Raw genomic sequence first — 119,660 nt, forward strand, 5'->3', positions numbered from 1 at the left:
TTATACTTCCAAAAAGAAAATATGTGATCTCTTACATTTATCAATTTCACTTACACAGATTATGGTGGTACCTATCTTTGTGCCATTGTCAAATTTAAAAAGGTGGTTTTCTGTTCAATTCCCGATGTTAATAAATATGGTGAACAGTTGAGCCCCAAAATCAATCCTTCCAGGACAGTCAAGTCCTGCCATTTAGAATACCGACCTATTTGCTATTCAGGTCAACACTTGTCTTCAATTCTGCATACTTTAACTTTAGCTAGCAGAATTCTGTGAGGCACTGGGGTAACTCTTGAGACCTCTGCTGGAAATGCCAGTATGTAAAGACATCAGGTAAGGTTAAAACTGAACTTGATTGTAATAACTCTTGACACTCACTAGTTTGACTTGCATGAAGAATGACCATTTGCAGTCCCAAAGGACAGCCAACACTGGTGCATCTTTTACTAGCATTCTGTGGGAGTCCTGAGAAAAGAGAACAGGACATTAGTTCAACCTCATCCAGAACACTCCAATTTTGACCTCTCTCATGATTGGGGGAGCCCTCTTAAAATGATGAAAACATTGAAAGAAATACAGAGAAAGTCTATCAGAATGACACCTCATTTAAAATCTCTTGTCAGAATAGGTAGGCCTGTAGAATTGTATACTTTTATAACTGTTGGAGGGATTTCATTATTCAAAATAATGATGCAGGCCTGTGATGATCATGTTGGTCCTATTTGAGTTGAGCTTTCAACCCAAATCTGCACAATCAATAAGACTGCCTACTAACATCTCTACATCATCCTTCTCCATGACAGTCTCAGCTCATCTGCCACTGAAATCCCTGCTTTTACCTGACTACTCCAAGATATTCTGACTGCCTCCCCATGCCCCACAATGCTTACTGATCAACACTGGCCCCTGATTTTAAAAAGATTTTTACTTTAAAAATTTTATCCTTGTTCTTCAATCCCTCTATGACCTCAGCACTTCCTTCCCTCTGTGCTTGTTTAATCTTGGCCATCATGCCTTCAGCTGTCCGTCCTAAGTTTTGATCTTGGCTCACTGAATGCCTTTGCTCCATTTTCCGATTTCAAGAAATACAGAAACCATAGAGAGCAGGGGGCTAATCAACCCATGTCATAACCAGAAAAGCAATTCTGACAAATTCCACTATCCACATAATGTAGTCTTTGGTAGTGGTTAGTGGTAAGAATCCTTGGGGTTCAATTCTTATAATCAGCAAAGGAATCAATGGTTATAGGGAAAAGACAGGAAAGTGGAGTTGAGGATATTAGATCAGCCATGATTTCATTAAATGCTCTTGGAGCACTGAGAGACAACAAGAGTAAGAAAGACATTCATTAAAGCCTACTTGTTTCATCAAGCTTGTGGCTACCTGACCTAATGTCTCACATCGATCATTTGTTTACCAACACTCCTATGAGGTAGACAAGCAGGAGACTGGAAGAACATTGCAAGCCAGGCAGCATCAGGAATTGGGGAAGTCAACGGTTCAGGTGTAGCTCTTTTTCAGGAGTGGGGTGGGTGTAAGGGTAGGTGCAGATAAAGGAGGTTGGGGGGGGGCAAGGTGGTGATGGGTGAACACAGGTAGAGGGTATGACCTAGTTGGTCGATGGAAGGGATGAATTTGGTAGATGGTTGAGAGAAACAGAAGGGAGGGGGGGAAGGAATGGAAGTGGGGTGGAGGGCTGAGGTTATTAGAAATTGAAGAACTCAATGTGGGGTGGCTCAGTGGTTAGCACCGTTGCCTCACAATGCTAGGGAGCCTGGTTCTATCCTAGCCTGGGGTGACTGTCTGTGTGGAGTTTGCATGTTCTCCCGTGTCTGTGTGGGTTTCCTCCGGGTGCGCTGGTTTCCTCCCACAATCTGAAGATGTGCTGGTCAGGTGAATTGGCTATGCTAAATTGTCCATAGTGTTCAGGGATGTGTAAGTTAGATGCATTAGTCAGGGTAAATGTCAAGTAATAGGGTAGGGGAATGGGTTTGGGTGGGATACTCTTTGGACGGTCAGTGTGGATTTGTTGGGTTGAAGGGCCTGTTTCCACTCTGTAGGAATTCTATGAACTTCTATAATGTTGAATCCTCTGGGCTATAGACTTGCAAGTGCCAGATGAAGCGTTGTTCCTCTAATTTGCAGTTTGATTCGTTGTGGCAAGTGAAACACTTTGGGATATTTTAATGTGTTACTGTTACTGTTTTGATGGATACGATTACAGAGCGGAGGTTGATAAACCATCACCTTCTTTCAAGAAGATTTGGTGATGCCGGTGTTGGACTGGGGTGTACAAAGTTAAAAATCACACAACACCAGATTACAGTCCAACTGGTTTAACTGGAAGCACTAGCTTTTGGAGTGCCGCTCCTTCAACAGGTGGTTGTGATGTAACTGAAATTATATATTGAAAAAGACCCAGATTGTTTAAGTCTCTCATCAGTTAGAATGACCACGTTGGTTTCAGTTCTGACATATGTAAATTGCAAAAGTTACATTCTCAAGTGAACTTTAATAATTAGTGTCTCTCAGCCCAGATAATGCATTGAATGTGTGAGTTCCCCTGTGTGCCACAATGTTTAGACTAATTCTAATCTAAAAAAATGAATTTACAGATTCTTACATGGATTCGTGCAGTTTTTAAGCAAAGTAAAATGTAACTCTGCAAGTACAAATTCACCCCACAAACTTATATGTGTGTGGGTGTGTGTGATGTGACTGTCTGTGAGAGAGTGGGTGCATGTGTGTGAGTGAGTATAAATGGGTATAAGTCTGTGAGAGGGTGCAGGTGTGTGTGTGTCTGTGTGTGTAGTGCAATGGGGTCACCTGTAGTGTGACATGAACCTAAGGTCCCAGTTGAGGCCATCCCCATGGATACTGAACTTGGCTATCAGCCTCTGCTCAGCCACTTTTTGTTGCTGCCTGTTCCAAAGTCCACCTTGGAGAATGGTCACCTGAAAGTCCGAGGTCAAATGTTTTCCGACTGGGAGGGAACATTCCTGTCTGTTGATTGTTGTGCGGTGCCCATTCATCCGTTGCCGTAGCCTCTGCTCGGTCTCACCAATGTATCATCCCTCAGGGCATCCGTGCCTGCAGTGCATAAGATAGACAATGTTGGCTGAATCGCATGAGTACCTGCCTCGTACATGGTGGAAGGTGTCCCCACGAGTAATGGTGGTATCCATGTCCATACTCTGACACGTCTTGCAGCATCTACCGTGACAGAGTTGTATGGAGTTGTCCTGAAAGCCAGGCAGTTTACTACAAATAGTGATCTGTTTGAAGTTTGGTGGTTGTTTAAAGGTGAGCAGTGGAGGTGTGGGGAAGGTCTTGGCAAGGTGCTCATCCTCATTGAAGAACATGGCGTAGTTTTTTGGCTCCTGGGAAGTACTGGACAACCTGATGGTTGCATGTTGTGTCTGTCTCCTGAGGAGGTCATTACGGTTCCTCGCTGTGGCACGTCGGAACTGGCGGTCGATTAGTTAAGCATCATACCTTGTTCCTATGAGGGCATCCTTGAGTACTTCCAGGTGCCTGTCACGATCCTCCTCATTTGAACAGATCCTGTGTATTCGTAGGGCTTGTCCATAAGGGATGGCTGTTTTAATGTTTCGGGTGGAAGCTGGAGACGTGTAGCATTGTGAGGTTATCCATGAGTTTGCGGTAGAGTGAGGTGCTGAGGTGCCCATTCTTGATGGTGATACACATATCCAAGAATCAGACAGATAGTAAAGAGTAGTCCATGGTGAGTTTGATGGTGGGATGAAACTTGTTTATATCACTGTGTAGCTTTAATAGTGACTCCTCACTATGAGCTCAGAGGAAGAAAATGTCAATGTACCTGGTGAATAGTGTTGATTGGAGGTCCTGCATAGAGAAGTCGTGTTTGAACCTGTGCATGAAAACATTGGCATATTGGGGTGCACATTTGGTCCCCATGGCTGTTCCGTGTGGATGAATAACTGCTTGTCAAAGGTGAAAACGTTGTGGTCGAGGATAAAGCGGATGAGTTGTAGGACGGTGCTCGGAGATTGGCAGATGTTGGTGTTGAGGACTGAGCCTGTTGCTGCGATTCCGTCATTGTGGGGGATGCTGGTGTAGAATGCGGAAATGTCCATTGTGACGAGGAATGTTCCTGGTTCGACTGGTCCGTGGGTGCTGAGTTTCTGTAAGAAATCTATAATGTCGCTGGGGATCCCCTGTACAATGGGTTTCAATGAGATGGGCACAGACAGCCTCACACAGCGCACTTCATACCTTCAATGCATTATCTGGGCCGACATAGCACCTATTGTTAAAGTTCACTTGAGAATGTAACTTTAAAAAAGTTCTGGGTTTTACATATAAAAGAACTGAAACCAACATGCCCATTTTAAAATATTATAGTCCAACAGGTTTAATTGGAAGCACACTAGCTCCTTCATCAGGTGGTTGTGGAGGACACAATTGTAAGACACAGAATTTATAGTAAAAGTTTACAGTGTGATGTAACTGAAATTATACATTGAAAAATACTTGATTGTTTGTTGAGCATTTCATCTGTTCGAATACCATGATAGTTTCACTTCTTTCGTGTGTAAATCACAAAACTTTTTTTAAAAAAGTTGCATTCTCAGGTTAACTGCAACAATTGGTGGTAGCTAGACAATATGTTGAAGGTGTTAGCCCCCTGTGTTCTCTGTCTGTGCCATAATGTTTAGACTAAGCAGAGGCTGATAGCTAAGTTCCGTACCCACAGGGAGGGCCTCAACTGGGACCTTGGGTTCATGTCACACGACAGGTGACCCATTGCACTATACACACACACACAAACACAGGCATTCCTATACACACACATAACGCACGGACACTCACACACACCCTTACAGACATACACACTCCCACATGCACCCTCTCAGAGACTTAGACCACTCTACACTCACGCACGCATATACACTCTCTATCAGACACACACAACCCCCCCACCTCAGACACACACACACCCATACACACTCCTACAGTCACACACTCCCACATGTACCCCCTCACAGACTTAAGACACTCTACACTCACATACACACAACATATACACTCTCACAACCCCCAACCCAGACTGACAGGCAGACACACACACACAAAGACCCACATGCACACATATACATATAAGTTTGTGGGGTGAATTTGTACTTGCAGAGTTACATTATACTTGGCTCAAAAACTGCATGAAGTAAGACTCTGTTATTTCACTTTTTAGATTATAATCAGTCTAAACATCATTGATGAAAGACTCAACAGACAATCAAGGTATTTTTCAATGTATAATTTCAGTTACATCACACTGTAAACTTTTGCTATAAATTCTGCGTCTATTCTCCACAACCACCTGATGAAGGAGCAGTGCTCAGAAAGTTAGTGCTTCCAAATAAACCTGTTGGACTATAACCTGGTGTTGTGTGATTTTTAACTTCTTTCGAGTATGATTGTAAAGCTGAAAAGTGTCTGCAGAAGCCAATAATTAACCGCCGACATGCAGATGCCGGCCGCGGAGACAACTGCCCGGGTTCACTTTGATGCGTGAAATGAATGTGAGGGCAAGAAGTTACAGACCCGCTGTTGGAAATGAGAATTGCTGAGGTCCCGGGAGAGGGAGTGAGCGCAGTGACTGCCGGGAGGAAGGGCACGGCGGCCGCGGCAGCTGCCGGGAGGAAGGGCACGGCCGCAGTGCACTGTGGGTGTTCGAGCCGGCGTCGTGAACGTGGTGTTCGGGGGTTTTGAGCTGCGAACAGCACCTGGAAATGGCGATGCACGTCCCCAAAGCGCCGGGCTTGGCCCAGATGCTAAAAGACGGAGCGAAGGCGAGTTTCTAAGACGGGGTTTGGGGGTTAGTTTGCCGTGTAAAAGGGAAGGAGCGCAAATCGAAGCGGTGCAGGGGCTCGGGCCGTCCGAAGGGGCAGCGCGTGCTGTCGGAAAGTTCCAGAAGGACCGAGAAACATCGGCGGCCGGCGGCTTCCCGCCCGGAATCCTTTCTCCCGGGGAGAAGGGAGGAGCCCGGCTCGGTCCCGCAATGAGCCGAGGCCTGGGGTTAACTTCGGGCTCGGGGCGGGCAGCGGCCTAGTGGCCGGGAGCTGGAGCCTTCCCCAGTCCCGAGCCGGCCTTATTTACCCCCTTTTCCACCCACTCTCTCCCGGCCCACCTCCCCACCCCACCCACCCACCCCCACCTCTCCCCCCACCTCCCACCTCTCCCCCCACCTCTCCCCCCACCTCTCCCCCCACCTCCCACCTCCCACCAGCCTCGCTGCAGGTTTTAATGGATATTTATCTGTATTTATTTACATTGCAGCATTTTTCAGGCATGGAGGAGGCAGTTTTCAGAAATATTCAAGCTTGCAAGGAACTGGCTCAGACTACCCGTACGGCTTACGGTCCAAATGGTACGATTAAATTGCCTCTTGTAATTCGGACGAAGTATTTCGTTTCACTCTTACTACTGGTGTTTATATAATTTTTTGTTTAAAAAAGAACCTTCTTTGTTTAGGAATGAATAAAATGGTCATCAATCATGTGGAGAAACTTTTTGTTACCAGTGATGCTGCTACCATACTACGAGAATTGGAGGTAGGTGGTCAGTAACTTCACTTCTGTCTAACAATCCAGGTTCAAGATATTTTCTGTTCAAGAACAACCCCATCGGAGGTCTTATTACTCACCAAGAGGCAGGTAGAACTTAAATCTGTGCTGCTTGTTTATGAAATAGGGGCACTGCCACTTCACCAAAAGAGGCATGAGCAATCCAGTTTCAACGTTTTCTAATCAAATGTACACAGATGTTAATATACACCTGTGGAATAGATAGGACTTGAGCCCAGGCCTCCTGGCTGAAAGGCCAGGGATGTTATGACTGTGCCACAACTCTGTTCATTCAAAGGTGCTTTGGGCAGAAAGCTACCACTGAGGTTGAAACTCGATGTCCTATTTACAAGGTAAATGCTTTAACCCACTAAGCCACACTGCCAAGTCAATCCAGTTTGACAATTCAATATTAGTGTCAGCTCTTGGTTTGCAAAGTAAAGCTTTAACTAATGAAGGCTAGGGAGCTGGAAGTTCTTACAAATGCCAGTTGACAACATTGTGTGTCTTGTATTTAAAATTTTTGCAAGCTTGGATATTTGCTTCAATAAACTTAGTGATACAAACTGAAATGATGCATGTTTTCATTGCATTCCATTTAGAAGAGCATGACAATTTTGATCAAACCCAACCCCAATCTTACCAGTCGATCTCTTTAGGGTTCACAAATTTACATTCTTTACTTAACTTGGAGAGAGAAAATCAAGTATTGGTAATCAATTTTTTTCATAAATCATGATCTGTTTTTTAATAGACAAGATTCACTTGATTCTGAATCAACTTTGCGCTGGTTTGAAGCAATTTGACCTTCAATCTTCCTTAAGATTTGTGTACTTTATTTGTTTCCCCTTGCCCCATGATAGCGAGATTTCCTTTCTCCACTTATATAAAATTCTTATCCTGTTTCAAACTTTGCATTACCTCTCTCCTCCCTTCCTTTAATCCCCTACAGCCTCTCAATTAGCAGGTATGCTTGCGCTTCTTCAGTTCTGGCTTGTGTGCAGTCCCAATTTTTGTTCCTCTTTAACAGTTGTGCCTTCACTGTAAGTTTTTGAAATCCCTCCTAAAAGGTCAGAGCAACTATTTTCTCTTTCCCAGTGCACTTTAAAACCTACCTAGTTGAAAAAACATCTGGGTTTCCAATCCCAATATCAATAATCATTTTGAAATGAAAGGCCAATGTAGCTACTGTAAATACAAGTTGTAAATATACATCCATACTTTTGAGCTCAGCATCAAAACTCCCCTCAGTTATTTTTCTGTAGCAGTATTTCTAGTCATTTGAACTATTCTTAACAGTTTTCATACTGTAGGAAAGTATTGTGTAAACAATTGAATGCACCAAGAACTTTTGTTCTCCTTTTTGGTGATTCTTCTTAACTCTTGTATTTATTGGATGCAGGTTCAGCATCCTGCTGCAAAAATGTTGGTAATGGCTTCCCACATGCAGGAACAAGAGGTTGGAGATGGAACAAATTTTGTGCTAGTTTTTTCTGGTGCTCTCCTGGAACTAGCTGAGGAACTTCTGCGAATGGGTCTTTCAGTTTCAGAGGTGAGTAGCTTTCAAGAAATTGAGTATTTTCATTTCATAGTTTTGATGTGATTTTTTAAAAAACATAATTGACATGATGTTGATATTGCTGGCCAGGCCAGTGTATAGCGCCCAGTTTCTGAGCACATTCCTGTGGATCTGGGGTCGCATGAAAGCCAGGTAAGGATGGCGGGTTTCCTTTCCTACAGGATGGTAATGAATTTATGGGTTTTTTTCTGACAATCGGTATTAGACTCTTAATTCCACACAGTCATACAGCATGGAAGCTGACCGTTCGGTCCAACTTGTTCAGGCCAACAGACATTCCAATCTGATTGAGTCCAGATTGCCAGCATTTGGCCCATGTTCCTTCAAACTCTTTATCCATATACCCATCTGGGTGGCTTTTAAATGTTCTAATTGTACCTCCCTTCACCACTTCCTTTGGCAGCTTGTTCCATATGTGAACTACTCTTCGTGTGAAAGTTACCCCTCTAGGGTATTTATTGAATTCCAATTCCACCATCTGCCATGGTGCAATTTGAATCCATGACGGCAGGTTTTTTGAATTGATAATCCACTAATAATATCACTGTCATCGCAATGTTCAAAGCTTGAAAAAAATGAACGTTGCATGATATGTTTTTCAATAGGATAGACACTTGCAATCGTAGATATGCTAGTTAGCATTGGCCCAAAGTACACATTGAATGCATTTCTATTGCTTATTTCTTCAGGTCTGGGTATTTATGTAATGAGACCAATGGTCCCATGTGATTGTTTTTGAGATATTTTTATTTTACAGGTAATAGAAGGATATGAGGCAGCCTCTAGAAAGGCTCTAGAGATTCTTCCAGACCTAGTCTGTTCCTCTGTGAAGAACTTGCGTGACATAGAAGATGTGTTGCCTGTCATTCGAACAGCAGTAATGAGCAAACAATATGGCCATGCTGATTTCCTAAGCAAGCTAATTACACAAGCATGTGGTATGTGTTTGATTCGGACCAATAATAAACTTTTCTCAAAAAAAAAATGTTGAACCTGAAAATTTACATCAAAGCATGAGTAGTAATTACTTTGTTCTCCTTTCAGTTTCTATCTTTTCAGAGTCTGGGCATTTCAATGTGGACAATATTAGAGTTTGCAAAATTTTGGTGAGTCTTATCAGTTAAACATAATTTTTTGGCTGTGGTTTAGATTATTGTAGCTTCAAAATTGTTACAGTGTATGTTCTTTAAAAAGAAAATAGTGCTGAACTGAGAGATAACTTAAGCTGTCCATTATGAATTACTTAACGATGTGTGAATCAGTTAGTCCATTCAGAACTTTGATGTTGAATTTGACCATACGATTAGTTTCTGAACTATGAATCATGCTGTCATTATTCGGAAGTACAAGCTTTCGGAGTGCTGTCTGTTTGTCAGCTACCTGATGAAGGAGCACTGCTCCGAAGCTTGTACTTCCAAATAAACCTGTTGGATTATAACCTGATGTTGTGTGATTTTTAACTTTTCCCTCTTCAGTCATTCCTATATTACTATGCTTTTTGTCATTTGACAATAATATCATAAATTTGTTCTATCATACTTTGTTTTCTAATGTTTCTGTGATGTACTTTGGGGCATTTTATTTCATTAAAGGTGCAAAATAAATACAAGTTTTGTTCATGTAGTGCTTATAAAGGTTTGGTTAAATTAAGTTGAGTTTTGCAGAGCACTGATTTTAATTTCAGTTAAATGGATTGTAGATATCCTTGTGGCCTTCGGAAGGAATATTTGCTTACCTGAATAACATTGCTCTGATTAAGAAAAGGACTGGTATGCTGATGTATTGTTGCTTTGTTTTCTTCTTAGGGATCTGGCATGCTGAATTCATCAGTGCTTCATGGAATGGTTTTCAAAAGAGAAACCGAGGGAGATGTTACCTCTGTCAAAGATGCCAAAATAGCAGTATATTCTTGTCCTTTTGACTGCATGGTGACAGAAACAAAGGTAGTGTAGTTCAGAATCTGTTTGGTAACCTTTCATGAATTGTAATTCTTGGAAAACATTTTTTCACTAGATTTGGATGCAGAATTGAAAAATTGTCCAATATTAGAATCTATTGTCCAGATATAATAGCAGATCGTTCATTTGGAAACGCAAGATAATAACAGTCAGTGTGGTGTTACGAGGGGAAATCATGCCTGACAAATTTATTAATATTCTTTAAGGAGGTAACAAGCAGGATACAAGAAGGGAACCAGTGGATGTAGTATATTTGTTCCCAGAAACCACTTGATAAGATACATATATTAGGCGATGTAGTAAGGAAAGACCACAGTGGTGGATTATAGTATATTAACCTGATAGAGGATTTCCTAACTAATAGAAGACAGGGTTGGGGTAAGGGGGACGTGGTTCAGAATGGCAACCTGTAACAATGAGTGCCACAGGAATCAGTCCTGCAGTCATAGTTATTTACAATCTATAATACTGACTTGGATGAAGAAAGTGAATGTACTATAGTCAAGTTTGTAGATGACAAATGACTCTAAATGGGTGATAAGGCAAGTGTTGAGGATGACTGTCTGCACTGGGATGTAGACAGGTTAAGCAAGTGGGTAAAAACTTGGCAGATAGAATGTAATGTCGGAAAATCTGAGGTTATGTACTTGGATAGAAAAAAAGAGGAGCTAAGTATTATTTAGACTGCAGAGGGAAACTTGGAAGTCCTTGTCCACAAATCGTAAAAAGCTAGCATACAAGTTTCATAGAAATCATACAATCCCTACAGTGTGGAAACAGGTCCTTCGGCTCAACAAGTCTACACTGACCTTTTAAAGAGTAATCCATCCAGATCCATTCCCCTGCCCTATTACTCTGCATTTACTCCTGACTATTGCACCTTAACCTACACATTCCTGAACACTATGGGCAACTTAGCATAGCCAATTCACCTAACCTGCACATCTTTGGATTGTGGGAGGAAACCGGAGCACCAGAGGAAACTCATGCAGACACTGAGAATGTGTAAAGTCTACACAGACAGTCTCCTGAGGCTGCAATTGAACCTGAGTCCCTGGCGCTGTGAGGCAGCAGTGCTAACCACTGAGCCACCATGCTGCCCCTTTTAACATGTAAAAGAAAAGACAAATGGAATATTGGACTTTATTTCAAAGATTGCAGAGAATAAAAATGGAAATTTTGCTAAAACTGTCAGATACTCTTTAGGCCATACCGAGAATATAGTGAACAGTTTTGATCCCTTGCTCAGGAAAAGTATACTGGCATTGGATGCATCACAAAGAATGTTCTGTAGGTTGATTTCCAGTATGGAGGAGAAGTTGAATAACTTGGACCTGTACTCATTAAATTTTGGCTTATAAGAGAAGACCTTGGAAACATTCATGTTTCTTAGGTGGCTTTAAAGGTAGATGTGGATAGATTGTTTCCTTTTGTTGGAAAGTCTAGGACAGAGGGCAAAATTTGAGTGAAGGGTATCAAGTTTTAGACCGATTTACGGTAGACAATCAATTAGGATGTCTGACCAGTGGATGAGTTGGACTGAAGGGTCTGTTTTCATATTCTATAAGAACTAGGAGCAAGAGTAGGCAATTCCTCAAGTCTCCTCCACCACTCAATTAGATTGTGACTGATTTCATCTCGGCCGCAACTCTACTTTCGTATACTTCACACTCCCCGTAACTTGTTGACTTGTTACTAATCTTCTCCTTAAATTTACTCAATCACCTTTACAGGACAGGTAGAGGCCATTTGGTTCATGACTGCATTGACCCTCTGAAGAGTACCTCGCATTTACCATGGCTAATCCACCTAGCCGGCGCACTGCAGCGAAATTTAACATGGCAAATCCACTAAACTGTGAGGAAACCAGAGCAACGTGTAAACTCCCACACAGACAGTTACCTGAATCTGGCATCAAACCCTGGTCCCTGCGGCTGAAAGAAGCAGTACTAACCGCCGAGCCACTGTGGATGTTTCAGTATCCACTGCATTTTGGGGCAGTCAATTCCACCAATTAGCAAAATAATTTCTTCTCGTCTCTGGATTAAATGTTACTCCTTCTAAATCTATGGCCTCTCAATCTATCATTGTCCATTAGACAAAACATCCTTTCTACAACCACCTTGTTAATTCCCTTTATCATCTTAAATGTAATCACCTTATTCTTCTAATCTTGAGGCCAATGGCTCAATGTTTCTTCGTAAGACAAATAACTCCCCATGGAATCAATCTGGTGAATCTGGAATTCTTTACCAAGTGTAGTGCCACAACGATCAGTGCTGGTGTTTACAGTTGTTTACAATGCATATTGGTGACTAGGATGAGAAAAGTGAATGCAGTATCGCCATGTATGGATGGTACAAAAAGGGGGTTGTAAGGCAAGTGATGAGAACAATAGTCTCTACGTTGATGTAAAAGGTTAAGCCCGTAGTTAAAAACTTGGCAGATTGTATTGTGGGAAAATAGAGATTATGCACTTTGGCTGTACAGAGGAATGAAGAGGCTGTGATATGTATATTCAAGGCTGAAATAGATAATTAATCATGGAGGGAATCTGGGGTTGTTGGGAGAAGGGAAAGCGAAGTTGAAGGATATCTGATAAACCATGACCTCATTGAATAGCAGAGCAGACTCACTGGGCTTAATGGTGTACTTCCCCTATGTCTTACGGTCTTGCGTTATTTTAAAAGATTATACATGGTATCTTTTATATTGGCAACATTCTTTTAATGCTTAAAATGTGATATTACATTTATATTGCACAGATGTTTAGTCTGAACTTTGAATTTGAATGGAAAAGTATAATTACTGTAAATCTGTTGTCAAAAAAATTAATTACTGCTAAAGATTTGATGGTCAGGTTCATGTAAATTGTTTTGGGTGGGTGTTGTCCTTGCCCTTGCCTGCCATATTGCTGTCTGTCTGCTGAAAAATTTTGAATTGGATAAAAAGCAGTTTCCATCTTTTTAAAAAGAAAATGATGCTGGTGGTTAGACTTTGAGATACAAAAGTGTAGTAGTGACCATGATTTGTCTTTTTATAAATGATTTGAATCGATGTTTTGATTTGTACAATGATAACTTTACAAGCCGGAGATTGAGAGCTGCGACTTGATTATAGTTGCTATTTGCCATTATAATTGAGCAGTGTTCACGTAGTGTACTCTTGGGTAACCTAAACTCTCCAAGAACACTTGATGTGTTAAAATTACTTAGGTATTATGCAAACATTCTTATATCTTATATTCAAGTCACCTATTCCAAACATCAATGTATGCATCACTAAAAGCAGTCAAATTAAATTTAAATTGCAAAATCAATCTTTTCAATGCAAACCTTTTTTTTGAAGGGTACGGTTTTGTTAAAGAATGCAGATGAATTAATGACGTTCAGCAAAGGGGAAGAGGATCTCATGGAGGTTCAAGTAAAAGCTATAGCAGATGCTGGTGCCAATCTAATCGTAACTGGAGGGAAAGTAGCAGACATGGCTCTACATTATGCTAACAAGTATCAGCTGATGGTGGTCAGGTAAACTGCTTTATGAAGTTGTTTGACACTACATTAATTTCCTTTTCATGCTAAGCCAATCTGAGTGTGCTAATATTGATCATAACTTTCATTATACTCGCAGTGTAGCTTGCTGAATGTGATATTATCATCTGTATTTTATGCTTGTGGGTTCCATTCATTATTTCATGTACTGATGATATGGAGGAATTAGTCTCATGTTAAACTGGTGTAATATTTTTCAAATTTCTAAGGATTTAGTGAGATGTTTAACAAAGTGTATACATATGAGTAATGGCATTAACATTGGCCGCAGTGCTCTATCGAATAAATAAAGAGAGTCAACAGAGTATTAATAATGCAGAAAAGGCATTTGGGTCCCTTTGGGTAAGTTATGAGAAGATGCAGGCACTTTTGGGATAATGCCATGCCTAGAATCATTGATCTGTGAAGAGAGTGAGGAGACCATTGTGAAAAGAGTAGCTAAAAGTTTTAAAGAGCTTTTTTGTGTATAATAAATTTACACAAGGCCCAGAATTTGGTGGAAAATTAGCAGTCAAGGATGTAGCATTATGTTAGTGTAGTGGCAAACTACTCTATTGGGTAACTTTGTATTTGATAAATTGAATTGTTTTGCTTTGCTTTGGATTGGATTCCAAAATGTTTGCATAATATTTGGTAATTTTAAAGAAGTCTAAATTGCTTCTCATCGTTGGTGTTCCACTTTTTGTTTTTCCCCAGGTTAAACTCTAAATGGGATCTAAGAAGACTATGCAGAACAGTAGGAGCTACAGCCCTTCCAAGATTGGTGGGTAGAATAGCAAAAGCACACCCAGAATAATTGAATTTAACTTTTCTGTTTGATTTTTAAATTATTTGAATTTTTTCAGACGCCACCAACTCCAGAAGAAATGGGATACTGTGACAGTGTTTACTTATCAGAAGTTGGTGACACACAGGTGGTGATATTTAAGCACGGTGAGTTTTTTTAGATATTAAGCATATCAATCTAGTAGTTGATATGCTTAAGTACATTTTATTTCCTTGACATTGACTGCAAAAAGCAATTTCGGGGCCCCATTTTCTTCAATGAAGAGGAGTATGGTGGTGTTCTTGGGGTGAACAATAAGCTTGCTCTCCTGATATGTTTATAATATATTCTCCTGACCTCTGAGACCTTAGTTTAGTGTTTCATCCTGTATATAGCACTTCTGATTGCTAGTGTCTCTTGGTATTCCCCTGGAATGCCAGCCTTGGTTTTTGTGCTTAAGTGGATAGATCGAGTGAATTCTTAGAAGAGTACAAAGGCAGTAGGAGTATACTTAAAATGGAAATCAGGAGGGCAAAAGGGGGACATAAGAGAGCTTTGGCAAATAAAGGTAAGGAGAATCCAAAGGGTTTTTACAAATACATTTAAGGACAAAAGGGTAACAATGGAGAGAATAGGGCTCCTTAAAGATCAGCAAGGCGGCCTTTGTGTGGAGCTGGAAAAATGAGGGAGATACTAAACTAGTATTTTGCATAAGTATTTTGTGTGAAAAAGGACATGGAAGTTATAGATTGTAGGGAAATAAATGTTGACATCTTGAAAAATGTCCAGATGACAGAGGAGGAAGTGCTAGATGTCTTGAAATGCATAAAAGTGGATAAATTCCCAGGACCTGATCAGGTGTACCCTAGAACTCTGTGGGAAGCGAAAGAAGTAATTGCTGGGCCTCTTGCTGAGATATTTGTATCATCGATAGTCACAGGTGTGGTGCCAGAAGACTGAAAGTTGGCTAAAGTGGTGCCACTGTTTAAGAAAAGGAAGGACAAGCCAAGGAGCAAGAGACCAGTGAGCCTGACGGTGAACTATAGACCAGTGAGCCTGGAAAGGTATATGAACAGGAAGGGTTTGGAGGGATGTGGGCCAGGTGCTGACAGGTGGGACTAGATTGGGTTGGGATATATGGACGGATTGGACTGAGAGGTCTGTTTCTGTGTTGTACATCTCTGACTCTAACTCTGGAACTAGAACTTGAATCCAAAATCTTGCTTTTTTTTAAAAGCTTAATACCAGAGTTTTAGTACATTTCTGTGAAAGTTGAACCAGATCTTGTCATTTACGAAAAATGGAAATGTTAACACTTTTGACTGTCGTGTTCGTTGGTCAGCCATTAATGTATTGTTTTAAGAATCTTTTAGTATCTGTAGAGTTGCTTGTACAGAATTGTTAGGTGGAAAGTTCCTGTATTTTAATCTGTGTATTTACAGTTACACTAAAGCTAATGAATGTAAGAAAATTTTCTTAATTTAACAAATGAACTTGAAATTTCTTGTGGCCAGTCCATTTATATTTGAATAAAGGAAACTAATCTGTGACTGACTTATTTCATGTAGTATAGAGATGTAGTTAATGTTTTATCCAAAATTCTATGCTAAACTTAAAAGACTTAAGTATAACATTTGTTTGCATGTCACAAAGCGTCTGCTTAACTGATATTGCCCATTTCTATTTCTTGAGTTGGGCAGAGTAGAAGCATTTACCGTACATTATAAATCTTAATTTGTTTGTCTGTTGCAGATCAAGATGATGGTTCAATTTCTACAGTTGTAATTCGTGGTTCTACAGATAACATAATGGACGACGTTGAGAGGGCGGTGGATGATGGCGTCAACACGTTTAAAGTTCTTACAAAGGTGTTGTGTACCTATCATGTCAAATCTAGTGAAAGATTTCATTGTTTTAAGGGTTTTCATTTTGATCTTTGAGTTTTGAATCTGTTTATGGACATTAATTGTTTGATTACGCAAGCTTTACACTACTTGAAACTGGTGGATTGATACTTGATGTAAATGTTTGCAATTTCTTCTATTGTTTCAGCTGTATGTCTATATAAATATTTCCTGCAAGACTGGCGATCTCCACTTGTGTATCATTTGAGAGTTGGCCACGTTCTAGAATTTAATGTCGTGATCACACGATGGCTTTCAGAGGTGTATTTTGTCCTTTTTTGTTTTGGTGAAGAAAGTTTGAGAAAGGTGTTGAGCTGTCTGCTCAAAGCCAATATAGTAAACAGTTTGTGAAGTCTTGAGGATTTTTTAAAAAGTTAGAACAGTAGAATGAGCCACAATGTGTGGAGTCGAGCTCCTACTGAACCAAGATTTTTATTTTTATAGAATTTTGCAGTTGCTGGCTTTTTAAACTGGATGTGGAATCTCTTCTTCCTCTTCGTATTACAGCTAAATGTTCACATGTAGGATTGCATTTGAATCTACTGAATTTGCCTTTGTCAGTGGTATATTTGTGGGATGTTACTATATTGGAATAGTTTTAAGTATCTTGATAGTAGCAGTTAAGTCCATTCTTATTCTTTAGCTGTACTGTAAAAATAGTATTTTGTTTAATTGAATTAAATTGAATTGAATTTATTGTCATGTGTACCGAGGTGCAGTGAAAAACTTTGTCTTGCGAGCAAGACAGGCAGATCTCACAGTTAAATAGCATAGATATGTAAATAATAGGTAATCAGTGGCAAAAACAAAAACAGGTGAATGCTAAGAGTTTGAGAGCCCATTCAGTATTCTAACTGTAGAAACTGTTACGAAACCGGCTGGTGTATGTGTTCAGGCTTCCCCGATGGTAGAGGTTGTAGAAAAATATTGCCAGGGTGGGACGAATCTTTGAGAATGGTGGCAGCCTTTCCTTGATAGCAGGCCCAGTAAATGGATTCTATGGGAGGTTGGCCTTGTGATTGCCGGGCTGAGTTCACCACTCTCTGTAACTGTCTCCGATCTTGAATGGTACAGTTGCCATATCAGGTAGTGATACATCCAGACAGAATGCTCTTGATGGCACACCTATAAACGTTGGCAGGGGTATTCGCTGTCATGCCAAATTTCCTCAGCTGCTTGAGGAAGAGGAGATGTTGTTGAGCCTTTGTAACCAGTGCGTCCACATGAAGAATCCAAGAAAGCTTGTTGTGGATGATCACTCCCAGGAGCTTGACACTCTCCACTCGTTCCACCTTTGTTCTGTTAATGTGTAGGGGGGCATGAGTAACATCTTGTCGAAAGTCAATAATGAGTTCCTTGGTTTTGCCAGCATTGAGAGCCAAGGTTGTTCTCTCTGCACTATTTTCCAGCTCTTCCATTCCCGTCTGTAGTCTGTTTCGTCGCCATCTGAGATTCGAATGACTATGGTGGTGTCATCAGTGAACTTATAAATGGCATTAGTTTAGTATTTGGCAAAGCACTATGGGTATACAGTGAGTACAATAGGGGGCTGAGTACGCACCCCTGGGATGCTCCAGTGTTGAGTGTTAATGAGGATGAAATATTGTCCCCAATCTTCACTGATTGTGGCTTGTGGGTCAGGAAACTGAGGATACAGTTGCAGAGAGTGGCGCTTAGTCTGAGGTCACTAAGTTTAGTAATTGGTCTCGAGGGGATAATAGTGTTGAAGGTGAACTGTCGTCAATGAGTAGGATTCTTACATAGCTGTTCTTGGTGTCAAGATGTTCTATAGAGGAGTGAAGGGCAAGTGATATGGCATCTGATGTGGATCTGTTGGTCTGATAGGCAAATTGGAGTGGGTCAAGAGTAGTGGGGAGACTGGAGTTGATTAATGACATGACCAGCCTTTCAAAGCACTTCATGACCACCGAAGTTAGGGCCACTGGACGGCAGTCATTGAGACATGCTGCATGATCCTTCTTTGGCACAGGGATGATGTTGGCCCTCTTGAAACAGGCAGGGACAGAGGCCTACTGCAGGGAGAGGTTGAAGATGTCCGAGAAGACCTCTGCCAGTTGATCTGTGCATGCTCTGAATGCATTGCCTGGTACTCTGTATGGTCCCATCGCTTTCCTTGGATTCACACAAAGGAAAACTGATCTGACCTCTGATGCAGTGACTGTTGGGGTAGGTTCACCAGGACTTGTCGCAATAGGTGTTACCACTCGGCTGAAATTCTGCTCAAAGTGAGCAAAGAAGGTATTGAGATAATCTGGGAGGGATGCGTCATCGTCTGGTATTTTGCACTGTATCTTTTTAGAACCTGTGATGTCATTCATTCCTTGCCCTTGTTGTTGGGTGTCTGTCTGGGTCTCTAGTTTGAATCGGTATTGTCCTTGGCTGTCTTAATGGCTCTGCGAAGGTCATACTTGGATTCCTTATATTTGAATGGGTCTCCTGAAGGCCTCACGTTTTGGGTTTTAGCAGGTTTGAGTAGTTTGACCAGTTGAATTGCATCTTGAATGCAACGCCTCTAATTTATCTTTAAAATAAGCATGTTCAGGTCTATGCTATCTTAAAATATTTTGAGGGGGTTTGGTTTGGTCCGTAAGTGTTTCCAAATTAAATCTTCTTTTTCTCTGGACTAATTCTGCCTGCTTTGGGGATTTGAATATACTCGTGCTGCCTTCCTAGTTTTAACTGGATGAATTGTCATCAATAACTGATACAACATCTATATCTATAGTTGTCTACAATTCACATTTGCATGTTATACAGTTTAATTTACTCAGATGTAGCAAATTATTAACAGCATTTATAATTGACAGGATAAACGCTGTGTACCAGGTGCAGGAGCAACTGAGATTGAATTGGTTAAGCGGATCACAACCTACGGAGAGGTATGGAAGGAAACAATGTTTGTCCTTAAGAATTTTCCATTTAGGAATGAATAACTGATTCATTGGTTTCTTTTCAGTCGTGTCCTGGTCTTGAGCAATATGGCATTAAGAAGTTTGCAGAAGCTTTTGAAAGTGTTCCACGAGCTTTGGCTGAGAACTCTGGTGTTCGGGCTAATGAAATAATTTCAAAGTTGTATGCAGTACATCAGGAAGGAAACAAAAACATTGGTTTTGATATTGAGGTAACTAAGCATTGATTTATAATATCAGCTGAGGAAAATTCAAGTGATTATAAGAGTGCATTTTATGGTATTTTCACTCTTTAAACTGTTGCTTTACAATGTGCTATAACTGGTAAATTTCTTTGTGCATTTTTCACTTTTCCAAGTCAAAGTAACCATTAGAGCTTTACATTCAAGACGTTTAAATAAAAGCAGTTCATTGTATGCCGATGCACAGAAATTAGTGTTTATGCTTGGCTATCTCAAGTTTATTGGAAGATCTTTGTCTATATTGTGCTTTTTAGAATAAAAAATTTATATAGGCCAAAATTACTACTATCTTAGTTGGATATTGTCAGACAAAAATTAAATGTCACCAAACATGTTACTCCAGATGCCATATCTTGCTGAAATATGAAGGGCTTGAAATCATGAAAATTTATAAATATTGTGAAACCTGGTTTTAGTTTTTAAGACTACTTGCGCCCTAGTAATTGTCTTATTAGTCATTCTTAACCTATTTAGGAATTTGTTTTCATTCATTCCATTGTTTTTTATTTGCAGGGTGAAGGATCAAGGCTGAAGGACATGCTTGAGGCTGGAATAGTAGACCCATACTTGGTTAAATACTGGGGAATTAAGCTTGCTACAAATGCTGCTGTAACTGTTCTGAGAGTGGATCAAGTGAGTGGTTGCCAGATTGCTGGTGTATTTGAAAAAAATAATTGAATAACCGTTATGTAAACATTTGACCTTTAGGTTCCATTTGTGCATCATAAAACAAGGGGAAGCATATGTCAGATATAGAGAGAAGTGGAGAGAATCCTTAGAGTATAAAGGCAGTAGAAATCAGGAGGGCAAAAGGGGACATGAGATAACTTTGGCAAATAGGAGACACCAAAGGGTTTTTATAAACATACTCAGGACAGAAGGGTAACTAGGGAGAAAATAGAACCCCTCCAACGTCAGTAAGGTAGCATATGTGTGGAGCCACAGGAGATGGGGGAAATACTAAACAAGTATTTTGCATCAATGTTCACTGTGGAAAAGGACATGGAAGATACAGAATGTGAGGAAATAGATGGTGACATCTTGAAGAATGTCCATATTACAGAGGAGGTGGTGCTGGATGTCTTGAAACACATTAAATTGAGTCATTCCCCAGGACCTGATCGGGTGTACCCTAGAACTCTGGGAAACTATGGAAGTGATTGCTGAGATATTAGTATCGTTTATAGTCACAGGTGAGGTGCTGGAAGACTGGAGGTTGGCTAATGTCGTACTACTATTTAAGAAAGGTGGTGTGGAAAAGCCAGGGAACTGTAGACTAGTGAGCCTGACGTCGGTCGTGCGCAAGTTGAAGAGAGTCCGGAGGGACAGGATGTACATGTATTTGGAAAGGCAAGGACTTATTAGGGATGGTCAACATCGCTTTGTGTGTGGGAAACTGTGTCTTATGAACTTGATTTGAGTTTTTTGAAGAAGTAACATAAGAGGATTGATGAGGGCAGAGCGGTGGGTGAGATCTGTATGGACTTCAGTAAGGTGTTTGACAAGGTTCCCCCATGGCCGATTGGTTAGCAAGATTAGATCTCATCGAATACAGGGAGAACTAGCAACTTGGATACAAACTGGCTCGAAGATAAAAAAGGGCTTCTGGAGGCCTCTGACCAGTGGTGGGCCACAAGATTTGATGCTGGGCCCATTGCTTTTAATTATTATGTAAATGATTGGATGTGAACATAGGTACAGTTTAGCAAGCTTGCAGATGACACCAAAATTTGGAGGGTTAGTGGACAGTGAAGAAGGTTACTTGGAGTGTAGCGGGATCTTGATCAGACGGGCCAATGGGCTGAGGAGTGGCAGATGGGGTTTTAATTTAGATAAATGCAAGGTGCTGCACTTTGGAAAAGCAAATCTTGGCAGGACTTAATGGGAAGGTCCAAGGGAGTGTTGCTGAACAAAGAGACCTTGGAGTGCAGGTTCATAGTTCCTTGAAAGTAGAGTCGCAGGTAGATAGGATAATGAAGAAGGCATTTGGTATGCTTTCCTTTATTGGTCAAAGTATTGAGTACAGGAGTTGTGACGTCATGTTGCCGCTGTACAGGACATTGGTTAGGCCACTGTTAGAATATTGTTGCGAAACTTGTAAATCTTTTCTGAACCCTTTCAAGGATGTTGCCAGGGTTGGAGTATTTGAGCTATCTGGAGAAGATGCATAGACTAGGCTGTTTTCCAGAGAAGTTTATAAAACCATGAGGTTCATGGATAGGGTAAATGGACAAGGTGTTTTCTCCGGGGTGAGTGAGCTCAGAACTAGAGGGCTTAGGTTTAGGGTGAGCGGAAAGATAAAAGGGACTGAAGGGCAACCCTTTCAGAGGGTGGTGCATGTATGGAATGAGCTGTCAGAGGAAGTGAAGGCTCGTTCAATTACAGCATTTAAAAGGCATCTGGATGGGAATGAGTAGGAACGATTTAGAAGGATATGGGCAAAGTGCTGGCAAATGGAATTAGATTAAATTAGGATATCTGGTTTGCATGGATGAGTTGGACTGAAGGGTCTGTTTCCATGCTCTACATCTGATTCGTGTTGCCAAGCCCTGGAAGACTAATTATCACAATGATTCTCAATTATATGGACCAAAGCCTGCAGTGTGACAATCTTTCTGAATATGCTGTCTTGTGTTGTGCTTAGCACTGCAACTGTTTTTTTTTTAATACTGTTAAAAGTTTTTCTATGTTACACCTTGGTTCTACTGGTTGTCTTGAAACTTCACTGAAAATTTTACAAGAAACTCTTAAAAGCACCAATCTGTTTTTAAGGTGCACTCAGCACCACGTTGCTGCTGTTCTTAGCTTCATTTCAAGGTTGTCCAGGGGTCAGGCCATCATCAAAAGTATAGCATATTTGTAATATTCTTGTGCAGCATTAAAAATGTAGTTTGATTACATGTAACCAACATTAAAATATCATTAGAAAGCATTAACATTAGAAAACACTGGATAATGTGCAAATTCATAAAGCATTTATTTTTTGGGGGCCCTCTTGACAGTGGTAGTGTCCCTACCCCAAGAGGCCTGGGTGTAACAACATCTCTCAACAGGTTGATTAGAAAAATGGTTTAAAGAAAAGCTTCCCTTATTAAAATGGCAACATCAGAAAGATGTCTAATTTGTAATTGTGAGAAACACCTGTATTTAATTGAATATTTATAAATGTTTAAAACTTTGTTCTAGATGTCAATTGCAGAGGCTTTTTTAATCTTGTCAATTTTTTATAAAACAGTTTGTTCACTTCATTGGATAGCAACATAAACTAAAATCCAAAACATCTCTGGTGTCTGTTAATCTTTTTTTTTAATTCCCTTGCAGATAATAATGGCAAAACAGGCAGGTGGACCCAAACCACCAGCACAAAAGAAAGACTGGGATGATGACCAAGATGAATGAACAGTTCTAAGAATTTATACTACTTATGTACTGAGTAAAAACCCTACTAAATACAAATTGGATCTGATGACTTTATTTATGCAGCTTGTTTAGTTCTGACAAAACTATGGCACTGTGCTTAAGGGTTTGAAAGTACTTGTATTGATCAGTCTAATAAATACATTTGGCTCCCAAAACATGCTTGTATTTGTTTCTGTTCTTAATCTGCATATTCTGCAACTTAATAGCATTAAAGTGCACTTGCTTGAAGTTTCAGTAAAGTAGTCTCCTATGGTTTGTATTGCATTTGGTATCAGTTTGTGTTGTCCTTGTCACTTATCTTAACTTTGTTTCATTTATGGAGGTTGGATTCAATGATTGTTGTCACTGTTGTGTTTGGGTTTTAGAGGGAAAGGCAAGCTGCTTAAAATTGGGAGCATCAGAAAAAAGAATTATAACAACTTTAGGCACAATAGAGGAGAATAACATAGCATAGCATAGGGCACATTTGTCAAAAGCATAGTTTTAAAGTACTTAGTACTCTCACATTAACCAGTTAAAACACATGCCCCCAAGGAATATAAACACTTTATTCAAGTTAATTGCCTGTGCCTATAGTGAACTGTACATTACATTATACATAGCATTTGTTTCAAAATTCAGTTTTAACTCAACAACCAGCTGCCAATGCTTGCTTGGAAGAGTCAGTTGGTCTGATCAACAGATAGGGTGGTCTTCCTCACATTCAAGCTTAAACATCATTTCATATATCTATACAAGTAGAATAATTCTTTAAAAAGTTTGAAATGTTTACATTTTAATAACGAGTCATGTTTTTAGGAAAATTGGGAGGCTGTGAACATTTTTACAATGCATGTTTTGTGAAAAGCACAACATTTTGGTAATTTTGTATGGCTTACTTTCAATAACTATATTGCTTAAACTTTACCTTAACTACAATAGTAAATGAGAATTCATATTATACAAGCCACTTCTACTTGCATTGTGAAACCATAGGCAATAATTATTTAATCTCGATGTTGCATAGATTTAGAAGCTAGATACTGCTTTCCATTTTTTTGCTAGAAATTAAACAAGTCATCTGTTTGGATATAAACTGATGTTTCCTAGCAGACAGTTAGAGAATTCTCTCATAAAAGAGCAGGTAGGCCTGGGCACTTAGAACTTTAGTCTCTGGTACAGCTTGTACACGGGTATCACTTATATGGAACCAACTCCCCACGTGTGATTCTTCTTTGATTTCTGTTAAAAGAAAAACGTAAACAAAAAAAAAAAAATCGCTGATAATTCAAACCTAAGTTCTAATTAGTGATCTACAACTGGATTAGTTTCATTTTGCTGACTTGTTAGAATGTTTTTAATCCTTATGTTCTGAATTCCAAACTTGAAAGCAGTAACTGAAAATTTCTGTAGAAATGCTTCAATCTTCTCAACATACCTGACATATTGCTAAGCCAGTTTAGCAACATATGTTTCAGGCTGTTAAGATTAACTGTCTGTCCAAAAATGCTAGGTGAAAGTGAGGCCTGGCGATGAGTTGAGAGCGTGGTACTGGAAAAGCACAGGTCAGGCAGCATTCAAGAAGCAGGAAAATCGATCAGGAATGAGGGTGGAGAGATAAATGGGAGGGCGTTGGCAGCGATAGCTCAGAGTGCAATAGGTGGATGGAGGGGAGGGTCAAGTGGATAGGTAGGAAGGAAGATGGACAGGTCATGGCAATGCTGAGCTGGAAGGTTGGAACTGGGATAAGGTGGGGGGGGGGGGGGGGGGGGAGAAGAGGGAAAATTAGGAAACTGATGAAATTCACATTGATGCCATGGGGTTAGAGGGTACCTAGGTGGAAAATGAGGCGTACTTCCTCCAGGTGGTAAGGGAGTGGCAATAGAGGTGCAAGACCTGCATATGTCCTTGGCAGAGGGAGAGTTAAAGTGTTCGGCTACACGGCAGTGGGGTTGGTTGGTGCAGGTGTTCAGGAGATGCTCTCTGAAGCACTCTGCGCGTAGCCTTCCTGTCTCTGCATTGAGAGCAAGAATTATAGTAAATGATGTGTGGGAGTGCAGGTGAAACTTTAATGGATGTGGAAGGCTCCTTTGGGGCTTTGGACAAAGGTGTGGGCACAGGTTTTGGAATTCCTGGGGTGGCAGGGTGGATTGTTGGTGTGTGTGTATGTGTGTGGACCTGATGAGGTAGTCGCGGGGGAGCAGTCTTTACAGAAAGTGGATGGGGTGGGGTCCATTTGTAGGTGTCCACACTCGGCTCTCCAAACATGCTGTCAGACCTGCTGAATGTTTATCTTCAGTAATTTGCTTTTAATCTTATGTAGAAGTGGAGAACTGCAACAGTTCCAGAGAGGAGTCATAGACGGAATGTTAACTCTTTTTCCACACGTGGTGCCAAGTCTGTTTAGTTTCTCTAACACTTTGGCTATATTGACTTATACAAAATGTGCCGTGGGTTATGTCACTTACCTGACAGTGTACATCTATTCATTGCATATTCAGTAAGACTGCTGCTAGGAGTCCGCACCTTGACATAAGCTGTATAGTGGCCCGATCTCATAGTGCCACTGTGTTCCACAACTCCATAGAGATTATATAATACATTTGTACAGTTCTCTGCCACATTCTGCATTATAGAACACAGATGACAATTAAATCGAACTGGCTAAAATCCTTAATTCACTCAATGAAGACAAATTTCTCGAATACATTTACACAGTTGTAGTCATGTTCAAAGGAAAGGAGGTATAATGCATATGCAAGAATATAAATAGGTAAGGGAAAGGGAATGCAACTAGATAAGTTCAAGCAAACATTTTGGCACAATCTAAACTCCAAAGCAATAGATGTTATTTTTGAAATATTCATTCTGAACAGATCAGATTTTCTTTGTTAAAATGAATGGCAAATGCAGTGAAATAATTTGTCAACAATACTAAAAATGCTTAGTAAAAGGTGAGGGCTAGTATATCTCACGTAAAAAGTAAAAGGGGAGAGCAACAGAGGCAAATTGTGATGAAAATGGAAAAGGTTTTAAATTTAAGAGGTAAAATTTAATGACTCCAGCAGACTCTACTGCCTCAGCTGTGAGGCCTGAACTGGTTGAGAACAGAAGCGAGTCAGTCAGGGCAGGCAGGGACAAGGTAGGACTAATAAACTAAACTGCACTTATTTCGATGGAAGGGGCCGAACAGGGAAGGCAGATCAACTCAGGGCATGGTTAGGAACATGGGACTGGGATATTATTGCAATTACAGAAACATGGCTCAGGGATGGGCAGGACTGGCAGCTTAATGTTCCAGGATACAAATGCTGCAGGAAGGGTAGACAGGGAGGCAAGCGGGGTGGGGGGCATTTTTGATAAGGGATAGCATTACAGCTATGCTGTACAGAAATACATCCATGGAAGTTATTTGGGCGGAACTGAGAAATAACAACGGGATGATTACCTTATTGGGATTGTATTATAGACCCCCTGATAGTCAGAGGGAAATTGAGAAACAAACTTGTAAGGAGATCTCAGCTATCTGTAAGAATAATAGGTGGTTATGGTAGGGGATTTTAACTTTCCAAACATAGACTGGGACTGCCATAGTGTTAAGGGTTTAGATGGAGAGGAATTTCTTAAGTGTGTACAAGACAATTTTCTGATTTATTATGTGAATGTACCTACTAGAGAAGGTGCAAAAGTTGAATTATTCTTGGGAAATAAGGCAGGGCAGGTGACTGGGGTGTCAGTGGGGGAGAACTTTGGGGCCAGCGACCATAATTCTATTAGATTTAAAATAATGATGAAAAAGGATAGACCAGATCTAAAAGTTGAAGTTCTAAATTGGGGAAAGGCCAATTTTGATGGTATTAGGCAAGAACTTTCAAAAGCTGATGGGGGCAGATGTTCGCAGGTAAAGGGACGGCTGAAAAATGGGAAGCCTTCAGAAATGAGATAACGAGAATCTAGAGAAAGTAAATATTCCTGTCAGGGTGAAAGGAAAGGCTGGTAGATATAGGGAATGCGGGATGATGAAAGAAATTGAGGATTTGGTTAAGAAAAAGAAGGAAGCATATGTAAGGTATAGACAGGATGGATCAAGTGAATCCTTAGAACAGTGTAAACGAAGCAGGAGTATACTTAAGAGGGAAATCAGGAGGGCAAAAAGGGGACATGAGATAGCTTTGGCAAATAGAATTAAGGAGAATCCAAAGAGCTTTTACAAATACATTAAGGACAAAAGGGTAACGAGGGAGAGAATAGGGTCCCTCAAAGATCAGCAAGGCGGCCTTTGTGTGGAGCTGCAGAAAATGGGGGAGATACTAAATGAATATTTTGCATCAGTATTTATTGTGGAAAAGAATATGAAAGATATAGACTGTAGGGACCTTGCAAAATGTCCATATTACAGAGGAGGAAGTGCTGGATGTCTTGAAAGGCATAAAAGTGGATAAATCCCCAGGACCTGATCAGATGTACCCTAAAACTCTGTGGGAAGCTAGAGAAGTGATTGCTGGGCCTCTTGCTGAGATATTTGTATCATCGATAGTCACAAGTGAGGTGTCAGAAGACTGGAGGTTGGCTAACTTGGTGCCACTGTTTAAGAAGGGTGGTTAAGGACAAGCCAGGAAACTATAGACCAGTGAGCCTGACCTCGGTGGTGGGCAAGTTGTTGGAGGGAATCCTGAGGGACAGGATGTACATGTATTTAGAAAGGCAAGGACTGATTCGGGATAGTCGACATGGGAAATCATGTCTCTCAAACTTGATTGAGTTTTTTGAGGATGTAACAAAGAGGATTGATGAGGGCAGAGCAATAGATGTGATCTATATGGATTTCAGGAAGACATTCAACAAGGTTCCCCATGGGAAACTGATTAGCAAGGTTAGATCTCATGGAATACAGGGAGAACTAGCCATTTGGATACAGAACTAGCTCAATGGTAGCAGACAGAGGGTGGTGGTGGAGGGTTGTTTTTCAGACTGGAGGCCTGTGACCAGTGGAGTGCCACAAGGATCGGTGCTGGGTCCTCTACTTTTTGTCATTTGCATAAATGATTTGGATGCGAGCATAAGAGGTACAGTTAGTAAGTTTGCAGATGACACCAAAATTGGAGGTGTAGTGGACAGCGAAGAGGGTTACCTCAGATTACAACAGGATCTGGACCAGATGGGCCAATGGGCTGAGAAGTGGCAGATGGAATTTAATTCAGATAAATGCTAGGTACTACATTTTGGGAAAGCAAATCTTATAAACACTTATACACTTAATGGTAAGGTCCTAGGGAGTGTTGCTGAACAAAGAGACCTTGGATTGCAGGTTCATGGCTCCTTGAGGGTGGAGTCACAGGTAGATAGGATAGTGAAGAGGGCATTTGGTATGCTTTCCTTTATTGGTCAGAGTATTGAGTACAGGAGTTGGGAGGTCATGTTGCGGCTGTACAGGACATTGGTTAGGCCACTGTTGGAATATTGCGGGCAATTCTAGTCTCATTCCTATTGGAACGATGTTGTGAAACTTGAAAGTGTTCAGAAAAGATTTACAAGGATGTTGCCAGGATTGGAGGATTTGAGATATAGGAAGAGGCTGAACAGGCGAGGGCTGTTTTACTTGGAGTGTCGGAGGCTGTGGGGTGACCTTATAGAGGTTTACAAAATTATGAGGGGCGTGGATAGGGTAAATTGGCAAAGTCTTTTTCCTGGGGTCGGGGAGTCCAGAACTAGAGGGCATAGGTTTAGGGTGAGAGGGGAAAAATATAAGAGGGACCTAAGGGGCAACTTTTTCACACAGAGGGTGGTATGTGTATGGAATGAGCTGCCAGAGTAAGTGGTTGAGGCTGGTACAATTGCAATATTTAAGAGGCATTTGGATGGGTATATGAATAAGAAGGGTTTGGTGGGATATGGGCTGGGTGCTGGGCAGGTGGGACTAGATTGGGTTGGGATATCTGGTCGGTGTGGACGAGTTGGACCAAAGGGTCTGTTTCCATGCTGTACATCTCTATGACTCTATGGTGTTGCCATGTTTGATTTTTAAAAAAATCTTACCTTGCAGTTTAGTGCACAGAATGGAGCAAGATCAAGCACTTGTGGAAAATGAATATGCTTGTTTATTTTGCGAAGATTGAAGCCTAACTATGGGGAAGAAGAAAGAACATTTATGGTTAGACTATGTTTATAATCCGTCATTAATGCATTGTTCACTATGCAAAGTAATTGACAATCCTAGAAATGCAAGTTCTTGTTTTGTCTGGTCACAAGTTGCTGACATTTAGGCCAATAGAATTTTATACTAGCAAAATGCTTATTTTGCATGTTAACTAAGAAAATGTTCAAAGTTGCAAAAAAAAATCAACAGATTTTATATAATACCAATGTTTACAAAAGTCATTATCTATTCTAGTCACTTGTAAGACATTATTACATTTATGCGCATGGGAAAAATCTTTGATACGTAACAAACATCAGAATAGATACTTTCAAAACGCAAGTTGTGTTAAAGGTCTGGGAAGTAAACAGGTTTCGTGTAGATTTTCTCCAAATAAGACAAATTCCCTGGCAAATGCAACAAAAATTTAGAAACGCAGACATCTACCAAATGCATAGATAGAGCTTGAAAAAAAATTAAACAATTACCTGTTGAAATCTTTTCAAATGAAGGGTAAGAATTGGAGGAGGAGATGATATCAGCATTTGTTTTCTGGCATTTGTGTACACTTTCTTCTCATCTGAAATTTTTTTTAAGATAACGTAGTAAGCTTAAATGGGTCAATTAAATTCCAAAGTTTAAAGTCTTCTTAGCTTGCAAATACCTCCCAAAAACAATTGTAGATTTATGGAACAGTGAAGTGGGTTATAAATATATACAAGCAAACATACCTTAACCCTGATCAGTATTTGGTTCTGACTGGTTGGAGTATTAATCTGCTATTATTAGGTTACATTTTCTCTTTACTCCCTTGGCCACAAATCTTATACTTTTTTGGTCTCAAATCCTGACCAGTGTCAGCCGAAATTTTTCTATTTATGATGCTGGCCAACAAAACCCTAGTCTACTTTACTCTAAGCCAAAGAATAATGCAAAATTGGTTCCTTACCCATTTCTAAACTGCTACCCAAGGTTTTATCCTTGGTCTTCTATTAATAATCTACATGATGCAAAAATACACCATGGTCCATATATATGATACCCAGTTCTACCTCTCAAAATCTCAAACCCTCCACTATTTCAGTATTGTCAAACTGCTCTGACATCTCATCTAGGATAAGTTGAATTTTCCTCCAAATGAATATTGGGAAGCCGTTGTCTTCGGATCCTGACACATTAGTTCTATCTTCCCTTGTGACCAGACTGTGAATCAGACTGTTCCCAGCTTTAGCTTCTAATTGATCCAGTGCTACCCCTCAATCACATGCACTGCCTATTTCCAGCTCTATAGTACTCCCATTATTTTCTCCTGCCTTAGTCTACCTGCTGTTGAAACCTTCATCCATGCTTTTGTTCGCTTCAGATTCAACTATTCCAATGCTCTGATGACAAAGACATTGTCATGAAACGTTCACTCTGCCTCTCCATATATGCTGAGTGTTGCCAGCAAATGTTTTGTTTTGTTTTCATTCCAATGCTTTCTTGGTTGGCTTATCATCATTTTCCATACTCCATAAGCATTAACATGATTCAAATCTCTGCTGCTTTCATGCCAACTTTCAAACAAGCTCAGTTCATTTGTCTTACCAATTCCCCCAAATGCTGGTCTCTTATACATCCCATACTTGCTTCATCCCACTACTGTTACCTGTGCCTTCAGCCATGTGGGCTCCAAGTTCTAGAACTGCTCTCCCAGAACTTAGTCTCTTCTTTAAAACACTACTTTAAACCTACTTCTTTCACAAAGCATTTGATCAGCTAGCTTAATTTTTTTTGGCTTAATATCAAATATTTAAAATGCCTACACCTTGTTAAGTACCTTTGTCAGTTTTACTATATAAAACACTACACAGAAATCCAAATTGTTGTTACATTACTACTGGGATGCTTGTTATTATGATTATCCTACTCTCATAGATAATAAGTATTTAAACTTGATTTATGTTCTAGGATCAGCATTCAAGAGCTTAAAAGCGTTCAATTGTAATTGTTCCACCAGTAAAATTATACATAAATTTACACATTCATTATACATGGTTTATGATATTGGAAATAGTAAATGCAAATCTCAATGTTTCACCACCATTTGCATTGGTTTTTGATTCTCTCTTGTACTGCCGTTGGGTGCATTCTTCACATAGCAGTTTATTTGCTCCAATGAGTTTTTCTATTTGGGTGAACTGACGTAAACAAGCCCTAATAGAACAATCCTCTACAGTTAGTAGCTCTCTGTCTGTAAGGGTACAAAATGCTTTCTCTGGGTCCAGCCAAACCACCCGTTTGTCTTTTGTGGAAGTGAGCAGATCATTTGTTGTTTCAGAAGAGTTTTTATACTCTTTTAGAGTTAAAGTTATTTCATCGTGATTCACTATACAATTGTTCAAGTTCAATTTATTCATGTTATTGACAATATTTTCTTCGTCTTCACTGGAACAAAGTGCACTAAACTGGTTCTCATTCATCACGTTTGACTCAAATATATCTGAAGAGTCGAAGTTCTTGGAATTGTAGGACTGATCAGAGGGAGATTTCCTATGCACAATTTCACCCTCTTCATTGTCTATATCAGCATTGACTTGGGTCAGTTCTTGAATACTTCCTTCCATAGATTCTTTTTGTATGGTTCCAAGACAATGGCCAGTAGAAACGCTGTCAGAAGGACTCTGTTCTGGAGAAAGTGTTCCCATAGTGTCACTAGATTCCAGATCTGTCTTGAATTCTAAAGAGGAAGCATCTTTTCCAATCTGTACTTCATCCAAAGAACACTTTTCAGGAGAGTTCTCCAAATTGAGCAGTTTTGCCTGATGCTTTTGCTGCTGGCGTTGGTTCTACAAAGAAAGCAAAACACCGAAGAGGTAGTTTCATGAGAATTGAAAGAAAAGAGCAGAAAACTTCAAAAGCTAAAGTGGCATTTCTCAGAAGATCGTGGCAATCATATTGACCAAGAATGTCAACCCAAAGTTATTTCATCGTGATTCACTATACAATCGTTCAAGTTCAATTTATTCATGTTATTGACAATACAGAGAGAAGTAAAACAAATCATCAGTATCAAAGTTAGGGTGCTTCAGTACAAAAATGAAATGCATTAGCTCATGTAAGACATTTTTTTAATCTCCTTAACAGTACAATATGTCAAATGTACATAATGAGAACACTGAGATAGGAAGAATGTGTTTAAAATGCAGTGCTGAGATTCAAACAGGGATAAGATGTTGAAGTATAAGCTGAAAAGACAATGCAAGACATTTGACACTTTTGTTTTGAAGTGTGAGTCAATTGCAGCTAGGTGAAATACTGATGGTTTGGCCTCCAATAGTGGAAGATGATAGTTGGGCCTGGAGTAGAGGTAGTCAAAGAAGCTGACTGACTTGAGATGATAACTCTGCATGCTAAAACATATAAATTTGGAGCAGACTATTTGGCCCCTTGAACCATGGGGAGAGACAGAAGGTTGAACTGCAGTGTGTCCATTAAAAAACAGGAGAACTAAATGGAGAGTGGGGATAACTGGTATTCATTTTGTATTCCTCTAGCAAAGAATCAATACAGATCTAGCAGTACCAACTCTAAAATGTTCTCCATCCAAGTCATAATTTTCCAAGGTTCTAAATGAGAATTTAATGATAAAATTTGTTTAGGTTACAGCAAGATGTGATTTACCTTGGCCTGCTTTTTAGCCTGTTTTTTAGCCTTTTTCTGTTGATACTTGCTAGTGCCAGTTGAGACATCATCTCTGTTCTTGGAAATAAAGTTTCCATCGCAATCCCCACGGTTATCATTCTGATCCTCATCAACAATGTTCCTTCCAGATTTTCCCAGAGGCTTTTTCTTATCAATCTGTGTTTAAACACCACAATTAATATATTGATAATCTTAACCCTTAGTGATGAATAGTTCCTGCTGGTAATTCCTCTGCTGGAGAGATCAAACAAGCCAGGTCATATGCAATTTACCACATCATTAGGAGAAATGATAAACAGGTTTGGATGATGTTGCTGTAACAAGAGATTTAATGACACAGGCCAAGCAGATTTCAGCTTTATAAACAATCATGCTTGGAAAAGCAATGACTTTTTTTTCAGAGGCAGTTAATTATATTCATAAATATACACATCAAATACTTAATAATAATGCAGTCAAAGCACTGACTTCTTTGCAAGAGGGAATGCCAAGGTCTCAAGACATGTTCTTATACTGACTCTGAAGCTATTAATCATGTATTATTCTTGACCACATAAATGGGCAAGGTCTTCTAATGGGCAATAATCTAAGTGAATGTTAAAGACGACTAATGACATTTATTGAATAGAGAAGATCTATTTTCTCCACTGGAGGTGTCCAGAATAAGGAAGGCAATGAATTTTTAAAACCAGACATTCAGGGGGATGTCAGCAAGTTCTTCACATAGAATTGTGGAAATCTGGAACTCCCTTGCCCCAAAATGCGGCTGAGACGAAGGCAATTGAAAATTTCAAAACACCTCAATAGTTTTTGCTAGGTAGGAGTATTGATGAGTACAGAATCAAGATAAGTAAATGGGGTTACAACACACAGAATAGATATGACTAAATAAATGACAGAACTGACTCAAAAGGCTGCTCTTATATATCTGTGATTTCAAGAGACAGTAGAGCCAATGCCAAATCATCATCATGAACAAAACCCAACAACAAGCTATGGCTGCTGGATCAGGATTAGGAACCTTGGCTGATCTTAGTTCCACAATACTAAAGAACCTCAGACCAGATACAATGGTCCATATGGCTACCCTGGCTGGGAGCAATGGAGAGCACACAAGACCACAACATCGACACTCCTGCTTTTTGGCTCAAATATTTCATGTCCCTTTGTGGGCATCTCATCTAAAAAAAATCATACATTAAGCAGTCATCTTAACATTTAGAACATCACTCTTCGAGCAAATTTGTGCAGGAATCAGTTTTGAGACACAGGGAAACACGATCACTTCTGCTTTTAGGCAGAAGTGGGGTTAGAAGAGGGGTTAGAAGGTTGGGTGAGCAAGTTTGCGGATGATACGAAAGTCGGAGGAGTTGTTGACAGTGAGGAAGCATGTGGCAGGTTACAGCAGGATATAGAGAAGCTGCAGAGCTGGGCAGAAAGGTGGCAGATGGAATTCAATGTAGCTAAGTGTGAGGTGATTCACTTTGGGAAGAATAACAAAAAGATGGGGTACTGGGCTAATGGTCGGATACTTGGTAGTGTGGATGAGCAGAGGGATCTTGGTGTCCATGTACACAGATCTCTGAAAGTTGCCACCCAGGTAAATAGTGCGGTGAGGAAGGCATATGGCGTACTGGCTTTTATTGGTAGAGGAATTGAGTTCCGGAGTCCTGAGGTCATGATGCAGTTGTATAAGACTCTGGTACGGCCGCATCTGGAATATTGTGTGCAGTTTTGGTCGCCATACTTTAGGAAGGATGTGGAGGCATTGGAACGGGTGCAGAGGAGGTTTACCAGGATGTTGCCTGGTATGGTAGGAAAATCGTATGAGGAAAGACTGAGGCACTTGGGGCTGTTTTCACTAGAGAAAAGAAGGTTTAGGGGTGACTTGATTGAGGTGTACAAGATGATTAGGGGGTTAGATAGGGTCGACAGTATGAACCTTTTCCCGCGTATTGAGTCGGGTATTACAAGGGGGCATAGCTTTAAATTAAGGGGGGGTAGATATAGGACTGATGTTAGGGGTAGGTTCTTCACTCAGCGAGTCGTTAGTTCATGGAATGCCCTGCCAGTAACAGTGGTGGACTCTCCCTCTTTATGGGCATTTAAGAGGGCATTGGATAGGTATATGGAGGATAGTGGGTTAGTGTAGTTTAGGTGGGCTTGGATCGGCGCAACATCGAGGGCCCAAGGGCCTGTACTGCGCTGTATTCTTCTATGTTCTATGTTCTAGATCGAGTTTTGTTGCATTGCTGAACTTACAAGGAATCAAAGGTAAGTGAAAAGCAAAGAAAACTAAACTTATACAATGAATTAATTTATGTTTTACCTGCTCATCCAAAACAGGGAGTGACAAGTCTAGAAATGATTCTTCTACTAATGTAACCTGAAAGGAAATACAAAGAATTTATTGCTGAATCTAAGCAACAGCATGTACCCTTCCGGCAGCTGCCAAAGTAGTTTATTGGCAGGGAGACCTCTGATATATGACCTGGGTGTCTATTCTTAATGTTTTACCACGTAGAATGTTATAGTTATGAACATGTGAATATGAATGAGGAACTAGGCTCTTTGAGCCGTTGCACCAATCAATATCATGCTGTTTGAATTTTAATCTCAACTCTGCATGCCTGCATAGCCCTGATAATCTTGCATTCCCCTGATAATTAAGAATCTATATACTTCTGCCTTAAAAATATTTAACGGAACCCAATAATGTTTTATATTGCTGTACACTTCTGTTTAACAGCAGGGGTTGATGCAAAGCAATCAGCAACAGAAACATTTTTTACTCTGTTTGCAATAGTAGGGCAAATGGTAACCCTCTAACTGTACACTGGGTGAAATCAGGTAGTTCAACAGCATTAAATTTTCATTTAACTAAATCTTGAATATTACTACTACAGATCACCAACCTACAAAATCTATCCATGATGAAATGTTTTAAACTTGTGCACATCCATAAAAAATAGGCTGAGTTATAAATTGTTTAAAAAAATAATCAAAATTAGTGCTTGATCAACTCTAAACTGACAAAAGTAGTGTATTATTTTCAAATTGTCAAAGTGAAGTTACAATTTTCAAAAGAACATATTTCAGTGTTGAGTATTTAGTAAAGTTAGAAAGAAAGCTTTTTTTAAAATGGAAAGCTCCATACAAAAAAAAATTACAAATACAGATGACATTAACTACACATATACACACACAAACATATTGACAGGTATTAAAAGAACATTGAATAACAGGCATATCTAAGTTTGCATGACACAAAGTATTCACTAGATGACCTTCCTAAGCTTTCACACAACCTATTGTTTTCTTACGCACAAAGTAACTTAACAAAAGGGCACAAATTGTCTGTCTAAATTTAGTTATCATTGTACAACTGTATACTAGACAGAGACAGTAATCAATGACAGTTTCTATTCAACTTAGGCATTGGAATAGTAAGACAGGAGCTGGAGTGTCCTGTATTGGGTAGCTGTACTGTACAAATTCACAAAATCCAAGGTTTGATTGCCAACCTCCTTTTAATTCATTGGCCTCAGTCAGCAAGCTCGGTGGTTCAATGGTTAACATTGCTGCCTCACAGCACCAGGGACCCGGGTCCGATTCCAGCCATGGGCGACTGCCTGTGTGGAGTTTGTACATTCTCCCCGTGTCTGCATGGGTTTCCTCCCACAGTCCAAAGATGTGCAGGTCAGGTGAATTGGCCATGCTAAATTGCCCGTAATGTTCGGTGCATTCTTCAGAGGGAAGTGGGTCTGGGTGGGTTACTCCTCGGAGGGTCGGTGAGGACGTGTTGGGCTGAAGGGCCTGTTTCCACACTGCAAGGAATCTAATCTAATCTAAGCTCAGGAAGAATAGCTACAATTTGCCAAAGAACCCATGAGTTGGAAAAGTTAAAAGCACCCAGGTGCCTTAGTCGATGTCCATCAGTATGATATTAGGATTGGACTTCGATATGATGCACCTAAATCCAATTAACTACCTGATGCAAGTGGAAGCATTCAGTTATACTATTAGAGGATACCTGGCATTGTGGAACTGTAAGTAACAAACCATTACAGGACGGGAAGAGAAGGGAGAGATACTGGTTGAGAATACTGAGGCAAAACAAAATTGGCTTACTTGTTAACTTTATCAAAAATACACATTGTCCACAATAGTGAACTATTTCACATCCCTTGTAGGTAACACAATCATTCCAAAATTATTTTCTGCCATCAACATTTTGTACACATTCTTTTGATTCTTGTTGATCTATCTCACCATTTTGCACTCCTCGCACATGATTGTACTTGTCATTGTGCCACCAAACACCTGGTCAACAAAGTTCAGCATGGACCCTTCTTTTTCATATGCTAGTATAAGGGAGAAAATCCAATTGTAAATCATTTTGCATAGCCAAGCATGGAAACATTTCTTACCTTGTGGCTGAAATGAAAAACCGTCCCTTTTACTACTGCAGTACTGCAATATATGCCTGCAGCCATACGAGGCCACTAGTGAGCTGAGTAAAAATTATCAGCAATGTTTGTCATTGAGTCAGTTTGTGATGCAGTGGTGCCAACGGCACAGGTTCAAAAGGCATTGGCTTAGGCTACTGTGAAGGTCAGGCCTTCTCAACCTCACCGTCTCATGGCGTGGTGATTCAAGTCACCACCAGTGGTCTCTAATGAGAGAGCAGCCTATAGTATTCTGGGACTATGGTAACTTTACAGTTAACATGAACATCACCCAATAACTCTGAAAAATCTTTACAGGTAATTGGCAATTTTATAAAAGCACTTCTGGATCACTAAGGTATTTTGAAGAAGGACATCTATTTGCCTTTCTTACTTAATTTGACCCATGGTTAACATTTAATTGCCCAATGACATAGCCGAGCAAGACAAACAGATGATCCAAAACCCTACAGAAAAGTCAAACCAGATACAGCAGTTCACAACCTCAAGGACCAATAAAAATGGGTAGCCAATATTGGCCTTGCCAGTGATCTCTACATTCCACAAAAAAGTAAAGAAAAAGCCCTAAGATGGATGGAGAAAACAAGCACATCTGTTTAATACTCATAGTCCAAATGTTCTAAGTGTCATATTTGTTAAAAAGTAAAACAATAAAATGTATCTGGGCTGAAGAAGAACCTTGCTCAAAGCTCAAGTAAGCTACCTACAAATCATGCTACTCTACTGATAACTCAAATTGAAACACAAACTCATTATCACAACCAGTGTAAAATAGGTTCACGAAAAGACACTAATGCAATGAATGTATCTCTTTCACTAGAAGAGGATCGGTTATTCAAAAGGCCAAATTCATTGTACAGAATATCCTCTCAGCAATTATGTCAGAAAATTTACAAGTTTCTTAAAACAAAGTTGGTCTGAATTCTATCTATATGCATAGTTAGTGTACAATATTCAGATACACTGTACTAATACTGTTACTCCATGATTGTGACATCCAACCCAACATCAGCTGTAATAATAAAATCAGGAGTAATAGATTTCTGTACAGTACATTCTGCTACTTTTAATGTGATCACAAATTTGAATAATAGCTCAAAATATTACCAGTGTTATTGGCCTAATAACTGTGATAAGGGTCCTCACATATTCCTTCAAAGTATTATCGATGAATTTCCTTCATAATTCTCACTTCCTCTTGAGTTTCTGCTTCCAAGGCCCATTTTAACATGCTAGTCAGCTTTACACCACTTGACCTTCTGGAACTTCACAGTTTGACCCATATTTACTCTTAATTGAGGATCACCCCTTAAAAACTCAAACTCTGGCCTTCCAATTCTCTCTCATCAAACTTCGTGACCTCTAGACTAACTACAGCAGTTCTGCCACCCATTCAATGTTCCCTTTGATCTGTATTGCTCAACAGTACCCCAGGCAGTGCGTTCACCCACCGACTCACAGGTAGAGTTCCCCTCTTCATTATAATAGTGGTGATACTATAAAATTACCTTTCATGGTTTTCTTGGATTCTTCATTTTCCATCATCTCTGAAGAGTAATTTAAGGCTTTTACAATGCCAGCACCAATACGCTAAGAATCAAACACATTGAAATATGGATTTAGAAAAAAATATTTTTTCATTATAGGACTTTATACAGAGAGTTTCAATCACCTTCCATTAAATAATCTGCAAAATATATAGTTGATTCTTCACTACATAATCCAATACGCATTTTCAATGTACAATCCCTATCGCTTACAGTGAGCGCATTGCTGTCAGTGATATAGAGGTGCATAAGAATCATATAAAATGTTTGGAGAGACTTTTCATTCTCTTTGTTTCAGTCTAAGTATTCCAATCTTGTCTGCACATTGCATAAACAGCCTGAACACACTTCAAACAAAATTTGATAGAGGGTAAAACAGGTGAGCTATAAATTGTCATTTTGCTCCAAATTATGAACTTTGAATGGTGAGAAGATCAAGAAAGGGAATCTTAGCTGTATGTTGTTGGAACAGGCATTTTTGTTCCAAAGATGTGCCAACAAGCTTTAGTTCTGACTGTGATATTCTTACACAGCTCTATTCCTCACATGATAAAAGTTGAACTGAAACTTTTAAAACCCACCTAGCTGAGAATGTGAGTTTGCTAAGACTTGAATAACTACCTACATTTACAGTTTACTGACAAAAGAGGTAGAAAAGAGAATATTATAAAGTAGTGATACACCAAGATCTATTGGCCATCAAACATTTAATAGTGTTATACTTCTGCCAGAATCATAATCAAACCTAATAAACGATATTATTCTTTTAATCATTACTGCTTTATTTTAATGATGTTTTTAAATTTGGACAACAGATCAAATGAGACCCATTATGATAGCAGGTGAATACAACAACCAACCGCCCTGGCAATTAATAAGAAGTAAACATCCTTTTTTGATACATGCACCTTTGTAATTGAGATTATTATGATGGTATAAAAGATGGTGCCAATTTTCTGATATAAGTGGCTGTTCAGAATAAACAGGGATGGAGCAAGTGGTGTCGATTGTACTTACAACAATATACGCAAATTGAACTAACACAATATTTACCTTGACAACATAACAAAACTGTGCAGATAATTTATTTTCTGACAATATTTCCGAATGGATGCACTTAGTTCTGTTCACTGTATACTCTCAAAAGTGTACACGGAGTATTGAATAAATTTTTGATGACTTACTTGACGAGGGATGCAGTTGCATGGGAGGCAGTTCAGAGGAGGTTCACTGGATTGAATCCAGAGATCAAGGGTTTGTCTTATGATGAGAGATGGAGTAGTTTAGACCTATACTCCCTGGAGCTTAGAAGAAGAATGAAAGGTCTAATGGAGGTATACTGGAGGCTACAGAGGATTGACAGAGTAGATGTAGAGAGGATATTTCCCCATGTGGGGCAATCTGGAATGAGAGGTAATGGTTTTAGGATAAAGGGTAACAGATTTAAAACAGAGATGAGGCAGAATTACTCCTCTTAAAGGGTCATAAATGTGTAGAATTCACAAATCGAGTGTGACATAAGACGCTTGGACGCTGAATAAATTTGGGCAGATGGACAGATTTTTAATTAATTGTACTAAACAGCAGAGCAGTCTCGAGGTGCTGAACTGCCACCCCTGCTCCTGGTTCTGATGTTACATTCCAACATAAATGGCGAAAATTATCTTAAACTCTCCATCCCATTGAAATCCACACCTGCACCCCCCCCCAGTGCACGAATTCACCCATCTTAAACCAAGCCTCTATTACGCAATTTAGATTATTCAAAACATTTATCATCTTTTGAATATTGAAAGTTTTCCTGACATTTGTTTTCAATTTACTTTTCACTATTTATGATCCCACTTTCCTAGGAACAAATAAGGCAAACACAGATTAATATAATAAGGTCATGCCTTAACTGTTTACTTCCTTGTATCATCAAATTATATTTTTTTCCAGTCCATTTCAGGTATTCCCTTCACACTTGTGTGATGCTGCTGCTCCTTTAATAAGGTTATGTTGTCCTTGGTTTTTCTTCCCCGGAGGGCTTGTAAACACAGACTTCGTGAGGTCTAGGTTTGACGGGTTTTAGGGCCAATTTGATTATACCTAACAGATACTGCTCTGGAAAAAGGCTTTTGAGTCTTAAAAAAGACACTTGTGCATTGAAAGAGGAGTGGCCAGTTCTACCAGCTCAGCTTATCTCTGGTTTGGTTTGTTTTATTAGCAAGCAGTCAGTTGGGAAGCTATGCCGATCCTCCCTCTCTCTGACATCTCTCCTGGAAGTACCTGTGCTGGACTTTTCCTTTTTTTGCAAAGGGGCGTTTATGGGGATTGTTGCAAGTGTTTGGAACAGCATCATTAAGTTGGGATAATCTGTGGGGTTTTTGGATAGGTTAAGTTATTCTATATTCAGTTTTCTTTTGTTAGTGTTTCATTCTGTAATCTTGCAAATAAATTGTTTCGTTTGAAACAGAGTGGTTGGGCCAGCTCCTGGAATATCCACTCTACACCTGCTTAAAACAACTAGCTGAGGTTAGGGTCAGGGCTACTTTCTTGAAATGTTTTGAGGGGGTCTGGCCTGGTCTATAACATTTGGAATCAGTTTGACTACTCTAAGCACAAATTTAAGTGTTAATTTTTTTTTTTGTACCTGTTTAATTGGTGTACTTTTCAAGATGTAGAAATCAAAACTAGTCACTATGTTTAAAGTGCTCTGCCCATTGCACTATCAAACCTGTGGAGTAACACGGTCCTGGTTGTATATTCCAGCACTCTATTATGGTTGTAGGTTTGCTCATTGAGCTGGAAGGTTCATTTTCGGACGTTTTATCACCATACTAGGTTACATCATCAGTGCGCCTCCGGATGAAGCGCTGGTGGTATGGCCCGCTTTCTATTTATGTGTTTAGGTTCCTTGGGTTGGTGACGTCATTTCCTGTCCTTTTTCTCAAGGGGTGGTAAATGAGATCCAAGGGGTGGTAAATGAGATAGAGTTCCGGTTGGAATGCTGTGCTTCTCGTGCAGGTCTCTGTTTGGCTTGTCCTAGGATGGATGTGTTGTCCCAGTCAAAGTGGTGTCCTTCCTCCTCTGTATGTGAGGATACTAGTGAGAGAGGGTCATGTATTTTTATGGCTTGTTGATGTTCATCTATCCTGGTGACTAGTTTTCTGCTTGTTTGTCCAATGTAGTGTTTGACATGACCCACTCTCACTAGTATCTTCACATACAGATGAGGAAAGACATCACTTTGACTGGGACAACACATCCATCCTAGGACAAGCCTAAACAGAGACAAGCAGGTGAATTCCTAGAAGCATGGCATTCCAACTGGAACTCTATCAACGAACACATTGACTTGGATCCCATTTACCACCTCCCCGCCCCCCACTCCCAGAAAAAGAACAGGAAATGAAGCCATGACAAAAAAGAACGCCACCAACCCGAGTAAACCTAAACACAAATGGAAAGCAGGCCATGCCACCAGTTCTTCATCCGGAGGCTCACTGAAGATGTTACCTAGTATGGTGACAAAACGTCTGAAAATGAACCCTCCAGCTCAGCGAGCAAACCTACATCCAGAACCTTAACCTGAGCTACAAATCTTCTCAAAACTCGCTAGCATTCTATTATATTTATAAATTGTTCTGCCACATTGGCAAGGCAATGAAAGTTGAGCATCACATCTAGTTTCTGTGACTATTAAGGTATGACCCATGTTTTTGACCTATGTAGAACACTACACACTTATCCATGTTAATTGCTACTTCGTATAATTGGAACAAGTCCCTCAATTTATTGTTAAATGTAATTCTAATATATCCCTCAGCTCAACGTCACTCATCTGGTGTACATTTCAGTGCAGCAGTTACAGGCAGTTTCTGATGATCATTGCAGACCACTTACTTTGATCTCCTCAGTCCTCATTCCATCTAATAAGTAATGAAGCAACTCCTGGCTATCCTGCTGTTGGAATCCTTTAAATCGTACAGCTCTGAGGAACACATTGGAAAAACACGTAAATGGCCCGCATCTATAATCCACACATTCTTTACATAATACATTTCTTTTTTTATATTTCACTAATCAACACTGAAAATGTAGCACACAAACATGAGTACACTATTTTGGATTAAGTTTTAAACCAAAGTTCTACCTGCCTTCTCAGGCGCACACAGAAGCTTCTACATCAATTTTCAAAGAACAGAAGTTCTCCTAGTGTCCTGCCCCAGACTTAACCTGCTTTAGTGTTGTTTTTAGGTTATTTGTTTCATTCCTTTCTATTCAATTACTTGTTGGCAGGCACATTTCCTACAATGGTGACTACATTAAAACAAAACTCAAGGAGCTGCAATGTGCATTAGATTACTGAGGTTACGAGAAGGCAAGCATTTTTTTTCAATAAGGTCAATGTGGACAATTTGCCAAACCACAAACCAGCAAACTTTCTTGCAAGTGAGTGTTTAAAATAAAAATAACCTAGTCAATGTAAATTTCATAGAAATTATTTACAAGTCTAACAGTGATCATTTCAAACTATTACATTTGTTCTGAAAATTCTGAAAAACAGTGCAAGATGTTTTGCTCTGAATATTATTGGCATCATATTTGCATATCGATGAATGGGGAATACTCACTTTTTACAGACCTGAGTGAACAACTCCTTAGGAGTGATAACATTCTTTTTGGTATCTTGGAAATCAAGAAGAAATTGGCGCATTGCTGATGACAGTGGTCCTGGTTGATCAAGGTGAATCTCTAGCTGTCCCTGATAATTTAAAGTAAAATTCATAAAGCTCTAAAGTCAAAATAAATAATTGTTCTGTACAGATGAAGCCATATTAGATTACTTACTTAGTGTGGAAACAGGCCCTTCGGCTCAACAAGTCCACACCAACCCGCCGAAGCGCAACACACCCAGACCCATTCCCCTACATTTACCCCTTCGACTAACACTACGGGCAATTTAACTTGGCCAATTCACCTAACCTGCACATTTTTGGACTGTGGGAGGAAACTGGAGCACCCGGAGGAAACCCACACAGACACGGGGAGAACGTGCAAACTCCACCTGAGGCGGGAATTGAACCCGGGTCTCTGGCGCTGTGAGGCAGCAGTGCTAACCACTGTGCCACCGTGCCGCCCATATTGGACTGGCAAGGTTATCTCTGTTTCAATCTCCATGGATGCTCCCAGGCTGGTTGAGCATATCCTACACTTTCTGTTTTTCACATCACAAGTATTTATAGTACTTCCAGTAAATATTTTTGAGTCTAACAGGAATAAACTTAAAAAAATGCTATGAAGTACGCTTCCCATTGAGCTGTATTTACTTACATGAGGCCATTTCCAACAACTTCAAATATGAAGTCTGGAGTTAAGCGAGAGTTTAAAAATAAGAGAAGCTAATAGTCCAAAATATTTGTTTCAATAAAAAAAAGTATCAAATGTGATATTTTAAGATTAAAAGAATTAAAACCAATTCAATAATTCTTGATAATTAGGTAATACCTTTAGTGGTATGTACAATAGGATCTGGCTGGGATCAGTTGATGTTTTCTAATTAAAGTGACTTGATTTTCACAACTCTTGTACAAACATGGTGAATTAGGAGCTGAAAAGCTACTATATAAGATAATCTGGAACTCAAACCCCAATCACCAATAAACATAAATTTCACAATTTTTAAATTTGCAAACAACGAAACATTGCAACTTTGCAATATTCTAACACAGAATCCAAGAATCCCTACAGTGTGGAAACAGGACATTCGGCCCAACAGGTCCACATTGACCCTCCGAACAGCATCCCACCCAGACCCATTCTCATCCTCCTAGCGTATCCCTGTAACTCTGCATTTCCCATGGCTACCCTACATATCCCTGTACACTATGAGCAATTTAGCATGGTCAGTCCACCTAACCTGCACATCTTTGGACTGTGGGAGGAAACTGGAGCACCCGGCAGAATCCCACACAGAGAAGGGGAGAACGTGCAAACTCCACACAGTTGCCTGAGGGTGAAATCAAACCCGTGTCACCCGGGTCCCTGGTGCTGTGAGGCAGCAGTGCTAATCACTGAACCACTGTTCCACCCTTAAGCATGCTTTAAAAGAGGAAACGAAACTGAACTAAATGGTTACTTCCAATTAACAGCCAGCCATTCTTTGTTAAGATCAGAAGTTGCACATCATCTTACGCAAGGAGTTAAATATATTTTAATATTTGTAGATAATTTGCCAATTCACAAGGAAATCTTACCATGCATACTTTTTTTGCTAGCTTTCCTGAGATGTGCCTTTAATGATAACCGCGTGCAACATGTTTGTTAGACATCACTGAGAGCAGAGAATAAATGATTCAAAGCTTTAAAAGATACAAGGACAGAAAACAAATAAAAATTCAAAAGATGGTGATATTTTATATTATAATTAATTTATTACAATGGGTTAAACTCTATAGATCACAAACTATAAAATGTAAGACTTTCAAGTAAGGCAACACTTACCAAATTTAAAGAATCAGGTGTCATAATTCTCAGTGTACTTCCATTCATTTTTAACTGCTGAATCAACTCATGCAGTACATAGGTCTGTGATAAGATCTGAACGAATAAAGAAAGATAATGATATTCTGTTCCTTGCAATTGTTAGAAATTTTAAAAACCTTCAATGAACAAAAAGTACCCAGATAATTTTCAAAAATGTCCTTAAAAAGTCTTAAAACACAACAACACCACAGCAATAGGGATAGAAAGTACAACGTAGTATTATGGCTTCTGAGTAATTGACTGCTTATAATTATAGACTTCAATCGCACAAAATTTCTGTTTATGTTTTCCCATTTGTGCAATTTCTAGTCTGCAATTTAAATGGTCAACCAAAAGGAAAACTTAAGCCAGCTAGTTGATACATTGTGACTTTTAAGAGGTTAGCGCAACATTTTGATACTTGATAACTACCTGCATGACAGCATTAAAAAAACAAGTATTGCCAAGATTACTGAGCCCTTTCACTGGTATCTGTTGATTGAGTTGTGCCACAGTCTTTCCCTTCTCATGTTTCCCAGTTTCTGTTGTATTGTTTTCCTTTCCCTTATTTTTCTCAGTTGTTTGAGACACCATAGCTGAAATTAGAAATACAAGCAATTTAAAATGGACGCATCTGTACTCCACACATTAACCATTTCCATAATCTAGTACCACCACACCCACTACAGCATTCGAGTTAATTGAATGCCACAGGTGCCAATTACAGCTAGCATACACACATTTCAAACTGCTTTTGTCAAATAATCAGTCTATTTTTGTTCTGCAGTCTCAGTGGAAAACTGTATAAAATATTTGCAAATTATTACATCTGTACCTGTACCATGGAGAACAGCAACTTTCAGCAGTCTGCAATAACTGCAACTTAATACTCAGCAACATAGGAGCCAAGTTGTAATAAATGACATTTATATATTTATACAATAACTATTTAATTTGAATACCTTCTGGATAACTCACCTCCTTTTACACATTTGTCAGCAGTCTTTTTTTGGATATATGCTATAAATTGACCTAACTGATCTTTGACTTCATAGTGTATTTCTTCATCACACAAGTAGCACCTGTATCAGAATAATGAAGAATTAAATCAAACTATACTCAAATTAACGTAAACATTTAACTTAATTTACAACCATTCTCTCTAATCCTTATTTTGTAATAGATTTTTGCAGTATTACTCTTTTTCTTTAAGTATATGCTTATATCGCTGCTTCTACAGCTCCACACCACATTCCTATGATCAGAAGAAGGAGACAGTTATGCAAATTTCCCCCAAACCATTGTTAACATTGCTTCAATACTAGTATAGTTATAGCAAGGTCATAAAACAAATTTTCTTAGCTTATACCTTTGTGGATAGTGGCTGATGGAAAACAATTCTGAAGTTCAACATCCGACCTTGGTGATGCTGGCTAATCCCCACAAGATCAAGCCAATGTGTATTTATTTGCCAGAAGTAATCAGAGACCTCAAAAATATAACCTTTTTACTAGGTGCTGGATTCCTCAGTTTTTCATAAGTACTAGGTTTCTGACAGTTTGATGAGAGGGGTTTTCTGCTTCTGAATTGCTTAAATCAAGATTCCACAAACATCTTGCAATTCACCATCAAAATTGCAGGAGGAAGTCAAAAGTGATTTAAAAGTGAATTTATAAGGCATAATCCATGAATATGCCACCATTTGTGCAATGTTGAACCTACCATACAGTCCAACAGTCCAAATTAAGAACCACACAATGTGGTTCAGAATGCTGCTTCTCATGATGTTTAAGGGCATGTTGTTCTTCTGAATTCCTTCCACAACCCTGAAAAATAAAAATCATCTAGACATTTGTAGAATGCTGAAGAAATCATTGTAAACCACATGAAAAAAAAAACAATAAAAGAAAATGCAGCACCTGAAAGGTTTCTCTGTATTATAGGTTGCACGCATATAACTTTAACAAAAATTGTCAAAAAGTAGAACTACATATAGAGTGCATGGCAGCTTTCAACAATGGTAAAATTAAAAACACAGGCACTACTAACTACTGAAGCTATCTAAACATTGCTGTGATCCCCCAAGTTAAATTATGATGTTGAAATAACTAATAGATTGTGTTGAAAAACCAGTAATTTTACAAGATTACTCTATTTAAAGTTCACCATACTGCAACTAGGTTGTTAACACACTTCAACTGCAGAATACAATGACTCCCACATTGAAAATGTCAAATTTAATTCAAAAATGAATATTCAGTAGCTTGTTAAACTACACAATTGTGCTATCATGATAGTCAAAATTACATCTGTTGCTATTGTTACAATTTCAAATCTAATCCCCGACAGTTAATTAGGACATACTGAATCTATTAATGTACTACTTGTAAGTATATGTAGTTTAATAAAACAAATTGATCATTTAACACAAATAATCAAAAAGCCACCTTTGTAGCAATGACCATAAATTTCAGTACTCATTATATCACACTTAAAAAGTAAACTAAACATGTAACATATTATCAAATTTGAAGTTACTTGGGCAACATGATTAAATGAAGAAAACTAACAGCTTGAAACAGATGCCTTGGAATACAAGTGGAAGAAATTGCCAGAGGAAGTGGTAGATGCAGTTACAGTCACAACATTTAAAAGACATTTGGACAGGCATATGAAAAGGAAAGGTTTAGAGAGATATGGGCCAAATGGGATAATTTTAGTTTTGGAAACTTAGTCAGCATGGACAAATTGGACCGAAAGGTCAATTTTCGTGCTGTACATCTCTATGACAAGTTTACACAGATCTTAGGATACTCCACAATGAATAATATTTCGGTCAAATGGCAATTTACCTGATGCCCACATTTTAAGCATAACCAGACCGTTGGATCGTCATCAAGTTCTTGTTTCTCCTGTGTTTTGGTATTCGCCTTGCAGTCTTCACAAACATTCCAACAACGCTGATGTAACTGTTTCTTAATCTGGTTTAGATTCATTGCTTTACGAAAATGTAAACATTGTGGCACTGTAATAAATTCAAAAACAGCAAATGTAATTTAAGACATGTGAATTTGGTTCTGAATTACATGTGCAATGTTATTGATTTCAATGCATATTTCTGCTCTGAAGCAAATAATGTAATGCAAGATTTAATGTGAACTGGTGCTAATATCCCCAACAGCTTTCGTGTTATGTCATGTACTTGTGTTGAATGTGTCCTTATATTAATTTGGAGTAATCCTAAGCATGGGCAGAAGGTTACAGCATTGCAGTGTCCTACATCCAATGGTATAATTTATTAGTATACCTTTATGTTGGGTTGAGCAGAACATGGACTGATAGTTGCAAATTCTCATTGTGTTCTTAATCTGTGTTCAGTGCAAAGCTGCTGCTGGGGCAGTATGTTGGCTCAGTGGTTAGCACTGCTGCCTCACAGCACCAGGGACCCGGGTTCGATTGCACCCTCGGGCAACTGTCTGTGTGGAGTTTGCACATTCTCCCTTTCTCTGCATGGGATTCCGCCAGGAGCTCCAGTTTCCTCCCACAGTCCAAAGATGTGCAGGTTAGATGGCCTGGCGATGCTAAATTGCTCATATTGTTCAAGGATGTGTAGGTTAGCCATGGGAAATGCAGGGTTACAGCGATAGGGTAGGGGGATGAGGATGGGTCTGGGCGAGATGCTGTTTGGAGGGTCAGTGTGGACTTGTTGGGCCGAATGGGCTGTTTTCACACTGTACGGATTCTTGGATTCCATGTGAGAATGTCACATTTTGTCAAAGCTTTTCAACCTCGGGCGACTATGTGTGGAGTTTGCACATTCTCACGCATCTGCGTGGGTTTCCTCTGGGTGCTCCGGTTTCCACCCACAATCCAAAGATGTGCAGGTTAGGTGAATTGGTCATGCTAAATTGTCCAGTATTCAGGGACGTGTAAGTTAGGTGCATTAGACAGAGGTAAATATAGAGTAATGGGGAATGGGTTTGGGTGGATATTCTTCGCAGGGCTGGTGTGGACTTATTGGGCTGAAAGGGCCTGTTTCCACACTGTAGGGATTCTATGATTCAAAAAAAAAAATTGCTAACCTGGATTTTGCGTGATAATGACTTGGAAACTGTCAGTGTTTGTTATTGCTCTAACTCACAACAGAGGGGAAGCATCCCTGTCAAACATACACGTGCAGTTAAATATTGATGTTACCAGTGATTGTCTGGTCCTCTACTTGGTGAACATCTCAGGAGCAGAAATTTTACAAATCACAGAATTGACTTGAACTTCCATGTTTTATATGGTGTGTCTTGTAAAAATTCCTGAAGTAGTAGTACTTTATTGAATAAAGTGTAACTTGGATTATAAGCAGCATACTTTACTATAAATACTGAACAATTTCTCAATTTGAGAAATTATTTTATATTTGTGGAATGTTAAACACTTTCATGACGACGAAATTTCATGATATTTCAGCTTCCACCTTAATCTCATGTGTTTATTCTAATCTTTAGTTTACTCACAATAAAATTATTAAAATGTGAAAGATAATCAGTGCTTTCCCTTGTTGAATGCTGCTGTTGATTGTTAACATTAATTTAACTTGACTAAGGTGAATCCATGCCACAATAATCACTAGATCTTTGTGGACTGTTTCTTTGATGTCAGTGACAAACAATGTCACTTCTTACTGCAACTGTTGGTGACGTAGCTATTGTCATGTGCACTTATAATAGTTGGTTACAGTGTTGTTTAAATATTCAAAATTTACATAATCTGCTTAGCTTACTGTCTGGGACTGAACATGCAGAATGCAATCAGCAATTTTTTAAAAAACTAAAACATTTTCTACAGAGCACATTAATATTGACATCAATCTTAATTCAGGGATAGAAACCTATATCTCTGAAATGCAAGAAGTGGTTTCAAATTCTACTCCAAGAAAAACATAAAGCTGATGACTCTAAGAACAGAACAACCTCAGTTGTTATCCAAACATCAATTATCTGAATTTCGGATTATCCAAACAAGATCTCAAGGTCCTGTAAAAATATTATCTGTACAACCAGTTATCCAAACAAAATACTCCCTGCCCGTCTCGTTTGGATAATCGAGGTTGTTCTGTACTGTGAGAGTGCTTCACTGTCTGAAGTGCCATCTGATTATGACTCATTAAACCAATGGATATAAAAGATATAAAAGATTCTATAGTGTTATCTGAAGAGCAGGATTGTGTTCCCAATACTGTTAAACTTCCTGACCATTTATTACATTGTAGGAGCTTGCTGTATTCAAACTAGCAGATACTTCTGCCTGCAGTGACTACAGTTCAAATGTACCTCTTTGGCAGTGAATTACTTTAAGATGCGAAGGGTGCTACCAAAGTTCTCTTTGCTTTACAATCACCCTAGACTTTGTGAATTCCTGTCACTGGTCACTGAAAAAGAGAGAATATACAGTGCAAATATAGTAAATTTGATTCAAACAGGCTAAACTGGTTGTTATGCTCCATTGCATCTCTTTCCATCCTATCTTTATCCATCAGAATTATCTTCCAATTCCTTCGCTTTCATTATTAGATTGCTACTCTTTCATACATCTATGAAATTTCCCTCAATTATTTCCTATAGCTGCACATTCCTATTTCTTAAGTTCTACATTCTCGCTCAGCTAGAAGTAAAGAATGTTTTTTCTGAATTCCCTCGTACTTCTAGGAAACTCAATATTGATGCTCTCTAGTTTTGCTCTTCTCTAAATATAAACATTTTGTGTCTGCTTTCAAACCCTTTCATAATGCTAAAGGCCTCGGAGGTCAATTTTCAGCCTTCTCTTTTCAAGAGACCCAATACATTTCAGTTCTGATATCATCCTTGTAAATCACTTTTGCATGCTCCCCAGAATTGCCATATTCTTTTTATAAAATGGAAAGTAAAACTACACATAGTACTCCAAGTGTGGAGTAACCAAGGTTCGATACAGGCTTTTAGGATGATGTTTCTATTTGTCATTTTAAAAACTCAGTAGTTTGCATCCTTTAATTGCTTTATTCATCTATGTTGCAACTTGTAGTGGCTTTTGTATTTGTACTGCCAAATCCCTTTTAGATTTTACCTCATTTAGGTTCTTATTTTCCAAGTAATATGTGACTTCTTTTTTCTTTTTAAAACATAATACCTTATACTTCATTATGTTGAAATTGGACAATAACACGTCAACTCTGTAAAGTTACCAATGTCTTCTTATAATTTGTTCCAATCTTCCTAAGCATTGACTCTCAATTTGTTGTTGTCTGTAAGTTTAGAAATCTTTTGTTTAGAAAGTTCTGTGGCCAGAGTACTAACTGTGATCATCTAGATTCTAGTTTTGAAATTGGTGGACAGTGCTTTCTATCAGTGAAATGGAGTGATATTGCACAAAGAAAGCATAATAATGATGCCCTGCCTAATGCAGATATCTCCAGGACCTATCCTGTTATACTTGGCTGTGTCAATCTGCCAAGCAACAGCAAGTTTATTGCATGAAATTCTCAATTTGCTTTAAAACTTTACAGCAGTAATGAAAACCAACTGAAGACGTCTTATATTGATGACTATTTAGAAAACAGTAAATACTTACAATAAAATAAAGATTATAGGTAAACGTAGCTTCTTTTTAAGAATTTTCTTTTTAACAATAACTGTTCTGAGGTTTGATAACTGGTTTAGTTGATCTTAAATTATTTGATGCACAGGATAGATTTTTATTAAAAAGTATTTTAAAAATGGAAGAAAAATGCCCTTCGTAGGATTTCAAGTTTATATAACAGTCCAGCACAGGAGAAGCCATTTGGCCAATCAGGTTTGTGACATCTTCTTTGCAGTTAAGTCTCACTTTTCTTCACTACAATTTGTAACCAAAGCAGCATTTTCTTACCGCAGCTCTCAGAGGCTTCATCATCCTGTGAAGAATTTTGTCTTTCCTTTTTCTTTCCCATTTCAATGTTTCTGCCACAGTATTCTTCAACTATAATGTTTACAAAAATAGAAAGACAAATAAAAAATTAATCAGTTGTAAAACTGTGGTTTTATACAATAATTTCAGGACAGCTCTTGTGACACAGTGGTAGCATCTCTCCCTTTGAGCTAGGAGGTCCAAATTTAAGTCTGACCTGCTCCAGGGTCATGTCATAACATCTGTGAACAGGCTGATTAAAATATCTTCACTAACTTCAGGTTCATTGTGTTATTATGTTAAAAATAATTTCACAAACATGTACTAGACAGAACAACTAAAAGCTCTGAAAAAAAAAACAGACTGTAGAGTATATTGGAATTTTCAGCAGGGCACAAAATTGACATTCAAACATACCATCACGATTTCTTTCCCATCTGCCTCACATTATTTTCTGTTATATTCCAAACCTCACTACTTTAGTCATTCACAGAGGGAAAGAATCTCTCCCTGGTTTCTCTCAAATTCACCCTTAAACTCCTAACTCCTTTAGTGCATTAACTATGGCTTGGTGATGGTATTTTTGCCTCCAAGTCAGAAGTTTGTTTCATCCCATGTACCAGAACATAAAACCTACACTCGCATTTCCACACAGTACTGAATTGTGCAAAATAAGTCTGTTGGAAATGCAATCTTAACCGAGGTTCCATATGCCCGCCTGGATGGATGTAAAAAAAAAGTTCCACATCACTGTGACAAAGAATCGCAGGATAATTCACCTAGTCTCCTGACAAACATTTAAATCTCAACCAACATAACAAAGACCAGATTGTCAAAAAAAGTGTTGTTAGTGGAACAATGCTGTGTACAAATGGTGTGTTAACTTTTGTTCGACAATGACTATAACTTCAAACCATTTGATTAGCTTTAAGACAGATTGCAACATTTTTCAGGTTCGGCAAGATGTTACATACATGTAAGTCTTTATTTTATTTCTCTGGCTCCACCATCTCTAATACTGTTGATTTGCAAAATTGTTCCTTTCCCTCTGCCTTTAACGCTCATTCCTAATAATTACTCATCGCCTTTTACTGCTTCCATTCTTGGAGCTCTGAAGAGTACCCTTTGAGTTCAGAAGAATGAATACTCAAGAAAATGTGGAGCACAATGCTCTAGTTCACAGATCTACTTAAGAATGCAACAAAGTTACTATACCATCCTGGAGAATTAATGTAACTAAAGACTTTGAGGAGGTGGAAGCAGACAATGGAAAATAGATGTTTTGAAGAGGCTGTAGTTTGTAGAGAAAAGGAACCTTGAATTACATTAATTTAGTTACAGACTACAGTGAGATGAGGAAACTGGTAAAATTGATTTTGATGCCGTGTGGTTGGAGGATCCCCAGGCAGAAGGTGTTCTTTATCCAGGCATCGTGTGGCTAGGATTTAGCAGTAGAGGTGGCCCAGGACTTGCACGTCCTTGGCAGAGTGGGAGGGGGAGTTGATGTAATAGGCCACAGGGCGATGAGGTTGTTTGGTGCCTGGGTCCCAGAAATGTTCTCTGAAACATTGGGAAGATCGGACACCAACTCACAATGTAGAGGAGACATTTTAGAAGGTTAGAATGCAAACACAACTGACTGCATTTGAAAAAGCTGAGGTTTTTGAGAATACATTTATAGGATCATAGAGATTCACAGCATGGAAACAGACCCTTCGGTCCAACCCGTCCATGCCAACCAGATATCACAACCCAATCTAGTCCCACCTGCCAGCACCCGGCTCATATCCCTCCAAACCCTTCCTATTCATATACCCATCCAAACGTCTTTTAAATGGTGCAATTGTATCAGCCTCCATCACTTCCATACACACCACCCTCTGTGTGAAAACGTTGCCCCGCAGGTCTCTTTTGTATCTTTCCCCTCTCACCCTAAACCTATGCCCTCTAGTTCTGGACTCCCCAACCCCAGGGAAAAGATTTTGCCTATTTACCCTATCCATGCCCCTCATAATTTTGTAGACCTCTATAAGATCACCCCTCAGCCTGCAATACAAATTCCACTCCTTAGCCGCTTGCCCATCCCTTTTTTGAGCAATCAGCTGGGGTAGAACCAGACAATTCATAACGTGGCACCACACAGGACTCTGAAATGAGTTTCTGGTTACATATCCACCCCATTACTAAAACCACCACTTCTGCTTCTGCAAGATCTGACTCCACCTTACCTCAGCTCATCTGCTAAAACTATTTCTCCCTGACCCACTCAGCTTTGTTTTTATCCGAAGATGCTGCTTAAAACCTTCTGCCCAAATATCTCAGGTGGCTCAGCATCATTTGTTTTATAATGCTTCCCATGAATTACCTGGTAGTCCATTATGTTAAAAGCACAATGCAATTCAAAAAAGCAGAATGTACATTGTAGGAGGAGAGTAGGATCATAAAATTATAAAACGAAACCAGTTAATGTAATACATTAGAAATACGTCATGTATTAGTTGAAATTTACAACATCACCTCTCTACTCCCCTACCTGCACCCCAGCCCCCAAGGCCCAGGATCCCTTTTCCTCCTTGCTGCCACCTGCCTGCCCCCCCCCCCCCCCCCCAGGAACTGATCTTCCCCAACTCTCTCCCTCACCCCCATCCCCAACTCCAAACCCAGGGGCCTTCCTTCTCCCCTCCTCTCTCCTACCCCCAACCTCAGCGCCCCTCCTCTCCCCCACACCTCCCTCCCTAGCCCCGGGACCTCCTCTCCCCGTCCCTACACCTCCCTGCCTAGCCCCAGGGACCCTCCTCTTCCCCCTCACCTCCCTGCCTCGCCCCAGGGACCCTCCTCTTCCCCCTCACCTCCCTGCCTCGCCCCAGGGACCCTCCTCTTCCCCCTCACCTCCCTGCCTCGCCCCAGGGACCCTCCTCTTCCCCTCCCCCACACTCACCCCCCCCCTGCCTCGCCCCAGGGACCCTCCTCTCCCCCTCCCCCACACTCACCCCCCCCCTGGCTAGCCCCAGGGACCCTCCTCTCCCCCTCCCCCACACTCACCCCCCCCCCCCCCCCCTGGCTAGCCCCAGGGACCCTCCTCTCCCCCTCCCCCACACTCACCCCCCCCCCCCCCCCCGGCTAGCCCCAGGGACCCTCCTCTCCCCCTCCCCCACACTCACCCCCCCCCCCTGGCTAGCCCCAGGGACCCTCCTCTCCCCCTCCCCCACACTCACCCCCCCCCCCCCGGCTAGCCCCAGGGACCCTCCTCTCCCCCTCCCCCACACTCACCCCCCCCCCCTGGCTAGCCCCAGGGACCCTCCTCTCCCCCTCCCCCACACTCACCCCCCCCTGGCTAGCCCCAGGGACCCTCCTCTCCCCCTCCCCCACACACCCCCCCCCTCCCTAGCCCCAGGGACCCTCCTCTCCCCCTCCCCCACACTCACCCCCCCCCTCCCTAGCCCCAGGGACCTTCCTCTCTCCTTTCCTAGCCCCAGGGACCCTCCTCTCCCCACCCCCACACTCATCCCTCCTCCCTAACCCCAGGGACCCGACCCTCCCCCACCCCCACACATTCCCCCTCCCTAGCCCCAGGGACCCGACCCTCCACCACCCCCACACGCATTCCCGCTCCCTAGCCCCAGGGACCCGACCCTCCCCCACCCCCACACTCATTTCCCCCTCGCTAGCCCCAGGGACCCTCCTCTCCCCCTCCCCCACACTCATCCCCCCTCCCCCACTCACCCCTTCCCTACCACCCTCTACCCCCTTCACCCATCCCCCACTCCCTTTCACCCATCCCCACTTCACCCATCCCCCACCTCTCCTCACCCCTTCCCCACCCTTCCATCCCCAACCCAGAACCCCTCCTCCCCTCCTGTTCCTCACCCCTCCTCCCCTAGCCCCACAGGCCCTCCTCTCCCCACCCCAGGGTCCCTCCTCCTACACACCCCTCTCCCCCCACACCAGGCCTCCCTCCCCTCCCATCCCATCACATCCCATCCCATCCCATCCCCCTCCCCAGCCCCACAGACCCTCCTCCCGCCCCATCCCTCTCACCCTTCCACCACTCTCCCCCCCAAACCCTCTCCCCATCTTCCTTCCTCCTCTCACCCTTCTTCTTCTTCCTCCTCCTCCTCCTCCTCCTCCTCCTCCTCTCTACTCCCTCCCGAGACCCAAGGACCCTCCTTCTACTCCTCTCCCTCTAAAGCCGAGGGGTCCTTCTCCTCCCCTCATCTCTGTCACCCTCAGAGGCCATCAGCCCTTCTCCATCCCAACCTCCCCAAGGCCCAGACGGGTCTTCTCCATCCACTCTCTCCCCCCGCCAGGTCCCTCACCGTTTTGAAGGGAGTCGCTGTCCCTCCCGGTGCCTGTTTCTCCCCCTTCCCCAAAGACCCTGTTACCTGCCGCTCTCCGGTTGACGGCTGCTGCCTCGCGGGACCTCCAGGCCGGTCAGCAGCATGCACCATGGCGCATGCGTGACCGGGCGGCAAGGACGGTGTCCGGGAAGTGCCAACAATCAGCAGCGGTTCCGGCGGCCGGGAGGCTCGGGGAGAGAGTGATTTAAACAGGTACTGAACACCGCTCCACTTCACCTAAACATCGCTGATAACTGACCTGTAAGGCCACAGGCAGGCATTATATTTAAGTAATATTCCATCCTCCTCTCTAAATTAGAACAATTTTAATTTCCGCTGACATATTTTTCTTCGATCTAAGTTAGGCTTTAACCAGGTCTTATAATTGTTGTGTTTATTTCAGTGTGTAAATGATCCATAAAATGCCCTTTATGGTCGTGTACAAAGATGTTTAGGGTTGTAATGGAGCAGTTACACACATAAATACATGCAGCGGTCAAGCTTTTCTTTCTTTCCGAAAGTGATGACTTTTTTGAGAATGCCAAGAGTGAGACTGAAGAAAGTGCAACGACAATGGTATCATTTGTGATGACAGTTCAGTGTTCTGATGTGTTCATAAATTCGTTAAGCAATAGAGATGTACAGCATGGAAACAGACCCTTCGGTCCAACCCGTCCATGCCGACCAGATATCCCAACCTAATCTAGCCCCACCTGCCAGTACCTGGCCCATTTCCCTCCAAACTCTTCCTATTCATATACCCATCCAAATGCCTCTTAAATATTGCAATTGTACCAGCCTCCACCACTTCCTCCGGCAGCTCATTCCATACACGTACCACCCTCTGCATGAAAAAGTAGCCCCTCTCGCCCTAAACTTATGCCCTCTAGTTCTGGACTCCGCGACTCCAGGGAAAAGACTTTGCCTATTTATCCTATCCACGCCCCTCATAATTTTGTAAACCTCCAGAAGGTCACTCCTCAGCCTCCGATGCTCCAGGTAAAACAGCCCCAGCCTGTTCAGCCTCTCCCTGTAGCTCAGATCCTCCAACCCTGGCAACATCCTTGTAAATCTTTTCTGAACCCTTTCAAGTTTCACAACATTTTTCCGATAGGAAGGAGACCAGAATTGCCCGCAATATTCCAACAGTGGCCTAACCAATGTCCTGTACAGTCGCAACATGACCTCCCAACTCCTGTACTCAATACTCTGACCAATAAAAGAAAGCATACCAAACGCCTTCTTCACTATTCTATCTACCTGCGACTCCACTTTCAAGGAGCTATGAACCTGCACTCCAAGGTCTGTTTGTTCAGCAACACTCCCTAGGACCTTACCATTAAGTGTATAAGTCCTGCTCAGATTTGCTTTCCCAAAATGCAGCAGCTCGCATTTATCTGAATTAAATTCCATCTGCCACTTCTCAGCCCATTAGCCCATCTGGTCAAGATCCTGTTGTAATCTGAGGTAACCCTCTTCGCTGTCCACTACACCTCCAATTTGGTGTCATCTGCAAACTTACTAACTGTACCTCTTATGCTCACATCCAAATCATTTATGTAAATGACAAAAAGTAGAGGGCCCAGCACCGATCCTTGTGGCACTCCACTGGTCACAGGCCTCCAGTCTGAAAAACAACCCTCCACCACCACCCTCTGTCTTCTACCTTTGAGCCAGTTCTGTATCCAAATGGCTAGTTCTCCCTGTATTCCATGAGATCTAACCTTGCTAATCAGTCTCCCATGGGGAACCTTGTCGAATGCCTTACTGAAGTCCATATAGATCACATCTATTGCTCTGCCCTCATCAATCTTCTTTGTTACTTCATCAAGAAACTCAATCAAGTTTGTGAGACATGATTTCCCACGCACAAAGCCATATTGACTATCTCTAATCAGTCCTTGCCTTTCTAAATACATGTACATCCTGTCCCTCAGGATTCCCTCCAACAACTTGTCCACCACCGAGGTCAGGCTCACTGGTCTATAGTTCCCTGGCTTGTGCTTACCACCCTTCTTAAACAGTGGCACCACGTTTTCCAACCTCCAGTCTTCCGGCACCTCACCTGTGACCATCGAGGATACAAATATCTCAGCAAGAGGCCAAGCAATCACTTCTCTAGCTTCCCACAGAGTTCTCGGGTTCTTGAAGAACTAGAAAGAATCGAAAAATAAAACATTTAAAAGGAGGGAAACTGTAGAACTCTGACAGAGGAACCTGATAAATGAAACACAGAGAGCTCGAATGTAGGTACAACAAATGATTGAAGTTGAAGTTTCATTGTCCTTCACTGCGAGGTGAATGGAATATAAAAATAGGGAAGTTTTATTGCACTGCTACGTTTAATGAGACCACTACATAAGTACTCTGTACCCTTCTGATCTCCTTACTTAAAGGGTTTGATTACATTAGAAACAATTCACAAAACACGTCACTCAACATATTACTGGGATGAATGACCTGTCTTATGAGGAAAGGTTGACCAGGTTGGGGCTTCACAGGAATTTGAATGAGAGGTGATCATATTGAAATACGAAGAAACTTAACAGGGCTGATGCTGAGTGGATATTTCTACTAATGGGCAATACTAGAGTTTGGGGTGGGGGTGTGCGAGGACGTACTGTGTTAAGAAGTGGTCAGGACTGAGATCAGAATATTTTTCTCTTAAAGGTCATTAGCCTGTTGATTTGCTTCCATAGAGTAGGGTGCCTGTTACAATGAATTTATCTAAGGTTGAGTTGCTAGCCTATTGATTGACAGGGGAGTCAAATGTTATGTTCTCAGACAAAAAGTGCAATTGATGCTACATTCGAATCAGTCATAATCTTTACAAATGGTGGAGCAGGCTGAAGAGACTGAATGGCCTATTCCTGCTCATAAATCATAGGTTTGCAGGTATGTCTGAAAATATTCAGTTTCCAATTGACTGGGAAGTGTTTGTTTTAACTACAGAAAGAGTAGCAACTTTGATAGCAATCCTTTCAGTTTAGTATGTGAAAGGTTGAATGGCTAAAGTAATTCATAAAGACATTGCAAGGATATCTCTTAAAAACCTTTAATTCTTCACCTTCGCTGTAGAACAAATGCTCATTATAAATTTAACACAAAATCAGTCACTTTTTATTCACACGTGTGAACTCCATGCAGGAATAGGTCAATTTGTGAGAATGCATCAAAGAATTGCAGATACTAAAAATCTGAAACAAAAACAGAAATTGTGGAGAAACTCAGCAGGTCTAGCAGTGTCAGAACTATTCTGAAGAAGGGTCATTTAACTTGAAAAGTTAACTCTATTTTTTTCCCTACAGATGCTGCCAGACCTACTGAGTTTGTCCAGCAATTTATTTCAAGCTGTGAGAAATCTTTTAGTTTTATAATTAAACCAGTCTGTCCCTTTGCCCATGAAAAAAAAGTTTAGCTGCAGGAATTCAGAGTAAATCTTCTGATCCTATTAACAACCAGCAGCAAACAAGTTAGATGTATACAGCAATATGTCCTAAAGAATTTAACAAAAGGAGTATTTTTTTAGCAACAAATCACAGACAGAGATATCAGGTATCATGAACAAACACCTAGTCAAAGAGACAGGTTTTAAGGTGCACCTTAAAGGAAAATAGAGTAATTTAGGGAAGGAATTCCAGAATTTAAGGCTGGGAACTGAAAACACAGTGAAACAATTAAGTACAGTAAGAAATGAACAAGGAGCCAGAATTGGAGAAGTACATTGATCATAAAAGTTTGTGGAAATGATTTAAGTCTCAAGAGTTTTTGAGTAATTGAATTTTGAGGTCATGAAAGCACAGATGAGCACATAGCAGACAATGTTGAAGTTGGGCAGTCCTGTGCAGCTACAGATCAGCAATTTTGGTGATGGAATGAAAGTATACGTAGAATTTAGTTTGATAATATTGTTAGAATTGGACCATGATAGTAAGATACTCAGATCACCTTTTTTATTCAATTCTACTATGTGGGTCTTGCAAACGTTCATTGCCCATCTCTAGTTGTCCTTGAGAGGTGGTGGTGAGCTGGCTTCTTGAACCACTGCAGTCCAAGTGCTGTGGTTAGACTCAATGTAGTTACAGAGGTAATTTCAGGATTTTGACCCAACAGTACCTGAAGGAATGGCAATATGTTTCCAAGTGGCTTGGAGGGGAACGTGCAAGTGATTCCCATATATCTGCTGCCCTTCTTCTAGTTGGTAGTGGTGGGCATTTGGAAGGTGCTGTCTAAGGATCATTGGTGAATTTCTGCAGTGTGTAGATAATGGTGGAGGGAGTGGATGTAGTGCCAATCACGTAGGCTGCTTTGTCCTGGATGTTGTCAAGCCTCTTCAGTGTGTTGGAGCTGTACTCATCCAGCCAAGTGGGGAGTATTCCATTATACTCCTAACTCAAACCTTGTAGATTGTGGGTGGGCATTGACAAGTCAGGAGGTGAGGTACTCGCTGCAGTGTTCCAAGCATCTGATCTGTTTATATAGCCACTATGTTTGTGTGGCAAGCCTGGTTCATTTTCTGCTCAATGGCAACCCGCAGCATGTTGATAGGGGAGTGGTACAGTACAGAAGTACAGAGAAGTACAGCACAGGAAAGGTGCTCCAAGCCTATTCTGATCATCATGCCATAACTAAACTAAAAAACAAATTCGATATGTATCCCTCTATTCCCTCCCTATTCATGTAACCTTCTAGGTATTCAGTGACGATAACGCCATTGAATATTAAGGGGTGGTGGTTATTTTGTCTTATTAGAGATGGTCATTGCCTGGCATTTGTGTGGTATGAATGTTACCTGCCACTTTCAGTTCAAACCTGCACTTGTTACTGTAACAAACAGTATCTATGATGGACTCAAAGTGGTAACAATGAGTCAGACATTATTGATTTTACCTTTTTGGCAGATAACTGGAAAGTATTAGCTGGAGCATTCAGAACTCTCGCTGACGGTTTTACACTTGTCTTCCAGAGGAAATAGCTTTGCCACATCTGATCTATTATTATCCCATCATCATTTTAAACACAGAAATTAAATCATTCATCAACCTTCGAAGTGTAAGGGAATACAAGTCATATTTTGAAAAATGGCTGAATATTTGAACCTTTTATTAGACTTGGTGATTTTTGGATGTGAACACACATTTTGGATGTGGCCAGACCCACCGACATTGAGAGAAAAAAAACTCAGTTGGAGAAACATTGAGGCTACGAAAACATGAAATTAATTCGGAATGACATTTCCGTACACTTGATATTAGTAATTTTATTGAACTAAGCTTGGGAGAGTGCAGGTTTTGTTACATTGCCAGTTCACTGCAGATAATGGGCTTGATTATGCTTCAGATAAAATGTGCAATGGCTGGTAACTCTCTCTGGAAATACAGTATCTTTTTCCTATAATGCCACAATCATTTCTTACATGCAGTTACATCAGGAGTAAGGAAACTCCATACATGGACACCTCTATGCCTATTATATAGGAAAGCTTTGGAGAATTTTCCCTTGAAATGTTAAAAAACTTAAACTGTACCAATAACGGTGGTTAGCACTACTGCCTCACAGCGTCAGAGACTGGGGTTCAATTCCCGGCTCAGGCGACTTACTGTGTGGAGTTTGCATGTTCTCCCTGTGTCTGCGTGGGTTTCCTCCGGGTGCTCCGGTTTCCTCCCACAGTCCAAAAATGTGCAGGTTAGGTGAATTGGCCATGCTAAATTGTCCCTAGTGTTAGGTGAAAGGGTAAATGTGGGGGAGTGGGTCTGGGTGGATTGCGCTTCGGCGGGTTGGTGTCGACTTGTTGGGCCGAAGGGCCTGTTTCCACACTGTAAGTAATCTAATCTAAATCTAACTGATAATTGATATGCAGATTGTTAATTTTCTTTTTTTATGTTTTCTAGTTCGGTTATCATACTTTTCAGAGCCATACTTTGAAAAATGACCAGTCCTGCTAATGTTGAAGCCCAGCTTTCTGAACTGGAACTACTGCTCAGCATGTTTCCAAATGAACTTTTAGTGGATGATCAGTTGGCTTTAATAGATCTCAAAGAATATGTGCAGGGAAAGATTCTGATCCCACCAACCTCAAGACTGCAATACACAGTACAACTCCAGCTGGATACTCCTAATGTTGGTATTGTCTATATTAGAATGATTTATGTAATGTGCATCCATTTGGCTGTTTTAAATACTTGTACATGACAAATAATTTCCTTTACTTCTTTAATTTTTCATTACTTTTTTGTTATAGGTTGTTTGTGCATTATCTTGCTCCTTTCCTCCAAATTATCCAGCAGTGATTCCAGAAATTTCAATAAGGTACATGAATGGATTTGTTAACAGTTTATTTTAAGGAAAAGTCAAATCATCATTCAAATTAGATGGTAGAAAAGAAACACTTTAAGCAAAACATATATTCAAATTGTGTTGGTTAACTAGAAATTGTTTAAAGATTCAGTTTCAGGTGTGAACTGCTTGTGTTTGCCATAATTCACATTACAAGAAACTCCTTTTTGTGATGAACCTGTCAGTTTTCATCAGACAAATAGTTTCTTCTCTTGCAGTTTCCCATACCTTCCTGCACACAATGGAAGCTGCTTTTATGGCTAAGTGGCAGCTAGAAGCTGTGTGGCTTGCTCTCCATATTTTTGCCCCTCCAAAGGAGAATTGCAATTGTCCTGGTACTTTAAATATTCAGACTGATAGCAATATTGAAAAAAATCCAGGATAATAGCATCCTGAATGTGACATCAATTAACTTTTGTGCTCAGCTCACGTAATGAGACAGTATCATTGGATACTGTCCATGTCGGAGCAGCGAAACATTGATGTTCATATTCCTCTTTTCCTTTAAAGGGTTGACCTCAGTGTTTGAGCTGTCTTCAAGGTAAGTGTGTAGCATAAATAATCCAAATAGGTCAGCAGTGAAACCTTCCTATGGACGTTTTCAAGGTTCTATTAATAGCAATTTGCTGAAAGTCATCACTCCAAGGTTCTGTCAGGTCTGCCTATTGTTATAGAAAACTTGGAGTTGCAGTTTTCCACTGTGTAGTTTAGTAATTCCTAATAAATAATCATACTTGTTAGCAAGTGATTGCTGATAACAAAGTGTGGTTTATCATCATGGAAACCAGTAAAACTGGACAGTTTTATAAAGCACACATTGAAATAAAAACTGAAAATGCTAAGAAGATTTAATAGATCCATCAGCATCTTGAAACAGGTTAACAGAGATAATATTTTAGATTTTGAAATTCCATCATAAATTGTGGTAAAAATATCCATAATTAAAATATTTTATCTACCATCTGTCTTACCAAATGCTGTTAAGTCTGCTAGGTATTTCAGCAATTTCTACAGTTATGTAAAAATGTATTTAAACTGGAGTTTTGGTTTTCAGTACTTCTGCACAGACAAATCAATTCAAAATATTTGTTCAACTCTGTTCTGAAGACTTATGTTCTTTCTTAAAGTAACTGATATTTTGTTTCCAGATCAGATGCTTTATACAGAACACAGCAAGCACAATTAAATATAGACCTTCATGAGTATCTAAGACAAAATTGTTGTGGTGAGATTTGCATGTTGAATGCAGTTGAATGGATCAAAGACCATGCAGCCAAATACATGAGTAAACAAACTATTGCAACTGAAAACAGACAACCTGCCGGAACCAAAAATATAACTTGTACCCGACTCTGGATCTACAGTCATCACATCTATAACAAAGAAAAGAGAAAGAATATTCTCGAGTGGGCAAAAGAACTTTCACTTACTGGCTTCAGTATGCCTGGCAAACCTGGTGTGATTTGTGTGGAAGGGCCACAGAGTGCATGTGAAGAATACTGGGCAAGGTTTGACTTTGATATATTATTGGCTGCATCAGAATAAGTACCATCAATAACTGCGCAGTTTTAAGGAACAAAATTGTAATTATTAAATTTGCCACTAATAGGTCTGAAGAGATTTGTTTCTCCCTTCTATGCTGTTTTGGTTTAGGTTAACATTTTTTTCCCATTTAGCGTCTATCTACTGTGGTGCTACGTTTTTGAATTTACACAGTACAAATGTTAGTTATATGTCTAGCTATGAACTTTTCTGTCTCCTCTTATACTCCCTCAACCCTAATTCCATTAAACAGCTGCTGTCTCAATGTCCCCTTCTTGTCCCTGTGTTAACTCATACTGTCAATGGTTCTCTCTTCTTTATATTTGCTGTAATTACCCTTTGTATAAAAAAAACCTTTATCCAACTGTCTGTGCAAACTACCAACCCATTGCCAACTTCCTTTTCTTCTCTAAAGCCTTTGAACATATCGTCACATCACAAATCCATGGCCATCTTTCCATAAACTCCATATCAAATCCCTTCAATTTGCGTTTCCACCCTTGTGCAGTACTGAAATACTTCTATTCAAAGTCACAAATGTCATCTTATCAGATTACAACAGTCAGCTAGACTATCCTCTTCCAATTCCTCTCCACAGTTGTCCCGCTCAGTGGGACTACTCTCATCTGATTTCATTAATTATCCATCTACAGCCATAGAATCACCTGCAATGGCATTTCCTTCTACTGGCTACTCCTTGGCCCCTCCTGTTCCTCATTTCATGTTGTCTTCAGTGGCATCATTCAAAATCAGTGTAATTTTCATGTATACATTGACAACACTCGACTACATCATTGCCTCTACTTTTGATTACTCCACTGTTGGTAATTTATCAGACTACTTATGCAACAAGCAGTAATTTTCCCACTTAAATATTGGGAAGATTGAAGCTGTTGATTTCAGCCCATGCTCCAAATTTTCTTAACCACCAACTCCATTCCTCTCCCTGGCATCAGTTTGAGGCTAAATCAGTCTGTTCATAATCGTGGTATTACATTTAACCTGGAGATGACTTCTGAAGACACATTTATGCCATCACTAAGACCACCTGTTTCCCCCTCCATAAATCACTTAGCTCATTTCCTGCTGAATCTCTCATCTATGCCCTTGTAATCTCTGGATATGACTCTTCCCATGGCATTCCTGCCAAGCCTCCCATACTTTACTCTCTGTAAATCTGAAGGGATTCAAAACTCTGCTGACAATGTCTTATGTCACACTGAATCCCTTTCACCTATTACCTTTGTGCTCATTCACCTACATTAACTCATGGTTAAGCAATAATTCAATCTTAAATTATTGCTTAACCCTCCATGGCCAAGCCTCTCCCTTCATCCGAAATCTCCTCCAGATAAACAACCCTTAGATATTTCTACAGTCTTTCAGGAGACTTGTGCATCGCAATTTTAATTGCTTTGTCAGTGGTGGCTATGCCTTTAATTAGTGAGCTCAATGCTCTGAAATTCCATCTTCACACCCTCCATCTCTTTTATCTTGCATTATAGTACTCCCTTTTTTAATTTTACTTTTACACCTTTCTAACTTTTGATTGAAGTTTTAATCATTTGACTTTATATCTCCTAATGTGGCTTGGTGTCTCGTTCTAATGCTCTTGTGCAGCGTCTTGGAATGTTTTATGACATTAATGGCACAATATAAATATAAAGCAAAAGGTTCATAGAGCATTACAGCACATAAAGAGGTCTTAAGGCCACACCACATCCATGACAGTCATCAAGCTCCTATCTATTCTAATCCACTAATTCTAGCACTAGGCCCCTAGTCTTGTATTCTACAGAGTTTAAATTGCTCATCTATGTCTTTTCCCTCATAATTTTATACATCTCAATCTCCTCTGCACTCTATCCAATGCAATCACATCCTTTATATAGTGTGGCAAGCAGAACTGCACACAGTACTCCAGCTGTGGCCTAACCGACATCCCATAAGCACCATCATGACATCCCAGATCTTGTATTCCTTGCCTCAACAATAAAGGCAAGTGTCCCATATGTTTTCTTAACCACCCATCCTATAATGTTATATATGTACTTTTAAAAAAAATACTTGTGAGATGTGGACATCAGTGGCTGGCCTGCACTTATTGCCGGTCCCTATTTGCCATTGAGAAGGTGGTGGTAAACTGGCTTCTTTAACTGCTGCAGTCCATGTTCTTTAGGTAGACTCATAATGCCATTTTGGGAGGGAATTCCAGGACTTTGACCCAGCACACCAGACATTAAGCTAGTCCAACCAACTTTATACCCCCATGCTTTGTTAAACCTCCCAAAATGCATCACTTCACAGTTTTAAACTCCATCTGCCACTATTCTGCCCATCTGCATAGCCCATCCATATCTTCCTGCAGTCTAAAGTTTTTCTCCTCAGTATTTATCACACCACCAAGTTTTGTGTCAAGTGCAAACTTACTGATAAAACCTTATATATTCTTGACTAGATCATCAGGAAACTACACTGACCCAGCACCAAATCCTGCAGTCTGCCTTGGACACAGGCTTCCAGTCAAAAAACAACTTTTTGCTTTCTACAACGAAGCCAATTTTAGATCCAATTTGACAATTTGCCTAGATCCCAAAGGCTGTTAGTTTCTTGACCAGTCTTCTATGTTATATTTTGTTAAATACTTCACTGAAGTCTTTTCATGAAATTTCATTCATAAATATATCTCTCCTTAACAAAATCATGATGATTATCCATGATTAATCGTTGTCTTTTCAGGTAGATGAAAATTCTGCTTGTCAATTTTTTTTCCAAAAGTTTCCATATTATTGATGCTGGAGCTGCTGGCTTGTATTTCCATGGTTTAACCCTACTATTTTCTTGAATAATGGTATCAGAATAGTTGTCTTCCAAAACTCTGCGGTGTGCAGAAGGGATTTTAAAATTAATGTTAAGGTCCCTTCAATCTTCCCCCTTCTCACAACAGTCTACAATACATCTCATCTAGTCCTGGGGATTTATCCAATTTTAAACCTGCTAAAGTTACTAAATGTGTTGAAGTTTAACTCAGTCACCATCCCTAATTACTGTACTGATATCATTCGTCTAATATCTTATAGATTTCACTTTCTCAGGACCTTAAACTGCTGCTTGGAACCTCAGCATTTGTCACCTGACGTCAACTGGAAATCTCTAATTAAACCCACTCATTTCTCGTGCAAATATCTCTGAGCTAGACCTCTATTTGGCCATACATGGTCATATTTCAATTCTCTCATTAACCAACAATGAAAAGATATGAGAAAAAAAACAAATCTACCACAACTGAGTTGACCTCTTTCTCCCTTCAGGTATCCATAAAACAGGACCATTCTTGACCCAGACAGTATGCTATGCTGACCCAACAATTAGGCATTCCAAATGGCTTTTTTAAAATATATAGAAAGTCCAAGTAAAGTGGGGATGAATTAATTAGAGGCCAAAAAGATGCTCTTGTAGAGGTAAAGGGCACAGCTGAAATACTAAATGATTTTTTTTTACTGGAAATGAGGCTGCTAGTAACATGGCAGTGAAGGAAGAAGTAGTCATGATAATAGCCTAACAGAACAGGTGCTTGAATGGTTGACAATTATCAAAGTAGAATGGCCATTGTAACTTGTGGGATGCATCTTAATTCACTGTGGGAAATATAATGGAAATTATGGAGATTTTAACCACAATCTTCTGATTTTCCTGAGATATGGGAGTGATTTCAAAGCACTGGAGGATTGTAAGTGTTATGCCCTGTTCCAAAAAAATGTGAAGCATAAGTCTGTCTATCAGATCAAGTCAATCCAATGACAGTGGCGTGAAACATGTGAAAGCCCTTAATCCAGAAGAAAATTAATTGACACTTGGAAAATTAAGGACCAATAATGCATCTCTGCAACAATTTAATATGGGCAAATTGTATTTAACTAACTTGCTGGCCTGAACTTTGATATGTTCCCAGTGTATATTACTAACAGTGGGAACTAAGTGGCGATATGCTAGATACAAACATTCCAAAACCACAAATAGTATTTTGATGTGCCAACAGTCGTATCAAGTGTTCCATCTCATTCTAACCTATTTTCATCTCCTTCCAGAGCCAAACGGTTGACCTGGAAGAGGATTCTAATCCGCCACAGAGAAGATACTATATTGGACATCACAAATATTGACATGGAGACTGCAATGCAAATGTTTCGCAAATTTACTGATTTTGAAGAAAAAATATTTGATGTACGTGGTACCAAGGGAAATCATATGGATTTGGGACAACTGTACCAATTTTTAAATGAAAAGGAATGTGGAGATGTTTTTCAATTGTACTTTGGTGTTGAAGGAAGAACATTGTAAATTATTTGGGCATTTACAACATTCTACATTTATAGCAAGGAAAAAAAAGATCAAATGTACTATGTCATGCTGTCAAGGTTTTCCAATTAAATAATACAATCCAGTAACCTAATCAGCTACAAACATTAGAAATCTGGTTACATTTATGAAAAAATCCTAATTGTTGAATCATTAGTTACAGCAGAGAAGGATGCCATTCAGCCAGTTGTGCCTTTGTCAGCTCTTGAAATGATGACTTTATTCAATTCATTTATTCAACTAGCTATTTAATATTTTTAATTGTTTGTATGTTGCTTTAGTTTTGAATCAGTTTAGCAATCTTATGATTCCAATCTTTAATCTATGATTTTATATATATCTAGTCATGGTTATAGTGGATGTTTGGTTAATTAATCAATGCCAGAGAAGTAGCTATATGTATTGAAACACTAACTGTAATTCCTACCAAAGATAACCTCTCAAAAACAAAGTTAAATTAATCAATTGTGATAATTTGCAAAACTATGTAGCAGGAACATATTCAATTAATTTGTATTGAGGACAGTAATATTCCAAATGGTAATAGTCATAAAAAAGTCTTTTAGATTTGTTATCTAGACTGCTTGATTAGGTTAAGAGGCTTGCTATAATTATTCTTTTTCAAAAATGCATTGTTTTTATTATTTACAAACAGTTTGATTTATGGCAAATTATCACAAACTGCTTATAGAAGCTAGAAGTTATAAACTGATAGTATTCAAACAACATTTGAATATAAACTTGAGCTCCCATAACTTACAGGGCTACAGGTGAAGAGCTGCAAAGTGGTATTAGACTGTTAAGTTCTTTTTTTTCTGAGGTTCTTACACACTTGATGCAATTGCAACACACCAACTTCTGTGAACAAGGAACATTTTCTTAAGCACAGTACAATACAAGCTTTGGAGAAACCCTGATCACTCTTCACCATGGAAGTGTGTCCTGGGAAGTTCTCTCTGAGCAAAGGAAACAGTCCTTCCTTTATACAAAATCTTTTCATCAGTCAGTAATGCTCACAAGACAATCCCCAGCCACTCCCTCACAGTCACATGCCACTCAAGACACAATGCAGCGAACACATAATCTCCAGAAACAATGTAGTACAAATCATCCTTTAGTGGCCAGATCTGGTGTGAAGTGTATTTTTTTTAACTACTGGGAGTAGTCAAATTCCAAATGTAATGTTGTTATTGATTTCTGAATAGGGGATGAAAATATAAATAGGCTTTTGAAAGGCAAGGAAATGGCTATGTAAATGGGTCTGAATAATAGGAGATGATAATATAATTCCTTACAATCTATCTGTAAGTCAGATGGATCCCACCCTAGCCTCGGAACATCCAATTTCCTGCAGGTCAGCAGAGCAAATTCACTCTTTAATATCAGAAGGCCAGATAATTCTTTTTCAGCTAGTTTCGAGGCATTGGGCTGAATGTCCTCTGAAACATCAATATAAAATCCACAGGTATTCCCAGAAATTTCTGTGCCATAGATTTTCTATGTTTCTATATAGATACTTTTTGTAATAAAAGTGATGCTGAATTTTCTTTTTGCATTCTCAAGAATAACTTGTTTCAATACACTTTGCTGGTTGTGTGCTTCCAACAACCCACCTAATCTATCTTTTCTTCTCCTCCTAATTACTTGTCATAACACCCTTTCAATTCCTGATCTTAATCGACTAAATTCAGGGGGCTGGTTAGCTCAGTTGGCTTGTTTATGATATCAAAGTGTAGGTTCAATTCCTGTCTGGGCTGAGGTTATCATGAAGGACTCTCCTCAATCTCACCCCTTGCCTGAGGTGTGGTGACTCTCAGGTTAAACTCAACACCAAGTGACTTTAATGCAAGAGCAGCCCTATGGTCTTCTCACACTGTGGTGACTTGACTTTTTTACTCAATTGCCAGCCTTTGATTTTTCCCCTATAACTATTCCAAAATCTTTCTTGCGTGTTCTTACGCCAACATCCCTGGCTTTCCTGCCAACCAGGTCAGTTTGTTAATGACTTCTAGGAGAAAGTGAGGACTGCAGATGCTGGAGATCAGAGCTGAAAAATGTGTTGCTGGAAAAGCGCAGCAGGTCAGGCAGCATCCCAGGAGCAGGAGAATCGACGTTTCGGGCATGAGCCCTTCTTCAGGAATGAGGAGAGTGTGCCAAGCAGGCTAAGATAAAAGGTAGGGAGGAGGGACTTGGGGGAGGGGCGTTGGAAATGTGATAGGTGGAAGGAGGTTAAGGTGAGGGTGATAGGCTGGAGTGGGGGTGGGGGCGGAGAGGTCAGGAAGAAGATTGCAGGTTAGCAAGGTGATGCTGAGTTCGAGGGTTGGGACTGAGACAAGGTGGGGGAGGGGAAATGAGGAAACTGGAGAAATCTGAGTTCATCCCTTGTGGTTGGAGGGTTCCTAGGCGGAAGATGAGGCGCTCTTCCTCCAGCCGTCGTGTTGCTATGGTCTGGCGATGGAGGAGTCCAAGGATCTGCATGTCCTTGGTGGAGTGGGAGAGGAAGTTGATGTATTGAGCCATGGGTTGGTTGGTCCGGGTGTCCCAGAGGTGTTCTCTGAAATGTTCCGCAAGTAGGCGGCCTGTCTCTCCAATATAGAGGAGGCCACATCGGATGCAGTAAATGATGTGTGTGGAGGTGCAGGTGAATTTGTGGCGGATATGGAAGGATCCCTTGGGGCCTTGGAGGAAAGTAAGGGGGGGGGGGAGGTGTGGGCTCAAGTTTTGCATTTCTTGCGGTTGTAGGGGAAGGTGCCAGGAGTGGAGGTTGGATTGGTGGGGGGTGTGGACCTGACAAGGGAGTCACGGAGGGAGTGGTCTTTTCGGAACGCTACTAGGGGAGGGAAATATATCTCTGGTGGTGGGGTCCGTTTGGAGGTGAACCCCACCACCAACCCACCACTTCCGCTGCACCCGATGTGGCCTCCTCTAGATTGGAGAGACAAGCCGCCTACTTGTGGAACATTTCAGAGAACACCTCTGGGACACCCCGACCAACCACCCCGTGGCTCAACACTTCAACTCCCCCTCCCATTCCACCAAGGACATGCAGGTCCTTGGACTCCTCCATCGCCAGACCATAGCAACACAACGGCTGGAGGAAGAGCACCTCATCTTTCGCCTAGGAACCCTCCAATCACAAGGGATGAACTCAGATTTCTCATTTCCCCTCCCCCCACTTTGTCTCAGTCCCAACCCTCGAACTCAGTACCACATTCCTAACCTGCAATCTTCTTCCTGACCTCTCTGCCCCCACCCCCACTACAGTTTGTTAATGAGTACAGTAGCCAGGTAGGAAATGGTTTTAAAAATGATAATGAAATCTCACTCCCTTGCCATGGCTTTCAGTGTCTCTGTCAGTAATGGATGGATTCTGGAAGGAAAGAATTTGGGAGTAAATATACCTGTTTGCATTGATGACATTGCTGCTACAATAAGCACTTCAATCACAATGCTATTGGTTCAAGAACTTAAAAGCAAAAAAAGTCACTTTTTTAAGTGCCCAGTTTTAATTACAATGTCAAAAACAAGAGTAGTTTGCATTTACTATAAATAAATTATAACGATTTTAATAAAGTAGCAACCGGGAGATACCCTTAATTTCTGTTTTTACTCAGAATAAATATATTCATTGTGAGCTCGTCTCCTGACATATTAGAAATAAGCCTTATTTTGAAGATGTCCCATGACTGATGTGTGTAAGTTCAAGGAGTTATGTTGGGCTTGGGATGGTTATGGTAAATTTAATTGTGTGCTCCAGGCCTCCCAGCTGAGACCAATATTGATAATTTATTTAAATAACTAGATTCAGAAAATGATGAAGTAGGCAAATGTGGAGAGGATCTCAAACTTTGAGAAGCAGTAAAATCTGAGACATTAGCTCAGAAACTGCAGAATAAATTGGGCAAGTGAAAGGAGCAATAACGTGGCAAATAGAATTTAATAAGCAAAATATTTCACATAGGAAGTAAAGTAAACCATGTTTCAAGGAATGGTCTTGAGACAGTTATAGCTGATACGAAGCCATTCTCAACATGTCCGATTAATGCAAAGCCCTTCCAGAACAGAATGCTACATTACTTAGCAAAACCATCTGAAGAATTAGTATTCCATCTCATAACATTCTAGCTGGACCGCACTTTTGAGGACTGCATCCACCTTTCTGGTCATTATATCATAAGGGACACATTCAACATTCATACATTTTGAAATTGGAGGTAGTGCAGGGGAGACCTATGTGACATGAGAAAGAGGTGGCTAAAGAGTGAATTTTCCACAGGTAACAAGATAGCTAACAGAACAAACAAATTGTAAAAAAAGAAAGTAAATTTAAATTCACATCAGTGTATCTTCAAATGTGTAATTAACTGAAAACAGAATTGGAATTGCATTCTTAATGAGGCAGCAAATACTTAAAGAGAGGAGAGATTTTCTTTGAAAGAAGGTCATAACATTTGATGTTTAGTGGTTAGTCCTGCAAGGATATGCTAAACGGATTTTCTCAATGTGCTAATGTGATAGCTCCATTATTTTTTCATATTGTAGTCATGGTAGTTTTCTGTCTTTGTTTATGATGAGAATCAGAATTCAGAAAAGTTTGTTAATCTTCAATTTTAGACAGAGAGCACAAATTAATAATTACTTTTGCAATATGGCAAATTCTAATCTGATCAACATAAAACACTGCAACTCAGGCCACTTGCTATTCATCTATATTCTCCAAACCATTTCTTATACAGTCTGCTATGGAATAAAATTTCCCTTGATCACTTGTAACAAAACAAATTAAACTCCTAAATGTTAAACCTCGACCATTGTCACAAAAGGTCAGCAGCTATTGAGGTGTTCAACCAGTCTCTCTGATTTTAATACCCTTCTCTTGTTAAATCACATTGTATTACATCTTATCGTTGCTTCTTAATGTTTAAAGGGACTTCAGTACATCTAACGCACGACTGTTTATCACTCATTGCTGCATCTACCATTAAGCATCATCAATGCAGGCTCCCTATCAAAGCAGTTGTACACGACATTGGTTAGGCCACTTGTAGAATATTGTGTTCAATTCTGGTCTCTGTTATAGGAAAGATGTTGTTAAACTTGAAAGGGTTCAGAAAAGACTTACAAGGATGTTGCCAGGGATGGAGAGCCTGACCTAAAGGGATAGACTGGGGCTATTTCCCTCAGAGCGTTGGGGGATGAGGGCTGACCTTACAGAACTTTATAAAACCACGAGGGGCAAGGATTGGGTGAATAGTCAAGGTCTTTTCCCCAGGGTAGGGAGTCCAAAACTAAAGGGCATAGATTTACGGTGAGAGGGAAAAGATATAAAAGGGACAGAATGGGCACTTTTTCACACAGAGGGTGGTGCTTGTAAAGAATGTGCTGCCAGAGGACATGTTAGATGCGGGTGCAATTATAACACTTAATAGGCATCTGAATGGGTAGTTAAATAGGAAGGGTTTAGAGGGATGTGGACCAAATGCTGGCAAATGGGACTAGATTAATGTGGAATATCTGATTGGCGTAGATGAGTTGGACCAAAGGGTCCGTTTCCTTACTTTACAACTCTAACTCTAGGTGACATTCTCAACAACCTTCTGGAAAGTCAAGATAATCTTTGGCTCCTTTTCGCTACTACAAACCATTTTCTGAGATCCTTTTTACATTGTCCTATCTCACAACTTCTACTAGTGCTAAGAATTTACCCTCACCATCATTTTACTGGCCCCTCTCATGTTCCTTTCATATTAAACCTTCCTCAAAATTATCTCTTGTGCCAGTCCTGAACTTATTCTCTCCTACGTCTATTTTCATGTCCATAACATCACCTGTCACAACCCATCATCTCCCGATGCTATCTTCAGACTCCAATGGTATTACATTCTCCCAATCAGCTTTACATCCTCCACCATCCATAAACCTCAACTCGTCTGAAACACTGCTGTCGGTATCCTTCCATACACCGAATACATATTACTTTGAGACCTGCATTAATTTCCCAAAACAAATTGAAAATTCATATCCTCATGTTCAAATTTCTTCATGGTCCCTATATCTGTAAAACTTTGAAAGGTCATTGGAAAAAAGAAGGAAGAGAGGGGACCTAATTGAGGTGTACAAGATAATGAGAGGCATAGATAGAGTTGATAGCCAGAGACTTCTTCCCAGAGCAGAAATTGTTAACACGAGGGGTCATAGTTTTAAGCTGTTCTGCGGAAAGTATAGATGTCAGAAGCGGGTTCTTTATGCAGAGAGTTGTGAGAGCATGGAATGCGTTGTCAGCAGCAGTTGTGGAAGCTAGGTTATTGGGGATATTTAAGAGACTGCTGGACATGCATATGGTCACAGAAATTTGAGGGTTCGTACATTGGGTTTACTTTATATGAGGATCAATGGTCGGCACAACATCGTGGGCTGAAGGGCCTGTTCTGTGCTGTACTGTTCTATGTCACACAACTTTTCCACAACTCTCCATTGCCCCAACTCTGCCGTCTCAAGCACCTTCTAATACGAGCGACCAGACATGCCTTCATTAAAAGGGGAGAAAAATCCTGGAATTCCTAAAGTGAACTCTGGATTAAAAATGCTCCATTTTTCTCAAGCCTGTGCATCTTTGACCAGGTTTTGAGACACTGTCCTAACACACCCCCCGTGTGGCTGATTTTGTTTCCATTAAGCACTTCAGGTGTTTTGCCAACGTTAATCATGCTATACGTGCAATTTGTGTATTCATAAATCCACAAGCTTGCAAATTCATTGTGAGATAATGAAATAAGGATTTAGGAAGGTGGAAACTATGCCAAAACAGGGACAAAAAAAATCGAAACCCTGTAATGCATCTAGATTTCCCCCAGACTTTGCACCCTTCCAGCCACTCCCAACCTCCAACTCAATCCACCATTGCAAAATACCGCCGTGCCTTGTTGCACATAAAGACTTTGGGACGTGACACTAGCCGAGGTTTAACCACAGGTCCCTGGGGTTGTTGTTTCTGGCCGGTCGCTTCAAGAGGAGAGCACACGGGTTGCTTCGGAGCAAGCGCAGAGAGAGCGGAATGTGGAGTGTCGTGGCCATTTGAAAGTAACGGAAGTGCAGCGAGCTGGAGAGTGGGCGCGCGCGATGGGTGGGAGAAACAAGCAGCGAACGAAAGGCAATGTGCGGGTAAGAGAGTGAATGTCATTCGCGGCCGGCGGGTGGGCTGCTGGGCTGCTGTCGCCTGCTGCTCGGGACCGGGCTCCCTCGGACGCTTAACCGCTCTTCCTGAGATAATGCACACTTACACAAACAGGATACTCGGCCGCATCATGCTGCCTGTGCTACTACCTCCTTCCTGCCCCTGCTATTTTTTCCTTCCTTATATCGTTAGCCACTTCTCAAGTTCTGTGCTTCAAGGAAAGATTTTATCTCTTAACTTGGCGCTTTTGCAGTTGAGGGAAAAGAAAAACATGACAAGCACTCCTGTGGAAGGTGTCATTATAATAGATGAGTTGGAGAAACTGAGAGAATGAAAAACAGTGGATGGGCAAGCACTTCTTCCATAAGTGGAAGAATCAATAACCAGATGCCATAGATTTAAAGTAAGAGGAGAGCTGGGTGTGAGAAAGTATAGTTAAGGTGGTTGTGGGTGTTGGTGGAATTGTAATGACTGTTGGTAGACAGTCTGTCCCCAGAAAAGAAAACAGACATGACAGAATGGAAGAAGAGTCGGAGGGACCAAGTAGGGGTGAGAAAAGGTTGGAACATGAAAGCAAAATTTTGATTTTTTTTTTCCCAATTCCGGACAAGTCCAGCAAGCACATCAATGGACTGGAGAAAGATTTGGGAGAGGGCTATCTGTGTAGGACTGGAGCATATTCCACATACCCCTCAAAATGACAGACATAACTGGGATCAATATATATACCCAACCTTTGATTTTGAGAAAAATGAACTGAGTTAAAGGAGAAATTGCACTGTCAATGGAAGGACCTGTGAAGATCCCAAAGATCCGAGAGACTGCAATGTGCATATAGCAAGATTCTTGAAGGTATTGAGCAGCTTGTTAAGTTGGTTTAGAAGGCATATGGGATATTTACATTTATTAGCCAAAGCATGAATGCAAGTGCAAAGATGTAATGCTGGAGCTGTTAACATGTTGATTAGGCTACAACTGGAATATTGTGTACAGTTCTGGTCAACACATTAGAAGAAAGATGTTGATTGTGTTATGGACCAGGCCAAACAACCTCAACATATTTCAAGAAGGTAGCCTAGACCCCAATGTTTTCTCATTTTAAAGGCAGATGTGAAATGGGTGTTTCTGGTGTGATGCAGCTGGTCAGATTACACTGTTTTAAGAACTATTTATTTAAACACGGTAGTTGAAACTCAAACAAAATAAAGTGTAATTTAGAATAACTTAACTATTGGAAAACGTATCGACTTGATACAGTAACTATTACTAATTAACTGTTCCAATACAATAACACCTCATTAACACACCCTTTGGCAAAAAAGGTAAATTCAAACACAGATTCCTACAAGCAGGAGGGAACAACAGCTAGAGAGAGATTTCAGAAAAAGACAGGAATCCTTTACTCTTTGAAGAGGTGACCAGACAGGTTGACAAAGGTGGTTTATTTAGATTAGATTACTTACATTGTGGAAACAGGCCCTTCAGCCCAACAAGTCCACACCGACCCGCTGAAGCGCAACCCACCATAATGGCTGTGGTGAATGTGGACTTCAGCAAGGCATTTGATAAGGTTCCCCACGTTAGGCTCATTCATAAAATCAGGAGGTGTGGGATACAGGTGGGTTTGGCTATCTGGATTCGGAATTGGTTGGCTGACAGAAGGTGGAGAGTGTTTGTAGATGGAAAGTATTCTGTCTGGAGGTCAGTGTTGAGTGAGGTCCTGGTGGCTAGTTTTCAGGATACATGAACACCAACCAGCCACAAAAAGACATGACCCTCTCTCACTAGTATTCTTTGGGTTGGTGATGGGGGAGGGAGAGAATTAGTGGGGGCTGGTGGGAATGCATAGTAAAGGTGTTTAAGCCCTAAAATTGTTGAACTCTATATTAAATCTAGAAGGCTGTGGAGATTCTAACTAGATTCTACTCGACTGCATTTGCAGCTCCTCTAAATAGGGGTAATGAAGCGCAGACTGTGTGACTGCTTCACTGAACACCTACGTTCTGTCTGCAAACAAGACCCTGAGCTTACGATTGCTTGCCACTTTAACACATCACCATGTTCTTTGGCCAACATCTTTATCTTAGGCTCGTTGCAGTGCTCCAGTGATGCTCAGTGCAAGCTGGAAGAACAACACCTAAGTTTCTTATTGGGAACCCTGCAACCATCTGGACTTGATATCAAGTTCAATAATTTTAGGGCTTGAGCACAGTTTGACAGGATCTGTTGGGTAGAGGAGCAGAGATATTGAGGCAGCATTTTCAGTCTTCGTCTGATGCAAACATTTCTGTGCCAGGTCTCCTACACTGCTCCAGTGAAGTCTGATATAAGCTGGAGGAATGCCTGATTGTGAGCTTAAGCACTTTATAGCCTTCAGAATTCGATGCTGAGCTGAACAGGTTCAGAGTATAAACACCATTCTTTATTTCGATTACCCTCCTACTGCCATAACACCCCCTGCCCTCCACATCACACTGTCTTGTTTACCTTCAGTAGAACTGATTTATTTTCTTCTTTTAACACCTACCATTAATACTTTGAACAACTATCCTTCATAAATATCACTCCTCTGCTAGTATTAGCAGTCCTTTTGCCTTTTGCTGTGGGCACCCTCACCATTTCTCCCTACCACTTTGTGCAGAGCATTTATTTTAAAAAAAAAACTCATTTCCAGCCCTCTTCAATTTAGAATAAGAGTCATCCAGGACTTGAAAAAACATTAACTGTGTTCAGCATCAACAGATGCTGTCACACCAGCTGAGTTTCTCCAGCACTTCTAGTTTTTATTTTACATCTTCAGCATCCACAGTACTTTTGTTTTATTCCAGTATTCCTGATGTTTGCCAAGCCTGCACATCCACACAACCCTGTGCTGCAATAGAAGTTGTCTGCTATTAATGACAATGCTTGGATTCTGCTGAAGAATTGCACAGAAATAAAATTGGTTAGATACCTTCCGCATAATTGCTATATACAGATCTTATGGGTGTAATGTACAAAAACTAGAAAATAGTGGTGGAACAATACAGTATCTTTTTGTTTATCATTGTACCTGTTTTCTGTCTTGAAACCTTCCCCATTATCCATATCTCATCACTGACATAATTATTTCCTGCTGATTTCTTTACCACTTTCTGCTTCCAAAGTGCACAAGTTTTCGGGATGCTTAACACTATTGTGCTGGACAATTCCAACATGCGTCAGCACTGCAGTCCATTTATTTGTGGATGGTTTTTGTTAAAATTGCCCATTTTGCTTGCACGGTACAAACCTTCAGTTTAGTCGTAGCCCTCCTTTTCTCTACTTTACGGAGAAATTGTATCCTACATTTACAGAATTTCAGATTGGGATCTTAATCAGTGCAGCAGTTGAAGACTGAATTGTCTGAAATGTACCTTGTGAAAAATGCTTCTGAGGCTAATTGCCACTAACGTAACCATTGACAATTTTGATGATTCTGTGCAATAGAAATGTTATTGTTTCAATACAACATTTTAAAAAATTGTTCTCCAGCTGTCAAAATCAAAAATCATGCAGACCTCATTTGACTTCCAAGGAAGTTTGCATAAGTTACTTTGAGATGCTTTGATTTTTTTTTTACAGCCATCAAGCAGTGGTAAAGCAGCTGAGCTGCTGGCTAAAGACAAGGGAACAGTTCCAGGCTTTACTGGGTTTGGAGCCAACCAGAATGAACTGGGTTATGTTCCTGCAGTCCAAGGCTTTGAAGAAGTGGATAGTTTGGTAGATGCTGACTTTCGATTGGTTCTACGCAAAATGTCGAAACGAGATGCAACAACAAAATTAAAAGTATGTTTTGCTGACACTTTCCACAGAAGCTCATTTTTGTACTTGAAGTCATTGTTGGGGAAATTGACTTCGTAAGCTGATCTGCAAAACTCTGTTTGTGACTGTGTATCACAAAATACTTGTGGAGGATAATAGTGGAGTAAGAGATTCTGCTTTTGTTTTTGCCGTTTTTGTGCTCATGCTCTGTTTTATGCCGAGAGAGCATTCAGGCCAACTGAGTCAATGACATGACTGTTTTTACATACAGAATTTTATCTGTTCCCTTGTACAGTTGATAATCAGGATGTTTGTATATACATAAGAGAGATGTGCTTCCTTGTCCTCCATCTGAGTGTTCCAATTAAATTATTCATCTGAAAGCATTTTGTAAGTTTTAAGATAAGTTACTTCTCCTCCCTCATTTATCCTGAAAATAACGTGGTGTGACTCTTGGGAGAGAGGAAAGCTGAAAGTAGATTTGATTGAGGTTTTCAAAATCGTGAGTAAGCTGGACAGAGTAGGTAGGGTGAAGCTGTTTTGGGTTGTAAAAAATACAGGAAGGAAAGGGCATGGATTTAAAGTGATGTGCGAATGAAGCAAGGATAATGTGCGATAAAACTCTTTGACAGTGAGTTTTTAGGGTATGGAAAGTACTACCTGGAAATGTAATTGAAGCAGGTTCAATTGATATGTGCAAGAGGGTATTGGATTGTTTTGGATATAATACTTTGCAAAGATATGGGGAAAAGGCAGAGATTGGCAGTAGGTAATAGAGCTGGTGAAGGCACAATAGACTGAATGGCCTCCTTCTACACGGTAATAATTCTGTGTTCCTGTAATTTCAATCACTTGGCATGTGCCTTTACACACGCACACAATCAGATTACATACTGATCAAGGTAAACTATAATTGCAGCATATAATGTTTTTGTTTTCCTTTGGGGCAAGCAGGTAGTTTCTTAGATGACATTGAAGCTTTAAAGTTGAAGTGCAGATCTGTTCAAACAAGGAATTCTTAGTTAGATACAAAGCTTCTTGTAGTTGAATTTCCATGAGGATGGGTCTCAGCTGAACTTAAATTGCAATGGTCTGGAAGCAGTCCTTCGCTCTGCTAGGATCTCCCACTTTCAATCAATATTGTTGATTATTAACTTCTGGCTTGGTTGACTTCCTTCGATTCTGGATTAGTGGTGCTGGAAGAGCACAGCAGTTCAGGCAGCATCCAAGGAGCTTCGAAATCGACGTTTCGGGCAAAAGCCCTTCATCAGGAATAAAGACAGTGAGCCTGAAGCGTGGAGAGATAAACTAGAGGAGGGTGGGGGTGGGGAGAAAGTAGCATAGAGAACAATGGGTGAGTGGGGGAGGGGATGAAGGTGATAGGTCAGGGAGGAGAGGGTGGAGTGGATAGGTGGAAAAGGAGATAGGCAGGTAGGACAAGTCATGGGGACAGTGCTGAGCTGGAAGTTTGGAACTAGGGTGAAGTGGGAGAAGGGGAAATGAGGAAACTGTTGAAGTCCACATTGATGCCCTGGGGTTGAAGTGTCCCGAGGCGGAAGATGAGGCATTCTTCCTCCAGGCGTCTGGTGGTGAGGGAGCGGCGGTGAAGGAGGCCCAGGACCTCCATGTCCTCGGCAGAGTGGGAGGGGGAGTTGAAATATTGGGCCACGGGGTGGTGTGGTTGATAGGTGTGGGTGTCCCGGAGATGTTCCCTAAAGCGCTCTGCTAGGAGGCGCCCAGTCTCCCCAATGTAGAGGAGACCGCATCGGCAGCAACGGATACAATAAATGATATTAGTGGATGTGAAAGTAAAACTTTGATGGATGTGGAAGGCTCCTTTAGGGCCTTGGATAGAGGTGAGGGAGGAGGTGTGGGTGCAGGTTTTACAGTTCCTGCAGTGGCAGGGGAAAGTGCCAGAATAGGAGGGTGGGTTGTAGGGGGGCGTGGACTTGACTAGGTAGTCACGAAGAGAACGGTCTTTACGGAAGGCGGAAAGGGGTGGGGAGGGAAATATATTCCTGGTGGTGGGGTCTGTTTGGAGGTCGCGGAAATGTCGGTGAATGACTTGGTTCATGCAAAGGTTGGTAGGGTGGAAGGTGAGCACCAGGGGCGTTCTGTTCTTGTTACGGTTAGAGGGGTGGGGTCTGGGGGTGGGGTCTGAGGGCGGAGGTGCGGGATGTGGACGAGATGCGTTGGAGGGCATCTTTAACCACGTGGGAAGGGAAATTGCGGTCTCTAAAGAAGGAGGCCATCTGGTGTGTTCTGTGGTGGAACTGGTCCTCCTGGGAGCAGATACGGTGGAGGCGGAGGAATTGGGAATACGGGATAGCATTTTTGCATGAGGTAGGGTGGGAAGAGGTATAATCCAGGTAGCTGTGGGAGTCGGTGGGTTTGTAAAAAAGTCAGTGTCAAGTCGGTCGTCATTAATGGAGATGGAGAGGTCCAGGAAGGGGAGGGAGGTGTCAGAGATGGTCCAGGTAAATTTAAGGTCAGGGTGGAATGTGTTGGTGAAGTTGATGAATTGCTCAACCTCCTCGCGGGAGCACGAGGTGGCGCCAATGCAGTCATCAGTGTAGCGGAGGAAGAGGTGGGGAGTGGTGCCGGTGTAACTACGGAAGATCAACTGTTCTATGTAGCCAACAAAGAGACAGGCATAGATGGGGCCCATACAGGTGCCCATGGCTACACCTTCCTTCGATGCAACTCTGTTTACAAATTCTGTTTATTGCTCCTATTAAAAGCAGACAACAAAATTGTTCCCACATTGTATGACTTCTACGTGTTCAAAGTCTTTTGTTTCCAAATATGGGATTGAATTGACAATTACAAATCATCCCATTTTGTTCTGTTTTGACACATGGAGAAATTGAGGCAGTCATGTTTGGATAAGCCATTTAATTTGCCAATATTCTTTTTGCTTAGCTTCAGGAAAAGACATAGATTCAGCATCAGTCTAGATTTTTTTTATTTCTAAGTCAGTTCAGTGCACAAATGAAGTCAGGTGACTCTTGGATGGCCAACGTTTGTATTCAGTTTTAATATATCAAGATGTATTTGAAGTTTAGAATCTATTAGAACAGGACAGTGATATAATCAAAAATAATTGACCAATGTTTAACTCATTCCTTATTACGGTTGTGGTGGAAGTATTATCCCAAACCAGTGTTTTAGAGTCATGGAGATGTACAGCATGGAAACAGACCCTTCAGTCCAACACGTCCATCTGATCAGATATCCCAACCCAATCTACTTCCACCTGCCAGCACCCGGCCCATATTCCTCCAAACCCTTCCTATTTATATACCCATCCAGACACGTGTTAAATTTTGCAATTGTACCAGCCTCCACCACTTCCGCAGCTCATTCCATACACTTATCACCCTCTGCATGAAAAAGTTGCCCCTTAGATCACTTTTATATCTTTTCCCTCTCACCCTAAGCCTGCGCCCTCTAGTTCTGGACTCCCCAAAATCAGGGAAAAGACTTTGTCTGTTTATCTTATCCGTGCCCCACATGATTTTATAAATCTCTAAAAGGTCATCCCTCAGCCTCTGATGCTCCAGGGAAAACAGCCCCAGCCTATTCAACCTCTCCCTATAGCTCAAATCCTCCAACCCTGACAACATCCTTATAAATCTTTTCTGAACCCTTTCAAGTTTCACAACATCTTTCCGATAGGAAGGAGACCAGAATTGCATGCAATATTCCAACAGTGGCCGAACCAATGTCCTGTACAGTCGCAACATGATCTCCCAAGTCCTGTACTCAATACTCTAACAAATAAAAGAAAACATACCAAAAGTCTCCTTCACTATCCTATCTACCTGCAACTCTACTTTCAAAGAGCTATGAGTCTGCACTCCAAGGTCTCTTTGTTCAGCAACACTCCCTAGGACCTTATCATTAAGTGTATAAGTCCTGCTAAGATTTGCTTTCCCAAAATGCAGCACCTCGCATTTATCTGAATTAAACTCCATCTGCCACTTCTCAGCCCATTGGCCCATCTGGTCAAGATCCTGTTGTAATCTGAGGTAACCTTTTTTGCTGTCCACTACACCTCCAATTTTGCTGTAATCAGCAAATTTACTAACTCCACCTCTTATGCTCACATCCAAATCCTGTTCAAATCAAAAAGTGTTCTTGAATTTAGATTTTTACATTTTGGTTGTGAGTTTGTTTTTGTGTATCGAAGTAACTTTATTTTTGACAGTTGACAACAGTTTTTTCATAAAGTTTCAATTGACCAGAACTTAAAGACAATAATCTTTGAGAGAAATTAGATGCTTCTATTGACAAATGTTGTCTAAATTGCAAATAAAAGATTCTATTTTTCTTGTTATCTGTTTTCAACAAATTATAAGAACAAAATGAATACTGTGCTCTCTATTCAATTATGAAAATTCAGTATCCTGAATTTTGATTAACTAAACAGTACAGTTTCTAATATGTTTGGAACTTTCCAGTCTTGCTATCCTGTCACGATCCAATTGATCAAAATAGTTTTAAAAAGGAATTCAAATTTTCAATTAGTAACTGAAAGGATGGCACTTCAAGATTTCATATTTTAAGGTGTTTATTGTAAGAGACTTAAAACACGCTGAGTAAATGCTACTTTTGTAAACAACTTGTGCTTCAGCCTGCAATATGGAATATCCCTACTTCTTTCTGCTCAGCTGAAAGAACACCCTTTGCAGGTATGCTTCACAACAGGCATTCGGCTTTCCAAGATTTATTCCAACATGGTTCTTGACTCCCAGAACTTATTCCTGTTCTTTTCTCAGCCTGGTAATTTACAATCTTTAGTCTTTTACAGTGAGTTTTTTTTTACTTGAAGAATTAACATCTAGCCCTAGCTAGGTAACTCTCTCAACTTTGTTTTAATCGTTGTGGTTCTGTTCGCCGAGCTGGAAGTTTTTGTTGCAAACGTTTCGTCCCCTGTCTAGGTGACATCCTCAGTGCTTGGGAGCCTCCTGTGAAGCGCTTCTGTGGTGTTTCCTCCGGCATTTATAGTGGCCTGTCCCTGCCGCTTCCGGTTGTCAGTTTCATCTGTCCGCTGTAGTGGCCGGTATATTGGGTCCAGGTCGATGTGTTTGTTGATGGAGTTTGTGGATGAGTGCCATGCTTCTAGGAATTCCCTGGCTGTTCTTTGTTTGGCTTGCCCTATAATGGTAGTGTTGTCCCAGTCGAATTCATGTTGCTTGTCGTCTGCGTGTGTGGCTACTAAGGATAGCTGGTCGTGTCGTTTTGTGGCTAGTTGATGTTCATGGATGCAGATCGTTAGCTGTCTTCCTGTTTGTCCTATATAGTGTTTTGTGCAGTCCTTACATGGGATTTTGTACACTACATTAGTTTTGCTCATGCTGGGTATCGGGTCCTTCGTTCTGGTGAGTTGTTGTCTGAGTGTGGCTGTTGGTTTGTGTACTGTTTCTAAGTCCTAGTGGTCGCAGTAGTCTGGCTGTCAGTTCTGAAATGCTCCTGATGTATGGTAGTGTGGCTAGTCCTTTGGGTTGCGGCATGTCCTCGTTCCGTTGTCTTTCTCTTAGGCATCTGTTGATGAAATTGTGCGGGTATCCATTTTTGGCGAATACCTTGTATAGGTGTTCCTCTTCCTCTTTTTGCAGTTCTGGTGTGCTGCAGTGTGTTGTGGCCCTTTTGAATAGTGTCTTGATGCAACTTTGTTTGTGTGTGTTGGGGTGGTTGCTTTCATAGTTCAGGACTTGGTCTGTGTGTGTGGCTTTCCTGTGTACCTTTGTGGTGAATTCTCCGTTCGGTGTTCTCTGTACCATCACGTCTAGGAATGGGAGTTGGTTATCCTTTTGTGAGTTTTAATCCCTTGTGAGTTTGGTCTTTACAATGTATACTCAAGCTTCTACCTGTACTCCTGCACAGCGAGCCATTGAATCATTTTTGGCCTCTGGTTACTCCTTTGCGCCTGATCAGGTAAACTAAAAAGTGATGATCTCGCTAAGCCTGTAATGTACTCTCTATAATGGCTTTCTCTGCATCCTTTCTCATGATGATGTAAATCATACGGGTCTTGTATCAAGGCAGAAATGCTCATTATCCATTAATGAGAACCCAACCCACTTTTATTTTCAGACTAAAATGATAGTTAAAATAAACTGCTAACAAGCTAACATTCTCAACATCCTTTTGGGACTTTGAGAACCTATAGACTCAGCTTTGACACACAGGTTGTCACCAAGACCAAATCATTTGGCACTTTCTCTCAAGTAAAATAATCTAATCCTTCCTTTGATCTAACAATCAAGCCACCCAGGCTCACTGTCAGTCAGATGTCAGAACATGTCACAGACCCCCTTTTATTTGAGCCTAAATTTCTAAATACAGTCCCAAAAAAAGTCATGTAAATCTCATACTACACATCTTGTATAATTGTAACAATTGCTGTTATAATTGGATTTATTGTGTAACAAACTGTGGCATTAGTACATCTTCTTAGAACTAGTAGAAGATGGATAGAATTATTTTTGACATTTCTTTGTGACTGAAGTTAGTTGTATGATCTTTTTTACCCCCACACTACTTGTCCTCCCCTGAGATCCATCTTCTGAAATAAACCAACTTTGGAAAAGCAAAGACTTCAGTGCAACCTCATTGTGAGCACTGGACTAACAAGCATAATTAATGGTATTGATTAATATTGAGGAGAAACACAAGTAAATCTGAACACAGTGCAATAACATTGCTACATTTTTCAGAGGATTGATGATGCTTTGTGATTGAAGATAGCCTGTAACTTTGGTCTTGTCTACTCTAAATAACATATCATAGTAAGTGTTCCTATTTATTTCTGCCATAAGAGTTTGCATACCGTCAATTCTGTACACCTGTTATAGAATCATACAAACCACTTGGCAATAATGCCAAAACTAATATATTTCTGTATAGTGAAAATATTAGTTACTATTCCAGCATTCTGAATTTTGAGATTCTTATTGATGTCAAAAGTGAAATCTAAACAGCTATAAAAGAGAAAAGATGCTTGACATTTATTTGCAATGGTGATATATATTTTTTGAAACATTTGGACAGTATTGGATGTGTTCTGCAAAGTGGTCACCCAGTCTGGATTAGTGTCTGTTCCAGATTTTGAGTAGAGAATGCAATGTGCTGTATTGGGAGATCATGTTGTGGCTGTACAGGACATTGGTTAGGCCACTGTTGGAATATTGCATGCAATACTGGTCTCCTTCCTATTGGAAAGATATTGTGAAACCTGAAAGGGTTCAGAAAAGATTTACAAGGATGTTGCCAGGGTTGGAGGATCTGAGCTACAGGGAGAGGCTGTTTTCCCTGGAGTGTCGGAGACTGAGGGGTGACCTAATAGAGGTTTACAAAATTATGAGGGACATGGATAGGGTAAATAGACAAAGTATTTTCCCTGGGGTCGGGGAGGCCAGAACTAGAGGGCATAGGTTTAGGGTGAGAGGGGAAAGATATAAAAGAGACCTAAAGGGCAACTTTTTCACGCAGAGGCTGGTAAGTGTATGGAATGAGCTGCCAGAGGAAATGGTGAAGGCTGGTACAATTGCAACATTTAAGAGGCATTTGGTTGGGTATATGAATAGGAAGGGTTTGGAGGGAAATGGGCCAGGTGCTGGCAGGTGGGGCTAGATTGGGTTGGGATATCTGGTTGGCATGGACGGGTTGGACCGAAGGGTCTGTTTCCATGCTGTACATCTCTATGACTCTATATTAAAAGACGCACTATATAGTAAACCTGCTGGGGACAAGGAGATAAAAGAGCTAACATTGCATCTCCTGAGTATGTATGAAAAAGAGAAGAGATGTTGAGTTTAAGGGGTAGTCACATCTATTGTGAAGGGAAAGTCTCCTTCAGTGTGCAGAAAGGGGAGATGCGGGTAAGCTGGGTTTGGTGATGGCATTATATGGAAGGTGACAGAACTGGAGGAAAATTATCTGTTGAACACGAAGCATGAAAAAATGGAAGTCCAAGACAAAAGGAAGCACTATCAGTTCTGGGAGCTGAGAGGAGAGAAAGCAGAAATATGTGAAATGGAATGGAACAGATGAGAGCCCTTTCAGGCATAGTGTAGAATGGGATCCTCAGTTGAGGGAGAAAGGAATACATAACAAAAGAACTGGTATGCAAAGTTGCATCATCAGAATAGATGTAAGTGGGAGGATGGAATGGAGCCCTTGCAGAAATGATATGGCTAGCGTAGCTACTGAGGTCAGCAGACTTAATACCGAATGTGTTTTCATTGCCTATTGCCAAAAACTGAGACACAGAAATTGAAAAGAAGAGCTGGACCATGTAAAGGTAGAAATTGGAACCAAAGTTTATGAAATTTCCAGCTCAGGGTGAGAACAGGAATGCTCCATGTATCCCACAACATGGTAGACATAGAATGGACTCATGGGTTAGAATGGTAGCATCTTTTATTTGGAAGAAATGATTGAAATTAAAGGAGATCTTGCTTTGCTGAATCACAAAGCTTTGCATTGGTTTCTATTGTAGCACCTCTTCCCAACCCCTGGGGTTATCCTTGAAAGATGTAAAGTGCAAATCCATCAAAAGGATAACTGAATGTAAAAAGATTAAATTATGAGGAGAGGTTTGATCAAGCTGAGATGCAGTAGGATACATGCAGAGGAGCTTTTTTCTCTAGTGTACAATCTTAAAATCAGTGCTTTGTCACTTACAAGAGAAATATGAAAATATTAGAGAGTGGAAAATAAATATGGACTCTATTTACCAAGAAGCTGGATCAATTGACATATCTAATACGAAGGTTGACAGATTTTTAAAAAGTGTGTCAAATAATATCAAGCAAAAACAGTTCGAGTTGGCGTACAGATCACTCGTGAGCATAATAGGCTCAAGGAGCTGAATAGTCTATATCTGTCCCCATGTACAGTAGCTTCACAGGCAGCCATATCTTCTCAGTCAAAAAGTCTCATCTTTAATAGTACACTTGCTGTTGCCTTAGCTATTTATCTAGAATGTGCCTTGAAAACATGAAATGGGTGGAGAGAAGCATTCTTCTGCCAAGTCAAGCTGACACAAGCAGGAATCAAGCGTTCTGTCTTTTTGATCGATATGACTGAATTATAGATGGCAGATTTCTTTTTTTAGCCAAACTAACGATGATGAACTACTGGACTATTTTGCTAGGTAACATTAAATTTGGATGTGACTTTTTCAAGCCCAACTAATTGTAAGACTACTTTTTGATAGCACTTTTGTTTCTAAATTAGAAAATAGTGGATTCAGCATGTTCTTCAGATACCTAAGCACATTTTCTGAGGACTGCTGCACTTCTTCACATGAGGAGTTAAACTGAGAATTGTCTGCTCATTCAGGTGGATGTAAAAGATCTTGTAGTATTGTTAGAAAAAGCGCAGGTGACTGCTTCCAGTGCCTTGAAAAATACTTAGCCTTCAACCCATTTCCATTAAAAACCACAGGTAATGTTGCTATTCATGTCATTATGGGGGGGGGGGGGGGAGTGACCTGCTTTGTACCATTATTTCCAAAATTACAAAGGTAACCTCAGTTTAAAAAGTGCTTTGTTGTGTGGAGTTTGATGTCTGTAGGGTGTTTTAAAAATGTCTAATGCAATTTTCTTATACAGGTCGTTCTGCTATAAGGCATGTTTTGTCAGCATGAATTGGCTATAACACGATTGATGAATTGTGGATGTTGTTTGCATAACGCCAACTTTCTGCTGAACAACTATAGTGTGTTTTCCATGGCGCGATTTCTACAGTGGTTTCCCATACCGCGATTTTCTATAACACGAGGTTGCAGACGAACACGACTGCCACGTTATAGCAGAACGACCTGTACAGCAAACTTTGTATGACCGCCATGTTATGAACTGGTGTTCACAGCCCAGTCCATCTTACAAACCTGCCTTCCATCCATCAACTCCATCTGTATTCCCTACTGTCTAAAGAAAAAGCAACCAACATAATTAAAGGCATCCTCCCACTCTGGTTATATTCTCTTTCACGCAATTCCATTGGGCAGAAGATCTAAAAGTTTGAATACATGCGCAAACAGATTCAAAACCAGATTCAAGAACAGCTTCTTACCTGATTTTATCAGACTTTTGAATGGACCTCAAATGTTAATATTGATTTTTCTCTCTCTCTCTTTACCTTCTCTGTGGTGGTAACACTGTATCCTGCACTCTGTTCTGCTACCCTGATGCACTTTGTTTGGTACAATCTGCCTCTGTAGCACGCAGGACAACACTTCTCACTGTATGTCGGTACATGTGACAACAATAAATCCAATTCATCTGATAAACAGGAAAAAAATTATATCCCTCGTACTGTGAAGTTTACTATATTATTTTGTCCAGTTATTATAGCTTTTTAAAATTTATTTACTTCAATATAACAATACTTGTTCAATGCAATGTCCACACAAAATATCAACAGTTGATTCAATTTCAAATCAATTTCTCCACAAGTACTGCAATCTACTGCAATGTCCAAGTAGTCATTTGAGGGTGCGAGCGAGAAGGCTTACTACTGAAGGAAAAGTTACATTATTATCTAATTGTTTTATGCTGAAAATAAAGTATAACAGTGATGGGTATACCTCCTGTATTTTGTTTCTATTCTTAGTGTATCTTTTTGCATTGATTATGTGGACCTTTTGATTATCTGGAATATTTGATCAACTGGTACACTCCTGGTTCCACTGGTGCTGGTTAATAAAAAGGATGCTCTTTATTAAATTTTATTTTCTATGATACATTTTGAGCCTTTAATACACTTAATGGTATAACATTGCTATATTTACTTGCCTGGTTTAGCTTGTCTTATCCCTCAATGTGGATTAATTAGGTAACTGTAAGTTAAGCTTTCTGTTTCAAGCTACACTAGAATTACTGTTTGGTCAGATTTTTTTAATTGTGCCATATAATAGGTAGAATTCAATTAAATGCTAAGTGTTAAATTGTATACGACACAGTACTTATTGTGTGAAATGTTATTGTTTGGAATTATGAAATTCTCTTGGTTTTTTTCAGTATGATATTGGTTTCATTTTTCACTGCTCGAATTACTTACTAAATGTTCACTCACTTTCTTCGAAGGCTGTACAAGAGTTTGGAGCAATGTGCAAAGAGAAGCACCTTGAGAATATTAAAGGAGTTCTTCCTTACTGGTCAAGGATTTACTGCAAAATTTCTTTGGTAAGCTTCAATATGCTAATGCTTAAACTGAATAAATGCAAGCAAATAAATCAGATAAATAAATAAATAGAATTGAGACGTTGGCCCAATATTTACAAGGAAGCAGAGAGGGTATGGCAAAGTGAAGAAAACCAGCAAAGCCAATGATGCAGACTTTCTTCTGTACTTCAATGGCAGCTTCTTGTTATAACCTGATTTCACTTCCATTTCAAGCCTGGCAGTAGCCCAGTCAGCTGTTAAATGGGAAAACCAGCAGCAAGTGACTGCAGCCATTGACCCTTTGGAACGGTGCAGTTCTGGACTGTTGCAAGGATGGGGAGAGAGAGAATTTGGGCTGGGGCGGATTAAGGCCATGCATGGGCGGGAGGTGACATGAGATTGGGCCTTGGAAGAGGTTATTCAGCAGAGAGAAAGAGTGGCAAAAGCTTTGTCACATAAAATATTCAGGCCTTCATGAGCTTGAAGCATTCACTTTCTCTTTGCTTCACAGGGAACCCAGGTGGCAACAGTTAAATTGACTTGCATTGAACTATTGGAACCTGGCAGAAATATGTTAATGAAGTGACTTATCTCTCCATTGTGAATTGTTGTAAAAATATTGAAGGATGTTTGCACAGCCAGATTGAGGATGCATTCCCTATTTTAAAACCTTAACTTCCAATGTAGCCTGTCATTAAATTGGACAGCTGTCTGGGGAGTGAGGGAAGCATAACAGGGGCAGTGTGGAGTACCATTAATATTAAATAGTCCCAGAGTCTGCAAATCAATAACATAATAATTCTTAACAAAAGCAACACCAATAATTCCTTAATATTATCATCGTTCATATCCACTATCAAAAGGATTGTTATAATCCCAAATTAAGAACAGTAACTACATTGTTCCTTTATACAAATATATTGCTCATATGTTACATTTCTCAACATTTGTTTTGCTTAAATGTAGCCCTTATCATTGAGGTCATTGGACTGTCTCAATTTGGGCATCACATTTACTCGCTGTTGTGATTTTCTGCCATTGTTTTCATGACCAAATGTGAATCTGATTCTACGTACTTTGTGGTCACTTACATGTTGTGGCATATCCGGATTCCGCAGCATAACTACATATAACATATATACCATATATACTTGTTTAAAAATTGATCTCATGTAAAAGTTGATCACCGATTCTTAGCCAAAAAATCTGGAATTTTTCATATACCTCATGTAAAAGTCGACTCTAGTTCTTCACAGAAAACAGCAACATTTATGAGCCAAAGTATTATCCTGTACGTAAATGTTACAATGAGGATATGAACTTTTTTTCATGCTATTACTGGGTATGTGATTTGATGTACAATCACACCAATTTGGCTCAAGTTTAAGATGCATCAGGTCAGAGTCAGGTGACAACCAACTTCATGGAATATAGTTACGTACTATACTGGTACCTAGTTGAGGCTTTGAAATTTCTTCGTCATTTTGTGTAAAAATGCTTTCCAGAGAAAACAAATAATATACAGCAGCATTGGAATTGCAGAAAGGACAAGTAACTGTGCAGCAGTGAGAGAATTTTGTGTTTCAAAGAACTTGAGAGACTAGAAAGATGTCCAACCAACTTCAGACAATGCTAAAATGAAAGTGTGCCAACGGAAGTAAAACAAGCAAGTGGCAACATTTGGAGAAAAAAGTTGCGGAGTGGGTACTTGAAAATCATCAAAGTGAAAAATGTGTTAGTCGTGAAGCCATCCAATGTATAAAGAAAACAAATCAAAGAAGGCTGGAATTTTGGATTTTAAGGCAAGTGTTGGATGGGGCGCAAGGTTCATGAGAAGGCATGACTTACTTCGGCAGAAAACTAAGCTTGCACAGTAGTTGCCTGCTGAACTACAAGATAAGATATTACAATTTCACCAGTTTGTAATCAGAAATTAGCTGAAGGAAGGTTTCAAGTTATCATGCATTGGAAACATGGATGAAACGTGTATTACTCTCAATATGCCAGAGAATCGAACTATGAACCAAAAAGGAGAAAAAAACAGTATTGGTGAAAACCACTGGACATGAGGAAAGTAGGTTTACCTTAGTTCTTTCCTGTATGGCTGATGCACTAAGTTAAAACTGATGGCTGTTTTTAAGAACAAAACTTTACCAAAGGAGAAATTTCCAAAAGGAATTGTTGTCCATATGCATCCACATGGCTGGATGAATGAAGGTGGTTGCAGAAAATGGAGAAAGGAAGTTTAGAATTTACGACCTGGTGGACTACGCAGAGAAAAGTGTTTGCTCAACTTGGACCAGTTTAGATCACACCTAGTGAAGGATGTTGTTGATAACATCCAATCACATAACACTGATGTAGCTGTAATTCCCGTGGACTTAGAAGTGTTTTGCAACCAGTACATGTTGGTATCAATAAGCCATTTAAAGGCATGATGAGAATGAAGTTGTATAACTGGATGTGTGATAGAGAAAACATATACACTAAAGGAGGCAGTATGCGGGCTATATCACTACCACTGTTCTGTGAATGGATCGTTGATTCATGGAAGGAAATAAAAGCTGACACAATTTCCAAACCATTCAAGAAATGTGGGATTTCGAATGTATTGGATGGTACCAAGAATGATTATCTGTGGGATGACACAGATGAAGAAGAAACAAATGATGTGCTACCTCTAACTACAGACAGCAAAGCTGAAGAGGATCCATATGAAAATATCATTAATCCTGATGCTTATGAAGCTTTATTCAGTGCTGAAGATGTTGAACAGTGTGATTTGCAGGATTTCAATGAACTTTTATATTTGACATGTTTAATTTAAGATGTACCATGTAATTGTGATTCAAATGTATAAATAAAAGCTTACTAATTCATTTTTGTTTCTATTGTCTTTATTGGTTTTTTGTGTCCTAATGTTTTCACGTTTTCATTTCATCTGGTCTAAATGCCTTTTTTTCAGATGACATTTTCTTCCCCTTTCCCTGTAAATAACTGCCACCCTCTCATTGTAGCAGAAGTACAAATAATTGATTCGTTTTTAAGCTTCTACCAATTTATCTATCAAAGACTATATCCTTCTTTGGCTTAATATTCGCATCTACACAAGACTATGCTCACAACACTAACAGCAAACTTGAAAACTATCACTTCTTCAAGATAAACACTTAATTTTCACATTTATTGAGAATCTACTTTGGCTGATTGTGTTGTATTTTTGTAAATTAATACATTAACTGTCTTTTTTTTATACAAAAATAAAAATGTCCCCTTTAAAAATAATTAGTTTTTGTTCTTTTATTTCGTGATTTCAAACTATGCCTCATTCATTTTTCAAGTGCATAAACAAATGACTTGCTACCAGAATCTTGTCAGTCCTGCTATTAAGCCAGTCACGAGGAGTTGCATGACAGTGCTTGCAATAATTCAGTCAGGGTGTGGTTGTTACTGTGTATTTGTTTAAATATCCTTAAAACATTCTCCTTCCAAATTGGGGATTTCCTTTCACAATATGCAGTTTGTGAGAACATGGCAAGTAGAAAACCATGACTATATCTTGCTACTCCTCTTAATAACACGATGTGAAAAATAACCCTTTCACTTCCTCTTTCATTCTTCTAGTGAGAACACTTTGCTCGTGCCTTCTTGTAACATTTTACACATGCACCTAGAAGAGATTTTGGTTTAATTTTTATTACCAATATATAGGACATGTCAGTCAGAATGCTTTTGAGATTGGACCAAGTTAAAAGTCAGATGAAACCATAGTCATGTGGGTACTTTCCTATTGTCTCAAAACTAATAGAATATGAGAATATGTTGGAACAATTTATACCCACTTGCTAAAATTGACTTTTCTTCATTGTGTTTGGCTCAGAGATTTTGCAGAACAGATGTAGCAATTGCCTTGATCTCCCACAAAAAGGAGGTTTAATTTAAGATTTAAATTTTGATTTGACATCATAATAGACAGGTCCTCATCAGAGTTATGGAGGAACATAGGCGATGCAAATCTGTGCAATCAGAAATCTGGCTCTCTGATCAATTGGCGAAAGATTGAGGAAACCTATAACAGCGGAAGAAGAAAGTTTGTACTTACTAATACATAGAAGCCTAATTAAGTTTAGCCCATAACAAAAAAGAAGATTTGGGGCTTATTTTTCATAGCATTTGGTATGACATGAAATAAACATTTCTCACTGGTTCATTTATCCACTTAATGTAAAATGAACCAGTTCGTGATTGGCCTTATCTCACTAAAATGCTTTTCAATCTATCTTTTGAAAAGATTAAGAGAATGCATGTGCCACTGAAAGGGGAAATAGAGTTTTCATTATACATAACGATCTATTATGAAGATCCTAACCACGAGTTAAAATAATTTCTTTCTCAAGGGCTACTTTTTTGATTTGCAAGGGGCTACTCTTTCATTCTCACTAGCTCACTTATTAGATGTTGTGATCATATTGCCTTATGTATTGATCATTTTTGGACTTGCACAGAACAGAGGTAGAATAATTCCTCAATATACTCCATTATTATCAACTTGCCATTAAACTTAAAGCATTAGGTTTCTTAGTCAAAGTAGCTAACATTCTTTGACTCCCAAAAAGCCATCATGCTAAACACGCCTTCAGGAGACTGGTCAGGTCCCAGCTTCTATGGCAGCTGCTCAAAGCAGTTTAATTTTAATCAGACAGTTACAACCCTACTACCTCCATCAGATCTCAAACTCAAATTTAACAACTGGCACCCTGTACTTTTTTTTTTTCTCCAAGTATTGTAGCTACTGAAACAAAGTTAATTTATATTAAAGTTTATATAGAGTTTCATTTCTTCAGTAATTACAAATTTTATTGGATCCTAGTTGGTTGAGCATTCCATTCTTGATAGATTTAAAACTGTTGTTTCTCCACTGCAGCCTCCCCTCTTCCTGGCTCATTTTCACACCTTTTAGATCTTACAGTCTCCTTCTACCCCACTCTGCAGCTTCCTACTCCCTACAAGTCCCGTAGCCTCTTCCTTCCATCCCATCTATCTCGAATCATTGAATGGAATCCTTACATTTTGGAAACAGGCCATCTGGCCCAACAAGTCCACACCGACCCTCTGAAGAATATCCCATCCAAACCTGTTCCCCTACCACATTACTCTACATTTCCCCTGACTAATGTTCCTAGTCTACATATCCCTGAACACTATGGGCAATTTAGCATAGCCAATTCACCTAACCAGCACATCTTTAGGCTGTGGGAGGAAACTGGAGCACTCTGAGGAAACCCATGCAGACACTGGGAGAATGTGCAAACTCCATGCAGACAGTTGCCCGAAACTGTGAGGGAGCAGTGCTAACCACTGAGCCACCGTGTCACTCCTAGCAGCTTCCTTTTCCCCTCTGTACTCTTTGCCACCTTTTCTCTCTGATCCTATCATAGCCTCATTTTCCTCGTGTTGTCCTGTTCAGATTCCACTTCCTCTACGAGTCCTCTTGCAGCCACCTCCTTTTCTCCTTCCATACTGAACCTAGTGGACAGAACTCCTGGACTCCACACAAAAAAAAAGTCTTCCCACCCCAGCTAAATGCAGCTCTCCTTCCTGGCCTTCGTGTGTATTTTGCGCATTGATCCCAACATCATGTTAATTTAACAAGGTGTTGGGCAGTTTTGGTACTCCCCTAATTTATGGAATGTGAAGTTCAGTAACTCGAGTGACCAATAATGGTAGGGGAGAGTAAAGGACAGCAGATGCTGAAGATCAAAGTCGAAGAATGTGGTGCTGGAAAAGCACAGCCATTCAGGCAGCATCCAAGGAGCAGGAGAGTTGATGTTTCGAGCATAAACCCTTCATCAGCATTGGTCATTGCCCTTCATCAGGAAGGACAATGATCAATAATGTTGAATTATAGAAAATATTTAATAGAACATTGAACTTAGACCCTTTCATTAATAATTTGCAAACCAGTGGAAACTAATCTTCCAAGAGTTGGTTTCTCAAAAACTTCTCATCTGATAGTGTTGATTGGAGTAGCCTCCACTATGTTTTTTATAATTATAGTATCTCAAAACCTACACAAATTGAAGCTACAAAATCCACACTGGATTGCACGGAATTCTTTACCTTCGTGCTTTCAAGTTTTCTTGGGCATCTGTTAGACATATTGTTGTTCATGTAAAACTGTTCTCTCTCTTTTGGTTTCTCCCTTCCTTCTCACTCCTCCCTTGCAACTCCTTTTCACCTCTTGCAGTACTTTATCCCTAACCTCTCACTATTCTACTTTGCAGCCTCCTTTAGCATTAAGCCTTCAGCCCTTCTCTGATCCTGGGAAAAGGCCCCCAAATTCCATGTCTTTCTTCATGACTGCGACCTTGCATCTTGGTAGATTTGAAAATCTTCACTGTATCTTTTCCATGGCTGTAATATCTTCCATATGATAAGGTGTCAATTCATTGTATTCCAGCATTTCTTAATTTTATATTCAATGTTCTTTGCACAATACCCAGGATCCATTTGCCGGCACTTACAATTTAAAAGATTTATGTGACTATTTCTTGAGATCTTTCTGTCATATTATAAGAATCATAACTGTCACAGTTAAGGCCCTTTTGAAATTGACAATGTTTTGTGAAGGTAATTTTGCTTAACATACTGACATTTACTGTGCATTCCAAAACCAAGATTTGCTAAATTCTAGTGGAAACTTCACTTGGATTATACTGTCTGCTGCCTTGCTGATTGATTCAAACAAGTAATGCATCTGTCCTCTTAGTGGGTTTGGTTTAAAATGTGAAAAGTGCAAAATGAGAGGAGTAAAAAGACAGAGGCAGATAATCCCACAGAAGCATAGAGTATAATTTTATCAAATTTGGTGACTTCAATTTTTTTAACACTTAAATATGCCCCAATTTTTTTCTGCCTTCCCATTTTCTTCTGAAGATATAGATTTGTTCGCTGATACTGTTCCATTGGTGTCTGCTAGCTTTTAACACGACTTAAGTGGAAATTCTTTGCTATGTGAACCTAACTATTGGATGTGTTCAACTTTGAGTATCATGGTTCAGCCTAATCCTAACATTGACATTGTACTTTTACAACAGCTATGCCGAAGTAGTTACCAAAAGTGACAGTCTTGGATGATTTCTCCCCCCTTAATTCTGGGTTGCTGAGACCAATTAAAATGCCCACTGAGCACCCCTTATAAACTACAAGTTGTATGTGGGATGCTTCTCTTTCGTGTGGATTAGTTGCTTACTTATAAACTTGCTTACCTATTGAAAGATGTGCACGGGAAGGAAATTGTTAATTATAGCACTATTTTTATTAATATTTTTATCTCTTATGTTTTCATTTAGTTCATATAGTGAAGTTTATAATGTCCAAATCTAGTAAATGCATACTGCAAGTAAAGACTAAGACACAGATGAAGACATTCGCCCTTTATTGCTTACTGCCAACCTTTGTTCATTATTCATCAATAACACCAGAGAAATCCTAATACTTGGTAATGACAAATTATTTTCATTGCTAATTCCCTGCTCCCATCCCTACTCCAGGACCATGATCGTCGGGTTCGAGAAGCAGTACAGCAAGCATTTGAAATACTCGTCCTTCAAGTGAAACGAAACTTAGCACCTTATTTGAAGAGTATTATGGGACACTGGCTTATTGCACAATGTGATACCTACAATCCGGCAGCCTCGGCCGCAAAAGTAGCATTTCAAGTTGCATTTCCACTAAACAAACAGCCAGAGGCTGTGGCTTTTTGTAAAGAAGAAATTATGAATGTAAGTTTTTTTTTTAAAAAACAAAATCTTTCTCACTGGCTTTTGAAGAATTATGAAAAGTTCTGTTACTTGTAACATTTGTTTAAATTTGCCGTGTAATTTATCCAGAATTATTAGCTTAAATTTTTAGAATTCTTTTTCTGAGTGACTAGAAAACTTTTCGACCACAGGTCAGTGATTTGTCTGTTTTGTTGTGCAGATAGTTCTCCTATAACACGATGGTTGCCTTCTTGAGTAACCCTGCATTATAGAAAAATGGCACTTTAAAAATAGCACTTAAAGTGTTGGTGCTGTAATTGCGTTATAGCCAACCCATGTTTTAAGAGTTATCACTTTAGAAAGTGTCCCAAATTTGTCAATCACATTACAGTGAATTCACATTAACGAAGTGCGCATTCTAACAGAATGCTCTGTATCAAGTTATCAGTTATCATTCCTTACCAGCTGTTTATGCACATTGCTCATTTTCACTCGGTTCAAATGAATATTGTTTGAGCAAAGCCATTAGTGTAGCATAACTGACCTAACTGCCGAACAAGCGTGTAGCTTTTATCCTTTTAATCCATCCCAAAGTGAGATTGACAATTTTCTAATGATAAGCAGGGCATGCGCATTGGAGGGATTGTCCAGTGATATAGCATACTAGCTTTAATTTCTGGTACGTGTGTTTCAATCCAACACATACTGATGGGATGAAGGCCTTCTTTCTCTTTTGGCTGGCAAGGTCTTGTACAAAATAGGTGTGTGTATTGACAACTTAAGGTCCCATGGGTATGATTCACAAATTGGTCCTAAGTTATAAACCTTTGGGAGACCAGAAAAGGAAAATTAAAAACAAAACTAACTTCATCGTAGCAGACTATTCCAAAGTGGTTCGGTTAATAGCATATTCTAATGACAGCAAGAACTTTTACGATCATCGAAGAGTACTGTTGCAGTTCTGAAAGTAAAACATCTGACGTATTACAAAACTTAGGAAATATTCTATTCCCCCTCAAATATTTTTAAATCTTTTGATTAATATTGATGTTTGTTTTGTATTTAAAATGAATTTAATTTTGCTTTACATGAGTCTATTTGCTCTTTATGTAGTTTCAAATTTAGTTAAATTTTGAGCAGCAAACCAAAAGCTGTGAAAACATTTGAATCCAGTGCCATCTGCATACTTTACCGCAAAACACCAGTTGACAATGAGCCAAATATCCCAATGATCAGACAGTTGTTGGAATAATGTAGACTCATGTGAAAATTACCTATGGACTATTCATCTTGTATCATATGGTACAGAATTAGGCCATTCGACCCATTGAGTCTACACCACTTAATGATCATGGCAGATATATTTCTCAACCCCATTCTCCTGCCTTCTCCCTGAAACCCTTGATCTCCCTAATAATCAAGATCTTATCTATCTTTGTCTTAAATACACTCAATCATTGGCTTCCACAGCCTTCTGCGGCAATGACTTCCACAGATTCACACTGTCTGGTGGAAGAAATTCCTCACCTCAGTTCTAAAGGGTCATCCCTTCACTCTGAGGCTGTGCCCTCAGGTCCTAATCTGTCCTGCTAATGGAAACATCTCCACATCCATTCTATCCAGGCCTCTCGGTACTCTGTAAGTTTCATTAAGATCCCACCTTATCATGGGGTTTCTGATGTAGCTAACTCCATGGAAATTCTTGAATTTGCCGATGAGCAATTCCTCTGTGTCTGGAATCCTCCAAAAACGACTCTTAATGTCAGAGAATTCAAAGGGTTCCAAATCTATTTAAAAGTAACACTGGAATTGGAATCTGAACCTACTCCAACTTCTTGGTAACTAGTAAGCTAGTTAACCCCTGACAAACCATTGATATCCCACCAGACATGACCCTGCTAGAGATAGTTAAAAATCACACAACACCAGGTTATAGTCCAACAGGTTTAATTGGAAGCACACTAGCTTTCAGAGCGACGCTCCTTCATCAGGTGATAGTGGAGGGATCGATCGTAACACAGAATTTATAGCAAAAATTTAGTGTGATGTAACTGTAACTGAAATTATACATTGAAAAATTGATTGTCTGTTAAGCCTTTCTTCTGTTAGAATACAGTGATAGTTTCACTTCTTTCATGTGTAAATCTCAAAACCTTTTTTCAAAAGTTGCATTCTCGGGTTAGCTGTTAACAATGGTGATAGCTAGACAATATGTTGAAGGTGTTGGCCTCCTGTGTTCTGTCTATGCCATGATGTTTAGATTGATTCTAATCTAAAAAGTGAGATAACAGGGTTTTACATAAATTCATGCAGTTTTTGAGCTCAGAGTTCTACATGAATGCATGCAGTTTTTGAGCAAAGTACAATGTAACTCTGCAAGTACAAATTCACTCCACAAAATATATGTGTGCATGTGGGTCTTTGTGCCTGTCTGGGGTGGGGTGTGTGTGTGTGTGTGTGTGTGTGTGTGTGTGTGTGTGTGTGTGTGTGTGTGTGTGTGTGTGTCTTAAGTCTGTGAGGGGGTGCACGTGTGAGTGTGCGCGCCTATAAGGGGTGTCTGTGTGTACCTGAGTGTGAGTGTGAGAGCGGGAGAGCAATGGTGATCACCTGTAATGTGACCGGAACCCAAGGTTCCGGTTGAGGCCCTCCCTATGGGTACCGAACTTAGCTATCAGCCTCTATTCGGCCGCTTTTCTCTGCTGCCTGTCCCGAAGTCCACCTTGGAGGGTGGTCACCCGAAGGTCCGAGGCTGAATGTCCTGGACCACTGAAGTGTTCCCCAACTGGGAGGGAACCCTCCGTCTGTTGATTGTTGTAGTGCGGTGCCCATTCATCTGTTGTCGTAGCCTTTGCTGGGTTTCCCCAATGTACCATGCTTCTGGGTGCACACACACACGCGCGCACAAAGACACGCGCACACACACACGCGCGCACAAAGACACGCACACACACACGCGCGCGCACAAAGACACGCACAAAGACACACACACACACGCGCGCGCACACACACACACGCACACACACGCGCGCACACGCACACACACGCGCGCACACACACGCACACACACGCGCACACACGCACAAAGACACGCACACACACGCGCGCGCACAAAGACACGCACACACGCGCGCACAAAGACACGCACACACACGCGCGCACAAAGACACGCACACACACGCGCGCACAAAGACACGCACACACACGCGCGCACAAAGACACGCACACACACGCGCGCACAAAGACACGCACACACACGCGCGCACAAAGACACGCACACACGCGCGCACAAAGACACGCACACACACGCGCGCACAAAGACACGCGCACACACACACGCGCGCACAAAGACACGCACACACACGCACACACACACACAGACAAAGACCCACATGCACACACATATATTTTGTGGGGTGAATTTGTACTTGCAGAGTTACATTGTACTTTGCTCAAAAACTGCATGCATTCATGTAGAACTCTGAGCTCAAAAACTGCATGAATTTATGTAAAACCCTGTTATCTCACTTTTTAGATTAGAATCAATCTAAACATCATGGCATAGACAGAACACAGGAGGCCAACACCTTCAACATATTGTCTAGCTATCACCATTGTTAACAGCTAACCCGAGAATGCAACTTTTGAAAAAAGGTTTTGTGATTTACACATGAAAGAAGTGAAACTATCACTGTATTCTAACAGATGAAAGGCTTAACAGACAATCAATTTTTCAATATATAATTTCAGTTACATCACCCTGCAAATTTTTGCTATAACTTCTGTGTTACGATTGAGCCCTCCACTATCACCTGATGAAGGAGCGTCACTCCGAAAGCTAGTGTGCTTCCAATTAAACCTGTTGGACTATAACCTGATGTTCTGTGATTTTTAACTTTGTACACCCCAGTCCAACACTGGCATCTCTCAATCATGACTGCTGGAGATAATAGTCCCTACCTCCACATCCTTCCCTACTGGGCCTGGCCAACCCTTCCCCACACCCCAATCCATAAGACCATAAGACATAGGAGCAGAAGTAAGGCCATTCGGCCCATCGAGTCCACTCTGCCATTCAATCACGGCTGATGGGCATTTCAATTCCACTTACCCGCATTCTCCCCGTAGCCCTTGATTCATTGTGACATCAAGAATTTATCAATTTCTGCCTTAAAGACATTTAGCGTCCCAGCCTCCACTGCACTCTGTGGCAATGAATTCCACAGGCCCACCACTCTCTGGCTGAAGAGATGTCTCCGCATTTCTGTTCTGAATTTAGCCCCTCTAATTCTAAGGCTGTGTCCACGGGTCCTAGTCTCCTCACTTAACGGAAACAATTACCTAGCATCCACCCTCTCCAAGCCATGTATTATCTTGTAAGTTTCTATTAGATCTCCCCTTAATCTTCTAAACTCCAATGAATACAATCCCAGGATCCTCAGCCGTTCCTCATATGTTAGACCTACCATTCCAGGGATCATCCATGTGAATCTCCGCTGGACACGCTCCAGTGCCAGTATGTCCTTCCTGAGGTGTGGGGACCAAAACTGGACACAGTACTCCAAATGGGGCCTAACCAGAGCTTTATAAAGTCTCAGTAGCACAACGGTGCTTTTATATTCCAACCCTCTTGAGATAATTGACAACATTGCATTCGCTTTCTTAATCATGGACTCAACCTGCATGTTTACCTTTAGAGAATCCTCAACTAGGACTCCCAGATCCGTCTGTACTTTGGCTTTACGAATTTTCTCACCGTTTAGAAAGTAGTCCATGCTTGTATTCTTTTTTCCAAAGTGCAAGACCTCGCATTTGCTCACATTGAATTCCATCAGCCATTTCCTGGACCATTCTTCCAAACTGTTTAGATCCTTCTGCAGCCTCCCCACCACCTCAGTACTAACTGCCTGTCCACCTAACTTTGTATCATTGGCAAACTTCGCTAGAATGCCCCCAGTCCCTTCATCCAGATCATTAATATATAATGCGAACAGCTGCGGCCCCAACACTGAACCCTGCGGGACACCGCTCGTCACCGGCTGCCATTCCGAAAAAGAACCTTTTATCCCAACTCTCTGCCTCCTGTCAGACAGCCAATCCTCTATCCATACCAGTAGCTCACCTCGAACACCATGGGCCCTCACCTTGCTCAGCAGCCTCCCGTGTGGCACCTTATCAAAGGCCTTTTGGAAGTCTAGGTAGATAACATCCACTGGGTTTCCCTGGTCTAACCTACTTGTCACCTCTTCAAAGAACTCCAACAGGTTTGTTGGGCATGACCTCCCCTTGCTAAATCCATGTTGACTTGTTCTAATCCGACCCTGCTCTTCCAAGAATTTAGAAATCTCATCCTTAATGATGGATTCTAGAATTTTACCAACAACCGAGGTTAGGCTAATTGGCCTATAATTTTCCATCTTTTGCCTTGATCCTTTCTTCAACAAGGGGGTTACAACAGCGATCTTCCAATCATCCGGGACTTTCCCTGACTCCAGTGACTTTTGAAAGATCTCAACCAACGCCTCCGCTATTTCCTCAGCCACCTCCCTCAGAACTCAAGGATGTAGCTCGTCGGGGCCAGGAGATTTGTCAATTTTAAGACCTTTTAGCTTTTCTAGCACTTTCTCTTTTGTAATGGCAACCATACTCAACTCAGCCCCCTGACTCCCTTTAATTGTTGGGATATTACTCATGTCTTCCACTGTGAAGACTGACGCAAAGTACTTATTAAGTTCTCCTGCTATTTCCTTATCTCCCATCACTAGGCTTCCAGCATCAGTTTGAAATGGCCCAATGTTTACTCTTGCCTGTTGTTTGTTTCTTATGTATTGAAAGAAACTTTTACTATTATTTCTAATATTACTGGCTAGCCTACCTTCATACTTGATCCTCTCCTTCCTTATCCAACCTAATCCTGCCAGGCCTGCAATCCTGCTGAACCCAACAATCTCTGTTGCAGACCAAACATTGCCCCTGACCTACCATAAACACTTGTAGTTAACTGATACCCTATCCACTCATTCACTTTGCACAATACTCACTTGGCACACAACCTTCTTTTCTACACATTGTCTACCCTATACCCTCAACTTTCCTCAGTCATTGTCAAAGTACATTTAACCTCTGAAGTACAGCAACAGGTGTTTTTAAAAAAATGGGATATGTCATGGCCTGTATCACAAATTCTGAACTAATTAAATTTATCTTTGGTGTATCTGGATGAATATATTGAGGGCAGGCGAGGCAAAGAATCTTGGCTGGAAAAATTGGCAACAGTTAAGTGGGTGACTTTAAAGAGAATTGTCGTTGCTTAAGTATGTTCCAATCTGGGCCAGTAAGTCATCAACAAATTGCATTTTTTTAGTAACTTTGGCATGGAAAAAAGTCCCAAGACACATCAACAATGCGAATCAATTAGACAAAAGTGGATGCTGAGGCAAAAAACCCCAGTTTTTCTATATCTTCATTCACTGCAATACATACTCAGTTTATTAACTAAGAATTAGGATCTATTCAGTTAGGAGGTCTTTGCTAGCGGTTTATGACTTATTAATTAATATTTTTCCCCACCTCTTTGGAAAATGTCTTTTTTTCACTATTTGGTGAATAACGTAAGACTGAAAGAGAGCAAGTATGTAACTTGTTAATTATACAGTAATGGCCAATGCTGCTGAACCACCAGTAATGGCCTATGCTACTTTTAAATGTGAAGTAGAATTAGATTTTTCTTACGCATTTATATTATTATGTAATGATAGACACAAGCAAGCCTACCAATGTGAAAGTAATTACTTAACATGTATTGAAATTCTCATTAAATTGTGCATTTTCACTTCAGTTCCACCGAGATAGTTCAATCAATGGTGTCACCAAGACATGATATTTCAGAATAAAAATAGAAAGAAATGTGATTTTTTTTTGAGTGATGTTTTGAAGTGTATGTATATTTTAGCAGTTACAAGAAAAAGCTATTTAAATTTACTTGGAAGAATGGTACAAATGACATTATTTTGTTTCACAGATCATATGTGATTACATCTTGAAGGAAACTCCAGAGACCCTCAGTGATCCACAGTAGGTTATTTGACTTGGAGACAGTTTACATTGAAGTATTTAGGAGTTTGACAATAATGACATTAAGGATGTATTCTGACGTTTGAACAGTCTCCCAAATGCATCAAATTCAATTATTGTGACTTAAAATACAACCTAACCATAATTCCAATGTTATTCATGCTGAAGCAACTGCTATATATATATAAATAACTGCTAAATACATATATGCCAACATTGCAGAACTGTTGTTTGGGATGCACATGAGAATCACATATGGACTATCAATGTTGTGTTTTAACCTAAAAGTTTAACTGTAACTGTAATATCTCAATGTGAACCTGAATGTGCATTTTCAAAGGAATGGCACACTGCAATCGGAGTGTGTAGTCTGCACTGCATGTTTCTATAGTACTGATATTTAGAAAGCACTCATGAGAAATGGCTGAGCAGTTTCCGCCTTTAATGTCGCAGACGTATTCTTGACAGGACAAGATCACCACCTTAATGATCTTGGAGCATGCTGATGGAATCAGCATACACTTAAGTGTTTAATGTCGACACTAGTTTGGTCAAGTTCATCATGGATGATAGCTGTAAACCGAAAGGCATTTTGTGTGGTGAAATAGTGACTATGTTACAACATGTTAGAACATCCATCTCCCTGCCACCAGCAAGTGAGATGTGAGGATGATAGGTATTGTCACAGTCAGCTGTGAGATAGTCCCTGACTGTTATTGTCTTGGGAGACTCACTGTTTGGGAGGGCATTGGAAGAGACAAGGCAGTATGTAAAGTTCAGCTGGCTTGGAAAAGAGCACTAAGAAAATAGAGGTCAGCAAATCCTGTCTCTGGTAAAGCCGCTGCTTTTGTCTGCAGCAAATTTGGCAGAGACTGCAATGCCACAGTGAGCTTCCTGAGCCACCCAAAGCGTAAATTATTTCAAATAGAAATCTGCTAAAGAGAGTGCAATGGTCTGTCCATGCAATAATCTTTTCAGCTGTGAGATTATTGTTTAATTGGACATTTTATATCTTTGACTGTTTTGGCGACTTCAATGTGTATCATTAAAATTAGCCTTCTAGCACCACTACTAATCAAATATTCCCATTCTCAAAGATGCAGGAATCCAGCAAAGTACAAGTAAAGCAATTTCAGGCATTTTTAGCCAGATGTGCTTGTTGAATTATTCAATTCTGCCTCCTTCTGAGGCCTCAAGTGTCACAAATATTAATCTTCATTTAATTTAATTCATTCACATGATGTCAAGATGCAGTTGGAGGCACTGGATGTTATAGAGGCTGCATGCTCTTACAATATCCCCGCCATAGTGCTGAAGAAGACTCATGTTCCAGAACTAGTCATGTGTCTAGCCAATCTGTTCCAATATAAATACAATGTCAGTGGGGAAAAAAATGCCAAGGTATGACTGATCCACAAAAAGCAAGACAAGTCCAATCCATCCAATTATTACCCCAGTGTCCTCTCAGTTATCAGTAAAGTGATGGAAAGTGATGTGGACAGTTCTGATCTTTATACTTAAGATTGGATACATTTGCTTTAGAAGCAGTTCAGGCAAGGATCATTTGTTCGATTCCTGGGATGAGGAGTTACCTCATAAGGAAAGGTTGAGCACATTTGGGCCTATACCTTTTGGAATTTAGATGAATGAGAGGTGATATTTTTAAATATATAGGAACAAATTTTCCAATAACCAGACCATTGTAATGCCATTGTAAGTAGGAGTTGTGCATGGGGACACTGCAGAATCCCATCACAATGTAATTGTGAGGAAATTGAATTTTCTGTTGGGTGGATAGAGCCCCAACCACCCCCCCCCGAAAACCCTAATTTAAATCAGAGACTTTGACAAGTTCCAGTGCAATTAGATAAAATAGGAAAAGTCAAATATGAAGTCTAACTCCTAAATAACTATTCATCAGATCCCATATTTACCACATACTTCCCCTCAACTATGTCTCACCCAGGACCCAATGTCTTGTTTCAGATGGATGCAATGTGGTCCACCATGCTGTCGATGCAACAAATGTACTTTTGATGTTTTCATGCTGTAACGTAAGACTCTGGATCCTGTCTATAGCTTTCTCCGCATTGGTCAAGGCAGTTTCCCCCTTTTTCTAGAATTGGATCTGAATTGAGATCTTTCTGCTTAACTTGCCTTGAATCAGATGCTGACCTTCAATTTTGGGACAGATCTCCTGTTCTTATCATTTTGCTTGCTGGAGGGAAAGCCTGTTTATTGAATTGTTCTGAGATGTTTATCTTGTGTTTCATAATGGTGGACAAATGGTGGAATCACCTACTCATTCACAATGTCAATTTTCTGCACCATGGTTTTCCACTTGGTTTACAACTTCACCCTCCCTCCGATTAACAGCTTTTAAAATTTTCTGACCCGTTTAGTCATCCTCTCAGGCCTTTCTCAAGATGATCTCATTGTTAAATCAAGGCTCTTGCCCAACATTCCATGATTTCATGCTTGTGTAGGGTTAAACGCCTCTTTTGTTGGCATGGTCATATGACAAGTTTGACAAGTTCTGTTCTTCCAGAGTACGTATGGCTGCTTGGTTTATCAATGTCATTGTTTTGTGGAATTTACTATTTCTGGACGGGAATAGTTGAGGTCTTTGACCTAACTGGAATTTTCTGTAATCTGAATTTGACTCACTGCAATTTCATTCTAAATGTATTATTCATGATCACTTCAGAAAAAATGCCACTTGATATTTACAAATGCTGAGGTTTATTACACTGGTTTCAAGGTTCAAAATATATAAAGGCAGTAGACAAATTTGCCCTTCAAAGCCCTCTAGCTGCTCTCAAAACATCAATAATGGGATGCCATTGAGAAAAAGAGTCACCTCTATGCATGGGAGAGACAAAATAATGACAGTATGCATGTGCGATCTAGCTCCTTATGGATGCAGTGACTTCATAATGCTAGCAGCCACTATGACCTCCATCTTGAACTGGGACAGAAGAGAATGACATGGCTTTGAAGACTAACAGCATTTGTGATTAAACACCCACATCGCAGTCCTTTCAGGGAAATATCTCAAAGCTTTCTGCCTCATCATTACCAAGCTCTTAATCTGGACACTCAGTTCACATTCTTTAAATACTTATCTTGTTTATCTATATATTTATACAGAATTCACTAACAGTGACTGATTTATAGTGTGAATGGTGCTTGTATTTGGGGACAGTACTGAAGATCATCTGGTTCTCGGGTCCAGGCATATGACATCAAGCAGTGAAAACAAACGTGTCAAGGTGCTTCTAGCTTTGGTGCTAGTTCATTTTATTACTGGAAACAGTGGCAGAATAGTTACCTTAATCAACTGAAAAGCCACAGACCTGAATTAGTGATCAGAAGACACAAGTTAGCTTCCCGTGATAGAACTTAAACTCAGTTAATTAAATAAACTGGAACATTATTTAAAGAGAGAATCAATTGGGTGAGTAACTTTTGGGGAAAGAAATCATCCTTGCCTGGTCTGTTCTAAATGATATTCCGAACCAATGTCCATGCAGTTGAGTTTTAATTGCCCTCTGAAATATCCTAGTAAGACACTCAGTTGTATTAAAGAAGGCAGCTCGCCTCTAGCTTGTCAGAATCCCTTGGATTGTGCAACAGGATATGGCATTATAATATTGACACGTGGTTAGAAAGCTATTTTGATCTGATTAATCCTTGGTTTGAGTTTGGATGAACTGCTGTACATAATAGAATCAATTAACTACCAACTGACTATATACTTTGGTTTTATGTTCACAAAGGAGGACACAAATAACATTTCAGAAATACTGGGAAACACGGCATTTAGTAAAAGGGAGGAACTCAAGAAAATCAGTGTTAGTAGAGAAATGGTATTGGGGAAATTGATGAGATTGAAGGCAGATAAATCCCCAAAACCTGATAATCTACATTCCAGAGTACTTAAGGAAGTGGCCGTAGAAATAGTGGATGCAGTTGTACAGATTAGAGAGTAGCTAATGTAATCATGCTTGATAAATCCAGTGGAATTCTTTGAGAATATCACTCATGGAGATGATGAGAGGGAGGCAGTGTATATGACTGATGTGGGCTTTCAGAAGGCTTATGACCAAGACCTGCATATGGGATTAGCATGTAAAATTAAAGCACATTGAACTGCGAGTTGTTTGTTCAAATGGATAGACAACTGATTGGCTGACAGGAAACAAAGAGTAGGAATAAGTGAATCTTTCTCTGAATGGCAAGGAGTGACTAGTGGGGTACTGCAGGGATCAGTGCTAGGACCCCAGCTATTCACAACATATGTATGAATGATTAAGATGAGGGAACTAAATTCGCTGGTGACACAAATCTGGCTGGAAAGATGAGAAGTGAGGAGGGTGCAGAGATTCTTCATTGTCATTTAGACAAGCTGAGTGAGTGGGCAAATGCACTATTATGTGAATAAATGTGAGGTTATCCACTTTGGAAGTAAAAACAGGAAGGTAGATTATTATCAGAATGGCTATAAATTGAGATGGGGTAATATGAAATGGGACCTGGATGTCTTCATATACCAGTCACTGATGATAAGCATGCAGGTGCAACAGGTGATCGTGAAGGAAAATGATGTCCTTCATAGTGAGAATATTTGAGTACAGGAGACAGGATGTCTTGCTGAAATTATACAGGGCCTTGGTGAGACCACATGATGAATATCATATGCAGTTTTGGTCTCCTTATCTGAGGATGAGTGTTCTTCTTAGAGGGAGTGCGGTGAAGGTACACCAGTCTGATTCCTCATATGTCAGTTCTGCCATTCTAGCAGAGGTTGAATCAGTTAGGTCAGTATTTGCTGAGGGAGAAAATGAGGGGGAAATCTCACAGTAACCATTAAAGTTTAAAAGGACTAGACAGGGTAGTTACAGAAAGGATATTACTGAAGATGGAGGAGTCCAGAACCAGGTGTCACAGTCAAAGGATACGGGGAAACACCATTTATGAGTCAGGTGAAGAGACATTTCTTCACCCATAGTGTGAGCCTGTGGAATTCGCTATCACAGAAAGCATTTGAGGTCAAAACATTGTTATGATTTCAAGAAAGAGTTGGATAGAGCACTTGGGGCTAAATGGATCAGAGGTTATGGTGGAAAAGTTGGATGATCATCCCTGATCATAATGAATGACAGAGCAGGCTCAAAGGGCTGAATAACCTACTCCGTATGTTTTCTATGTTTCTTTGTGACCTTTTGTATTCTTGTATTTGTACTATCTTCCTTACATAAAGAAATCCCAAAAAAATTTCATCACAAATTCAAAAGTTAATTTTCCTCCATGATGGCATTATCTAATAATGGAGTTAGTTAGAATGGAAAAGAAAGTGAGTCTCTGAAAATCATGAAGTAGTCATCTCAGAAATATCAAAAGAACCCTTGCAAGTAAAAAAATATTTTTATCCCTAATGGATAGCCATAAAGGGTGGAATATCAAAAGTAAACATTAAATGATCACTCTTCTGAATGCTGTATTGTAAGTATGCTAACACTATAATGTTTTTGAAAAGTGTAGGTAATATTCAGATAATTTTACTGTTTTATGTATCTAATGACTGTAATATTGCATGTGATTAACATTCATTTATAACTGTAAGTTGGTGTTCAAACCTAGAAGTGTTCCAGAGGAAGAAAGGGAAGAAAAATACATAAGGATTGTCACAAGCTCACTTCTGGCTCTGAAAAAGCTACTTGACCTTCTCCCTGAAAATGAGAATGTTGTCCTGAAGAACAGACTATTGGCTATTCTATCACCGTCCAAGTTCTGGAAATACAGCAAACACAAAACCCCACAGGTTTGGCTTAACCATTCTCTGGTATATTAAACAAAATAATTAATTATTGCAATAATTTAACAAATATAATTTTACCTATTACATGAGAAACTGAGCCCCTCAACCTTGTGAAACTTCGCTAATTTAAAGGTTTTCCAAATTTTAATTAAATAGTGGTTTTCCTATTCATAAAATGGTTGTTTTATCAATTCAATTAAAAGTCAAAGGATGCTGGAAAGTTGTAGCACTGAATTGCTGGACTTCTAATCTGTACCCCTCAGCTTTGAATTTGCTTTGATTTAGATAACCTATGGTGCAGTGATTGAACATGTATCTTTTGACAACAACGGTTCTTGGGCAGAGGAAAATAGCAGGACTAGTTCAGCCCACAAGTTTGCAACAAACAATGCCCAAAGTCCAAATTGCCAATTTTGTAAGAAAGCTTGGTAGGAGGTAGAAACATGATGATAGTAAATGAGATTTGAGAAGAATTTGTTTATAAATATTGTTATCTAAAACTGTAACATCAGAACATTGTTTTGTAGAGACTTTATCTTGCCAAAATTAATCCTTCAATTTATTCCTAATTGTAAGCTTTATTTTTAGAACAGTCAGTTGAAAATAAGATTGGATTTTCAAAGGATGTAGGACAACTGGGGGAAATAAAACTCCCTGATACAGGAAAATTGATTGTTTAAGAGAATTTGTGTCTTGTTTTATAACCTTCATTCACAATAATATAACCTGATGATGGCATGGTACATTTTACTGACCACTTGAACTTTGTAGATCAGAATTAACCTTTTGGTATCCAATGCAAGGCATTTATATTAATATCTTTATGGAAATGGTGAGATTCTAAAACACTTACAGTATTTTTTTTTAAATTTGTTAGATCCGCTCAGCTTTCTTTGAATTGATTATTGCTTTTTGCCAATACTTGCCTGAGCTGATGAAGTTTGAAGCTGCACGAGTGTGTCCCGCTGTGCTACTGAATATAGATGACATGGATCCAGTCGTATGCCCTTCTGTGTGGGCGGCAGCACTTTATGTGCTCACCTGTATTGAGGTAACACGAAACTTAAAATCAACAATTCAGGCATAAAAAGTATTATTTTATTGTTTTTTAAAAATGCATTGCATTATATTATTGTAAAATAGAAAAAGAATGTTTGTGTTAATATTTTGGTGAAGAAAATTTGGTGTTCTATTTTAAAATAAAGATTAATTATTTAAGCTGGGACTCTGGAATTCCCACTGAGTCAATGGGTTCAAGTAATTTGTAATAGGGTTCCATTTAGTTTGTAGTGAATGAATTGGTTTCATTATGGTCGCAGTATCCCTTGGTTAGGTGGAGAAGTTTTGCCATGACTTTTTCTTTTAATCATTGTCTGATAATCCCTGCTAGAATTAGGTCTGTGTGTATGTCAGCTGACAATGGTATCATGTTCAGTTTTGGCACTTGTGTTTATCTCATAGGCTATGGGTACCCTCTCTAGCTCTCATTTGAACAATGCCCATTTGTGGAGGTATCAGAGGACTTTTATTAAACATCATCCTGACAAAAAGGGATGAGAAGAGGAGCTGTGAAAAATTACCCAAACAAAGTCTATTCAAATTTGCTTTCCTTCGCTTCTCTCTGAGATTGCCCAAAGTGAGGATGTTGCTCAGATCATCTTAGGTAACACTAAAATTTGTTGAAAATAAAGAATGTCCCAGTTTTTTGTCAACCTTGGGTGGACCCTTAGCTGGAAAAAAGAACATTGAGTGGTTTGTGACTGAAGACAACAAAGCTACAGTTTCAGAATCAAATGTTCAAGTTTTTTAAAAATAGATCAGGAGCATATATGGTTTTGATTGAAATATTTTGTTATTATGCATTTGTTAAAATGGCACAAAAAAATCAACATACCCTATTTCCTATCTATCCTTCTTGCTTGCTGATTTAGATTAAATAGAACAAAGTACAGGCTCAAAGTCTTGTAATCTGTGTTCTGTGTCACAGTTTGTCACGTTGCGCCTCTGAGGTCAGATATTTATTTTTCACTAATCATGATGATTTTATCAGCAATTTTCATAGATACCATCACAATACAGATAGTTTTTATTATAACAATTTAGATTTTGAAATGTAAGTAAGTTAAGATAGGAGATGTTTAGTAATATCATTACAATTGCTTTTTCCTGAGATTGTAATAGCATTTTTCAATGTGCTATTTAAGATTAGTGCAATGAGGTGACAATGTCAATATTTTGGTATTCTGGTTCATGTGGTTGCAGAGAAATTGTTTCCAGTGAATTCATGTTTGCCATCCAGTATTACAATATTTTAACAACGCTGCTTTATTTTATTTACGGTTTTGTTAGGATTGCTGGGTCCATGTAAACGCAAAGAAAGGAGTTTTGCCAAAGTTATGGGCAGTTCTTAAAGAAGGTGGTCGTGGCCTGGCTACTTCTGTTTATCCAAGTCTTTTACCATTCATCAGCAAGATACCCGAAGAAGTAATTGGATCAAAGATAGAGTTTTTCACTCTGTTCTTCAATACTGTTAGCAAGGGGTATGATTTGTTTAAAAATTTCAATCAACAGAGCACTGCATTATAATGTTGTTTAGCTATTTACAAAGCAGCCTGGCCTGGAGAAATTTAAATATTTTAAGTGATGTTTTGCAAAGAAGTGTACGCAACTCAGAAAATAGATTGCTGGAAAAGGCAACAATGATTTTAAAGGATAATTGGCTGGATCATTGATATAGCATGCTGCTATTTTGTTTCCAGTTCTGGGTTAAAGTTCAACATTGTCCTGTCTCTCTGTTTATCCTAAGAGCCCAAAGTGAAATAAGCTAGGGTAATTTCAGCACAAAAAGTGACAGGTTAGTCGTGGCTTGCATAGACCTTTATGCTACGCAGCCTTTGATAATAATGCATGAGCCCTGTCATCAAAGGCAGTGAAGATTTTGCACTCTGCTTTTGGCAGATTTATTTGTTTGTATATATGAATTAGGAGCAGGAATAGGTCATTCAGCCTTAATTAGATTCATTGTTCACTGATGAAGAGAATTTTAAAAAAACAGCCTTCTCAAAAAACTCATCTCTTCACTCTTTTTTTTAAATGGGAGTTTAAATTTGGGTTCCCTACTCTCCCACGAGTACAAACAACCTTCAGAATTCACCTTGTGAAGTCCCCCAAGATCTGGTATGTTTGATCAAGGTAGTCTCTCATTCTTTTAAATTCCATTGGTTGCTGACCCAACCTGTTCAATCTTTCCTCATAAGATAACCCCTTCATTCTGGAAATTAGCCGAGTGAAGCTGCTTAGCGCTGCTTCACATGCAATTATATCCTTTCTTATGAGAGGAAACCAAAGTACTCATATGTGGTCTCACCAACATCCTAAACAATTGTAGCAAGGCCTCTTAACTCTTATGTTCCATTCTCCTTGCATTTCACAATAAATTTTCATTTATCCTCCAGTCTACTTGCTCAATCTGCATACTAACTTTTTGAGATTCTTGTTTGAATTTCACAAACCTTATCTTGTGTATTAAATATTTGGGAAACAACCTATGGAAGTCCTTATGGAAATCCAAATACTTTGCATCTATCAGTTTCCCTTCATCTAGCCAACAAGTTACATTGTCAAAAAATCTAAATCTGTCAATCCAGGTTTCCCTTTCAAAGCAATGTTGCCTTCTACTCATACTATGTTTTTCCAAGTGCACTGTTAAGACTTAATCATAGCCTCCAGTACTTTTCCAATCACTGGTGTTATGTTAATTGGCTGCTAGTTCACTGTTTTCCCCTTCTCTCTTTTCCTGATCAGGAGTGTTCAATGAGGAGTGTAGGAGGGTTTGCCAGAAGCAAAATGAGGCAAATCTAAAAATCAGGTGCCGATCTTTGAAGTTACAACAAAGGGCTACTTACATGCCAAACAGTGTAAGCAGTTGCAAGAGACAAGGCTAAACAATTGCACAACTAACAGTTCCGATCTAAGTATTGCAATTCTTCCACGTTCAGTTGTGATTGGTGATGGACAATTAAACAGATAACCAACATGAAGAGGATTCACAAATATCCTCATCGTCAGCAATGGGGAAGTCCAGCATATATAAGTCATAGAAATTATAGAACCCCTACAGTGTGGAAACAGGCCATTCGGCAAAACAAGCCCACACCAACCCTCCGAAGAGTAACCCACCCCGACCCTATTCCTCTACATTTACCCTTGACTAGTGCACCTGACCTACACATCCCTGAAACACTATGGGAAATATAGCCTGACCAATTCACCTAACCTGCACATCTTTGGATTGTGGAAGGAAACAGGAGCACCTGGAGGAAACCCAGGCAGTCACCCAGGAAGAATGTGCAAACTCCGTGCAAACAGTCACCTGAGGCTGGAATTGAACCTAAGTCCCTAGCGCTGTGAGACAGCAGTGCTAACCACTGAGCCATGCAAAAGACAATGCTGAAGCATTTTCATCCATCTTCAGCCAGGGATGGCTAGTGAATGATCAGTCTCAGCCTTCACCTCAGGTCCCCAGCATCATTGATGTCAGCTTTGAACCAATTAGATTCACTCCTTGTGATTTCAATAAATGGCTGGAGGCACCGTATACTTCAAAGGCCATGCATCCTGACTGAATTCTTGTAATAGGTACTGAAGATCAGTACTCCAAAACAGACCTCATTCCGAGACACGCTGTTCCAGTGCAGCCACAAATGCTGAAAGTTTCCAATGTGGAAAATTGACGAGGTATGTCTTCGCACAAAACTCAGGACCCATCCAACCTGATGGCTGTTGATGGGCCATAATCTTGGAAATGCCCTTTTGGCAATGGGCATTCCTACATGCAAGAAGTGCAAACAGCTCTCCACAACCTTCTCTAGAGCAGTAGAATCTCTGTATGCCATGAGTGAATTTAAAAAAAATCTGATGCCCAGCCTGATGTGAATGTTGCAGAATCTAGGTCAGCATGAAAAATCATAGCCAGTGCATGTACTGGATCTCTAGTGTTTATTTTGGAACTCTGGGAGGTAGGCCATCAGATCCTGGGGACTTTTCAGATATTAGTCCCTTGAGTTTCTTCAGTACTTTTTCTTTACTAATAACTAATTATTTTAATTTCGTACTCTTATTAGTCCCTAGGCTATAATATATTTCTGCTATCTAACCTGTATTTTACTGCAAAGGTGAGGACAAATGTATCTGCCATTTCCTCAGTCCATGATGGTTTATTTTGTCTCTGCAGCTAAGGGGTCAACATTCCTTTTTGTTATTCTATTCCTTTTTATATAGTTATAAAAAATCTTGCAATCTTTGTTTTTGATATTCCTGACTCCTAAACACACTCTGTACCTTTCCCTTTTTATCATTGTTCCCTATTGTTATTGAATTATAGTATAAAAGGAAAAAAATAGGTCAGAATACAAAATGATGCACTTAGAATTGAAGGTGGCTGAGGATTAAGACACAACACTGGGGAGAGCAGAAAGTCAGACCATATAGAAATGTCACATTACTACATTGAGCTGAATATTAGAGCAGAACAACCCTTGCTACTATCTGACCAGTGCTCTGCCATATTGCATATATCGTAATGTTCAGAAAAGACAGTTGAGTCTGTTTCCCACCTTCATGTTTATGCTCCACAAGAGCCTCAATCTGAGCCTGCTAATGTAATATTCCATTTATTCTTCCTTGTGTCTCTTCAACTATATAGATATGTTTCATCCTGATTACTCCTTGTGATAGTATAGTCCACTTTCTGATGTCACTGGTATACAAGCCTCTTCTGAATTTCTTACTGGATCATTACATCTGGAAATGTACATTTTAGCCACCTAAAATTGAAATGCTACTCGTAACGCTAAACAGCACTTAGAGATTTGTGCATTTTATTGAATTTAATGAAATGAAGCATGATAGTGTAGCAAATTGAAACTCGAGTATATAATGCCTTTAGCTGATGGAGAATGCAACTTCATTCAGTACTTCACAGGTTGCTTTTTCTTAGCCCCATCTTTGAAGTGAATGCCAAAGGAAGCTGACAGATTCCTTACAGAAAATAAAGAAACATTTGCAAAAGAAATGGACTTGGATTGCACTTCAGAGTTTACAATTTATCTGAGATAATTTAGAGAATAAATATCTCCTGTTATTTTAAAAAGATGTCCTTTTGTTTTTGATTATTAGATTACAGAGCGAATGTGCCTTGATGAGCTGCAGTGAGAGTTCAGCAATTGTATCAGCATTCATGGAATGCTTATGCTTCACTGTGCACCAAAATCTTGGAAACATTGAGGATCACCAAAAACTCCAACAGATGCTCATAAATGAACAGGTATATGAAAAACTGAAGGAAACGTTTCTTAAAAATACTGAAAATTTACTTGCTAAAGTTGAAAACAAAAAGGGATCTGGAAATTGGAATCTTTTATCCATTGATTAGCACTTTTACACATCTTAATGTATCAATTCACCCCAGGTTTTCATTTCTTTGAGACATTTTTCTTATTCCATTCCCTTTTTGAGTTTCCTTGAGAATTGCAATATCCTTAACTCAGGGAATAGGTGTATACCCCACTTAACTACAAGGAACAAAAACTGGTATCTTTTCCTTTCATTTAGTGCATCTGGCCACTGATGCTTCCCAATACTAGGTGAAGTTGGTAATTGACAATTACCTGCAGCCAACGATACATTTGCCCTAGCATGCTGGGAAACAATAGACAGCTTCATGACTTTTGAATTTGGCTTTCATGACTCTTTAAAATTCATCCTTGAATTTAGTTTTGTTACAAATGCAAAATTTATGAGATTATGGTATTTTAGGACGAAATCTTTAAGGTAAAGTAAACAAAGGACTGGTAAGGCAACCTGCTCTACTTTTGGGTTTTTCAACTTGGTTGCTCAAGGAGGACCCAGGTTGATTTGCTGGGAAGAAGAAGGTTCTAGATATTAACATCTATAGATAATGGAGAGTAGTTGTGCCGTTTATAGGTCAATTCTCATGGAAATGTTTGGAATGTCAGCTTTATAAGCTTTTGTACTTATAACTGCCAGTATAATTCCAAGGTAGAATGGTCTAAGAGGTCTAGAGAATAGTTAACCAGCATTTTTGCTTGGATGCTTGATCCAACTGATGCACTTTGCAATAGAGACAGTCTTTGGGAGGGCAAGTTCACAGAAAATCATTATTATATTGAGTTACAGTTTCTAAGATATCACTCAACCTCTTAGGCACAAGACAGCATGCAAGAGAGACCCAGAAAAGTAAAATGCCTCCTTTATCAGTAAAGATAAAAGTAGAAATCTCACAATGGTAGGTTACAGTCCAACAGGTTTATTTGAAATCACAAACCCCAATGCTCCAAAAGCTTGTGATTTCAATTAAACCTGTTGGATGTTGTGAGATTTCTGACTTTGTCCACCCCAGTCCAACACCGGCACATCCACATCAAAGGTAAAAGTGACAGGAGGACTTTTTTTTCTGCAGTAGAGAGCAGAAGTTCCATTCCAAGGCCGTGATTCATATAAAGGCCACCTACTGGTGGTGCATAAAGTACATGTAAGCAAAAAGAAAGCCAGGATCATTGTAAATGATGGAAAGCAGTAGCCAGTCTCAGGACTACAGGAAGTGTGCGTTTAGAAACGTTCTTTGTTTTTTTTTTGAAAAAAATGATTTTTAAAATAAAATTAAATGCACAAAATGGAGAAATGGACGCTTGCTCCTCTGCTCCCGTTGCAGGCCTACCAACTTTTGTCCCTATTCACACCAGAGTCTCAGCCCTGACTTTGCCTTCCCAAACTCCACATCAGCAGTGCATGTACTGATGATATCATTGCTGTGTACAGAATGCAGTTATGTCATAGGTGCATGTGCATACGCTTTGTGTAACTTATCCTCACTGACTATGTTATGCATGTGAGGTGGTCAGTTTAGTGTTCTGGATAATCACACCTTAATACTGAATTTGTTTACTCACTGTTGCTTTTGGTTTGTTACAGTAGAAATATTAAATCTTGAAAGTCTTTCTGTGTGATCCACTGAGTTCCTGAAAATGCAAATATCTTCTAAAAATTAGTGGTTTCTAGGCAGATTATAGCAATATTT

General features: G+C 39.9%; 4 protein-coding genes across 9 annotated transcripts in view; 3 read left to right on the forward strand and 1 right to left on the reverse strand.

Moving 5' to 3' along the window:
• The first annotated feature begins 5,694 nt into the window (after positions 1–5,694).
• On the forward strand, positions 5,695–23,118 carry cct8 (chaperonin containing TCP1, subunit 8 (theta)). Its single transcript, XM_043700686.2, has 15 exons — positions 5,695–5,835; positions 6,323–6,413; positions 6,518–6,597; positions 8,012–8,161; positions 8,946–9,126; positions 9,233–9,294; positions 9,994–10,131; positions 13,495–13,673; positions 14,394–14,460; positions 14,543–14,630; positions 16,216–16,331; positions 19,196–19,267; positions 19,345–19,509; positions 20,053–20,172; positions 22,861–23,118. Exons 1-15 carry the CDS (start codon positions 5,776–5,778, stop codon positions 22,936–22,938), a joined length of 1,647 nt encoding a protein of 548 aa, XP_043556621.2. The 5' UTR covers positions 5,695–5,775; the 3' UTR covers positions 22,939–23,118.
• A 371-nt stretch (positions 23,119–23,489) lies between these two features.
• Positions 23,490–56,675, reverse strand: usp16 (ubiquitin specific peptidase 16). 5 transcript variants are annotated; one of them, XM_043700681.2, is made up of 18 exons: positions 56,582–56,675; positions 52,182–52,271; positions 48,137–48,309; positions 47,007–47,110; positions 46,263–46,366; positions 45,717–45,880; positions 45,264–45,359; positions 43,394–43,524; positions 42,663–42,750; positions 38,736–38,817; positions 37,031–37,122; positions 35,088–35,144; positions 32,738–32,914; positions 31,158–31,902; positions 29,563–29,654; positions 28,975–29,061; positions 25,407–25,563; positions 23,490–24,180 (listed from the first exon to the last, which is right to left on the reverse strand). In XM_043700681.2, exons 2-18 carry the CDS (start codon positions 52,240–52,242, stop codon positions 24,056–24,058), a joined length of 2,535 nt encoding a protein of 844 aa, XP_043556616.1. In that variant the 5' UTR covers positions 52,243–52,271; positions 56,582–56,675; the 3' UTR covers positions 23,490–24,055. The 5 variants fall into 5 exon arrangements, with proteins under 5 accessions (XP_043556616.1, XP_087849040.1, XP_043556618.1 ...); XM_087992914.1 differs by lacking the exon at positions 56,582–56,675 and adding an exon at positions 54,565–54,682; XM_043700683.2 differs by lacking the exons at positions 52,182–52,271; positions 56,582–56,675 and adding an exon at positions 50,609–50,707.
• rwdd2b (RWD domain containing 2B) lies at positions 56,611–69,499 on the forward strand. Of its 2 annotated transcripts, none has more exons than XM_043700687.2 (5): positions 56,611–56,749; positions 62,428–62,656; positions 62,778–62,845; positions 64,021–64,380; positions 68,503–69,499. In XM_043700687.2, exons 2-5 carry the CDS (start codon positions 62,465–62,467, stop codon positions 68,753–68,755), a joined length of 873 nt encoding a protein of 290 aa, XP_043556622.2. In that variant the 5' UTR covers positions 56,611–56,749; positions 62,428–62,464; the 3' UTR covers positions 68,756–69,499. The 2 variants fall into 2 exon arrangements, with proteins under 2 accessions (XP_043556622.2, XP_087849042.1); XM_087992916.1 differs by lacking the exon at positions 56,611–56,749 and adding an exon at positions 56,779–56,797.
• A 6,305-nt stretch (positions 69,500–75,804) lies between these two features.
• The window catches only part of ltn1 (listerin E3 ubiquitin protein ligase 1), a 165,718-nt gene continuing 121,862 nt past the window's right edge, over positions 75,805–119,660 (forward strand). The window contains exons 1-9 of the mRNA XM_043700680.2: positions 75,805–75,934; positions 79,551–79,754; positions 90,830–90,928; positions 98,461–98,691; positions 105,689–105,741; positions 111,385–111,565; positions 112,440–112,613; positions 113,912–114,102; positions 117,740–117,887. Coding sequence (XP_043556615.2) covers positions 75,893–75,934; positions 79,551–79,754; positions 90,830–90,928; positions 98,461–98,691; positions 105,689–105,741; positions 111,385–111,565; positions 112,440–112,613; positions 113,912–114,102; positions 117,740–117,887 — 1,323 coding nt within the window. The 5' untranslated portion in view covers positions 75,805–75,892. The remainder of the gene's footprint in view (positions 75,935–79,550; positions 79,755–90,829; positions 90,929–98,460; positions 98,692–105,688; positions 105,742–111,384; positions 111,566–112,439; positions 112,614–113,911; positions 114,103–117,739; positions 117,888–119,660) is intronic.

The sequence above is a fragment of the Chiloscyllium plagiosum genome, unplaced genomic scaffold, assembly GCF_037043375.1.
Source record: "Chiloscyllium plagiosum isolate Xiang-an unplaced genomic scaffold, Cpla_swu_hap1 HiC_scaffold_12, whole genome shotgun sequence".
Lineage (NCBI taxonomy): Eukaryota > Metazoa > Chordata > Chondrichthyes > Orectolobiformes > Hemiscylliidae > Chiloscyllium > Chiloscyllium plagiosum.

What these genes read in the sequence shown, in the direction of transcription:
- cct8 (XM_043700686.2), top strand. Translation starts at nt 5,776, where the DNA reads ATGGCGATGCACGTCCCCAAAGCGCCGGGCTTGGCCCAGATGCTAAAA. An exon ending in GCTAATTACACAAGCATGTG is followed by an intron (nt 9,127 to 9,232) that starts GTATGTGTTTGA and finishes TTCTCCTTTCAG; the next exon opens with TTTCTATCTTTTCAGAGTCT. An exon ending in TATCAGCTGATGGTGGTCAG is followed by an intron (nt 13,674 to 14,393) that starts GTAAACTGCTTT and finishes GTTTTTCCCCAG; the next exon opens with GTTAAACTCTAAATGGGATC.
- rwdd2b (XM_043700687.2), top strand. Translation starts at nt 62,465, where the DNA reads ATGACCAGTCCTGCTAATGTTGAAGCCCAGCTTTCTGAACTGGAACTA. An exon ending in TCCAGCTGGATACTCCTAAT is followed by an intron (nt 62,657 to 62,777) that starts GTTGGTATTGTC and finishes TTTTTGTTATAG; the next exon opens with GTTGTTTGTGCATTATCTTG. An exon ending in ATTCCAGAAATTTCAATAAG is followed by an intron (nt 62,846 to 64,020) that starts GTACATGAATGG and finishes TTTTGTTTCCAG; the next exon opens with ATCAGATGCTTTATACAGAA.
- usp16 (XM_043700681.2), bottom strand. Translation starts at nt 52,242, where the DNA reads ATGGGAAAGAAAAAGGAAAGACAAAATTCTTCACAGGATGATGAAGCC. An exon ending in TTGGACTGTTGGACTGTATG is followed by an intron (nt 46,367 to 47,006) that starts GTAGGTTCAACA and finishes ATTCTGATACAG; the next exon opens with GTGCTACTTGTGTGATGAAG. An exon ending in ATTTGAAAAGATTTCAACAG is followed by an intron (nt 29,062 to 29,562) that starts GTAATTGTTTAA and finishes TCTTCCCCATAG; the next exon opens with TTAGGCTTCAATCTTCGCAA.